Source organism: Carettochelys insculpta, chromosome 18 (assembly GCF_033958435.1).
Source record: "Carettochelys insculpta isolate YL-2023 chromosome 18, ASM3395843v1, whole genome shotgun sequence".
Classification (NCBI taxonomy): domain Eukaryota; kingdom Metazoa; phylum Chordata; order Testudines; family Carettochelyidae; genus Carettochelys; species Carettochelys insculpta.
In genome coordinates, this window is record NC_134154.1 from 8899219 (window position 1) to 9021114 (window position 121896).

At 46.5% G+C, this 121896-nt stretch overlaps 3 protein-coding genes and 1 long non-coding RNA gene across 4 annotated transcripts; 3 read left to right on the plus strand and 1 right to left on the minus strand.

Moving 5' to 3' along the window:
- The first annotated feature begins 21842 nt into the window (after positions 1-21842).
- AIFM3 (AIF family member 3) lies at positions 21843-68202 on the plus strand. Its single transcript, XM_075013038.1, has 21 exons — positions 21843-21866; positions 23028-23151; positions 25816-26029; positions 32573-32682; positions 35766-35875; positions 36866-36910; positions 37531-37627; positions 40210-40322; positions 40803-40889; positions 43183-43274; positions 45087-45217; positions 48064-48179; positions 48657-48728; positions 49271-49334; positions 51832-51908; positions 53654-53771; positions 56853-56951; positions 63283-63358; positions 65982-66086; positions 67284-67304; positions 68163-68202. Exons 1-21 carry the CDS (start codon positions 21843-21845, stop codon positions 68200-68202), a joined length of 1935 nt encoding a protein of 644 aa, XP_074869139.1.
- A 10774-nt stretch (positions 68203-78976) lies between these two features.
- On the minus strand, positions 78977-86565 carry LOC142022716 (uncharacterized). Its single transcript, XR_012648025.1, has 3 exons — positions 86423-86565; positions 86246-86343; positions 78977-79005 (listed from the first exon to the last, which is right to left on the minus strand). It is a non-coding gene; the product is annotated as an uncharacterized LOC142022716 (long non-coding RNA).
- On the plus strand, positions 85248-89161 carry LOC142022715 (transmembrane protein 17B-like). Its single transcript, XM_075012845.1, has 4 exons — positions 85248-85353; positions 86270-86373; positions 86746-86859; positions 88844-89161. The coding sequence occupies exons 1-4, from the start codon at positions 85248-85250 to the stop codon at positions 89159-89161; spliced, it is 642 nt and encodes a 213-aa protein (XP_074868946.1).
- A 4330-nt stretch (positions 89162-93491) lies between these two features.
- On the plus strand, positions 93492-117803 carry LOC142022809 (uncharacterized). The gene is made up of 10 exons (XM_075013039.1): positions 93492-93517; positions 94914-95073; positions 96493-96635; positions 98204-98336; positions 100559-100765; positions 106165-106274; positions 108954-109069; positions 110931-111009; positions 112241-112336; positions 117645-117803. Exons 2-10 carry the CDS (start codon positions 94935-94937, stop codon positions 117801-117803), a joined length of 1182 nt encoding a protein of 393 aa, XP_074869140.1. The 5' UTR covers positions 93492-93517; positions 94914-94934.
- The last annotated feature ends 4093 nt before the right edge of the window (positions 117804-121896 follow it).

Genomic DNA, 121896 nt, shown 5'->3' on the forward strand with positions numbered 1-121896 from the left:
GGGGAATATAAAAACTCTACATAGTTGGGATTATCACTGTTTCTCACTCCTCAAAACAAGCCTTTGCATTCCTGACAGATTGTTTTTTCTTTTTTTGTAAATCTAACCCACCACAAACCCTTGAAAGGCCCCTTAAAGGACTGAACTCATAGCCCTGGTTTTACAAGGCCAATGGTCTAACCACTGAGCTCTCTCTTCCCCCATGAATATGATGTAAGATTAAAATAATCCCATATATTAAGTGCAACTGAGAAATGCACTCGAGGAGGACAAGCAACAAAATCCTGTATCCAGAATATCAGTTGGTGGGGGGGCAGCGGACACCACATCTGTGAGGCATAAAAAACAATCAATAGACCTGTGAGGAGGGATGAAGAATACAGTACCTGGAGGTAGCACTACAAATGAAAAACACGAGTGTGAAACCCTGTTTCTGGCAGAAAAGTGGTTGGGGTGCACATGCAGTACCCAGCAGTCCACCCTCATGTGTCACTGTCTAGTACTCCCTCTGTGCTCAAAACCCCTGTATGTAGCCCATATGAACAGAATCCCGCATCTACGACACCTCTGCTACCCATATGTCTGCTCCTAGCAGGAGCAGATACATTTATCCTACAGCAGGGAAGCGGTTAAGCAAGAGAAGTTCACTGGCCTTCTTCACTCTGACATCACAGCCAGAGGCCTCCTGTCAGTCCCCAGAGGATTTCTGCAGCTAAGCCCTTTGAAAGGTGCATGAAGTTCTTTAGCAATCCAGTGACTTTCAAGGTAGGGGCTGCGGTAGCAGCTGCCACATGAGAGGGGGTGGGATACAGGAGAATTCCTGCTGCCCTGGCATTCTGAGCTACTTTGTCGAGACTGCCTGCAGCTCAAGAGAACGGGCTATTCTCCCTGCTGCAAGCCTAGGACAAGCTGCATTACTACACACACTATAGCTTGCCTCCAGCCTCTTCTAAATTGGCATACAAAGCAAAGGATTTCCAGTGTAGCTTTTTTGCTGCCTGATGGGACTCTGAGCAGCTTTCTTGTACCCCTGTGATCTCATTTCATTGTGGCTTGAGGCTTCAGTCTGTGCTCAGGTAAGCCATTATTTTAGATTATGCATTATTTTGCTTTAGATTTCTATTTGGCTGAAGAGCAAAGTGCAAATAAACAGTTTCTCTCAAATGGTGATTGTGTTCCTGATCAACACAATTCTGTTGACATTGTTTCAATGGTAGGTCTGTGGCTTTCTGACTCGACTGTTATGTCATCCTATGCAGTATAGTGCTAACTAGAAATTAAAACCTAACAAAAGAATACAAGCTTCCTCTTTGTGTTACATCTAATTTAATAGTGACAGAATGTAGCTCCCTTATGATGCAATGTGTGTTATTACTGCCACCACAGAAATCAGTTAATCTGCTCTCCCAACATTATCAGCACAAAATGCAATATGGTTTGTAGATTCGGCTGTGTCAGATTGCTTTTTTATATTCAGTTTGGGCCAGTCCCAGTCTTCATTAATGATAAATGGTGAGTCAAGTCTTCCCATGGAAATAACATTCACATTCATTAACTATTTCTGATAGCCTTCAGTGTTAGTTTAAATAATTAAGCACAAGATAACACAGGCTCGTAGTTAAAGCACAAGATAGGAACAGCTAGGAATAGGAACAGCTAGATTAAGATTTTCAAACTTGGCTCCTTAAAATTAGGCTCCCAAATCCATATTTAGGCACTTATTTGGAATTTTTGGTACCTAACTCTTTTAGGTTCCATTTAAAATGTGCCTATTTATTTAAGGATGGTATTTTCAAAATGCTGAGCACTCTGCAGCACTGATTGAAACCAGAGGAAAATCAGATTAACCAGCTCATTAGAAAAGATTTTAGGCTGGGATTTTAAAAGGTGACCAGTAGAGTTGGGTGCCTGGTTCCTATTGCCTTTCTGTAAGATCTGGGCACCTTAATTCCAGCTGATCTTTTGAAAATCACAGCCTTGGGAGCTCCATGATAGGCAGCCGAGTGTGAAAATCTTGACTCGGACTTCTAGAAATGGGCCTAAAACTGAGTTGCAGATACAAACTCTTCCCTGCAACTCTAAAGGACTTAGATTGAGCTGTAAATCTAGGTCTGAAATGGCCTCCCTGTGTGATCCTAAGGAAATCCTTTAATTCTGTTCCCATTTCTCCAACTGAAAAATGAAGGGATGACATGTAACAGCCTGCTAAGGAGTAGAGGCTAAATTCATTGCAGTAGTTTGCAAAGTACTTGGGGCCAGAGTCTGACAGGCTAGCTCATAGCAATGATGATAGAGCCTAGGAGACCTACTCATGTTCCAGACGCTGTTCAAACAAGAACAAAAAGAGAGCCCCGAAGACAAGAGATACCAGACAGATGGATGGGGGGGGAGTACAAGGAAACAATGAAACATTATTGGTCAGCGTGCCAGGCAGTGGTCTCAGCACATCTGTGACCCTGTTGTTGACATGGTTTTTATGGGCTAGGCACAGGAACAGAAGGAAGATTTGAAGGGATGTAATGAGGCGGCCTTGGGGATATTTAAGGGGAATGCCTCACCATCGTAAGGAGCAGCATGGGGGAAAGCAGGAGGGTGCTTGGAAATTTAGCAAGTAAGTGAGGGAAGCTGACATCATGGGCTAATGGGTGGCAGAAGTCAATGTCTTCACGGTGAAGGAGAAATGAGAGCTGAAAAAAGACAGGTAGCTTACTTTTGTTGTGATAGAAAAGGGCAGGGCCTGCTGATGGGGGTGGAGGGCACAGGGGGCAGTTGCCAAGGAGCCCAATGATTCAAAGCCTGATGCCCGTTGCTGCTACCAACAGAGTGGTGGTGGCCAGATCCCTGGGCCCTTTCAATGATTGCTGGAGCACCACTCTGCGTGGCTCTGACACTGGGGGCGGGATCAGCGCCGTGGTCCAGGTGGTGCTAAGGACTGGCTGCTCCTAGCTCCATCCCTTGCATCTGAGGCCCCACATCTTCTGGGGGCCTGGGGTTGTGTCCCCCCGCACCTTGCCTGGGAGCCTTCTGAACCTGTTGGCCGTCCCGGAAAGGGGAAAGCCAATGATACAAGAGAGGGATGAGATGTTCACAATGATGGCCTCGGAAGCTGATCTTTCCAACTGCCTTCAGAAGGGAAATGAGCAAGGCAAGGGTGCGTTTATCAAGGCCTGAGAGAAAGATGTTGTGGTAATCAAGACATGAGAGCTCCGTCTCCCCTAGCATTCCTCTCTCGAAAGCGTCATGCAAACGAAGGAAATCGCAACTGCAAATGACGCACAGATTTACATAACTGGCACCTCATTTGCAAATTCTTTCGAAAGAAGAAAAGCAGCGTAGGCGTGGTTCTTTTGGAAGTAATCCCCGTCTTCGAAAGAGCCCTTCTTCCTATTTTTTTTTTTTTTTAGGATGCATCTGATGAAGTGGGTCTTTGCCAACGAAAGCTTATGCTCAAAAAAATCTGCTAGGCTGCAGCCACGCTTGCCCCTCCTTTTGGAGGGGCTATGGTAATGTGGCCCTTTGGGATATGCTAATGAGACACTACCATGAATATGCAGCACCTCATTAGCATAATGACGGCCGTGCATGCTGCAAAACTGCCACTTTCTAAACACATGCCACCCATGTAGCCGGGGGCCTTTCTAAACGGACCCGTGATTTCAAAAGCCCCTTATTCCCATTTGGTTTTGGGGGGACTTTCGAAATCAGGTGGTCATTTCAAAAGGCCCCCCCTGCCCCCCGGCTACAAGGGCAGTGTGCATTCCAAAACCAAGTTTGGAAGTTGCATGCAGCTGCCATTATGCTAATGAGGTGCTGCATATTCATGAAAGCACCTCATTAGCCTATCTCAAAGGGCCACATTACCATAGCCCCTGTGAAAGAGGGGGGGCTAGCTACAGCCCTAGTCTATAAGGTGCTACAGGATTTCTGATTGTTTTTGCATATACAGACTACAATGGCTACCCCTCTGATACTTGACAAAATGGGAATGACTGTCTGGCAAGGAGTTCTGCAGAAAGGGATTTGGGGGTCACAGTGGACCACAAGCTAAATAAGAATCAATAATGTGGTGCATCATTTCTGGGATCTGTAATCCTTTTGAAGCACACAGGGAACATTTTCACTGTTCCACCACCCTAATGCCGAGAACCACTGACCAAACTATAACCTGTATATGATGGAAACTTCTCCAAACCAGGCAGTGCCACAGCACCCCCAGCACACCTAGTTTCAGCATCTATGTTGTACCTGCAAAGGACACACTGTTAAACCCTGGACTTGCATGAAAAAATGTGCAGTTGCTCAAATGACTGAGCAGTTACACATGCAATTTCCTGTTTCTATGGGTAAATGTGAGACTTCTGGGTGTAATGGATTTACACATAAATGTGGTGGATCTGGATCTTTGATGTCCTAGAGTAAACTGTCCTTATTTGTTTTGCACACTCTCTCAGAATTATCCTTTTATTGCACCAAAGCAAAAGTTTAAATTAAGAAGCATGAAAAGATCTTAAAATAATTCACAATTTCCAAATATAAAGTTCATTCTTACCATTTTGTGCATTGTGAAATCCTTCAGTTTCGCACAGTGCAATCTGACACCTGTGAAACTTTTCAATATCTGTGTTTATTGATGCACCTTTGAGATCTTAATTGCATATATTGTTTAATTATTAATTCTGAAGATTTCCTGTCTATCTTGGAAAGAACATACTAAAGCTGTGGCATTGAGAGCCTGGTTAATGACCCTTTAATCCCGAGAACATAAACTGCTGAAGAAGCAGCCAGTAAAACAATATTTATTGTTGCTTTCAACAACGTTCATCAGATACATCTCAGTAAAACATCAAACACATTCAATGTCAGCATGATTGTATCAAGACACAATCCACTGAAACCTTCACAGGGCAAGTTAAGGTAGAAATCTCTTGGATTTCACACCACAGCTCATCATCTACAAGACAGCAATGTGGAAAACACACTAATCCGCTGCAAGGCTTCCAGTTCCATCTCCAATGAACACCAAAAGTAATCTTGCTTGCGAACAAAAACCCAGTGACTACCACTATGCAGTTAATTTCTGCATATACCCTCTATATGGTGGACCTGTCTCTTTGCCAACTCTGTAGTACCTTTAAAGACTAACACAATTATTTATTAGGCAAGGAGCTCTTGTGGGTAAGACCCACTTCTTCAGATTTTCAGAAATCTGAAGAAATGGGACTTGCCTACAAAAGCTAATAAATAAATGTGCTCATCTTTAAGGTGCTACAGGACTTCTAGTTTTTTGGGAAGTTACAGAGTAGCACAGCCGCCGCTCTGAGACTCACTGCCAACTAACATCTTGTCCTGACTCTCTGACATCTCCTTAAGGATATTCCAGTTTCAACTTAAGCTCAACATGGCCAAAACAAAGCTCTTGAAGTTCCCTTCAATGCCCTCCTCTCTCCCTCAATCACAACGTACACTACCCTCATCTCTGTCTATCAGGCCTCTATCAAGACCTAGCCTAAGTTTCCTTTGTGACTCAGGCCTCTCTAACTCCTTGCATGCAGGCTATGGCTAGATCTTGCTGGTGATCCGTGCACAATATCTTTAAGATTCAGCCTTTCTTCTACATTTGCATTGCTTGATAAACTAGGTGCAAGCAACCAATGGGTATTTTACTACGGCTACATGTAAATATACAGAGCTAGGAGCAAAGATATTCATACAGTCATACAGGCTGCGGACTCATATCCTAAGAAGCATGATTTGGCATTCATGGGGGTTAATCAGTTGCGCTTAAATTCCCAAAGTGAAGTGGTGGGCAAACCAACTAATACGATCCTGGGATGTATGAACAAGGGAATCTCCAGTAGGGGCAGAGAGGTTATTTTTTTCCTCATATTTGGCATTGGCGTGACCGCTGCTGGACTCTGTTCAGTGCTGGTGCAATTCAAAAGGATGTTAATAAATTGGAGGTAGTTCAGAAAAGAGCCATGAGAATGAGTAGAAGGTTAGAAAGCTTGCCTTTAGTGAGAGGCTTAAAGAGCTCAGGCTGTTTAGCCTGCTGAAAAGGAAGAGGTTAAAGCTGGACAAATGTAGACGGGAAATTTGGTGAGAAGGCTGAACCATTGGAATGATTTACTGAGGTTCCTGGTGAATTCTCCATCAAAATTGTTTAACTCAAGATCGGAGGGTTTTCTAAAAGCCCTGCTCTAGGAATTGTTTTGGGGCCTCTCTCTGGCCTGTGTTATGCAGAAGGCCAGGCAAACTATTCACTGTGGTCCCAAACAAGGCCAGAGGCTGCTTGCTCTGTGACAACGGAGACTCTGGCTCTGTTCTGTCCCTTATTGAACCTGATGGCACAGCACTACCTTATAGTATGCCTTGCTTTGGTCCCCAGAATAACCCCATTACTTTGCATATGTCCTTTGCTTTCTGACTGGCTTGGAGTAGCATCTGAGAGAACATCCTGACTTTATAAGTAACCCAAGTTAGCTGAAGTGCATGACAGTGCAACTCCTGACTTGACAGACTAGATAACTTTCTTTAATCACCTCACCCATCTTGTAAAGATAACAATTCACTGAGCACTTTGCCTGGCGATAGCAAAGGGCATTTGTGTCCAAACAACATGCTTCACTATTTCACGGCTTAACCACACATGAAGAGCATCTATGTTTTCCTCATATAGTAGGCAGCACGGATAATGACACCTGCACTGAAGGATGCTTAACTCTTTTTCTGTTCTAATTCTGGGGTGACAGGGCAGCTGGGATGTCTCCTGCAGGGGGTCATTGTTTACCCATTTTGGTTTCCTGCTTTAAAGACCCAGGAAATCCCCAAGCCCTTTTGCTTAAATAGCATGCCAGATTGAAATGCATTTTGTAAGGAACTACCCTCAAACCAAAAGTCCCCAAGCCCCCACGACACACCGTATTTAAATACCACACCCCAGCACCAGCCTTACAATTAATGGAGCCTACATGTCTGAGGGATGGGGATGGGCCCTGCTGTGAGCTGGATTCAAGGTCCCTTCTAGTTCTATGATAGGAAACAGAAGGATGTCTTATTTCAAATGTGAATTTATTTGATTTCAGTTTCCAGCCATGAGGCTCGTTCTGCCTGTCTCTAGATTAAAGAGCCACTTAGTACCTCATATTACCTCTCCGGGAAAATGTTTATACACTATAATTAACCACCTCTCCCTCTTCCCTTTTGATAAGCTAAACAGACTGAGCTCTATCAGTCTCACTTTGAGGATCATTGAATCATAGAATCCTAGAGCTGGAAGGGATATCAAGAGGTCATCTGGTCCAGCCCCCTGGCCCAGCGCAGGATCAACACCAGCTAAACCATCGCGGCCAGGACTTTGTCAAGCCAGGACTTCTGTGGGCTGTGACCCAAGCTCGGTGCCTTTGCTGGGGGCAGACCAGAGCTGTTAGCTCACAGGGACAGGGTGGTGGGACACCTCAGATATCAGGTAGATGGGCTCAGAGGTACAATCAGCCCACCAGGTGACAGTCTTGGGGATCTCTGAGACCCAACATGTCACGGTTGGTTTCCAGCACTCCACAGGGCTCTGCTCCCAGGTGCTGCTTCTGTGGCCAAAGGAGGAGAGAAAGGTGCCAGCTCTCCCAGAAGGCAGTACATCCCACTGGCAGTTCCTCCCAGCTGTGCAGCTGTGCGCCTTCAGCCTCACTGCCAGTGGGACTGTAGGATGCTGGACAGGAGATGTGGCTGGCAGTGGAGCTGGGGGCGGTGCAGCGGCATGGCCACGAGGAGCTTCCAGCATAAGGTGCTGACTCCTGGGAGTGGCAGCACTTCTGTCCTCTCTTTTGACCACGGGATCTCTTGGGAGCAGAGCCTTATGGCCCTGCAGATACCAACATCTATACACAGGCAGACATCTCTCTCTGCAAAGGCTGTACATGCTGCTCCCACACGGGGCCAGCCCAGGGTGGGGGTACGTGGTTCTGCAGGTTGCCCCTGTCTGCCGAGACTGCCCCTCCGTCACCTTCCATTGACCACAGTTTCCCAACGGGGAACAGGTTGAATGCAATACTTTTCAAGTTAGGAAATTGCCATCTATCATATTGAAAAACATCAGGGACATCTCTTCCTGAAATGAAATAGGAAGATGGGATCTTTCGAAAAAGGGCTTTTTTTCTTTTTTTGAAGGAACCCCGTCTACACGGCTGGTTTATTTTCTGAAAACAGCACTTCCGGAACAGTGAGTGGCCACCGTTATGCGAATGAGATTGGTTAGGTGCAAATTAGTGCCTTATTTGCATATTTGATTGGCCACATTTGCATGCCCTGTCCAAAAGATACTGCCTGTGTCTACACTAGCCCCCCATGCTTTTGAAAGGGGGATGCTAATGAGACACTTCAGGATATGCTAATAAGGCACTGCAATGAATATGCAGCACCTCATTAGCTTTCGATCACACGCAGCTCGTCTACAGGGGGTCCTTTTTGAAAGGACCCCGCATAAGAATATAAGAACAGCCATACTGGGTCAGTCCCCTGGCCCACCAAGCCCAGTATCCTGTCTTCTGACAGTGGCCAATGCCAGCTACCCAAGAGGGGCCAAATAGGAATAAGGGGATTTTGAAGTGTGTGGGCTCCTTTCAAAAAGGTCCCCATGTAGATGAGCCGTGCGCGATAGAAAGCAGTACTTTCGAAGTTCTGCGGACGCCATTATTCTAATGTAGTGCTGCATATTCATTGCAGCGCCTCATTAGCATATCCCAAAGTGTCTCATTAGCATTCCCCTTTTGAAAGGGGGGGGGCTAGTATAGACATAGCCATTTCGAAATATCTTATTTTGAAATAACTCTGTAGTGTAGAACACAGCACTTTTGTCAACAGTTGGACCTCTCTTGCCAGGAGGAAGAATGCCTTTGTCAACAGAGATCTGTCCACAAAAAGCTGGTCTGACCATTCCAGGGGGCCTTCTGTCGACGGAAAAGGCTTCTGGGAGACTGGGCAACCCTGTTTGCTGTGCTTCTGGGGGTCCATTTTGCCAAATGGAGCAGCCAGGCAGTCTGGCTGCTCTCTGTCAAGAGAGGTTTTGTTGGACAATAGCTTCCAACAAATGCTTCTGATGACAGATGGCTCTAATCTAGACATTGCCTGAGAGACCTGGGGCTTAAGAAACACCCCTCTCCTTGGCACCTCCCAGGGCTAGGACAAGTAGTTCCCTGCCTGTCACACAGGCTTTTTGTGAATCCCATCCTTAGATGACTATAAGACTGACCACACTGGGCAGACCTAGCCTAATATTCTGACTACTGAGAATGGCCAATTCAATCTTCTTCCATTTATTGGTGACCACACCTGAGTGCCTAACTCTGCCTTTGTGGGTCCTAGGGATTCTCGAGGCAACTGGAATCCTCTTTGTAAATCTAGCCCTAGATAGCTGGAAATGAGTTTCTCTCTGATTTGGAGGCCCCGATCACCAATGTGTTAATCAGTTTAAAAGGAGTCTTGTGGTGTGTATTTGAACATGATGTGAGCCATTGTGGTCACGTAAGAGAAGTACCTTTGATTTGTGAATTTGTGTTGCCTAGCCCATGGGTGCATGGTTGTGTGCAGGAAACAACTTCTGGGGGAACTTAAAAACAAGAAATATGTATGTGACTGTATTCCCTCTATTAATTTTAATTGAGCTTTTCCATTTAACATAGGTTATGAAGGCAGCATAATACCCCGAGTGGCATGACCAGCCAGTTTTCCATGAAAGGAAGCACCAGTCATCCTGGTGAACCAATTGCTCAGTTTAAGCCATAATGGTCTGTCCCAGCTGAAGCATCTACTAGCTGGCTTCCCTCCTATTCCTGCTGCGATTCTCACCTTCTACTTGCTGCACCATGGGAGGATGCTTCTCCAAACCAAAGCCAGGTGATTGCTGTTCATTGTTCCTTCAGTCGTCACGTTTGCCTGAGTAGCTGCAGATGAAACTAGGTCAGGCATGCAGAGGTGCTCCACAGGAAGGCTGCTTCAGAAAATTTTAATTCTCGGCTCCTACACAGAGGATTACAGAGCAGTTAAGCCGCACAACATTCCATTTCATTTTCACTCACATGCAACAAATCGTGTAAAACCTTTCAAAGTGCAGAGGGGGAAGGGTTTGCAATGCAGTAAAAAACTTAGATCTCAGTAAATTAGAGAGAGAAAAGCTCACCAGGGTGTCAGTCACTGACAGGGCCGAAGATGAGAACTGCCCACTCACATTCTCCAGAGCCAATGTTCCATCACGTTATGGCCCACATCCACAAAATTACAGTGTGGTCTTCCCACCTGCAGACTCGACACCTTGAGGTTACTGCTGAATGCCTCATTCTCCCTGATCCTCTGCCTGATTCAGAAATCTGCTGTATCCTCCCTTTTCCCATGTTCAGAACTGCATTGTTCCCAGGCTCAACTCCAGGGGTGCTGTTGTACGCTTTCCATCTGCCCACTGGATCCTTGCTCTTCATGTTGAGTGAAAACTCATGGGGACATATCAGAGAGGTAGCCGAGTTAGTCTGTATCTTCAAAAACAAAAATAAGTCCCATGGCACCTTATAGAATAATAGATATTTTGGAGAGAAAGCTTTCGTGGGCAAAGAGCTGCTTTGTCAGATACATGAGTGGGGGAGGGGGGTTCCAGAGGAGGGTTTAAATATATGGGCTTATGAAAAGGAGGGAGTTCCAGTTGTGTCCTGGACACAAGTCAGACATCAGAAATAGAACACGTCAATCTCTCTGGATGCTCAGGAACAGATTTAAAAGTAGCCGTCCTCCAACAAAAAAACTTCAAAACCAGACTCCAAAGAGAAACTGCAGAGCTGCAATTCATTTGCAAATTTGACACCATCTACGAAGGATTGAACAGACTCTGGGAGTGGCCGGCCAATTACAAAAGCAGCTTCTCCTCTTTTGATGTTCACACCTCCACATTAGCTACTGATAATGGGCCACATCTTCCCCGACTGAATTGACCTGATTTCTGATCTCTTGATGTTCACAACTCCACATTAACTGCTGATAATAGGCCACATCCTCCATGACTGAACAGATCTTGTCAACTCAGCCCTCCCCTTGACTTAGACTCCCTCCTTTTCATAAGTCCATATATTTAAACCCTCCTCTGGAACCCCCCAGTCATGCATCTGATGAAGTGGGCCTTTGCCCACGAAAGCTCATGCTCCAAAATATCTGTTAGTCTACAAGGTGCCACAGGACTTCTTGTTGTTCATGGGGATGTCATAGTCCTATTATTGACAAGGACTGTAAATTGCTTCAAAGGAGCAGGCTGACAACCACCCTTACAACAGGCAATACTGTGCCCTTCTTCAGGAAACCATAGGGACCAACCTCAAATCTTCACTTTTCAGAAGGCAAGCTCTAGTTGTAGTAGTGGTGGTGTAGCCGTGTGGGTCCCAGGACCTTACAGACACAAGCTAGGTGAGGGGAGATCATTTATTGGACCAACATCTCTCTTGGTGAGAGAGACAAGCTTTCAAACTACGCAGAGCTCTTGCTCAGGCTGTGGAATGAAATTTAGAGTGTCACAGCTAATTACAAGATCAGATGGCTAGTTTAACATATGGAGTTAGCACATATTCTTTATTTTTTCAGTCACCTCATTTTTAAAGTTACTTTAATCTGACCTCATCATTTTGGGGGCCTGACTCATGATTTTTGAACACTTGAAGAGGGCAAGCCTGACCTTCTTTTGCACAAGATTGGCATCACAAATAATGTGAAGAAACTGCTTGAGCTACTGTTTTGGGGTATCTTTAAAAACTTCTCCAAGATCAGGTTAGTTCAGGTGTCCTTCCATGATATATATCTGCTGGATAGCAATTGTTTGCCCTGAGAAAGAACTGATTTCTCATTCCCAACTATATCATAACAAAAAAGCAGTCATGTAGCACTTTAAAGACTAACAAAATAATTTAATAGGTGATGAGCTTTTGTGGGACAGACCCACTTCTTCAGAAAGTGAACGAAAGCTCATCACCTAATAAATTATTTTGTAAGTCTTTAAAGTGCTACATGACTGCTTTTTTCTTTTGATAGAATACAGACTAACACGGCTATCTCTCTGTTACTATCCAACTATATCAGGTTTTAGACGGCAAACGTCCCGATCTTCAGCACAAAAGTTCCCCCTATTGTAGGCCCAACAGAATTCAGACCTCGTTGCTATGGGATAAACAGAAGTGCAGTCATATGTGACTGCTTAAAAATCGCAAAACATTAGATCGCATTCACGTTAGGCTTAAGAACCTATTTTGGTCATTTTAAGGAGAGCTTAAAATATGCTGGAATGCCGTCCAAGTACAATTACATCCAGCCGAATGGATTTAAAAAGTTAAGAAATTTGATGTTTATAAATCTCTTCTTGCTTAGAAATTTAATTTTCTTCATCAGAACACAGCTGTTTCCATTCCAGATGAATACAATTATCATGGACCCCCAGACTCCAGAAGGGCTCAGCAAAAGGGAGCACAGTTTCTTACCTAGAGCTAAGTGGCTGTCCCAGAAGCCAAGGTCCACTTTATCGGACCACCATAGGGTGGGACAGGATGGAACGAAGCAGTGAGTTGCCAGGATGGGGAAGGGGTGTCGCAAGAGGGAGGGTGAAGCAGGAAGCTTTGTGGGAGTTGAGGGAAGTGAAATGGAGCTACACTATAAGGGAGTGAGGTGAGTTAGAGCCCTAAGAGGGACCCATGGGGCATAGGTCAGGAGAGAGCAGCTGAGTGGTACAGTGGCAAGGGGAAGAGCTGGGCTATGTCCTGAGGGAGCTGAGATGTGCAATGCAGTGGAGGGGACAGACGAAGCATCCCTAGTACTTTTTTGTAGGGATGCTCGTTTTCAAAATTTCTTTGGTGATACTGGTGACCAGGGGAGTTACCAGATCATTGTGAAGTGCTGCACTAGTTAGTGCCTCAAGGAGTTGTCTAGTGCCATGGAGGGCCCTATGGTGTTGTGTAGCCGTGGTTCTCAGTCTGTGATCCACAGACCTCTGACTATGGGTAAGGGTCTAGAAAGCTGAAGGAACAGAATTTTACTGTAGAGACAGCCAATAGAGTTCCAAAAGGGGCTCACACCTCCATTTGAAATGTTTTGAGGGCCACCATTGTTGCGTAGTACTGAATAATGGCATGGATTTGATGATGTGAGTATAAATTCAGCTGATAGGAAATACATATTCCTACACGTTTGCTCACTAGGCTCCTCCTTTGCCCACAGCAACGCATGTTTGCATGAGTTACATCATGTCTGTACTACAAATTTAAGCCAACCTAACTTCCATTGGCATGCAACTGCCACAGTAACTATATCCCTTGCAAATATCTACACTCGGTTCCTTGTGGTGGTGGTACCTGTCCTTATCAGGATCGTTCGTGTCAGTTGTACTGTCAGAGTGGGGCATTGTGGGATGGGTCCTGAAAGCCAGTAGCAATTAATGTAAGCAGTGCACTGTTGCTTTAGTTTAACAACTAGATTTAACGGGACACCGCTAATGGGTACAGAATTATGAAGCTGGTGTTGTGAGGCTGTTATGTCAGTGAAAGCAATATTTGGGTGTTGACACGTCCAAATGACCAGCAGAGTCCACAAGAGTGCATGAGCAAAATTTCGCACTGTATTTTTACCACGACTGTGCTGTATATTGTGCGCTACGCTCACTGTGGAGAGCAGCTGAGCTTTGCTCCGCCAGATCCCTAGGTGGTCTCCTAGGCCACGTTTTACATTTCGTCAAAAAAATTGCCAGGTCTGTGGAGTTCCTGAGCAGGCGTTAGAATTTCAAGGTGGCTGCCTGTGTTCCCTGTCAGATGAGTGCTTGGCTGGCCATCCAGGAGAGATTCAGGCGTGCGCCAGCTGGTTAGCAGAGCACCCGCATCCACCTACATTAGGCACCATGTGTTTATACTGGTGGTGCACATCCCCACATGCCTTGGTGCACGTAACAAAATGTATTCCACCCAGTGATGGGAAAAATAGAGGGACTTATTAGAGTTCCTGGCAGGCTACCCCCAGATGTTGAGGCTGGAAGGGTTGTGAATCAGGTGGAGATGAGTTTTCCAATGTTCTGCGTTAGCCACCAGACTTCACAGAACAAACATTCCTCAAGGGCTCAGGGAAAGTGGGGGGAGGGGGGTGGGGGGAGGGGGGAAATGAAACTGGGCAGGAAGAGAAGAACTCTGTGGAAGTGTTTGTGGGAATGAAACCTTATCTGCGTTGGTGCTGTAGAAATGTTCTTACAGGAAAACTCTATGTAAATATGTAAATAGTTGGATGGGTCATATAGGGCATCACTGGAACTTTATGGAGATAGTGGACAGAGCTGAGACAGGGAGTGTAGTTGAGTACTGGGCAATTACACGTCTCCGTGGAAGCTGTCATGCTGGTAAACTGGCTCCAAGTGACGGAACACTGATCTGCCCCTTTGGTTGGTGATAGCTGAAATAGGAACTAGGTAACGTGCAAGTCTGCGCAGTGCTTGTGGGCCAATGGGTTTTGTGGGGATCTAAGAACAAATGCTGGGGCAAGAGTTTGACTGGTTTGCAGTGACATATCTCTGTGTGAGAGAGAAGGGGCAGAAACCCTACTGAAGCACACGAAGAAGGCAGCAAGGAAGTCCTAGCCTCAGCCAGAAAAGGACTTTTAGCATGACCCTCAGAAAAGATGAAAGAGAACTTATGGATAAATGGCTGGCTGGAAAAAAGCTTGGCACTGAAAGCAAAGAACTGGCTCCATCTGTTTGATTCCTACTGTGTTCTGGGAAACAGGACTGTGTGCAATCTTTGTAAGTAAACAGGACTGCATCCAAGAAATACCTGACTGCATCAATTTCTTATGCTCAGGAAAATAACCCGGTAACCCCTAATTATTGGCTAACCACTCGGGTCAAAAGCAGTAACAACACTGTATCTGGATCCAATACTTGCATACCATAGTTGGGAAGGATATTTTCCTCAAGGGGCTAGTTGGGTAGCAGAGCCTACACATCTAGGCAAGGTCTTCATTACAAAAACTGCACTTTTACATCAAAATAGCTAGCTCAAGATGTTCATCTTGCTGTGAAATCAGTGTGGAGACAAAGCACAGTAGTTCTTAACTCCAGGTAGCTGGCCAAGGGCTGTATCTACACTCCAAAAGTAACTTTGAAGTTACTTTGAAATTGAGCATCTACACCCACCCTACTTGGAAGTTAAACTTCAAGGTAGGGCATTACTTGACTCCTGGGAATGGAGTCAGGACTTCAAAGTTGGGCTCCCTACTTCAAAGTTAACTTCAAAGTAAGGGAAAATGTGTGCAGACTCTCTGCTGGCTCCTTTGACGTAGTGTTTACTTTCAGAGTTAGTTCCTAGTGTGGATGCACCCAAGGTGTATTCCAGGTGGTCCCATAGGGTGGACCTTGACTAACTATATCAAGATAAAAAACAGCTGCATCTCATCTTCCCTGGGATTTTCTGTCAAGATAGTCATCTGGAGTTCTCTCTACCAATGGCAGACACCACCTTTGTATGCAGTTAAGGCTGGGGCGAGATCTGGCCTGCCAAGCCACCAGATCTACTGGGCCACAGGATGGTGGCAAGCCATAGGCTTACGGCAGGCTCCCTGCCTTCTGCACCTGTACATGCCACTCAAAACGGTTGGCTATAGGGGCCAGGTGCTTGCAGCATGCCTCTGCCCTCTGCACAATCTTGCAGCTTCCTGAGTCATTTTGGAAACATCAGCCCGAGAGAGAGCAAGTGTAAAACTGATGCTATAAACCAGTGGTTTGTTCGCTCACCAAAGATGTGGGGAATCCAGGACCCACACCCCTGCTCCAAACACTCTTTTACATTATTTCTCCATAGTGGCATAGCTTCGAGAGGAGAGGCTGAGGGATTCCCCATCTCAGAGCATCCCATATTCCAGTGGTTGGGGCATTTACCTTTTCTGTTCCTTTTTCCCCCTCAGGCAGAGAAGTGACTTTAACCTGTTGGAGTTGAAAGCTGAGTGCTGTGACCACTGGGCTAAAAGTCTTCCTCCTCTACCATTTTGTGTGAAGTCACCTTAGAGGCCTGACACCACAGGAAGCCTCTAAAGATGCCTACCAAATGAGTGCCCAGATCTGGCTGCCTGAGCCCCCGTTCACCTTGTTTTTTTGAATCACCCTAGAGCTTAATTTGGAGACAGGTGCCTGGATACACACAGGAATGCAGTAGGGTACATGCAAACAGTTGTCTAGGGAACTCTATTGGTAAAATTATAGACTTTGGCAGCTGAGGTGATGTGGGTTGTTCATTGAAGTTGTGCCAGGCCAGGCACCTCATTCTTATTGTAAGACTGACAGACCTGGGTTGGCGACCCCAGGGATAGAACCTGCAAGCATAGGATCTAACCCCCTGCACGCTACCACATGAGCCAAAGGCCAACTGGCTCTCAGCTGAGGCTGTAGAGCAGAGACTTCACTCACCCCAGATGAGGTCTCAGTGCCTCCAGGTACTACATGCTTCCCTGGGCTGAGAAAACACATCCCAAGCTTTTGAGACCATCCAGCAGTTCTTCCTGGCTAATGCACCCGTTGTAACACCAACAGACCTGGGTTGCTGGCCCCAGGAATAGAACCTACAACTGGAGGGTCTAAAGCCCTGTACTTTACCACATGAGCTAAAGGCTGTAGAGCAGTGACTTCACTCACCCAAGATGAGGTCTCAGTGCCTCTGGGTATTACACTATTATGCATTCAGGGCATGGAAACTGCTATACCGGGTCACACCATTAAGTCTGATATTGGTGTCTTTCCTCTGCTGAATGTGAGTACCTCATAGTTCAGCTGAAGATGAACCCCTCTTTCCTGCATCTGCCGTGTTGGAGATGGAGGGAAGTTCCCTTTCTGGACTCTGCGTGATCCGTTCCATGTTCTGAAGCATGTGGTTGGATCAACTCTGCCTAATCATATACAACTACGAACCTGATTGGTCAGAATTACACAGTCCTGTTTTTAAATCAAGCAGCAGTGTTGGCCTCTCTGCCGCCATGAATTCCACAGCTGGACTGCATACTGTGTAATGAAGTATGTCCTTTATTTCATGCTGTTTTGTTGACTGTTGCTAAGTCATTGAGTGACCCTTTGTTCCGGGTATGGAAAAAAAACACAAGAGATAGAAACTCACAGCATGATCAAGACAAGTAGCTGCCCTCAGTTTCATGTGGGGCTGGGGGGTGATGGGATGGAAAATTTCCTTACAGAGGAAACCTGCCTTGTAGCTTCAAAAATTCTGAAGTGCGTAGACTTTAATTGTCTTGCTCTGATCACCTTGTCTGCTCTAGGAGAAATGCCAGTTCTACACAGGGGCCTCAAACCCCCACCCCTTCATACACCGCAGGTGTAGCCCCAAAATGCCCAGATAAACTGCAGATAGTGAAGGCACTTCAAAAAGCTTGGGATAGTTCGGGGCTTTGATTGTTGGCCTGCTAAACACAGGGGTGTGAGCTCAATCCTTGAGGGGGCCATTTAGGAATCTGGGGCAAGTAGGTTAAAAAAATAAGTCTGCCAGGGATGGGGATAGGTCTTGTGAGGGAAGGGAGCAGACTTGATGACCTCTCTAAGTCTTTTCCTGCTCTGTGAGACGGCTGTATCTCCCTCTATAAAGGGGAAGTGTCACTGATTGCCACAGAGCTGTTTGACAGCCCTTGCCTAGCACGCACCCAGCAAAGGCAGTGAGCTCTCTCTCTCTCTGTTCTCAGGGACTCTGGGCCCCAGCAGGACAGAGCAATGAGTTCTTTGGGCAGGTATTAACCTGCTTTCCTCCTGAACAGTGACATGCTTCCTTCTAACCATTGGGTGAATAAATGGTCAGGTAACTCCTAAGACATGAATAATAACTGGATTCTAAAGCCATCGAGGACCAACAGTGGTGAGAAGAAACAGAATTTGCACAGGGGAGAGAACAAAGCGGCGGCCATCCACCTGCACCAATAGCACTCATCACCTCAACACTAGCTCGGCAGCAGTGCTCTCTGATCAGACAAACCTGATGGAGAACCATGGTGGACATGTCTGACTCCTCCCTCTCCCTTCCCCTCCTGGCATTTCTCCTCCTTTCCTACATGCCCCTCCTACTGTTGAGTTGCATTCCATCAGGCCACACTCTCCCCTTCTTCTCCTTCTTATGGTTTTCTTCTTCCCTCCCTCTGCTCCCCCTCCTCCACAAATGCCTTCCCCTGGGGTGCCACTGCTTGGCTTACCCCTTTCCTTCCTTATCGCTCCTACCCACCCACCCGCCGCCCTTATAGAACTCACTTTCCACATCAGTGCCCCACCCAGACCATTAGCAGCTCTCTGCGGACCCTAATTTCCTCCTCTGAACTTCAGCCCTGGATCCACTGTCCTAAATGACTGCTTGACCTTCTCACCAAAAACTCTTCAAACCCACATGACACATTCCTCTTCTAGAGCAGGCTGGGCTTACTGTCTGTTGGGAAAAAATCTTTCACTTAGGAAGACAAGAGAAACCAGCAACTTGTGCTTCTGTGGGAGGTTATGACTAAGAGAAAATCAGCAATGACTGGAAGGAAAAAGATTGGCAAGAAATCTACCTTCTGCTAAGTCCGTAGCTTGCTGAATTAAGTCTTAGGCATTAGAAAGTGCATCTTTACTTGTGTGTGCTAGACAAGATAACTTTGTTTATTCTGCTGGGTATCACTTATCTATGTCCTTTGTTTAATATGTTGTATTATTTTTACAATAAGCCCACTCAGTACTTGGCTCGATGGGAAGGATATATTAACAGCTTGTTAACTTAATTGGGGTAAAGTGATTTTGCCTCTTTAAATGAGCCAACAAGCCTTATTATTATTCCTGAGTGGTCTAGGCCAGGCTTGGACACTTATGCATAGACAGTTTTGGGGTAATCCAGGACTGTTGAGGTCATGTGACTGGTAGCAACCCCAGCGTGGCTGTGATGTAGCAAAGAGGCTGCTGGAATCAGAGTTGTTGAAGCAGGGCAGCTTCCCTCACAGATATTCTGTGTATGGTTGTGTGCTGGCTGGGCGCATCCCAAGAGGCACTCAGGCTACAGGACTGGTGGTAACACAACTCTCACTTGTCTGGGTTGATATCCTACCTCCACTTGGGCCTTCTGCTGATGTTCTTGACTTCCCAGCCGCCTTAAGCTCGGAGTGCAGGCAGCAAAGAACTGTACTTACATGTAGCCGTAGCTTCCATGCCTCATAAACCCACTTCCCTGACTCACTTCCTGTGCTCCTGTTGTGGAATGCCATCGGTAGGAGTCCCCTGCAATCCTCTTTGTGACTTCAGGAGGACCTGCCTACTCTGAAGCCCTATCTCTTCTATGCTCTCACTACTGTGAATAGAGGTGTTTCATATGCACCCGGTCCTAACATTCTTCCCTTAACCACTGCCTACTAGGCCATGCGCCTGTATATTGCATGCTTCTCAGACTGCATTGCCTGAGTGTTTGGAAAGTGGCCATCATGCACTGGTCACTAATATTAATGATAAAGGGAGGAGGAACAAGAGATATAAAGGAAAGCTGGGGATTTGAGGGCACCAGAGGTATAAACTAAATTACAACAACAGTTAGAATCACCTACCTCCAAACAGGGAGACCCTACAAACAGTATGTGGCTGAATTCTATCAGATCAGGCCAGGCACCTGAGCATCACTGAGCACGCTCAATGGATACCTTGGCTCAGAGGGTAGCTTGCTGGACCCAAAGAGGCCCGTCTGATTGTGAGACACTGCAGGAGATGTTGAAATGTAGAATGCATATGGTAGGTGTTGGGATACATGGAAAAATGCCTGCTTCTCTGGCAGGGTTGGGGGCAGGGAGGCAGAGGACAGCCAGGTGAAAAGCTGAGCCAGCAACCTGACCAGGTGAACTCTTGGGTCAGCCATTCAATCAGGTAAACAACTGAGTTAGCAAATGGATCTTAGTGTTAGGCTGAAAAGTGTGTATACAATATATAATGAATAACTTTGTCAGAATATGTTTAAGGCAAGCACCTGAATGAGGCTGTGCGTTTGTGTTTAGCCCTCCGCTGTACCCTGTTTTGGTGGGCTGACTGCTCATTGAAGCAGCAGATGAATGACAGACTTCTTCTGTTTGTAAACCTGTGCGTGCATGGCAGAGAACAGAAGTGGCTGGCAGATGCATAAGGAATAGGTTGGTGAATAAATACTGATAATAGTCTGTGCCTTTTATATGAATCAATGGAGCAACCTTACCAGGATGCTAATGGTAGAACTGGTCATCCTGTCTCATGCTGGATATTGTAGGGGTAGAGGGGTCTGACAGAAGACCAATGAAAATGATTGGTGGCCTGGAAAACCATCTTACGAAGTTCCCTTAGAGAGAAGGCAAATAAGAGTTTATGTGATAATAGTATGTCTGATATGGGCTATAAAATAATACTCATTGACTTTAAGGACAGAAGGAACCATCAGGATAATCTAATCTGACTCCTGCACATTGCAGGCCACAGAACCTCACCCACCCACTCCTGTAATAAATCCCTTGCCTCCGGCTGAGTTACTGAAGTTCTCCGGTCACAGGCTGAAGACTTTGGGTTCCAGAGAAACCACCATTTATTCTAGTTCAAACTAGCAAGTGACCTATGCCCCAAGCTGCAGAGGAAGGCTACCCCTCCCGCCCCTGCATCTCTGCCAGCCTGAGCTGCGGTGAGGTGGGGAATTCCTCCTAGACCACAGCATGGCAGTGTCAGACCCTGAGCATGTTGAGGAGACCCACCACCCAGACACCAGGGAAAGAATTCTCTTCAGTAACTCTCCATCGATTGACCCGTCCCTGCGGTTGGAGTTAATCGCTGTTAGCCTTTGCAGATTGGCTGTATGTCAGTGTCGGCAGTTTCCTTCATACCGTCCCCTCTGTACATGTACAACCACAGGATCGAAGCCAGCTGGGTGCTTGGCGTGTACTGCTCTTCCCGGAAGGCGATTCCAGAATTTCACTCCACTGATGCTTCTGATTTCACTCCATCAAATTCAAGCCGGAAAGGATGGCTAATTTATATCCATTAGTTCTTGTGTCCACAGTTGCACTTAGCTTAAATACCAGGAAGGGCTCTGGGCCCCTGGAAGGGGCAGGGACTCAACCAGAAGGGGTACAGCTGGGAACTAGCTTCCCCCAGCCACCCAGTCTGTCAGTGTCTTGGCCCCATCCAATGCATGTTTCCTGGGGCTCCAGCTGCTGAGCCAGATGCTGAAGCTGGAAGCTCCAGAGCCTTGTAAATTGCTCAGCACCAGGGCAGCTACCCACCTTGTCCCCTACCCCCAGCCCCAGTCAGTGCCCCTGCCTGAGCTTACAGATTCATTAAAAAGCCTTACTCTTGGGCAGACAAAATCATGTAGCAACTCCTTTATTCCTGGAGATCAGCCGTGGCTGTTCTCAAGACCGTACATTGCAGTGGGAGTGTCTGGTACCCAGGTGTCATAACAAAAGACCAAAGGGACACAGAAAGAAAGGAAGAAATAGCAAATTCTAAACTGATCACAAGGTTTTTTTCCACGTGGCACAGCTTCCAGAATTCATTGCCTTTGGCTGGCCTTGGGGCCAAGAAATCAAAGGAGGATTGGACATATAAGAGTAACAAGACTTCCGGATTTATGTTAGCTAATACTATAAAAAAAGCACTAAAATCGATGGGAATTTGGGTGCTTCTGAAAAATCTCACTCCATCAGTGTTCCACAAACTGTGGGGTGTGCCCTCTAGCATAGGGGCCCCCAGCCATAGCTGCAATCTGCCCCCTGCTCAGCTCTATCCTCATTCCCTTGCTGCCCCCAGGCCAGTTCTGCTTCTGGCTCCAGCTCTCTGCCCCAGAATGTGTGGACAGATTCCACTGCAGGTAAAGGGGCCTTGGCAGGAAAAATTTGGGCACCACTTTCAATATCTGGCCATTTCCTTGTTTTACTGCCTTATTGTACTATAAACTACTACAGGTTGAACCTCTCTAATCAGGAACGCCCTCATCCAGCAACATCCATAAGCTGGCATGATTTTATTTAGCTGGATGACCACTTATAGGTGTGGCCAAGTTTCCCGTAGTTCCATTAAGTTTGTTTACAATCACCAGCCCTGGCTCTCCATGTTCTGTGCTGTGATTTAGCTGTAATTTACCCCTAAGTGACTTCTAAAAGCCCGGTAAGCAGTGGAAGTGTTGGTGATGCTGCTAGATAATACTGACCTCCCGTGGTCCAGCAAATTCTCTCATCTGGCACTGGTCGGGTCCCAAGGGTGCCAGATTAGAGAGGTTCAACCTGTAGAACCTAATTGACCGTGTAGTCTCACTTAACTCTTTCCACTGCTTCCCAGGAGGCTGCCTACCCTGAAGTACCCTGGCAGGTTTAATGAACTTAATGTTCACTCCTTGTTTCGAGATCGCGAGTAAAGATGTTAAATTAAGCTGGTACCAACAGTGATCTCTGAAACACCTCCACAGAGACCTGACATGTACCCATGCACCAGGTGGTATCTAACCAACCCACTTACATAAAGGAGGCTTGTGTGATATACCTAGTGAATACCTAGTGAAGCAAACTCCTTTCCCGCTACTACTTTCCAGCCACAATCTCTCCAGTTTCACTTGCACCTGTCAGTTCTGTGCCCCAAGGAGAGTCATTTTCATGTACCTTTTTATTAACTTGCCCAGCTTTCGAGTGACCCTAATGCGGGGAAGGAGGAGGTGTGAGGCTGCCCTGCACTGCTTAGCACCTGGCCAGATTGCAGGGACAGCCTTAGGGTGGTGAGCAGGCTTGGTGCTGCAGTGGGAATGGAGAGCCCAGCCCACACAAGGAAAGGAACAAACTGCGCCTTGCTGTAAAAGCAGACCTCCTCTCCCCTCCGCTCCCCACTGCCGCTGCAGGGGTGTCGCTAGCGGGGGTGTTGACTATGCCCCCGTTTCTGGGGCTGTGCACTGCCTGCCTGGCAATGAAGGCCATTGGTACACAGAGAGCTGAGCTTCCCTAGCCTCCTGCAGCACCTCCCTCTCCCACCTCTTTGCCTGCAGCTCTCTCCTTCCTCTACCTCATCCCTGAGGGCTGCCATTCCTCCTGGCCTGGTGAAGCTGGTTCCTCTGTGCTGCGGGGTCCTGGCTGAGGGCCTCGTCCTCCACAGCAGAGCCACTGACCCGGGTCAGTTCCAGTTACATCGAGAGGTGCTAAGGCTGGGATCCATAAAAGGACTTATGAACCTAACTTCCACTTTAGATGCCGAAATCCTAGCATCAGGCCCACTGGGATTCATACAGACTTTGCTCAGCTGCCTCCAAACCCTGTAGGGTACATAAACTCACACGGTGCCTACAGGTCTGCGGTAAAACTTTGCTTAGTGAGTATTTTTCTGTCCAGAACACGTGCAGCAAAGCAACTCTCCACGCGTCTGGATGCCTAAGCTCCAGAGCGTAACACAAACTGGGAGAAAGAGGTGCTCCTCCATCCAGCTCGCCAACCAGACCACACCCCCATGGGCAAACACACACAAAAGGCTGGGAAGAAGGACGACCCTTGTAGCTTTTAGCTCAGTGGCAAGGCTACTTCCTTGGGACGGGGGAGAACTCTGGTTCCCTCCACCACAGGCACCTAAAGCTGAGTACTGCAAAGCTTTTGCAGATGAGAATTCCAAGCAGAGGGAGGTGCCCAGCTCCTGCAGATGATGCATGCCTCACCTTGGCACCGCCTATTGACTAGCTGAGGCAGGGAGCCACCACCCATGGACCCCATTCTGAGGGGCCTAGCTCCATATTTCCAGTATACCGGGAGCCGAGACACCAAACTCAGGTATTGTGAATCCCACTGATTTTCCAGGTCCTGACGCATCACCACACCTGTGTTCCTCTGTGACTCTAGCCATAAGCTCCTGCTGTGGGGAGGGGAGAGCAGCTTTGTGGGGAAGGTGAGTTTGTGCAGCTACATGTGACATTCTTAGCTAGTCAGGAAAGGCCATGCTCGTCCCCACATGCATCTCACTGGAGAGGAACCTCACACAAAACCTGGAACTATAGGAATTCCTCTGCGAGTGACAGGAATTTCAGTCACCCCATTTCCCAGCTGCTAATGCAGAGAAAGAACATTTCCTTATGTTATAAGACATAAAATAGTAGCGTTTGCTGTCAGAGTGAAGGTAACTGTCCCTGTATTCCCTCTTCATGGCCCCATCCAGTAGTGCTCGGTTAGGTCCAAGGGGTCAACAGACCCTGGGCAGGAAGTGTTGTGCCACTCCCTTCTGACTGCAGGTTTTAAGGCACAGTTCCCTGCCTTACGCAAGGCTACCCCCCCAGTCTGCCTACGGGCCAGTGCCGCCACCTAGCTGTCTCACTGAGTGCTATGCATGGCGTATCATGAGTAGCTACAAGTTACTGCACAGTGCTTTTGAAGCAAGCACCTTTATTCTTAATGTAAAAGCATAAAAGCAATACAAATTGATATACATCTGTTAAAAGCTTAGTCCAAGTCATCCTCATAGGTCTTCTGCAGCCCTAATAAGCCAAAGATCTTAATGCTTCTGCAAGGCTTGAGGGAAACCCTTTGGAGAGCAGGTCCTGGACGGCTGGATCAGAAAAAAGGCCTTTATGCAAAAGTCCTTTTTTCATCTACTGGTCTCTGAAAATCTCTGTTTGCATCAGTATATGTATACCTCCACAGCAGGCAGCACCTCTGGACACGTTCTCTCTCTCTCTCTCTCTCTCTCTCTCTCTCTCTCTCTCACACACACACACACACCTTTCCATTGCTCTTAGTTAATGTACTAAGCTTCCCCTTTGGAGTTGCAACCATCCCTAGCCCAGAATAAGAAAGGAGCCATTCATATTCTTCATACAATATGGTTTCCAGAGATATTTAATGCAGATCAGTATCATTTACACTCACAAGTATTAAGCATTAAGACCAGCTATCAGTACAGCTGAGACTAGAACTCTGAAGCTACCAATGCACAGCATTTTAGGTGCCAATCTAAAGCTACATGGCTTCAAGGAAGGCTTTTTCTCCTCCATCAGCTTTATCAAAACTGAGAACTGGAAAGCAGCCAACATTGCTGGAAAACATTTCCTAGGAGCATGTCACCCAGTTCTAAATCTGCTCTTGAGCCCCAGGAAGTTTTTCATCTTCTCTTTCCAAATCTGTGCACTTTTCCTGTTTAGAGCTCATGATTCATAAACGCTGGAACTCCATAGTTGAAATGCATAATATCAGTTTCTTATTAATTGCAATCTAAAGGGCAGCAAAGGCCTGCTTGGCTATGTACAGGTTTAATATGCCAAACTGTATGTTTCAGCTTCACCTCTCATTTAATATTGGTTATTAGTGATGGAATTTTTTTCCTTCTGCTTTCCAATGAAGAGAGGTCTTGCCTACCAATAGAAACAGAAGCCTCCAAACCTAAGCATAAATTACACTCCATTGCTAGCATTTGTATTTCATTAATAGGCAACAAGACTAACATGGATTGAATGGAGTTTCACTAACTAGCTAGACAGACAGACAGATATTTGCAAGAATCCTTCATTGAAAAGGAAAGCCAGTGGGAGGTGGTTAAGGAGGAATAATGGGGTAATGAGTATTAAAACTGAGTCAAGACTAGGTTAAACCGAAATTAACTTTGCTATCTTCCCAGCCAAGGTAGCAAAGATGATAATTTGGATGGTGTCAGGTCCCTTAGAATTTCCCGAAAGCCAGTGTTCTTATGGGGTAACGTCTCAAGGCCATAACAGCATTCTCTGCAGATGTCTGAGGAAATTATAGAGTTGGGCTTAAAAGATGCTGCTGATTTCGAATGAAGATTCCTGTTTGTGCCTACAGTTGAAGTGAAAATTGAAGTTGTGCTACCCGAGAAAGAGAGGGCCAAGGAAGAGATGCCCCCCAATGGGAAAGCCAGTCCACTTGTTTACAAAGTCAATGGGACTGCTCGGCACTACCACCTCGATGAACATCCCATCACCCTCAACCCTTACCAGAACCTGAAGGATGTAGTAGAAGCCTCCGTGTGCCACGTGAAAGACCTTGAGAATGGACAGTAAGTTTGTAATGTGTTTACAGTTAGCCTGAAGGATCCCAGAGGGCCTTCTACATGCTGCCATGTATTGTACCATAACTGAAAGGCTGCCAGAGCTAAACAGCCAGGCTGCACGAGTCTGTGAAAAGTGGTGTGTAATGAGCCCATTCCACATGTGCTTGACTGTAACCCTGTGCTTAAATTTACCTCCCATCAGCATGGCCTTTAAGCATATGCTCACAGCAATGTGTGCATTTAACTGTGTTGATGATCAGGGCCCCTGTCCTTATCTGTTTCTGATAGAAATTGTTCCTTTTTATTCACTAGCTCTTCAGATTTGACTAATCCAAGATTATCTGACCCCCTATCGACAGAGGAATTTTTCTTTGTATATAGGCATTTTTACAAGTGACGACTCCTCTTTAATGGTTTTGGATATTTGAAATTCTTTAATGTTCTGTGTAATCTGCTGTAGAGCTCCTGTTGTGGAGACAGGATGCTAGTTTCCAACAGGCATTTTCTAGTCTCCTTTAGCATTGGATGAAGCGGGTCTTTACCCACAGAAGCTTATGCTCCAAAATATCTGTTCGTCTATAAGGGGCCATGGGACTTCCTGTTGTTTTTGGGTTTGTTTTTTTTTGTAATTTTATTTCTTTGCAAAGTTTGGAAAACTAGTTTAAGTAAAACAAGTACGTATGGAGTTCATGGAGTAGGCCCTTGTACAAGAAGGAGTGAGATGGAAAGGAGACAGATGGCCTGATTCTCTAAGGTGAGGAAGAATTTTAAAGAACATATATGTGCTTGGAAACTGTTGTGCAGTCAGGGACACAAAATATACAGGGTACAGCCATATGGAGGTCTTTTTCAGGGCAGAGATGCATTTTAACTGCGACATTTCCTGGCTTGGGAGCGCAAGCTGGGGCAGACATGACCTTAACAAGCTACCTCCCCACCTTTTTCTTTTGGATATGGAGTAAAATCTTAATAGCAATGACCCTAAATGCAAAGCTTGCTTCATTCTCATATTAGGAATGGCCATCTTGCTCATTTACAAAATGAGTGTGTCACTTTTGCACCAGATTTCTGTATTTGCTTCAAGGCACCAGGTGCTGATGATTATCTCTCTCAGGTCAAGTGGTTCCTTAGGGTAGCTGTAAATCATTTCTCTTATCTTTTCATCACTTTGAAGTTAGCGGTTAACAAGGACTGCAAGTTTGCTCTGAAATAAAATCCCGCTGAAGAATGCAGCAAGACTTCGTTCCTTTTGCATGTGGTGAAGCATGAGAATGCAGCGATATCTTTATTGCATTTGGAGTGTGGTTGCTGTGAGGAGCAAACGTGGAATGGAGAGGCAGTAAGCCTTTGAAGCATTCTTCTCAGATATAAGTGCAGAATGGCCTTAGCCGTAGCCCATACCGCTGCTTACGGTCCTATCAGCAAGATAGCTAAGCCTGTGTCAACAGGACTATTCCAGTGGGACAAGTCTTGTGTAAAGGTAGAGGCAGGTGCAGAGAGAAGGTGCTCCAACAATTGCTCCTTTTTGTTGCACATTGAGAGCAACTGCATTCTAGCTAGAAGCCCAGGAGCTACTTCTACAGAGCACAGGAGAGGTTGGATTCATGAAGGTATTCAGGTGGCTAACTTCCCAAAGTAGGTCAGGTAGGTTAATTTGTACTTGCAGCAAAAGAAGAGGACACCATGGGGGGATTCTATCACTCCCCATTTGGGAGGGAGGATGGCAATCAAGGGGAGTTGATCCCCAGAGAGCTGCCCGGTTGACACTAGACTGAGAGAAAGTACAGACTCACCTATCCCAGGGCTGTTGTCAGGAGCAGATGCAAATTTAGCACCAATTGCTGAAGTATTTACCTAATTAAAGTCTTCAGTTAGGGGTCTTACAGGGACAGGGGGTCATGCTGGGCCCTTTATGGATTGGAGAGCCTCAAGGTATTGAATATTTCCAAGTGAAACTTTGTCATCTGTCATTGTGGCTGTCTGTGGCATGGGCAGAGGAAAGACAATCCAGAGCAAGGGAAGGTTTCGTCACAGAGAGGGGGACATCTGGTTCATTTGTATGCTGTGTTATGGGATGTTATTGTCATTCTAGCTTTATTGGCAGCAGCAGTAGTGGTTTCATAGAATTAAAGAACACTAGAAGTGGAAGGGACATTCAGAGGTCATCGAGTCCAATCCCCTGCCCTCACAGCAGGGCCAAGCACCATCTAGACCATCCCTGATAGATGTCCATCTAAGCTCCTCTTAAATATCTCCAGGGATGGAGATTCCACAACCTCCGTAGGCAATTTATTTCAGTGTTTAACCACTGTGACTGCTAGGAAGTTTTTCCTAATGTCCAACCTAAACCTCCCTTGCTGCAATTTAAACCCATTCCTTCTTGTCCTATCCTCAGAGGCCAAGGAGAACAATTTTTCTCCCTCTTCCTTGTAACACTCTTTTAGGTACTTATAAACTGCTACCATGTCCCCTCTAAGTCTTTTCTTTTGTAAACTAAACAAGCCCAATTCTTTTAGTCTTCCCTCATAGCTCATGTTCTCTAGACATTTCATCATTCTTGTTGCTCTTCAGTGGACTTCTGCATCTTTCTTGAAATGTGGTGCCCAGAGCTGGACATAATACTTCAATCGAGGCCTAACCAGCGCAGAGTAGAGCGGAAGAATGACTTCTCGTGTCTTGCTCACAGCATTCTTGTTAATGCCTCCCAGAATCATGTTTGCTTTTTTTGCAACAATGTCACACTGTTGACTCATATTTTGCTTGTGATCCACTATGACCCCTTGGTCCTTTTCTGCTGTACTCCTGCCTAGACAGTTGCTTCCCATTCTGTATATGTGAAACTGATTATTCCTTCCTAAGTGGAGTACTTTGCATTTGTCCTTATTAAACGTCATCCTGTTTACCTCAGACCATTGTCCAGTTTGTCCAGATTGTTTTGAATTACAACTCTCTCCTCCAGAGCAGTTGCAACCCCTCCCAGCTTGGTAGCATCTGCACATTTAATAAGTGTATCGTCTACACCAATATCTAAATTGTTGATGAAGATATTGAATATAACCTGTCCCAAAACAGACCCCTGCCAAACCCCACTTGTTATGCCCTTCCAGTGTGATTGTGAACCGTTAATAACTATTCTCCAGTAATGGTTATCCAGCCAGTTATGCAGCCAGCTTGTAGTAGCCCCGTCTTAGTTATGTTTGCCTAGTTTATTGATAAGAATATCTTGCAAGACCATATCAAATACCTTACTAAAGTCTAGGTATACCACATCCACCGCTTCTCCCTTATCTACAAGGCTCGTTACCCTATCGAAGAAAGCTATCAGATTGGTCTGGCATGATTTGTTCTTTACAATCCATGCTGGCTGTTACCTAACTCTTTTTTTTTCTTTTTTTGCAGACTAAGTCCTTAATTACTTGCTCCATTATCTTTCCTGGCACAGAAGTTAAACTCACTGGTCTGTAATTTCCTGTAATTGTTCTTATTCCCCTTTTATAGATGGGCACTGTATGTGTTCATTTCCAGTGTTCTGGAATCTCCCCAGACTTCCATGACTTTTTAAAGATGATAGCTAAAGGCTCAGATACCTCCTCTATCAGCTCCTTGAGTATTTGATAATGCATTTCATCAGGCCCTGGTGACTTGCAGACATCTAAGTAATTTTTAATTTGTTCTTTTTCATTTTATCTTCTAAACCTACCCACTTCTAACTAGCATTCCATATATTAAGCATTCCTTCATTATCAGAATACTTGGTGAAGACTGAAACAAAGAAGTCATTAAGCACCTCTGCCATTTTCAAGTTTCCTGATACTGTTTCTCCCTCACCATTGAGCCTACCCTATACTTGGTCTTCCTCTTGTTCCTAATGTGTTTATAGAATGTCTTCTTGTTACTCTTTGAAGTTGAGGTCAAATGTAGACAAGCCCAAAGGGCTATGGGAGATTACTAAGGAAGTGCTGTGGTGAATACGCAGCACTTCATTAGGCTAATTCTCCCCCATGGCAACTTCAAAGCATCAAACTTCAAAGTACCGGCATGCGTGTAGCCGTGGGCACTTCGAAGTGTCTGTGTTACTTCAAAATGCCTTTACTCCTCAAAATTTGTAAAAGGCTTTCTCAAAATCTAAAGTACACTATATTCACTGGATACCCCCATTCACAGGCTTACTGGCCCCCTCAAAGAACTCTAGTGGATTAGTAAGGCACGATTTCACTTTACAGAAACCATGTTGACTTCTCCCAATCAAATTATGTCCTTCTGTGTGTCTGACAATTTCATCAGATGCATGACTGGGGGATTCCAGAGGAGAGTTTAAATATATAGGCTTACGAAAAGGAGGGAGTTCCAGTTAATGTCCTGGACACAAATCAGACATCAGAAACAGTAACATACAAAAACCTGTAGGAGAACACTTCAATCTCCCTGGACACTCAGTAACAGATTTAAAAGTAGCAATCCTACAACAAAAAAACTTCACAAACAGACTCTAAAGAGAAACTGCAGAGCTGCTATTCATTTGCAAATTAGACACCAAGGATAGAACAGAGACTGGGAGTGGCTGGCCAGTTACAAAAGCAGTTTCTCCTCTCTTGACTTTCACACCTCCACATTAGCCACTGATACTGGGCCGTATTCCCCCTGACTAAATTGACCTGATTTCTCCTCTCTTGATGTTTACAACTCCGTGTTAACTGCTGTTAATGGGCCACATCCTCCATGACTGAATAGAACCTGTCAACTCTGACCCTCTCTTTGTCTGAGATTCTCTCTTTAAATCCTTCTCTGAAACACTTCCCATCCACACACTCCCACATCTGATGAAGCAGGTCTTTGCCCACGAAAGCTTATGCTCCAAAATATCTGTTAGTCTATAAGGTGCCACAGGACTTCTTGTTGCTTAGCATCTTGATCATCCAGTGTCCCCATTTGTTGTTTAGCAGGCTTCCTGCTTTTGGTGTACTTAAAAACATTTTGCTATTGATTTTTGAGGTTTTGGTTATCTGTTCTTCAAACTCCTTTTTGGCTTTTCTTGTTATGTTTTTATTCTTAACTTGACCAAGTTTATGCTCCTTTCTGTTTTCCTCACTGGGATTTAACTTCCACTTTTTAAATGATCTCTCACTCACCCTCTCACTGCTTCTTTTATCTAGTTGTTAAGCCATGGTGGCACTTATGTACTCTTACTATGTTTTTTAATTTGGGGTATACATTTAAGCTGGGTCTTTATTATGGTATCTTTGAAAAGTTTCCATGCAGCTTGCAGGGATTTAGCTTTTGGCACCATACCTTTTAATTTCTGCTTAACTAACCTCCTCGTTTTTGTGTAATTCCTCTTTCTGAAATTAAATACCAAAGTGTTGTGTTGCAGAGGTGTTTTATCCACCACAGGGGATGTTAAATTTTATTGCATTGTGGTCACTATTTCCAAGCTTCCAGTTATATTTACCTCTTGAAGCAGATCCTGTGCTCCACTTAGGACTAAATCAAGAATTACGTCTCCCCTTGTGGGTTCCAGAACCAGCTGCTCCAAGAAGCAGGCATTTAAGGTATCAAGAAATGTTATCTCTGCATCCCGTCCTGAGGTGACGTGTACCCAGTCAATATGGGGATAGTTGAAATCCCCCGTTATTACTGAGTTTTTTATTTTGATAGCCTCTCTAATCTCCCTAAGCATTTCATATTCTCAAACCCTGCCCTGGTCAAGTGGTTGGTAATATATCACTACTGCTATAGTCTTATTATTAGAGCATGGAATTACTATTCATAGAGATTCTGTGGAACACTTTGGTTCATTTAAGATTTTTACTTCATTTGATTCTGTTTTCTTTCATGTATAGTGCCACTCCCCAACCAACAAGACCAGTTCTTTCTTCTGATATATTTTGTACCCGATATAACTGTGCCAATTGATTTTCTTCATTGCACTAAGTTTCTGTGATGCCTATTATACCAATATCCTCCTTTAATATGAGGCGAATTGGGAATAAGAGAATTTCAAAGTCTGGGGTTTATTTCAAAGCGCCCACATCTACAAGGCCAATTTGCATTTTGAAAGCAGCACTTTCAAAGTGTGACTGGCTGCCATTATGCTAATGAGGTGCTGAATATTCATATTGGTGCCTCATTAACCAGTTTTGAGCCATGTCAGTTAAATATCCCTCCCTTTCAGAAGGGGTAGCATAGATACCGCCTTACTGTTGCATCAATTCCCCATGGGCAGATCTACAATAAATAAGAAGGACTCCCCTTGATTTCAGTGGGCTTTGGGTTGTGACCACACTGAGAAAGCAGACCAGAGTGACTTCCCCTGGGGACGCAGGTGCTTAATAAGGAAGTCATAATGTCTAAATAAGTGGTGTGAGGAAAACACCAGTGAACTTTTCCAACAATTTCCCCTCCCCGTGTGCACTTGTGTAGCACCTCTTTTAAGCATCCATGATGTCTCTTAAAAGAAAATGAATTGGACAATCCAATAGCTAAGACCAGTAGTGATTATAAATAAGTACCTTTTATACGTACTATACTTCTCATGCTTTTTGCCTCCAGGATGCGAGAAGTGGACCTGGGCTGTGGGAAGGCTCTGCTGATTAAGGAAAATGGAGAGTTCTATGCAATGGGACACAAATGCCCTCACTATGGAGCCCCACTGGTGAAAGGTTAGTCTATATACTCTTGGCATAAGAGTATTAGTGCAAATCAGATATTTGTAACAGACAATGGACCTCCGTGAAGACACCTGATCAATTTGGTACCTTTCACTGCATTGCAGAATTTTTAGTTCTGGAGAGCGATCCCACCTTTGAGGTTAACATACGTGTATAATCAAGGAAATGATCAAAACCTTCAGCATTCTGTCCCAGTTGGCTCTGCTAAAAGATCTCATACTAGCCTGTGCTCTAGATCTCTGAATGGAGTCTCTTGACATAATGTTTGAAGAATGAAAATAAATTATGGCAGCTGAGACACTGTGACCTCCATGTTAAGACTGGGTTTTATTTTGTGTTTAGAGCAGGAGTGGCACCTCATTCTGTTTGTATGAAAAGTACCAGATCTCACACATGATGTGCTGTACGTCTTGGATTTTGTGAGGATTTTCATATATTTCTACTTCCAAGTCTCAATCTGTAAAGAATTGGCCCTAAAACAATTTTATCTTCTGAGTCTCCCAATTGTTATATAACCCTTATGTTATTATCACATGACCACCAGAAGGGCCAGGATCAATTGCTAGGGGATTCCACCAATAATGCAACGAAATCAGCTTGAGCCCCCACCCAGGAACCGAGGACAATCTTACTCTACCTGCTGGGTGCCCTAAAGACAGTTCTTTCCCTCTTGCAAGCACAAAGTCTAATTTAGAACAGCTTGTTTAACAGTAGCCTAACAAATTTACAGAGTGACACATGCAGTATTCTTAAACAAAGGAAAGGAAAACTCTATTAAGCACGGCATTGCCCCCAGAGTCTGCAGAGTCAGCTCCCTTGCTTAGAGCTCCTTATCTGCACACACACCCCTTATAGAGTGTACCTCCGCCTCAACTCTCCACTCACAGTGCAATCCCTACCAATCAAAGTTCGGAGGTGCATCAGCATGGTGACTCTTGCCACACTGAGGCAGGATCTGCCCCTTGCATTGGTGTTGTTCCACAATTCTTACACTGCGTGGTAAAATAAGTTGACTTTACAAAAACAAGTTGTTTACAATAGGCAAAACACCACTGCTACCCAGCAGGTCTTGCAAACAAAGCAACTATTTATTTACACAGATACACCCCAAAACTCTTCCCCTTCCCTGTAAGTGATCTGTAAAGAACACATTCCTCAAAGTCCTGTTTCCACATTCCTTACATTTAAAAACAACCCGTTGGCAGTCCAAAATCTGTATGAGCTGGGCTCTCTGGATGCATGCCATTGTTTTAATTAACAAAAAGCAAACGTTGGCAGCTTTGCAATAACTGAATTTTGGGGTGACTGTTGTTGGCCCATGAAGAGTTTTCCACATTGGCTATGTCTGTTCCACGGTACGCAACATATGTAAGCCTTTTAATGGTGAAAGAGAGGGCTAGAGTCCTGCTGTTTGATATAAGTGTCAAGTGCTGGTTGATTAGTCAATGGACAACTGAGCGGCACCAGATCATCAACAAAACAGCAGGTACTTTACTAAGTATCAGGATTTCTGTGAAGCTGGTGAGTCGATTCAGAAACTATTCAGTGGCTGAATAGCTGCAGACACCAGGCTGCTGTATTGAAGATCCTGTTCTTTGTAAAGCCATTCACCTGGCTCAGGAGTCCCTAATCTTTGTGACGCACCACCCACTAACGTTGACATCCTGTTCCTTGTGATGCTGTGTGGCTGGGTTCACACAGTGCTCTTGAGCCGGCAGAGTCCTATCCAAAGGCAGGACTCTGCAGCACAACCATGGCTGCTTTGACAAAGACTAGGGCCTTGAGGAAAGTGTCCAGCCAGATGACAAATGGACCCTGACCTTCATGAAAGGAGTCACAGCTCTATTAAAATTATCTGCTTAATCTTAAAACCCCAGGGAATTAACACAACTGACACACGCAGTGTGTTGTAAGATTGGCCAATAAGTAGCAAGTTGAGTTTTTAAAAGTCTCTTCTGAAAATTTTACTCAACAAAAATGATACAAAACCTTCAAAGCAATGAAAAGTTCATGTTTCTACCTGCACCCTCTACTCCCCATCCAGAGACAAACCTCACCTCTAGCCCAGCCACTGAACTTCAGAGTGCACCACAGGGAGAAGTACTCTCTATTAGGTTATTAGTTTCCTATACAAATGTGTCAGGGCTGGGGGTTCTCAATCAGAGAGTCATCGTCACTCAGGGAGTTGCAAAGGAGTTACACAGGGGTTGCAAGCTAACCCCTTAAATCTGGTACTGTCTGGCAACATCTGGGGGTCTGGCAGGACCAGAGAGCCCTGGGGCTGAGGCTGTATCCACATGTGCAGGGCAGAGGTTGGGGCCAGAGCAGTGGCCAGTTCTGGCCCAGGCCAGGGTGGTGGAGTCCCCAGCAGTTCTTCTGCAGCATGAGCGGTGGAGGGTCCCCGCACCCCAGAGCATAGGGTGGGGGCCAGAGCCTCTGCTGAAGCCCCTGGCACACCACAGGGCTGGGCTGGAGTCCCCACCTGCCAGAGCCCTCTGGCAGCCCTGGGAGCTTGGGGCCAGGGGCTGGAGACCCACAGCGGCCTGGGCAGCCTAGAGTCTGGGGGGATTGGGAGACTGGGGCCGCCTGGTTAAATTGCTGCAAAAAGTGGAGGTGGAGCCTCTGTTGTAGTTCTTGGAGCTCAAAACGTTTGTGCTGCATCTGGTTATGTGCAGAACCATCCTGCGAGCATGAGGTATGGAAAGAGCTCTGGATTCCAGGTCACAAGCAGGACCCGGCAGAGCCATGCACATAGAGGATGGAATTTCTGAATGCTCTGTCATAGAGACAAAACACTTCCCCTCCACTGCAGGAAGCATTGCTTGAGAGTCTCCAGCCCCTGTATGATGCAGAAGGTCAGAGTAGACAATAGTAGTGGTCACCTCTGGCCTCCAGGTCTATGGCTATATGTTGAAATGTTTTTGCCCTGCACTGTCGCTGAGCCAGCATGAAGGGGGCCCAACACCAGATCTTTGGCCATCAGTAATGTTGCTGCACTAAGGTCTCATCAGGCTGGCTAGGAGATGGTAGAAAGAAGTGTGAAGTGTGACTCGCTCCTGCCATGCCTTTTGCAGGGGTTTTATCCAAAGGAAGAGTACGCTGTCCCTGGCATGGTGCTTGTTTCAGCATTGGCACTGGTGATATAGAGGATTTTCCTGGCTTGGACAGCTTACCCAAATTCCAGGTGAGCTCTTCCCATCTACAGAGAAAGAAATGACCAGTGGGGACAGGGAAAGTGTTTTCCTTTCAGAGTGCAGACTGGGGCGCTCCCAAGGGATCCCACTCATTGCTCCTTCCTCCACTTGATCCCCGTGATTTCAGCTGTCTCCTCTGCTTGTACCTATTTGCAAGTACCTGCCAGCTCCTGTGAAACGGCGCCCCCAGGGCAAGGAAGAAGGCGAGAAAGAGGGAGGGGACTGGTTACGTAAAGGGTGCTGGTGAAGAGCAGTGGAGCGGAGAGAGAATGGGCATCCAGGTGCCCCCCCCAGGACACGGTGGTGCTGAGAAATACAGCAAGTGTGCAGTGTGGCTGAATGGACAGACCCTGTTTTGTACTGATCTGGGGAGGGTAGGGGTCAAAAAGGGCAGTTGCCCTGGGGCGCAGCCTTTCAAAGAGGCCAGAAGCAGCAGCAGAGGCTGGAGCTCTGGGTCCCTTAAAGTCTGTGGCAGCCCTGTACCACCGCTCCACACGCAGCTCTGAGGGAGTGGGGATGGGGCCCAAGCCTGACTGCCCTAAGCCAAGCCCCGCCCCTTCCACACTTGGCCCCACCCCTTCCAGGGCAGTGAACCAGGACCATCTCCCACCTTGTGGCCGTCAGTGCGGTGGCATTGACCCAGGTGTAATTCAGCAGTGGTTAGCACACAATAGATAGGTAAGCCCCTGGGCCCCATCCCCACTCCCTCAGAGCTGTGTGTGGAGCTGCGGCACAGGGCTGCCATTAACTTTCAAAGGGACCCAGAGCTCCAGCCTCTGCTGCTGCTTCGGGTCTCTTTGAAAGGCTGGACCCCAGGGCAACTGCCCCTTTTGTCGTCCATCCCGCCCAGGTCAGTGAGCCTGATCAGTACAAAACCAGCTCTGTCCGTTCAGCCACGCTGTACACGACAGACAATAGACTCACTTTAAACCCAGAAGACTTTAAATGTGCTACAAACTGCTGTTGCCTTTTCACCCCAGGTGAAAATCGAGAAGGAGAAGGTGTACATCCGAACGAGCAAACAGGTGAGGGCAAAAGACATCCAAACACAGGGGCTGGGGATGGCAACTTGCTAAGAGGCAAAGGAAATTCGATCCTTTGGCCCCTTGTTAGGTAAACACATGTCGAAACCGGAAATAAAAAGACCCACATTTCCAGGCCTCATCCTCACAGCTACAATGGGGATCAAGTTATGGAGGTGATCTCCTGTCCCCTAGTGGGTACCACAAGGAATGCCGTAGGGTTGCTTCTGGAGAGGGCTCAGCTATGAAACAAAAACGACTAAGGCTCTAGAAGATATAACCTATGAGGGGACATTTTTTTAAAAAATTGGTTTGTTTAGTCTGGGGAAGGAGAGGACTGAGGGGGGTGTAAGAGTTTTCAAGTACATAAAAGATTGTTACAAGGAAAAAGAAGAAAATAGTCTCTTTAACTTTGGCGGGTGGCATAGTGACTTGTAGAGTGGAGAGATTTTACAGTCCTGTACTGCTTTCGTTGGATGTGGTTCGGAATCCTCTTCCGGCAGTAAGAGTAAAGCTTTCACCCAAGCTGCTTTACAGAATAACTCACAGCTGTTCCCATTCGTACCAGGGGAAGTTAAAGCCTTGACCTGTTAATGACAGTCGTCTCATTAATTGTTACGCAGGCTCTTCTGACGCAAAGAAGGACAAAGGTTATGGCGAAATGCATCTCCCTCGGCAACTACAATATCAGCAGCACCAATGTGCTGATCATCGGCGCAGGTATGGAGACATGCCCCCTGCCAGCAGCAGATCTGTGATTGCAACGGAGGATATAATGAGAACAATAAATAGTATATGCTAGCTGAAGTACACTCTGCATCTTTCTGTTGAGGGTGTGATACATCCATCCCACTCTCAGCCTAGGTACATAACTGTCCATTCTTCTAACGTGTACAGACCCACACCAAGATCCACCAAGGCAGAACTCTTAGCTGAGAGCAAGACCTCTGCCTGCCACTATGCTAACCCTTGGCTTGGGCTATGCGAGATGGAAAATCTGACTCCACACAACATCCATATACTCCTAATTTATAGACATTTGCTTCTGAACTTTGTGGAAACCCTCTCTCGACCTCCTGTCCTGGGTAAATAGCTACCACTCCCAGAGCAAGTTTCTCAGAATATTTCTTCACAGCAGAGCTAGCCCAGTGAACCAGGTTCTTGGTCTGCATTTTGCTCCCATACACTGATGCTCCAGAGCAATGGTAGGACTTGGGCATGATCTGTTTTTAAATAACTCCTAATTCCTGCACCTGTCATGTTTAATTCTCCCGCTCTGTGAGAACCGTGAGTTCCTCCAAAAATGTCCTCGGACACCTTAGGCACTACTCCACCCACCAGTTCCTTAAACACTTCCCCTCACCTCCATGCACCTGAGCTTTTGCTAACTTCCACCTCCCCAGGCTAGTTAATGGCAGGTATATAATAGCAAAGCTTCTGGCACTTCTAGTCTGTACTCCCTTCTAGATACAGGGTGCTAAGTTTGGAACGAAAGCTTTGTCAACAGTGGGAGAATTTTGCAAAACTCCTCCACCATTGCTTTCAGCAGTTCAGCTGCACTGGTTTTCACAACCGAGTTTTCCCTGATTTCACTCATGTTTGAACTAGAGCCGGTCTTCTGGAAGATTTATGGCCTGTATTGCGCAGGAGGTGAGACAAGATGGTCATAGCGCTTCTTTGTGTCCTTGGACTGTATGGCTCTAGTGTAGGTGAGAAACTGGCTGCAGTAGTTACTCTAAGAACTGAGTCTTATACCCCACTCTGACTATGTTTAATCAACTCTGTGCTTTAACCAGCCCCTTGGCAGGAGTGCTCCTAGCGCTCCCAGGCTGAATGATGATAAACGACAGTGATATCATTTTACAGAATTTCCCTGGTATAGACAGGGCTTGAGTTCCAAACTTACTGGAGACACATTGGAGGAGGGATGTGGGTAGGAGGAGCCAGTGGTATTTGTATTTTTCTTAAAATATTTTAGGCTACGTCTAAACTGCAAGCCTTTTTCAGGAGACTGGAGGCCTCTCAGCAGAAGTCTGGCGCGTCAGGAGCATTTTGCCAACATCCCTGTCTTCCTTGTACCACGAGGAAGAAGGGATGTCTCAGCATGCAGGGTTCTCCTCAACATTTGGTCCAGTGTGGATGGGCCAAATGTCATGAAAGCCTTTCCTGACACTGCTGCTGGCAAGAGATATGCAAATTGCACACTGCATTTGCTTATCTTTTGCCAACAGTTTACATCAAATTAGACACAGCCTGAGTGTCTGGAACAAAACTTTAGGGTGTGGCTACACAGCAAAGTAGTTTTGAAATAACAGCCCTTATTCTGAAATAACTTTGCTACCACCTACACAATGTAACTGCTATTTTAAAATATTTCCACCAGAATCTGGCCCCCAATTATGCGTCAGCTCGTAATTTAATCATATTACCGGCTTTTGCAGGCTTCAGCCAGCTCATTCTACGGCCCTCCTAAGTTATGTCCCCACAGCAAAGTTATTCCAAAACAACAGCGGTTATTTCAAAATAAGTTTGCTGTCATCTATGCTATGCCTGCGCTATTTTGAAATAAATTCAAAATAGCGGATGCCTTATTTTGAATTCAGTAAACCTCACTGCAATGGGAATAGTGCCTCTTTTGAAATAGGTGCTGTTAAGATGTGGGGTAGCACTTATTGGCTGTGTCTACACACAAAAATAACTTTGAAGTTGCTTACTTTGAAGTGCAACTTCAAAGTTGAGCATCTACACATACCCTACTTCAAAGTTAAACTTTGAAGGAGGGCAGTACACCATTCCCGGGAGTGGAGTACGGACTTGGAAGTTGGGCTCTGAAGTAATGGAAAAATGCGTGTAGATTCTCTGCTGGCTACTTCAAAGTTAACTTTGCAGTTAGTTCCTAGTGTAGACGCACCCATTTCAAAATAGGTATTTCGGAACAGCTATTCTGGAACACCTTATTTCAAAATAGGACTGCTGTGTAGACATAACCTTAGTGCTCCACTTCCAACTCTGATGAACAGGAAGGGAAAGGGTTCAAACCCTTCCAAGTGAAACAGAAGCTCTGAGGACAGAGTAGACCTGCTCCCAATGGAGCAATTTGGAATCCACACCCTGTGCCAAGATATAAATTAATGGAATAGACTAGGCAACCTTCTTATTTGTTTGTTTATAAATGGAAAAGAAAGGCAGGCATAGAATCACAAAAAGGCATGAAAGGCTGTGAAGCCATTTACTGGATGGGTGCTAAATGCTTTACTTTAAAATAAAATATATATCTAACTATTATCAGACCTCTCTCCTAGGTGCGGCTGGATTAGTCTGTGCAGAGACATTAAGACAGGAAGGTTTCTCTGACAGGATCATAATGTGCACAATGAACAGACACTTGCCCTATGACCGACCCAAGCTAAGTAAGGTTTGTATCATCCAGAATGTTTCGTATTTGTACCCAAGAGCCGCTGGATTCCCCTCTCAGAGAGAGTTTCTCTCATTGGACGGGAGTTGCTCTTCCAGCCACTACCAACCTGGCTGGCTTGTCCTTTTATTGCATTGAGTCACTGTTGATAGTTCTGGGGTCTTCTGGAGCTTGTTACGCTTTTAGTGAGTGTTTCAGAAGCAAACCCATGAACCTTCCTCTTGCCTCATCCTACCATCATCTAAGACCAAATAATAGAAGGAAACTGATGAAAGGTGGGACCAAGATTTTCCGGTGTATGAACTTAATGTCATGTTCGTAAGTCTACAGTTGGGGAGTTCAATAATTGGCCTCCTTGTATAAGTTGTTACTGCGAAGGCAGATTTCAGACTAGCATGAAAAGCACTTTTACTCAGGTAAGAGGGATATAGCTAGGAACTCAAGTGTGTAATTGACAGCAAAAATGTTTCTTTGTTGCAGTCAATGGATTCCCATGCAGATCAGATCATCTTGCGCCCTAAGGAATTCTTTCGTACAAATGATATTGAGGTCTTGACTGAAATGCAGGTAAGAACAACATTTGCATGCTTCACTCAGACAAGATAGCCTACAGCATGTATCTCAGAAACTCTAAATAACACAGCAAATGTACATAGCAGAAGAAAAGAGAAGCTAGCTTTGCTAGCTAGCAACCTCAAATTGCCTATAGAGAAATTTTACCAATATTTGCATCAGAGCTCTTACTTCACAGCAAGATCCCATCTGCACGTTACTATTCGAAGTCTGGCTAGCAAATAGCTGCAAGGAAGACGCTCATTGTGTCTGTTCTCACACTGAGCACATTCTGTGGAACCCCAGTGTGTTCAACCTACACTTACACATCCAACACCTGTTGAGAAGAGGGGCAAGGGCCCCACCCCACCTCTTGGCATTTTCTACTGTCTGGCTTCTGTGGTTGCCTGCATGGTGTGCTGGCTTTTGTAAATCCCATTCTTAGCAACAAACTCTCCCTGTGCACTGAGTAGTGAGCCAGAGTATCTCGCTGTGGGTTCCACAATGGGGCAAACTGTATGTTGACATAAACCTGATCCAAAATATCTTTATTCTACTTATGCCTATGGTGGCAGCACTCCGAGGCCCCAACCCAGGATTAGCGTTGTGTTGTGCAAGGTGCTGCATAAATATATAACGCACCGACAGTCCCCATCCCAGCCAATTCGCCTCTAATTTCAGACCCACTGCTTTTGCCTTGTATTTCTTCTCAACATGTTTGGATCTGGTTCCTCACTTTATACTGTTTAATGGGAGGTCAGTGAATTATAAAGTTACCCCCATCCTTGCTGTAATTAAGGATGGGGCTCTGACTCTGCATTTGTCACGCAGCCTGGCTGCATCACCCTGAAAAACCAGTGTTTGGTCCACTGTGATCAGGTGGATTCTCCATCACTGACCATTTTAAATTCAGGACTGGCTGGTTTGCTAAAAGATCTGTCCTGAGAGCTCTTTGGGGACAGTTCTCTGGCCTCTCTTCAGCAGCAGTCAGACTAATGACCATCATGGTCCTTTCTGGCTCTGGCCTCTATGAATCAAGAAGGGGAGTTGAAGTAGGTGGTGCTGCTGTGCCATTTCCATCTGCTTTCTCAAATGAGGACTTCCTGCTGTGTGGGCGGGGGGCACGTCCTGGTGGGGCAAAAGTGAGGCCAGATAAGTGCTCCAGCGGAGGTTGCCCTGCTCAGCCAACCTCAGCTGGCTGGGATCCTGCCTGTGGACACAGTGGAATTTTCAAGCTCCTTTGCTCTTGGCATCTGTCTCATGCACACACGATTGTTCCAGGACAGTTCAGGATTTGATGGCTCCCTTTGGGGGAGACTAGCTCCAAGCTCTGCGAATTTCATCCACTTCCCCCACCCCTGGGCCAGAGCCCCAAGACACCCTCCTCCAAGGCTGAAGTAAAAAGCCCTCCCCCACCCCTCTCACCCAGAAGAGCCCTGGGCTGGGCACAGCCTCTCACCCCATATCTGCCCCGAAGAGCCCCAGATCACCAGCAGCTGCACTTTCCCTTCCCAGACACAAGTTGCTCCAGAGAAAAGAATCTCTTCAGATTTCCTTTGGATATGCCCCATGCAGGTTCTGCAACAGCAGAGGGGGCAGTATGTGCTATTCAGCTTTCTGGGCTTCTTAGTAAACTCAGTGGAGTCCAGGCAGATTACTGAGGAACACAAAGCTGAAGAGCACATTACCTCTACAGCCACCCCACATGGGGCATATAATAGACATGACTCACCACTGCGGTGCCTACTGTTGGTCTCATGGGAATTAGCGTTTTCAGCCTCTGGAGCACCCTCTTCTGGCCGGTCTCACCTGCTGTTGCCTGTCCGTTTGTTCTCCATCTCATATTCAGACCCACATCCTTCCCCAGCTCCAGAGCCCTTCCCTCAGTGCCCCACACTTTGGGGTCCTCCCCTCACAGGGAACCCAAGCCCCCTACAGCCACCTTGCTTCAGTGACCCACTGCCAGTCTTCATCTAGCCCCTTATCTCAGGGGCAAAATGCAGTCTGAAATGGCCACTCATCGTTGGCCAGCAGCCACAGCTGAGTCAGTGACAAGGTGGGTGGCAGTGTCTTGTCGGGGCTGGGAAGAGCAGCCCATAGCAGGGCCAAGGAGCTGCAGCTGAGGCTGGGAGCAGGGCCTGGGAAATGGCTGGTATTGGCAGCCAGGAAGTGGGCACCAGAGGAGGGCCTGGGAGTGGGCACAGAGGCCAGTAGGGGATCACTGACCTCCTGAGTCCAGCTACACCCTCTGATATTTCAACAAACACCTCTGGTTTTACCCCTTAACATTACTTAGAAATGATTGCAGGTTGTGGCTGTGGACGTCAAGAACAAGATAGCTGTGTTCAAGGATGGATTTAAGATGGAGTATAACAAACTGCTGATAGCAACTGGAAACACGTAAGCTATAAACATCCATAACCCCCCAAGACATCTTCTACTCTTAGGAGATCATAAAGGAGCGTGTGGCTAAGTATAAAGGCCTAAACTCAAAAGGCACTTGGGTATCTGAACTTCCAGGTTTAGGGCCTAAATCCCACTGTAGCCTCCGCTGGGATTCACATGACTCCCACCGCATCCTGCATGTGCCTTAACTCACCTGGCTCTGGGGAAGTGGGAGGGCATTCAGTTAGAGTGGGGGCAGGGGCTGGGTCTGTCTCTGGAGAGGGGAGGGAATTCAATCAGAGTGGAGGGCTGGGGGTGCCTGGTTCTGGGGAGGGCATTTATTTTGAGAGAGGAGGGCTGTCTCCACTGTGTCTCACGTCTTGGACACTTCTCTTGGTGCTAGGTACCTGAGCAAGAATAGCCCTGTCTCTTGAAAAAACCAGAGTTGGAGAGCTTCACCTATAAAGCCAATACCCAAGGGCTGGGCATTCACATGAGGGGTGAGGGAAGATCTGTTCTCAAACACTTGACAATAACAGAGACTTGAACAGAGCATCTTACTTCCCAGGTGAATGCCCAAACCACCATTCGGGGGGTGGTCTGGGATGTCTCTCTCAGTCTCTGTTCTGCTGCAGCATCAGGCCCCAGAATCTCACACTTCGCTACTTGTTGATTATGATTCCAGCCCTTTTGCTACTGGAGATAATCCTGTCGCTGAGGCGGCGTCCCTTGCTTAAGTCTGCTGAGAACCTAAAACAAGGGTTCTAAAAGATTGAAGCTCATCTCAGTCAGGATCCCTGCAGCAGAGCAGTATTTTCCTTCCCCCCGCCCACCCCTATCCAAGATTCCTGCAAAGTCAGCCGTTCTGCTGTCCAAGGTGTTGTTTTGCTGACGATGTGTTTTGCTCTTCCTAGGCAGCTGGGACCTGCCTACAGCTGCTGCTGCACTGTTCCCAAAAAGCAGGGGACTCCTTGTATGCCATAGCATGCTTCATGGATCCTGCCTACATAGGCTCAGAGAATCGGAGCCATAGGCCGGAGAATCGGGTTCCAGCTTGCAGCTAAGGAGCAGGGAAAGCCACAAGGGTGGGCTGGGGAGCTGGGCTCCATAACTAACCGTGTAACCAAGCCCCTGAGAGCCAAGGAGATGACCCAATGTGAACAACTGCAGTTTCCCTCCCGCCTCATGCCCCTGTTGCTGGCACAGACGGAAGGAACTGGGTTGGGCCTCAATTACTGAGCACCAGAAGTCCGGAGAGCATAATGAACTCACCCATCCTCAGAAATAACCTGCTGCTACCTCAGTGTGATAGCAAGAGCAGGTCAAACTCAATCATGAATAAGGATATCCACAGTTACATTAAATGGGGCAAACACTTGTGAGAGAAAGAACCCTTCCTGCTTGAGATATCCAGCCTGTCAGTAACTGCTGGGGATCAGAAATCTTCCCCGGCGGCCTCCTCAGTTATGGAGGTTTTACACCTACTTCTGCAAGAGTTAGTGGTGGCAGGCTGAACTAGCAATTGAAAAATTAGAGGGAACATTGGTATGGAGGTTTTATTACCTCTGTACGTAGCACTAGCAAGACCACTGCTGAATTCTGTATTAGTATCCATACTTAAACAAAGATGTTGAAAAATTGGAGAGTGTCAGAAGAGATCTGGAAAAATCTGCCTTATATCAAAAAAGATGTTAAAAATATTGGACAGTGTGATGGCTCTTTGAATCACTCAGCGCTTGCAGAGACATGTTCAGTAACGAAAAGGATGCAGACAACAAAACCCACAATTGAAGTCTAACATTCTTTTCCTAAATATGTGCTTTTCAGGCCCAAAGCCCTTAGCTGTAAAGGCAAAGAAGTTGAGAATGTTTTCAACATCCGAAACCCTGAAGATGCCAACCGGGTAGTGAAACTGGCCACCAGCAAGAATGCAGTTATAGTGGGAGCCTCTTTCCTTGGTGAGTTTTGGTATTGGGCAGATCATCTCAAGCATCTCATTCTGGGGCCCGTAGGCAGAATTTTCCCGTGGAGGTTTATATTATTAAAGTTTTCTTTATAATCCCCCATCTTCCATGGGGATACACGTTATTGTTCTTGTGAAAACAAGGCAAAGGAAGTCATTCTTCTGCTCAGCTCAGAACTGATTAGGTCTCAGCTGGAGTATTGTGACAAGTTCTGGGCACCACATTTCAAGAAAGATGTGGAAAAATTGGAGAAGGTCCAGAGACGAGCAACAAGAATGATTAAATATATAGAGAACATGAGCTATGAGAGAAGACTGAAAGAACTGGGCTTGTTTAGTTTAAAAAAGAAGACTTAGGGGGGGACATGATATCAGTTTTCAAGTACCTCAAAGAGGGTTACAAGAAGAAAGGAGAAAAATTGTTCTCCGTCTCTGACTACAGGATCAGGTTCAATGGGCTTAAACTGCATCAAAGGGGGCTTAGGCTGGACATTAGGAAAAACTTCCCAACTGTCAGGATGGTTAAACACTGGAATAAATTGCCTCGGGAGGTTGTCAAATCTCCATCATTGGAGATATTTAAGAGCAGGTTAGACAGACCTCAATGGGGGATGGTCCTGACAGTGCTTGGTCCTGCTGTGAGGGCAGGGGACTGAATTCAATGTCCTACTGAGGTGCCTTCCAGTTCTAGTGTTCTGTGGTTCTATGTTTATTAGAACAATTTATCTAGGGAAGCAGTGGAGTCTACGTCCCTTGAAATGTTTACATCAAACTATCTCTAACAGAGCTGCTCTACCTCAATCAAGTGACTAGCCTGGATGCAGGAATTTCTGGATGATATTTGATTCCTCTTGTTATTCACAAGGCCAAACCTTAATGTCTGTTAATCATATTTTGACCTATGCCCAACCCTTTAATTTTTTGTGGTCTTTTTATCCAGATTATTCTATTGTAGATCCTTAAAAGATAAGCAGTAAAAGCTTTGTTGTCCGGCACTCGTGGGACTTGTCCAATCCCAGTTATTTGAACGTGCTGGATACTCACGCAAAGGGGTAGGCAGATTGCGGCAGGCTGAGGGGCAGGAGGTGTCTGCTGATGATATCCCACAGCAGCCATCTCCATCTCAACTTGTAAATTATTTTAAGTAATCATCAAGAAGACTGAACAATTAGGCTGACTTGTCTGTGAACTGCATGTACACATTGGATACTTATTGCCTGGGTCAGTCTCTTGGTTTCAATGTATAATTCATCCAGCAAGGAAGCAGAAGCTATAACACGTGACCTTGGTGAGCTATGACAAAACTACAAATAGGTGAAGTGAACAATTCACAGACAAACGATCGCCTAAACAAGAGATTTTCAACCTATTTGAACAATGCTTCCTAATGACAAACACATTGCAAGACATCAAGATTGGTCTTTGATGAGAAAAAGAGTTAAATTCACATTGAATCTCATCTGCAAAGTTAGCTTGACTATGATCTCAGCCACCAAATAGCCATCCTCCTAGTTCTATTCGTAATGCTAAATGAGAAAGACAAGGTGTGTTTGGTAATATTTGAAGTTAACCAACTTCTGCAGATGAGAGGGATAAACTTTTGAGTTCTGCAGAGCTTTTCAGGTTTATGGCACTCAAAAATTTGTGTATGTCAGCTGCACAAATTGATCCAATAAAAGATGTTACCTCATGTCCCAGGACCAACGCAAACAGAACCCAATACAAATAACAATGGTTTCATATTACCATTTTCTAAGTGTATTAGAGTGCATCACTTACATCAGTCTTCAAAGAATTTCACAAATAAATAACTGGGGGAATGATGGTTTTGCCGGAAAGCACTGGGGGGCTTTGTTTTTCTAATCACTATGAGGCCTTTGGAGAGCAGAAGAAGATTTTGTTTCTGACCACCCTGTGAATACTCTTAATATTCAGAAGTTGCAGTATCAGTTTATATTTCAGGGAATTAAGCTGCTGGAATCATAGAATCACAAAATCCTAGGACTGGAAGGGACCTCAGGAAGTCATCAGGTCCAGCCCCCTGCTCAGAGTAGGATCAGCCCTAACAAAGTCATCCCATCCTGGACTTTGTCAAGCTGGAACTTAAACCTCTAAAGAAGGCGATTCTACCACCTCTCTTGGTAACACATTCCAATGCTTCACCATTCTCCTGCTGAAATAGTTTTCCTAATATCCAACCAACACCCCCTCCTCTGTAACTTGAGACCATTGCTCCAGCTTCTCTTCATCCTTTAGAGCCCCCCCCTTTAGGAAGTTGAAGGTTGCTATCAAATTGCCCCTCACTCTTCTCTTCTGCAAACTAAATAAGCCTAAATCCCTCAGCCACTCTTCACAGGTCAGGTGCGCCAGCCCCCTAACCATTTTCATTGCTCTCCACTAGTCCCTTGCCAATGCCACCAAATCCTTTCTATATGGAGGGCCTCAGAACTGGATGCAATACTCCAAATAAGGTGAATACCAGCAGTTGTCCTTATATAGCAGTCATACCAGAGACCCCAGTAAGGATCAGACTCTGACAGAGTAAGAAGGAATAATTATTATACACTCGTATAATAATAAAGATGGTCCCTATCTCCTAGTACTTACAATAGACAGAGAGTGACTTTCTAGGCAAATATTCTTCATATTATCTGCAGTGCATCCTTCGCCTGAATCCAACCACAGCTGTTCATGTTATGACAGCAGTTTCCAGCCCTAAAAGGGCAAATTGAAAGTTGTTACCTCTCTAGCCACCACCTGACAGCTCTTGAATTCAGCTCCAGAGAGCTCACTGAAATGCAGGGTGGTGCACAGAGTTTCTGACATGCTTCTGTTCCCCAGGGATGGAGGTGGCAGCCTACCTGACAGAAAAGGCACATTCTGTGTCTGTGGTTGAGCTGGAAGAAGTGCCTTTCAAGAAGTTCTTTGGGGAGAAGGTTGGCCGAGCTCTCATGAAGGTGATTATGGCCTACCAATCTTTCAGAGGATTGTTTTGGATCAAACAAGAGGGTTAGTGACCCTGATTCCTGCTGCGTGGAGGACAGTTGTGTATACTTTACCTCCCCGCTGCCACTACCAGTTAATGGTATCGTTGGTTTACTTGATGTGTTAAAGGTGTGCTGTTCAAACACCACGTACATTATAGCTTCAAGTGGTTGACGCCTTAAAAAACTGGGCCATGTTCCACCTCTGCCCCCTGCCCCATCAGCCTAATTGCAGTGAGCTCAAGTATTTTGTGTTTCTACACTGCAAAATTGTGACACGCCACTGAGCAGTCGAGATGTAGAGAAGCTCAGAGCCCATGTCTAGTGCACACAAACTAAGCTGAGAGCTGTAGCTCAAGCAGGAGGGAATGGGACTATGGAGGAAAAGTCAAGAAGCTAGAAACCGGTGGCAATCTCAGAACTTAAGGACTTATCTCATTTGTTGCACAGATGTTTGAGAACAACAGGGTGAAGTTCTACATGCAGACAGAAGTGTCTGAGCTGCGGGAGCAGGAGGGCAAGGTACTTCACTGGAGTCAAGCACTGTGGGGCTAAGGGAAGAGGACTACGGACCAGACTACACCTGAGCCATGCCCATGTTATCTGGAAGGGCAGGGGGAGTGCAAAGAGCAAGAAGGGGTGCAGGAATGGTTCCCAACCTGCACCCCTAGGGGAACCTATCACTGCTGAGGAAGGAACTGGGGAGGAGGCCAGGCCATGACTTTACCCCCACTCTCATCTCCCCACGGCACAGTCAATGGAGTGAGCTGGATTCAAAACAAAATAGTGACCAATACCAGATTCCAGTCATTATGGGCCAAGACGTCCCCCCGCCCCGTTTTGGTGATTCTACACTGTACACTTCTGGTACAAGGCTTATCCTGTGACATCACCAGAAGGGCCCAAATGCTCTTGGGCATTCATGTGCCTAGGCCAGTCACTAATGAAATGCTGCATGAGAAAAGCCAAGCCTAGAGAAGCTAGCAATGCCAAGTCCTCTGGGTACTGCTAATTCTTTCTTTTTTCCCTAAAGTAACCAAGGTTTTCATCTTTATCTCCTGAAGCTTAAGGAAGTAGTCCTGAAAAGTGGGAAGGTCCTCCGTGCAGATGTCTGTGTCATTGGCATAGGTAAGTGAACCAAGACATTTGGAGTTTCTCATCGTTGCCAGTCACTGGAGGCTTCTGCTTCCCCAGGTCAAGGAGAGATCTGTGCAAAGTCAGGGCTGGGAATGCTGATAATTATAGTGTAACAGAGTACCACATTCTAGCTATTAATCATAGGAACATCAGACTGGTGAAGAGACCTCCTGGGTAATGGACTCCAGCACTTTGCAACCCATCAAATCCACCCCCAACTGTACAAGGGGGACCTTTACAGCTGTTGGTTAACTGATCCTTGCCAAAGAGATGTAAAGCTAACCGTGAGATATAGTAACTCTGTCAAAAGTCCGTTGTCATAATTGTGCTTAGGTAATAGCCAGGATCACAAAACTTGATGTTTCCCCTCAACATTTTCTTCCCCCTGTACAGCCGGATGTGGTAGAATGGATGTCATGTAGGGTGTCTTTGCCTTTTTCTTTATAACTTTCCAAAACATCTTCAGCTTTGGCAGTCCCCAAGTGACAGAATTCTATTGTCCTTTTAGCTGCCTGATGACTTTTGTGAAGTTGGTGAAGTTCTGAAAAAGTGAGAGTAAAGAAAGGAAAATAGAATAGGAAGTGGGGAAACTATTTGTAATGCAGAAAAACAGAGGAGAGAGAGCCCTCTTTCAACACCGCTGTGTTCATTTTAATGACTGGTGCTTGGATACCATCACTTTTTAAATATTTCTGATAGATAAATAGATTAAAACTATCTCAAGCAGTGATAAGACTCAGCTAATTCAGTGCCCATTAATCACGTGCTTGTGAATTTTAAGCTTGAAGCACATTAAAGCATGATTATATTCACTGTGTAATATGTGGAAATCCAACACTTACTTTTCCATAACAGGATCCCCTGACTACTGTTTTAGGACTCCACAAAACTTCTCTCATTTAACTAGGCAGTAACTATTGACATAATATAGTTGTAAATTAAATCCTTGAAATATGCAGCTTCAAGTTGCGCATAACTCACTTTAATGGGCGTTCATAGCTATGGGCAGCTAGGCAGACTAAGAGCCCCTTCTCCCTGCTGTTAATGATCAGTACCCCCTTCTCCCTGCTCATGCAGCTGGGGGAAGGCAGGCAGAAGCACCCAGGAAACTGGCCAGCCCTGATGGGCGGTTCAGTTTCCTGGTTCCCACAAGAGGCAGGGAGCTGGTCAGTTTCCTGGCTCCAAGGAGCAGAGGGGAGCAGGGCGCCAGGCTGCCCCTGCTTCCAGGCTCTCCTGGAGCCAGGAAATTGATCAAAGCTGCAGCCTGGGTCAGTTTTCCAGTTCTTCCTAGTTTCCCACTACTTGTGGGACCCAGGAAACTGACTAGCTCATGGCTGGTCAGTTTCCCAGGTCCCCCAAGTGGTGGAGAGCTGAGAACTAAGCAGCAGCCTGGTTCCCAGTTGTCCTACACTGACAGGGACCGGAAAGCAGCAGGGAGATGGGAACCAGGCTGCCTCCTGGTTCTTGGCCACCCGCCACTCTGGGAGCCAGGAAACTGACCAGCCCTAGTTTCCTGGATCCTGCAAACCCAGGGCAGCTGGGAACCAGGCTTCTCCCCCTGCCAACTTGCTTGAAAATTTGAGTTATATGGGGGGGTTGCAGGAATGCAACCCCTCTGTAACTCCAGGGTTGACTGTATGCCATTTTGTATAAGTTAGGAAATAAAAACTGCAACATCTAGGCTACCTTTTATATTTTACAGACTACAAAAAAAATTCAAAGGTTAAAAACCATAGTCCTCACTTTGGGCACTCTGTGGCCACCCTGCAGGTTCAGGGAGCTCGCCAGACTCCTTATGCACTTCTCTTGGACAAAGCCCGAGTCCTGCAGTGTGCTCTGGACAGGAGACCTCGTGCCCATATGGCACTCACTGCAGAATGGTGGCTTGAACATGAGCCAGGCAAAGGTTAGAGGAGCAGAGATACAATCGACAAGGGTTAGTAGTAATGAGTATTACCTCCACTTTTCAAGAAGATTGGTCTGCTGTTTTTTTAAGATGTATCTAGAGAGTAGGAGTGTGGGGACTGAATTGGAGCATAGGAGTTGGGCAAAGAAGGGCAGTACTGTCAGAGAAGGCAAACAGGGAGAGAAGCGGGGCTGTCTGCATGGCTCTGATAAGAACAATTACCTAATTTCCAAATGCACCTGAACACCTTGTCCATATTCTGATGAGTTTATCCCTGGGTCTGAATTTCCACTGTTACTTTAGCCTCTGCCAAATCCTCCTGATCCACTGAATTCCACTAACAATGCTCTCAAGCCCCTGCCAGGCATTCATTTGCTGCTCATCTCAGGCTCCCAGCATAGCTGAATTCTTGAGACCCAATAGAAGCTGCTAATGAGCAGTACCTGGTATCATGGAAGTGAACTGACTTTGGAAAGAGAGGGATCGCTGGAGATGGAGGTCCTTTCTGACCTCTGGTTTTATGAGCGAGATGGTGTTTGGGATGCAGACTCACTTGCACAATGTACTTTGCCTTTCTGGCAGGTGCAAGTCCAGCAACAGGATTCCTGAAGCAAAGCGGCATTAATATCGATTCCAAAGGCTTCATCGCTGTCAACAAGGTAAACGCTGTCAAAACACTGCGAGGTGCAAGGCCCTGCACAGGCGCTGACAGTAGGTGTGGAGATGGACATATAGCAGAGGAGTGGGAGCAAATCCAGAGTTAAGTGCGTAGTGCATTTGCTGTTTAGAACCCAAATTTCTAAGTGTTCTAAAATAGACACACTTAGGCAGATTATCTTGAACATTTCTGTGGCTAACCAAGGGGCAGGTTCAACTCCAGGGGGAGGGATAGCTCAGTGGTTTGAGCCTTGGCCTGGTAAACCCAGGCTTGTGAGCTCAATCCTTAATGAGGCCATTTAAGGGCCTGGAACAGATAGATTTGAGAAAAAGGGGTGGTGCTTGTTCCTGCCAAGAGGAGAGGAGTCTGGACTTGAAGACCTCCTAAGTTCCCTTCCATCTCCATGAGAGCTGTATCTTCATATGTTCTGTTTAAACTCAGTGGGGAAAAGACAGAGCCTTTTGAGTAAAGGGATGATGGATACAGAGGTAGCCCTAAAGTGAGTGGTTTTAGATTAGCAGATTCTTATGGTGCTTGACAGTCATAATAAAAATCACGAGAGAGAGAGAGTGGGATTTGGGCTCCTGCTGTAGACAGTCCCATGAGGATGTGAAAAGCTTCAGACATCAGATGAGTCCATGGAATCAAAATTGAGAGAAACAAGATAACACTCCCAGCCTTCTGCACAAATTCCTGTATTGTAGTGGCTTGCTCTAAACTACACATTTGTGAAGCTACAGACTAACATGGTTACCCCTCTGAGACCCTCGGTAAGCAAGAAGTCTACTCACAGAACATACTGTTCCTGCACAGTCCTCAAGGCATTGTTTAATTTAATGCACCCATTTCACATAGCCAAGATAGAACCCAGGAACCAGATCCTCATAGGTCTTGGACTTTAACGCCGATCAAGTTGATGGGGAAAAAACTTTCAGGACTTGGATCTATGCCTCACATAGACCCTACCCAATTCTCATCCACTTCACCACACAGTCCTCAAGAAGCAGCTTGCAAAATTTGATGTTTGCGTAACCTACGCTAGCAGTACGATTCTGTAGTGGTCACCCTCTAGAAGCTATACCATGTACCAAGGTTTATGGCTACTAGTCATTGGCTGTGTGTACACTACCAAAATGATTTTGAAGTTGCTTACTTCAAAGTAACACACTTCAAAGTTGAGCATCTACACACACCCTGCTTCAAAGTTAAACTTTGAAGCAGGGCACTACGCCATTCCCGGGAATGGAGTAAGGACTTCAAAGTTGTGCTCCCTTAACTTCGAAGTAAGGGAAGATGTGTGTAGACTCTGCAGACTCTTCTAAACTAGTGCCTAACTTCAAAGTTCATTCCTAATGTAAACGCACCCATTGTGTATTACACAATCATAGAATCTGGACTGGAAAGACCTCGAGAGTTCATCTAGTCGAGTCCCCTACAATCATGGCAAGGCCGAGCACGACCTAGAGACCTTCCTTGACAGGTGTTTGTCTAACTTGCTCGTAAATCTCCAAAGATGGAGATTCCACAGCTCCCAATGCAATTTATTCCAGTGGCTAGCCACCTGGTGCTAGCTGATGTGTACAGATCTGCACATTTAATCGGGGGTAGAGTGCTGGGGAGGTGACACCTTGGTTGTTGCTAAGTCTAAGCCAGCAGCATGAAGCAGTGATGCTACTGCCCTTGCAATTTTAACACCTGTTGTGGCATAATCCCCAGCAGTACTAACATCCCCTTGCTTCCTTTCAGATGATGCAAACCAACATCCCAGGTGTTTTTGCAGCTGGCGATGCTGTCATATTCCCGCTGGCCTTGCGTAACAACAAGAAGGTGAACATCCCTCACTGGCAGATGGCACATATGCATGGTGGGTGTATGTCAGTCCTTTCACATTAGGGTTCCAGGACTATGCAGCGCATCTTCAGACTAGGCTTGTCGCAGGAGGTTAGCCAGTTCTGGCTAGATAGAGAAGCGGTTGGGACGAGGCAGCGGGGGAATGGTGATTTATTATTAACAGTGTTATCCCACATTATTCCTCCTTCGATTGTTGGTCAGAGGGTATATCTACACTAATGGGAGGATTGAGCTGCTAGCTGTTGATCTTCCCAGGTTCAATTTATTGCACATAGTGGAGACAAGCTAAATAGAATTGTCATGGCACCACCATCCACCCCAGCAGTCCTGGCAGTCACCAAGAGAGTTTCCTCCCATCAACCTCCCATTGTGTGGATGGTGGCAAAAATCAATTTGAGACAGGCAAATCCAGCTGTGAGAATTGCATAGCTGGAGTCAGCTTAAAGTCAAATTTTCCTCCTAGTGTAGACCAGGCCTTAGACTGGCCACTAGTCATGACGCAATGTTTCTTCAGGTGTAAAGATATTTCAGCCCTTAGTGATGCTCATATGTGCCCAGTGAGATTTAATAAAAGACACCCAACCTCACTTAGCCCCTAACTCCCATTGCAGCACTTGTAAATCCAATTAGGTGGACAGCTTTGTCTTTAGGCACCTAAACACCTTTGTAACTCTGGCCCTGGGCCTTTATGTGTATTTACAGACAGGGCCTAATGCACTGTGGTGACCACTGGGCTACGAATAATAATGCAGAAACACAAGTCTGTCCACTGAAGAAGTGGTAAAATCCCAGGAACGAGGCCATACTGGTACCTAACTGGGATGCATTGATAGTAGATTTGCATATAAAACCACCAGTGGTTTCCAGTTTACCAAAAAGTTTTTAATTTTGCAGTCAACCAGTAACAATTTATATCATTATTTTAGGTTCACCCAGGCTGTGTCTACACTTGGCCAAAACTTAAAGGGCCGTGCTAATGGCCAAATCGGGGAATACTAACGAGGCACTGAAATGAATATTCAGCCCCTCATTAGCATGCTGCTGGCCACAGTACTTCAAACATGCCGCATTCTGGTTGCACATGGCTGCTCTACACGGGGCCCTTTCTGAAAGGACCCCGCAAACGTCAAAAATCCCCTTATTCCTATCGGCTGTGGTCTCTTGGCTATGGCAGCTCTCACCTGCCTTCTTCCAGCATGAGTCTGGCAATGCCAGCTCATCAGGTCTATCTTCGCCTTAGGGCACTGCTGCCCTGCTTCTTTATAGCCCCAGCCACTGCCTCACCCTCTTAAATGGCCAAGCTGGCACAGGGGCATGGGCCCTGCTTCGTTTAAAGGGGTCAGGAATCCCGTGATCTCTTTCCAGTTGTCTATGCTTTGTAACCTCTAACTGACAGAGCTCCCTGTAGACCCAGCCTACGTCTTTGGTTCTCCAGGCCCCACAGCGGTATTGAACGTAATCAAATGTGGCCACTGCCACTGTTAGAATTCTTTTCCTTCACGATATATTTAAAAATTCCTTCATTGTCCTTAACCAGTTGGCTTTGGACATTAGGAGAAGCAAAAGTCTAAGAGTTTATCCAGAAAACAGGGAAAATCCCCCAGGCAAATGGAAGAACTCATTATCTTCCCCACTTGCATACGAGCCCCTCTCCATGTTGGTCTTCTTTTCTGACCCTCCATTTTCATACTTCCCACCTAGGCTTCTCCAGGCAGGCTGCCCAAGTGGCCAGATTTTGGAGTCTTACTACCCAGGTTGCCTTTCCTTTTGAGCAGAACACCCAGTTTAGTATTGTTCTCAATAAAACCCTGGAGTTTTGACTATCAATGCACTACATAAATAAGCACCAGCACGAAAACATGCTGCCCTTTACCCACAGCAAAGCCCTTCTCAGTCGGTGAAGCCCTGAATCAGTGTGGCACCTGCACAGATTTTGGAGGTAGTGGTGCTTCACGTCTCTGCTCCTGAGATGTGTTTTCGCCCTAGTCCCTCCTCCGCCCCCCTCTCTCCTTGATCATTTTTTGGGTATCTGTGAAGGGGCAAGTCATCCGTCAGTCCTGCCATTGTGGGAGGGCACTGAAAGGGGTGGGTAAGACAGAGTTAAGGTTAAGATTTTGCCATGGTTATTTTTAGTAAAAGTCATGGGTAGGCCTCAGGCAATACACAGAAATTCACAGAAGCTGATGACCTGTCTGTGACCATTACTAAAATATGGGGGAGGATGCAGAAGTGTTGACACATGCCCAAGGAGCAACCAGAGCCCAAGGCCGGTTGCAGGAAGGAGGGAGAAATCCAGCACCAACCACAGCTGACAGCTCCGGCGTCTCAGAGCTCTGGGGTCTCTAGCATCCATGGTGGCTCAGAGCTCTATGCCCCCCTGAAGCAGCTGAGAACTGTGGCCCCACCATCCTGGGCCTGCAGAAGATGACATCAGGGCAGTCTCTGAAGGCCTCTGTGGCATCTTGCCCTTACTGATAGGGAGTTGGCTTGAGGGCAGGAGGGCCCCATCTAAATGGGGAGGTTAAGGGTATGTAGATGCACAAGACCCATACAACTTTATTTGAGAGACAGATAACTGAGGGCCTTCACCACCAACTTGTCTGCACTGTGTGTCCTGAAATGTGCCCTTGTGGTTGTCTGGTGGGGGGGATTAGTCCAAGGGAAGGTCTTGGGCTCCACTTAAACAGCAATTAAAGGAATCAGTAGCAAAAGGCTCTAACTCATCCTAAAGGGCTGGACACAATCCAGGACGGCCAACAGACTTGCCAGGCCCCTGGGCGGGGCTCTGTGGGGCCAGAAGAGGCAAGGCTGGGGTTAGTCTCCCCCACCAGCCCTTCAGTGCTGTGTGGGGCTCTAGCAGTGATCCCAAGAGGCTGGAGTTTGGCCACCAGCACTGCCACAGTAGTTGTGGTGGTGGCTGGGAGCCCTGGGACCTTTTGAATCGCAGGGCCCCAGGACAGTTGCCCTTTTTCCCCCTGCCCCTTGTCAGCAGGCCTGGCACAGGCCAAGTTCCCTGGGCCTGCCCAGGCACCTTGCATGTGACCGGACTCCCACGCTAGTTCCTCCCTTACCCTCTGTATCTTTGGTTTTCCAGGCCGCATAGCAGCTCTGAACATGCTGGCCCATGGCATGGAGATCAATACAGTCCCCTATCTGTGGACAGCTGTGTTTGGGAGGAGCATACGATACGCAGGTGAGAAATACTAATGTAAGTCTGAGGAGCAAGGCAGCCTCTTGAATTGCATGGGAGCCTTACAGAAGCCTGGAGGGGGAAAAAACCCACCTAGCTCCCATGCTCAACCTGGGAGAGGTCCCACTAGTGACCGACATTTGCAGTTTCAGAACAAATGCCACAGAGGTACGAACAGGGGGAGCCTCCAGAGACCAAAGGTTTACACATAGGGGATGGCTTTGAGGGTGTAGTGCTGAACCTGTCTGGTGTGGGGCAGGACCTGACCTTCAGTGGGGAGAAGATGTCTGATCCTGGCTGAGGCATAGGGACAATACCAGATGCGATTGGGTTGATGGGCAACAGCTCAATCTGACTGGGGGAAGAGTACACTCTTTGGGGGTGGTAGGAAGACAGTACCCAAACTGAACACGGCACCCAGACCCACTGAGGCAACTCTACTAATGATTGATGTAAGGGCAACCAAGATGAGGTAGCAGGACTCTGGTGGCTGGTATCGTCGGCCCTGACTTGTGTTTTCCCTAGTGAGTGCTCTGTTCTAAGGCCCACCCTCGCTTCACCCCATCCCCTGAAGCATCCTGCTGAAAGCTGATCGGTGGCCACAGGACAGCTGTGGCTGATACATGCTGATTAGCACCCACTATTCTTTCCTATGGGTGCTCTGGAGTGAGCCCAGAGTTGGTGCCTATAACTGGTATTGCTGATGTGTGAAGATGTTTAGTTTTGAGAGAATTCCCAGATAAGAACTAGGCTAACAAGGGAGTTAAAGCTAAGAATGCCTGTTTAGAGTGAAACAGGTGAGGATGTTGTTGTCAAAAAGAAACATCATAAAGCCATGGGTGTCAAAGGTAAGGCTTAATTTAAAGCAATGCCAACGAAGTTAAAATAATCATACAATCGTGACAGAGGCTTTTCAGTTTCTGTGGTCCCAGGTTACATACTCCAGTAGGTTTTTCTCATGCAAAGTTTAGTTATCATTTGATGTTTATGTGACCCAAATTGTGCATGAATTCAAAACACCAGCCTGGGTTACCACATCATTTGTATATTTAATACCTGTGTGCATTGTACTGCCTGAACCAATGCTAAAAACATCTGAACAAACACAAGAAGGTAAATTTGCCCATTCAATGGCATGGCAGTAGATTCTACTGATGAGGGATCTGAATATGGCCATCTAGCTACCGTGATAATCAGGACCTCCTAGTCTCTTCTGCATCCCATCCCACAATAGTCCATACTGGGACCAATTCTGTTCAACATCCTCATAAATGATCTGGAGAAAGGGGTGAACAGCAAGATGGCAACCTTGGCAGATGATACTAAACTGCTCATGATAGTAAAGTCCAAAGCAGACTGAAAAACTTCAAAAGGATCTCAAATATTAGGTGAATAGGCAACAAAATGGCAGATGAATTTTAGTGTTGATAAATGCAAAGTAACACATACTGGAAACCAGTCCCAAATGTATTGTGACAGACCCCTCAGCCATTCCTTAGGGCTCCTGTGCTTTCAGGCAGCTCCTTGTGTGCCTCAGAGAGTCCCCTTTGTTGCCCTAGGGCATCCCAAAGGCAAGTGTCTTCCTTTACCCTTACCATTTTCATCACAGGACAGTCTTGAGTGGAGGTGGAGTAGGATCCTGTCCACCAGTCTCAAGCTGCCCTGATTTGGGTACCCCTCCAGGGGAAGAGTAGGGGGAGTCCAGTCCCACCCACTCCCTGGACTCCAGCCCAGGGACCCTAGGAAGGGAGGGAGCTGCCGGGGCTTTTGGCCCCTGCCCCAGAGCAGCAACCTTTCCCTGGGCCTCTGCACCCACCACTTCCCTCTGGTACCTTGTGGCTGGTGTCACTGGGCTCTACTCTGTCCTGCTCTGATGTTCTCTCAACCCTGCAGCCTCCTTCTCTCTGTGCTGCACTCTCCCCTGCTTCTGCCTGGGGAAAACCTTTTGTAGGGAGCCTGGAGGCCTTAACTGGTCACAGGTGCTTGATTGCAGCCTGTTGCTGGCTGACTCCTAATGAGCCTCAGCTGCTTATCCAGCCTGCAGCTCTGCCCCCTCTGGGAACTTAGGAGGGGGACAAAAAGGAGTTCTTTCAGCACCCAGAATGTTCACCCTCCATCAGGCACTTGTCTGCTGCAGCTTCTGGCCCGCCACAATATGTATAAAATGATGAGGACTAAATGAGCTATTACCACACAAGAGGCATCTTGGAGTCATTGTGAATAGTTCTCTGAAAAGATCCATTCCGTGCGCAACAGCCAAGGTCATCCTGAGATGGGGATGGGGCCTGAGGCAACCTTCCCCCTATGCACAGCAGTCTGGGCTGCTCCTCTGTCCCTCACCCCCTCCCACCAGGCAGTGGGACTCAGGAGTTACCAGGGGCCCCGAGGGCCAGGTGTAAGAGAGGCAGCAGGGGTCACCTCGCGTCCTCTTCATACTCACCCCATGGGCAGAGGGATTGGCAGTCTGCTCTGTCCTGCTGTATCATGCTGTGATAAACCTCTCTCCCGTCCCGCTGCGCCTCACTTCTGCACAGGGGTGTGAACCTAACTGCGGATGTGGAGGAGCAAGATGGAGTGGGCCATGAGGGCGGCATGGCATGGTGCAGATGGGCGGAGCAGGTTGCTGCTCCTGCTGCCCACACGGTGAGTGGAGGAGGTTGGGGGACAACCCCTGTCAGCTTCACCTTGCCCAGCCTTCAACCCCAGGTAGCCCCTGTCCATAAGACAGCTAAGGGAGCTGCTGCAAGGCCCCCCAAAATGCAAGACCTACAGTCATCACCCCAGTTTACCCTATGGACAGGATAGCTGTGGCAGCAGCAGTCGAAAAGCAAACACAACGCTAATCGTTAAAAAAGGGATAGAGAATGCGACAGAGAATATCTTATTGCCTCTGTATAAATCCTTGGTATGCCCACATCTTGGATACAGAGTGCAGATGTGGTCGCCTCATCTCAAAAAGATGGCACTGGAAAACGTTCAGCAAAGGGCAACAAAAAATGAGGAGAGGTTTGGAATCGCTGCCACAGGAGGAGATTAAGACTGGTACTTTTCGGCTTAGAAAAGAGGAGACGAAGAGGGGACACGATAGAGGCCTATAAAGTCACGATGTGGAGAAAATGAATAAGGAAAATCATTTACTTGATCCCACAAACACAAGAAGTTGGAGTCACCAAATGAAATTAATAAGCTTCAGGTTTAAAACAAAAGGACGTATTTCTTCATGCAACCTGGGGAACTCCTTGCCAGAAGATATTGTGAAGACCATGACTTTAACAGGGTTCAAAAAAGAACTAGATAAATTCATGGAGTTTTGGTCCACCAGTGACTTTTAGCCGTGATGGGCAGGGATGGTGCCTAGCCTGTTTGTCAGAAGCTAGAAATGGATGACAGGGGAGGGATCACTTGATGATTACCTGTTCCGATCATTTCCTCTGGGACGCCTAGCTTTGGCCACTGTTGGAATACAGGATACTGGGCTAGACGGTCTGACCCAGGACGGCTGTTCTTATGTTTTTATTTAGCCAGAGCAAAGGGGCTAGGCGGCCACTGCCTTTTCCCCACTGTGAAACATCCGCAGCAGAGCCAGCTCTGGTATAGATGGGTTCTTCGCTATCTCCAGCAGCTTCTAGGATTGGTTGATGAGTGTGATACTTTGCTTTAACCATTCTCAGTTCAGGTACTGGCCAGCGGGAGTCAGTATAGATTAGAAGAGTCCCATGGCCTCCCTGAAGTACACGAAGGCTAGAAGCCCTCAGAAGAAGAAATCACAGTTCCGGTGACATGTCCTCTCAGCTGCTCCCTCTCTCTCTAGTCACCTGACGTTCTTGGCTGATCCCTTGGAAATCTTTGTGTTCACAACCTTATTCTGAACCTCCAGTACTGCCTACGTCAGAGTACATCTGTGCTGGAAGATGTCATGTCCAGCTAGACGTGCATTGACGAGCTTGACTAGCTTGATGAGGATTAACATCAACGGCACAAGTGGCAGGTGGGGCTGGATGCCTTTGTGAATAATTAAGGAAGGAATTGCTGGGCCAGGGAGAGAGAAAGGAATTGGAAACTCCTTTATTGGTACAAAATTCCATTACAAACGATTTTGAAGTGCTACGAAAATACGTGATATACCCCAAACGATGAATAAAATTAAGGAAAACGGGTCATAAGCAAACGTTACACAGGGATCATTAAAATGCCATCGTCGCCCCATTTACCTAAAATATTACAAGTCAACCAAAACGTCACTAACTTTGCCCTCCCCCAGCCCCATTTTGTTCTGGAGAGATTTCAAAATAGCCAGTTTTGCCTGAACCAGCAAAACATTAGCCAGCCAGGAAACGGGCCGAATCCAAGGCTTCGATCTCAGGGGCGAGCGAACTTTTTACGTTGGGCCCTGTGGTGGGGCCTCCAGCCCAGCACCTCTTCTGAGGATTTTGATGCTGTTCTCAGGCCCCAGTGGCTTAGTCCATATTTCCTCAGTCAGGCCTCAGCAGCCCAGTCCATATTGGCAAGTCAGTGATCCCCCTTCCTTGTGGTCACACGAGTGGGGGATCCCAGGCCCTCCCACTCCATCGGGTTGCAGCCCAGGGCCCTGTTGATGGAGGATGAGTCTCCCTGACCACCAGCTCAACGGGGACTCCCACCACAACACTGTGAGCTCACAGGACACCTCCCAGCTTCCTGCCCCGGGCTACTTCCTACCCCATTTCAAACGAGTTGTGCCATCCCAGCTCTGGCTGTTCCTCCTCAGGCTGCTGGTGCTGCCGCTGCTACTCCCTGGACGGCGGCAGCTGCTCCCAAGCTCTAGCAGAAGCTACTTCGCCCCGGTGACCAGCCACAACTGATTGGCTCCCCCAGCCTTTATACTTGGGCTTCAATAGGAGCACGCCCAGCAGGGCCGCAGGGAAGGGGCCTTTTCCACCCAGCAAGCCTGGACCCCACCTCCTTGGCTCATGCAGGGTTGGTACACCCCTTCACAGGCCCCATTTTTCATCCCTGCGACTAGCTGGGTCCCCCCAACCTGTCTGATGTCATCCAGGCCAACAGAAATTTCGGTTATGTTCCTATGAAGAAAAAAAACCCTTCTCGGCATGTACAATAAGATGAGTCTGTAGACTAAAGACTCTATGAATCGGTCTGTAAAGGCAAATCCACGCCCATAAAACCAGTGACAGATTTCAATGCTTTTAAAGAGATGGATGGACCTGACTCCCAGCAGCCAATCATGCTGCGCTTCCCTTATGAAATTTCACCCTCCCTGAGTGGCCTGCCCCCTCGCTTTGCACACCCGGGCGCTACCTCGCTCTGAGAGTGGATGGACTAGGCAGGGCGGTCTGGAATTTGTCAAGGACGTTATTCCAAAACCACACACACCCTCTGCTCCGGTGACTCTTTCTTGTTTGTCCTCAGTGGAACAGCTTCAATAGGAGAGCGGGAGGGAGTCTCCGTATCTGAATATTTCATATCGAAGAAGTAGGCAACTCACCTGAGTGGACAACTCCCTTGTTCAAATCCATCTTTCCACCCTGCCTCACTCCAGCAGAGGGGGGATTTAAAATGTATAATTAGAGATCCACACCCCCTAGAACTAGAGGGGACCTCCTCTAGTTCACTCCCCTTGGCAGGAACAAGCACCAGCCCCAGCTTGTATTTGCACCAACCCCTAAATGGCCTCCTTAAGGGTTGAGCTCACAACTCTGGGTTTAGCAAGTCAATGCTCAAACCACTGAGCTATCCCTGGGTATCACCTGTAGCTAAACTGACTACCCTCACCACTGGGCTAAACATGTGTGGGACCTTTCCCTCATCCCTAGAACCTGGTGTGGAGGTGTAGCGTGCATGTCCAGAAGCAAAAACATAGATACTGAGCAACTGTAGATGTCTACAGAGTTGGATGGCAGCTAAGCAGTGGTTTTAGGAATCCCAGTGGAGCTAAATCCTGGGATGTAGGTGCTTAAGTGGCACTTCTGCATTTTAAAGACTAGCCCATAGAGAGCAAACTAGGGCTTCCCAGAAGACTGAGTCTGTGACTGAAAGAGTTGGGAGATGGCTGGGCAAAGAATAATGGGCTTCAGCTACTGTCATGTCAACCCTAGCACATGGTGAGGGTATGTACGGTTTATAGAAAGTTGTTGTCCAAAAAGAGGTTGTGTCTGTAGGATGGAAAACCACCCTATGATGTGATGCAATCTAGAACAGCGCCACACAAAGGAGTGCATATGTGCTTTTGTGTGGATGTGTTTACCTATGTGTGTATGAGACTGTGTAATGTGGAACCCAGGTTGGTGGAGCAGAATCCTGCCTCCTGCATTGCTTTGACCTTTGCTCTGTTTTTCAGGCCATGGGGAAGGATTTGATGATGTCATCTTTCAAGGTGATTTAGATGAACTGAAGTTTGTGGCATTTTACACCAAGTAAGTGTTTCACTGCCCTTTGAGAGATCCCAACATGAACATGATCTGTCTGCTCCGAGTAGAAGGAAATATTTTGGTATTTCTACAATTGTCATTAGCCATCGGGGTTTTCTTGTCCTAGGATTCAGGTTGTTCTGCATTGAAATATATACATTTAAAATGCAAGCCCATATTGAATGGAACACAGGTCTCCCATATCTGAAATGAGTCCTCTTGCAAGTGAACTAAGGGAGTCACAGCCCTCTTCCAACCAGCCTGCAAATCTTTTCGAGCCATCTGCTCTCTAGGGCTATGTCTGCACTAGAAACATCTCTCTACAGAAGTTACTGTTGGAAGAGATGCTCCAAAAAACCTTCTGTTGACAGATCACGTCTACACATAAAAGCAGAGCAATCTTTTGACCCACTCTGTCTACAAAAGGGTCCTTCAGAGTGTCTACATAGCTTCCTTGTCAACAGTTTCTTTTGACAAAATGCATTTTGTATGTAGATTCTCCGTGAGTTTTGTTGACAAAACTCTCCAGTGTAGACATAGTCTAGGAGTTTCCTGCTCTTCATTGCAAACAAAGCATTTGGCTAAAATGTTATCAGTCATTCAAGGTGCTTATTTGATGCAATTTTTGTTGGGAGATTCAAATGCAGACTCTCAAATGGCATGACCCTTGAAAGTTGTCACTTGTGCTTAAAGACCCCAAATAACACAGCAGAAGAACTTTCGCTCTGCAGAAAAGTAATCATGGCCAACATATAGCAAATAACTCAGAAATCGTAACTTCTGCTGGTGCCTTGGAAAAGCTGGCTTTCAGTGTGAAGCAGAAAGAATGAAGTGTTGATAGCTAAAGAAAGAGACCAACCTGGAATGGACAAAGGCTGAGGACCTCCTGGTTAGCCAAGGCTTTTATCTGGTTTGAGTGAAGTAAACAAGTAGGCAAAAAGCTCAAACTGGATTTTATTAAAACAAGCTCTCACAGGCTCTCTATACAGAGTGGTGGTAGATAGTGCTGCATGAATAACTACTACATGAAACATAATGGAGAGAAAAGGAGCACAAGGCACAAGTAACCATCCAGCATTTATGGAATACCGCTACATGGCCATCAAAATGCTCCTTCTTAGTAGTAGAGGGAAACTCAAGGGTCTGTGCTGGACACCTCATTTGCATGCTGAGGCTCACTAGACCACCATGGCTCCTGAGATAGGATCATTCTTCTCACACCCCAGCCCATGTATCCTGCACCCCTGAGAATACAAGAGTGCACTCGGGAGGAGCTTAGACCTTACTTCCATCTGGTGCTGAAGCCGCAGCTTGACTAACTTCAGAGTCACAGGACTCACTCCCAGTTTGCCCTGGATGAGAGCAGAGCCAGGTCAGCAGAGCATTCCCATGCCTGGATCCAAGCATAGCCTTCCCTCAAAGGTGTGCTGAAATGAAGACACCTGGTGCTTTCTACTGCCAGCTTACAGAAATAAAATCAACATGTAGCTGCTCTCTCAGGCTTAATCTACATTATGGCGGAAGATTGATCCACTCAGGGACAATCTTCTAGGATTTGATTTTGTGCACATGTGAAATCAAGCTCTTGGGGTCAAAGTCAACCCCTGGGCATCTCACAAGAGACGAGGAATAAGGAAGGCTGAAGAGAGAAACACTCCCATTGACCTTCCCCGTATAGACAGACATGGAAATTGACCACAGATATGTTGATTTTAGCTACGCAATTGGCATAGATAAAATCGTGTATTTGTGGTCCACTTTCACATCTAGTACAGGCATCGTCTCAGTGTTTTCCTTCTCTTTCCTCAAGTTTCCTCTGGTATTACCTCATATTGGTCTCATTCATCCACTTCTGTTCTACCCATTTCCCTTTCAGACCTGAGGCTGCTATTTACTCCATTGGAAGGAGGGTCCTGAAAGGGAGTTAAGACCAATGACTGTCAACTGTGAGCACTTCCATATGTGTAGTTGTTATTGTTACCAACTGTAACACCAATTAGGGTTCAAAGATCTCCCTCTAGGGAGAGGTCTATAGTATAGTTGTAGGTCAGAAAAGGAAAATGCATAGGGGAGGATGTAGTTTACATGCTGAAATTATTAAAACTTTTCACAGCCACCTATGTTCCCCACCATCCATGGTACTGTTATTTCTACACACATTAGAAGGCATCCTGTTGCTAATACAACATCTATCATTTGTCTAGGTTCTGCCCTTCTCCTACAGAGCAGCGGGACATTATTTCCATCTCAGAAAAACATTTGGGATTTTTTTAGTACATATACACTCAGAGTGCCACAGAGTCAGACTGACCCATCCCGGCTAGGACCAGGACGTAGCTCTGTTGCCCCACCAGCAAAGGTGGGTCCAGGCATGGAGCCAAGGCTCCACCCACTCCCTAGCCACCTTCTGCCCACATGCTGTTCTCCAGCCACTCTCCCTTCCCAGATGCTGCTGCCTGAAGTAACAAGCACAGAGGTATTGGGGCTCCTTGAGCTGGGAAGTGATGATCGGTTCATAATTGCTGGTGGTTCCATGGAGGAGTTTAGGAGAAAAAAATGTCTGCCTAGAGTTATTCTCTTCATCACCCCACCCCCACTGTCTCCTTCCCACTTCTGATCTTTGTTGTAGGAATGAGGAGGTGATTGCTGTGGCTAGTATGAACTATGACCCAATTGTGTCCAAAGTCGCTGAGGTCATGGCCTCTGGGAGAGCGATCAGAAAGCGAGATGTGGAGTAAGTAGAAGCTGCTAAAGATGTCTGAACACACTAATATTGTGACATAAGTGGGGCCAAGTAGAATCAACTGGGCAAGTGTTCCACGAGCCAGCAGGTGCCAGAACAGAAACACTGCCTGGGCTAGAAGCAAGGGTTTATCCTACTTTAGGTCAGGTGAATGACAAAATGGCAACCGATACATAGCCGCCTGCTGGTTGCTACTGTAGATTATAATTACGAAACAGAGTCACTCCCCTCTAGACTCACTAAACTCATTAACCCTTCCCCATTCACTGTCCCCTACCCCTCCACACTAGCGCCTCATTCACTATTCATCATCCATTACATTTATCCATTGATAGCTTTAAGGCGGAACTAGCCGCACCAGCCAAAAACAACGCACAGCTTTGTACGATCCCTATCTGTGTATTAACCAAGCCACAGTGGGAAGAAAATCTGTATACAAAGGAACACGGCATAGTACATATCCACAGGGAAAGGGGCAGCATTCTGAAGGCAGACTTCAGTTCCACTCAGCTTATGTGGGTGATGCCAAGTAAATACATGGAGACTGACTTCTAATGAATGAAAATCCAACAGCATCTATGAATCCTTTATCTCAGAGGCAAGAAATAGAAATGGATGTGCACATTGCAGCTTCTGGCCCAACTCGTCAAGGAGTTAAGGCTTAAACCAAAAAAATGCATTTTATAATGGCCCAAATGTAACCTGTCCTCCTGTGTCTTCTAAATCACCCAACTCATTTCTGATTAAACTTTTTTTAAAGTTGTGAAAAATGTTATGTTGAAAGGTAAATGCTACCTGCAGGTTTCACCTACTGTAATTGGTGAATTCTCTGTAACCTGAAGCCTTTAAACCGTGATCTGAGGACATAATCTCTGGCTGAGTAACTGAATGGTGTGTTTCAGGAGTGGATGGGCGAAGTTCTGAGGTCCACAATGTGCTCTTTCCCACAGTGAGAAGTCTGACATTTCACCCTCATTGCCTGCAGACCATAGAGAGCAATCTGACTGCTCTGCCCATAGAGGGCAGAGGCTGTTTTTGGCTTGACCTGTCAAGACCCAGGCTGTTCTCTGCCTCTCCTGGGGGCCAGGATAGGGGAGGACTCTTGGCCCTGCCACGCATGGGGAGCAGGACACTGAATATTAACCAAACATTCTCTCCTTGTTTTCCTGCTGCATTGACGCATTTAAGGCTGTTCGTTCATCGTGGCAAGTATGTTTCCTTTTGCATCTTGAACTTACCTCATGTTATCAATGAAGGGTGAAAGTGACAGATTTTAAGTCAATGTCAACAACTGAAGCCCTGATTTGGGAAATGTCCCTAATTCCTGCTGAAATGTCATTGTCTCTGCTTGACTATTTGCTTAAATAGAATAGCCACTCCCATGGAAAAGACTCCCATGATTAGAACTAAGTGGTTTAACTGTGGTTGGTCTCCTGTGATAAATCTGTTGCATCTGTGGAAAGGGGGTTTGGACACCTGGGGCCAGAGGTGCTAAAGTATACTCACAATAGTGCTTATTCCTCAGCTTGTGCCTGTGCGTGCATCTCAGCCATTGTACTGCTAGTACTAAGGGCCTAGTCAACGTTGCGCTGATTCACCTCTAATTTGGTTCAAAAACTGATTCTATTAAACCCGTGAAAAAACCCTGTGTAAGCGCTTCTGAATTCCATTTTAAACAGTTTTTAATCGATTCAGTTTAACTGAAAAACAGTCAGTTTCTCCTAAAACAACATAAAGCAAATTTCAGTTGAACTGGGAGTGTCTACACAAGGTTAAACCACTTAACTGAATCATTTTTAAAAATCATGCCTTTAGTTAAACCAGTGCAAGTTGGGATACAGACCAAACTTTAATGACACAAAGCCCGGACATGCTTCCCTCTCTGCATTTGGCTGCATCAAGTCAGCAATCTGTCCCAGCTCCTCATATCAGGATAGCAGGCAACTCTGTAAAGGCACAGGGTGAAGAGAAGGTGCTCCAAGTACTTACCCATGCAGAAGACAAACTCAGAAAGACCAGGTGAGCAGATTCAGTTAATCCTCTCATATGCTTTTATCTTTGCTTTAGAACTGGAGACATGTCTTGGTTAACTGGAAAAGGCTCTTAACATGGGAAGGAACCGATTTCTGCTGAGGCTGCACTTGCCAGAAAGGAGATCTGGATGACCTAAATGCAAATCTAGTCAGCTGAGCCATTGCCTCCTTCTGACTTTGAAGAATCCGGCATCTCTCACTGAACAGCTATGTTCCCAACAATGCCTTCTGTTCACACAGCTGGTGGTTCTGAAGCCGCACTGGCAGCCTGCATGCTTGGGCTCTGCTGAGTTTAAAAATCCTATGGAAACACAAGAAGCATGCAGCGTCCCTGAGAACGTGCTGGCTTGCACTGGCCTTCAGAATCTGAAGCAACCGTATGCTCTAGCACTGACAGCTGCGTCTTTCTCTGGCTGCAGGGGCACGGGGAGAATTGACTGGAACTTACCTGCACTTTCTTTTGGTGGGGAAAGACTGCTTATAAAACCAAGGCAGACTAGTCATCCCAGTGAGCATCATGTTACAGCCACCCACACTGGGACCCATCGGTTCCTCCTACAAACGCCACAACCTTTCACTGCACCCTGTGATTTCACCCACAGTGTGACCCCAACTAGCCTACTCCTCACCCACTTTCCACATGCCCTCACCAGCACCCTGCATCACTCTCCTGGGCACCCTCCAGTCCTGATCTCACACAGCCGCTTGCCCACCTGCTCCACGCACCCCAACCAGGCTCCCTTTCCATCCAGAGAGTTGTCCTCACCCCGACAGCTTCAGCCACATCCAAGTGCTCCCATTCAGGTCCTGACCTGCTGTCCAAGCCACATCACTTCACTTGTATCCCCAACCTCTGAATAAATCCTGAGCCCTGGGGGCACATGGGAGTGAGAATCAGCACGACAGACTGTGGCTTGCAGGGCTACACAGCAACTTAGACTTAAATTGGTCTTAGAGAAGTAGCCCAGCAAGCCTGAATCTGTTGCCCTCAGCCGGGTATATCCTGGGACTGGATATGCTTATTTCTGCATTAGTGGCTTGCAGTTGCTGGGTATAGAAGTTGAAACTCCCTGTTCTGTAAACCCCGGGGTCTCTCTTGCTTTTTTTTTTCAGTTCTTAAACACATGGGCTGTGTTCCGTTCTTTCCCAACTCCCCAGAGGCCAGTTTTGAACTCACTGACAGTGGAATTATGCTGGTGCAAAAACCGTTTTTGCAGAGGAGTTACCCCTGATTTACATCGATGTAAGAGAGACCACAACAGCCCTGTGAAGCTCCATAAGATCTCCAATAGAACTGCCAATGGTTCTGATTCCATTTCAGCTAATTCTGTTAGCATCGCGGGGTGAATGTTATCAGATCATTCTGTTTAAATGCGATCTGGTCATCTGAGTCTCTAATTTGCTTCTGCCGGATCAAACCTCACAGTCCGCCCCCGCACACTTTTATTTTGCATAAACCATCCTGCTGCTTCGATCCTGCCCCTCAGTGGAAAGAGGTGCAAAACGCTATTGAGTGAGATTTCTGACTGTGCCTTGTCATCTATTATTTATCTTGCTTCTTATTCAGTGACAGCCCGAAACCTACCTTCTCAGCTTCTTGCTGCCTGCGTGCTCTACCATTTCCCTGTTCTGTTGGGTTTTAGGAACAAAGACCTGGGGCCCATGTCGTTGGGCATTCTGTTTCAGACAGTACCCATTGTCCAGGGGCTTGAGAGACAGTTGATGGAACCAGAGCCGGAGCTGCTGGCTTCCAGTCCCAGGGCTGCCAGCGTTCCCCTGGCCCCAGCCGGCTCTCTGGAACTGTAGTTGCCAGTGAGGCTCCACACCCCAGCTGGCTCCCAGCTGCGGGACTGGAGGGTCCCCCACCATCCAGCTGGACTGGGGCTTCCAAGGTGCCAGTATGGCATACCGGCATGTACCGACACAAAAAAAGCCCTGCTACTAGTGGCACATCTTCCTCACTCTCCTAGGGATTAGCTCTGGCCAGGCACAGTACCCACCTCTGGCAGTATCCCTCCTGTCATCCTCTCACCCAGAAGACCCCTTGTGCTTCAGGGCCCACAGTGTCCTCCTCAGGACTTGTCCCTCCAGTCAAGGCACTCCAGAGCCTCCCCTGCCAGGAGGAGTAAATATTAAAGTTCCTCCATTCACTGTGAAATCTTCCCCTTACAGCTCTGACCATGCCACTCCTCCAGTGGCTGGTGGGCTAACTTAGGCCCATGAGCTACTCTAGGTCGCAGATCAGCAGCTCTCTGGCCAACAGCCCAGGCCTGTACTCTCCCACCTTGCTGCTTTCCTTGTGAGCTTTTCCCTACCTTTCCTTTCTCAGGTTTAGAGCTGTCCCAGTGAGGCATGCTGGCTGCTGGGCCTGGCCAGTGGGTGGTAGATGCTATTTTTAGTTGGAGCACAGGGCCCTGAAGGTACGAGGCCCAAGACAACCACCTTGCTCGCTTCACCCTAAGGGTAGACCTAAGCTTCCCCCTTTTCTCCAGGTTTGCCAGCCTTCTAACTCTCTTTTCCTTGGGACTAACTGTAGACTTCTTGCCTCCGGCTCCGGGTGCAACTCACTTCTCCTAAAGCGACTCCTTTCACACAGCCCAAGCCTCTGTTGCCAGCTTCCTGGTTTATCCAGACCCTCTCCTGTTCCTGCCCAGCTGGTCCCATCTTCTCATTTAAATCCCTGTTCCATGTCGCCTTCTGCACACGCTGTCTGAACAGTTAATCGGCCCCCTTATCCAGCTTCATCCCTCCAGACATTAGGTAAGGTGGATGCTCCATCCCCATCATGACTGTATAAAAATATTCCCTGAGCTTATGTGTCCTTTGTTGTCCTTTGCTATTTTATTCGCTCTGCTGTAAACTTTGCAGTCTTTGCCTCGACAGCAGGGCCAATATCAGTCATTGCTAGTCCCTGCTATTTCTGTTGCACCTATTTTCAGAGGGAGTAACCAGAACCAGTAAGGCCAACAACCACTGTGAACCCTGGGGCAAAGTGGGGGGGGGGCCTGACTGCACCCCTGGAAGGGCTAGGGCCAGGGGTGGAAATGGACAGGGCCACAGGCAGTCGTCCTTACTGCTGCTGGGACCCCCACAGCTGTGCAGAACAGCAGAGCTGCCCTAACAGCATGTCAAAGAGGCCCAGATCCCCAGACCAGACCCCTTTGAAAGGCCGGGCCCCATGGCAACTGCCCCTTTGCCCCCTCTGTCAGCAGCCCTGACCAGAACAGAGCACAGTGTGTGAGTCAGGAATGGGTCAATGACTTACAACGTGGCATTATTGTCTTTTCAGTGTGATTGTCCAGTGCTCGTCACAGCGATGCCCAGGTCTTTTTCGTGAGCTGTGACAGATCATTTCGATCCCAGCAATATGTGACTTGCAGTTAGGAAAGCCGTTCTATTCAGGTAGGGCACGTAAGCACACCCTGAACTGTAGGTACAAGTTAAGGCCCATGAAAGCCAGTGGGATTTACACAGGTGCTTGGTTATGTGTGTAAGTGTTTGAACTGAGGACTGTGTGAAGTGCTGAAGAGTCCCTCCAGTGTGCATTGTCTTGCATGTGTCAGTACTGCCAACCAGCTTGGTTAGAGCCCTCTGAAATTTCTCTGTTTTGTCCTTCTTGACTAATTTGAATAATTGTGTCTGGCAAAATTTCTACCTCTGCTCTTCCAGACCATTAATACCTCTATTACACTCTGGTTCCAGTACCGAACCTCATGACAGCCTACAGTTCACCGTCATGTGGGTGAAAATGGCTCATTCCTTCACCACCCTTTATTTTCTCTCAGCCGGCCTCTGATCACGCTCCTGTCAGCATTTTGCCTCACTCCATGACGATTCAGTTTCTTTAATGGGCCGTTGTTGAGGTTTTGTCAACAGCTTTTAGAAATGCCACTTAAATTACATGTACACAATTTTTTTACCCCACACCTTGTGTTAGTCCTTCAGAGAGTCAAACTAGATGGCAGAAGCCACGACGTAAATGTTCTTTCTGGGATTTGTAATTCTCCTTTTAATTGTTGCTTCAACCTATTTTCCTGATACAGAAGTGACACTGACTGGTTTGTAACTCTCAGGTTGCTTTTACGGGTGTGTACAACTTCGGTTTCCCTCCAGTCTGGTGGCTATCTTAATGAGCGATTACCTAGGGTGGGCCCAGATCCACAAAGGAACTTCAGTGTTATAATCCCGGGTATTGCAGCACCTAACCTGAGGCACCCAGCTGAACCCACAAACTTTGGGTTAGCTGCCCAGGCTCCCTATGTGGTGCATGGCACCAAAGAATGGGATCCACAAAAGACCTTAAGAGGGGAGCTGCCTAAAGCAGCCAATAGTCAATTCTTAGACGAGGGTTGTAAATTAAGCCCTCCTTCTGCCAGGGAGCAGGTGTCTAAATCACAGCTGTAAATCCCTTGTTGGAGCTGGGTGCCTATTCCTTCCCTTGACAGACAACGACTGCGAAGTCCTTCTCACGCTCTCTCTGACCCAATGCATATCTCATTATTTGTACACAGTGGAATAGCATCCACAGGACAGACTGAAGGAGCTGGATCACAATGGCCTATTGCCCACTGGTTAGAGCACGCTCCTGAAAGGGGCTGTTAGGCTCCTAAATCGTTTGGTGGAGGTGTTTGTCTCAGCCACTTGTTTCATGGGCCAGATGAGCCAGTGCCTTGGTACCTCTGAAGGTTCCTTTTGTGAACACTTACCAATGTGCAGTGTCAGAGCCTTCCTAACCATTTTGTTTCAGTAGCTTCTATTGTGACTCTGCCACCTTCTCGTCTCCATGTCCTGAGAAGACCAGGTACATCCTCAACCTCCTCTATGGTGTACACTGGTGCTAAGAAATTATTTAACTTCTCTGCCATGACCTTATTCCTCTTAATTGCTTCCTTTCTCTGCTGGTGCCCAGCAGACTGGTGAGCCCCCTCAAAAGCATTTACTGAGAATTCGTCTGGCTTGTTTTTAAAGCTTATTTGCTCTTCATATTCCCCCTTTGGCCTATTTTCCGGTTTTACCTGTTACTTGCCATAGTGGTTGCTCCATAGCCTCCTGAACCTTGGCTTTTAACCAGCCTCATCCTGCTCCGTTTCTGGCTAGGAGAATGTGTGCCCTTTGCTGCTGCATTGACATGCACTGGTAATACTCTCTCTCTCTGTTGAGCTTACACATCATCCTTTCTCTCCCTCTCTTTACTTACCCCCTGGAGCAGATCCTTTTCCTTAGTTATTCAATTTCCTTTTAAAATCTTTAGAAACACCCGCAGAGCAGCTGTCCTGTATGTTCACATCCTTCCCCATTGAGGCCTTATCCTGCCTAGGTGAAAAGTTTGTTTAAATGTTGCTGAATACACAAGGGCTGTGTTAAGATTCATCAGTCTCTAATGTAGATAAGTTCAACCCCTTTAAGCGAGTGAGCTGGTTGTGGCCAAGCCCAGCCTGCTACAGGAGAACACTTCAGCCAGCATGTGCAGTAAAATACTGCTTTGCTTGCCCTGTTAGTGAACCCCATTTTAAAAGCACCTCTTTCTCCATTCAGCAAAGGCCTGGGATGGGGAAAATCCCTAATATTAGTTAAGCGGGGTAGCAGTGAATGTAGGGAGGAAGGTATGAGCTTAGCGGCAGCTGGAAACTGAGCAGCTAAGCCCCTGCTGCCTCTTTGAAAGAGCCCAGGAGCCAGAGGGTTTTTTCATGAGGGAGGAGGGAAGGAGCAGAGAGACTGTGCTTTCAGAGATGGGGACAAGGGAGGGAAGGGTGAACCCCAGGCAGAGAGGAGCAGCTGGAGCCAGTGCTCTCTTAGCAGGTGGGAAGTGAGGGGGGAAGAGGAGAGGGACTTGGCCATCTGCAGGAGGCCCAGGAAGGCTTCCTGCTCCTAAGAGAGGCAGTAGCCGCGGGAGCAACAATGGCTGCTCCCTGCCTGCAGGCTGGAGAGCAGCAAGAGCTGGCTTGGTTGGAGGAGTGGGGTCTGCAGAAACCTGCAGGGAACCTGATTTCTACTTCCCAGCTACGTGTTACGCTGTGTTCCCCAACAAATGACCCAGCTCGGCTTGTCAAGAGCTGGTTATGCTTTATCCCACTCCAGTTCTTTGGCGTCCCACCACACTTCCAGCTCTGTCTGCCTCTTTCATGTGTTTTCTAGTCTCTTCAGCTCACTGACTCAGCCTTATTCAAACGGGCTTTTGGTTTAACAACAAAGGAGCAAAACAGCCCTCACCCTGCTTCCATGAGCTGTGCTTGCCAGGCCCATGTCCTATGTGCCCCATGCACACAGAGGCTCTTCTCGCCCAAGCTACGTGCCAAGCCACAAGAAGTGTGAATGGAGGATGAAATTTGGGCAGGAGCTGGTGCCAGCATTAGGCCTCTGAAGGGAGCAACTTCCAGCAAAAAAGCAGTGACCTCTCTAGCCATTTCCATGAGCAATCTCATCTGTGCCTTTGAAAAAAATCTCGCCTAGGTGCCATACATTGGGTATCCACACTAGAAAACATCATTTGTTGTTACTTTGCTATTAAAGCTTGTCAACATCTTTCAAATGTAAGATTTTTTTCCCTTGAAAAAGTGAGATTTATTTGTCCAATGTGAAATGATATAAAAATTGATCTTATGGAAACTGACCATTTTCTCTGGAATTTTGGGAGGAATTTTAAAACTGACATTTTTAACCAAAATTTTCATTTATCAAAAAGTCAGGTTTCGGTAAAAACAGTGGTTTTGATAAAAATTTAGCTAAAACTTTGATCTGAAATGGGGGGATTCCTGAAGACCAGAAAAGGATTAATTTCAAGCCCAACCTATAGTAGTGTGAAATTGAATTTCCATTTTTTGGCCAGATCCATTTGCTGCCTTAAAGCACTGTGTTGTGCTTGTGTGTTATATATACCAGGGGACAGCAAACTTTTCACATTGGGACCCACTTTTCATCCCTGCAATTAACAGGCCCCTCTTACCCCCCCACCCCTCAACCAGTGTAATGTAATCCAAACTAACAGAAATTTGGGTTATGTTCATGTTTAAAAAAAAGGCCCTTTCAGCATGAGTAAGAAAATAAGTCTGTAGAATGTAAAATCTTTATGAATCGGTAACAGAGAGTAAGCCGTGCTAGTCTATACACTATCAAAACAAAAAGCAGTCAAGTAGCACTTTAAAGACTAGCAATTAACCCTAATAAACTATTTTGCTAGTCTTTAAAGTGCTACTTGACTGCTTTTTGTTTTTATGAATCGGTATGTAAGTAGTACACAGACATGAAAGCAGTAAGGTATTTCAACATTTTTAATGAGACAGAGGAGCCTGACACCCAGCAGCCGATTGTACCACACCCCCCTTATGAAATTTCACACCCTCCTGAGGGGGCCTGTCCCCCCCCCAACTTTGCACACCCCTGGTATATATGCCACCATCACCATGCAGAATAGAGCCACCACAGGCTACCATGAGGAAGAAGCAATCATATTTGGCCTGCAGGGAGAGGCTAACCCAAACACACAGTAATATGCATCAGCAATCTTATTTAATGTGAAAGCCACCAGCACTTTGCAATGCATAAGAAATCCGAGCTGGTTCTCCTGTCGTTTCATATGCACAGCAGCCACTGACTTTAACAGGAGCTAGATGCAAACCAATGTGAGAAACATCACACCCAGAGCTATGTTATGTCCCTGCTAACTGTAATCAGCTCGAGGGCACACTCTAATGGGGCACTCGGTCTTTTTATTGCATTCAAAATTTTAAAAGCTACAATGAACATGATTAGAACGAAGCCCCTCATGGTAGGATAATAAGTGTGTGTCAGAGGAGGGTGAAGGGAGGAGTGGGCAGTGCAGAGAATTTGTGAGAGAGTGGAGCTAAGGAGACATCTTATCTACTGTTGTCATCCTCTTTACTGATGAATAGTCTGATTACAGTTGGCTAATCCTCTCCTTGCTGTGGACACTCATAGGAAGAATCTGCATATTTATCTATCCCTCTGCATGGATGAATGTAATATATAACCTGCATAATAAAGTCCAAACTTCCAACTGATTATTGTTGTAATTTATTTGTGCTAAGCTGCCTCCAGATCTTCCACCCTTCCATTTTCGTGCTGAGGAGCTTTTCTCACAAATGGGGAGTCATCAAAGAATAGGGTCTCATACTGGTCAGTTTTCAGCCCAGTGCTAGTTACTGTCTTTCTCGATGACCTGGGAGAAAACACACAATCACTGCAGACAAAGTTTGCAGGTGGCACAAAGAGTGGGTGTGTTCAACAAGTCACTGACCCAGGGCAATTTGGATTGTTTGCTAATGCCACCAAATACAAGGTCATGCATCTAGGAACACTGGCAGGCAAGGCCGGGAGAGCAGGGTCTGAAAAGGACTTGGGCATTATGTACCCAGTTGAACACGTTCCCTTCCAGTATGATCTTGTGGCTAAAGGGGCTAATGCAAGTCTCAGACGTATGACTAAGGGAACACCAATGAGAGGTAAGAAAGTTATGTTACCTTTGTGTCAGGCACTGCTGGGACAACTAACTGCACATATACAATGCCCAGTTACAGAAGGTTGCTGGAAAGTCAGGCTGGGTTCAGAACTGCAACAATGACTGAGAGTCTGGAAAACAGATTACAAGAGTCCCGCCAGTTGGTCCAGCCATGCCGCCAGAAGGACCTTGTGTCTGCTTTCTGCATCATGCCTGTTCCCGATTTCTGCTCTGCTCCTGGATTCTGCCTTCACTACCAGGTCCCAACATGCTTCTGCTCCTTGCTCCACTTCCAGTTCCTGGCCTTATGGCTCACTGCTGAGCATCAGTTACCAGTCCTGGCACTGATATGTAACTCCAGCTCTGGTATGGCCCTTAGCTTTGGCATTTGGAATCTGACCCCAGCTCCAGTTCCCAGCTCTAGTTTTGTTTCAACCCCTGGCTCTAGTAACAGAAAAATGATTCTGCCCCTGCTGACTCATAACTCTGGTCCCTGATCACTAGGCAATACTGCCTACCCTGGTAATGCATTCCAGTGCTTCACCAGTCTCCTGGTGGAATAGTTTTTTCCTAATATCCAACCTAGCCGCTCTCCCTGTAACTAGTTCTTTGTTCTGCCATTTGTCGCTACTATGAACAGCCCCTCTCCATCCCCTTTAGAACTTCCCTTCAGGAAGTTGAAGGCTCCTATCAAATCGCCCCTCACTCTTTTGTAAACTAAATAAGCCCAAATCCCACAGTCTCTCCTCATAGGTCATGTGCTCCAGTCCCCCAATCATTTCATTGTCCTCTGCTGGACCCGCTCCAGTGCATCCACATTGTTTCTATACTGGGGGACAGGGCCCAGAACTGGATGCAATACTCCAGAGGTGGCCTCACCAGCGCCTAATAGAAGGTAATAGTAACTTCTCTAGATCTGCTGGAAATGCTCCACATAATGCACACCAACATGCCATTAGCTTTCTTGTCTACAAGGCCACACTGTTGACTCACTGCTTCACCTGTTACCCAGCAGGTTTTGCAAACAAAGCAACTATTTATTTACACAGACACACCCTGAAACTCTTCCTCCCCCACGTAAGTAATCAGTAAAGAACACATTCCTCAAGTGCCTGCTTCCACATTCCTTGCACCAGCATCGCTCAGGTCTTTAACTGAAGTAATGTTTTGAAAATAAATGAAAAAAAAATGTACCTACTTTTTTCAATTATAGCATTGTTCAAAAATGAAGAAAAACTATGGTTGGCATGAGGTTTTAGGGAGTAAGGTGGGGCAGGTGGTGGGCAGCATAAGCCAAGAGGTTGGAAGGTGTGTGTGGTGTCGCAAGACAGGGATGAGGGTGCAGAAGGCATGGCAGTTGCAGAAGTGAGGGCAGGGGACTCAGGGCAGGGGGCTGGGAGGTGGTAGGAGTTATCAAGGTTGCCCATAGCTGTGAGACTGGTGCTGCTCCAGTGGTGGCTCATCCCAGGGAGACAGGACAGTGCTCCCTGGCCAGTGACTCCTCCCGAGACAGGGGTATGTGGAGCTGCACACTTCTTGGGTGGTGGCTGGGGTGGTGCCAGCTGGCCCCAGCCTCCAGCTGTCTCTGCCCCCAAATCCTGCATCTGCTCTGGGGGTGGTGCTTTGGGGCAGCCCCTGCAGCCTGTTTGGAGGGGCACTCCGGGGACTGGCCAGGTTCTGGGAGCTGCCCTCTTTCAAAGGCTCCCTGTACTCTGCAGGCTGTCTTAGAGGAAAGCCAGGTTCAGGGGAACTGCCCCCCTCCAGCAGCCCCCTCACAGTCTTCAGGCTGTCTGGGAGCCAGGCTCTGGGGCGGGGGCTAACCCCCTCCAGCTTCCCCACCCTGCCACCTGCAGGCTGTCCAGGCAGGGACAGGATCTGGGGGCTGTCTCCCTGTCCAGCTGCCCCCCATGGTCTGCAGGCTGTCTAGAGGGACCAGGCTCCAGGAGCAAGGGGCCTGCCACCTTCCAGCAGTCCTCCATGGCTGTCTGGGTGGTGTGAGGTTCTGGGGCTACCTCGGGCATCCAGCACTCCCTCCCCTGGCCTGCAAGCTGTCTCATAGGAGCAGGCTTCAGGGGAATGCCCCCTCCAGCAGTGCCCCATGGCCTATAGGCTGTATGGGTGGGGTGAGGTTCTGGGGGCTGCACCTGGCCTCCAGCTTCCCTGGCCCACAAGCTGTCTGGGGCTCCCCCATTCAGAAGCCCCTGTGCAGCCAGCAGGCTTTCTATAGCAGGGGCAGGGTCTGGGCTTGTAGCAGGGGAACTACTTACCCAGTCTTTGGGGCAGGTAAGATGGTGGAGCCTCAGCCCTGCTGGCCTCTCTCTTGGTCCTGCAGCTTCCCCTCAGTGGGCACTCTGAATGTCTCCTCTCTGTGCCCCTCCCTTTTGCATCCCTCTTCTTTCTCTGCCCTCTCACTTTCCAAGTTCTGGAAAACAGCCCCATTCCCAGCACGTCACATTTTCCAGACACGACCAACCCCTGACCTTGTTTTAAGTTACGGTAACAGAAAGCTGCGTACCAAATGTGGTGGTCCGAGCTCTTACGGCTTAGAAAGAGTTCTTGAACAGACTCACAGAAGCACAGACAAAAACACACACACTCTAATATACATATATATAGTGGCAGACCCAAGGCAGTGGGATGTAGGACCATAATTTTTCCCCCAAAAATAATTACAGGGGACATCTAAAAAGAAAAACAAGGACAGTTGTGGAGGTCACAAGGCCAAAATGAGGGAGCCAGAAAGGGACACCGAGCAGGGAGACCTGGACAGCACCCACTGGCCCCGAAGACACTGAAGGAGCTGGTGGATGCTGCCCAGAGGAACTCTGCCCACATGCATGAGACAAGGGAGGAGCAGGAATAGGCCCCACAGTCACAGAGCACCCATACATCCAGCATCCTCCTCCTGGGCCGTGTCTACACTAGCCAAAAACTTCGAAATGGCCATTCAAATGGCCATTTCGAAGTTTACTAATGAAGTGCTGAAATACATATTCAGCCCCTCATTAGCATGCGGGCGGCCGTGGCACTTTGAAATTGACGCGCCTCGCCGCCGCGCATCTCGTCCCGACGGGGCTCCTTTTCGAAAGGACCCTGCCTACTTCGAAGTCCCCTTATTCCCATCAGCTCATGGGAATAAGGGGACTTCGAAGTAGGCGGGGTCTTTTCGAAAAGGAGCCGCGTCAGGATGAGCCACGCAGCGGCGAGGCACATCAATTTCGAAGTGCTGCGGCCGCCCGCATGCTAATGAGGTGCTGAATATGCATTTCAGCACTTCATTAGTAAACTTCGAAATGGCCATTTGTGTGGCCATTTCGAAGTTTGGGGCTAGTGTAGACGTAGCCCTGGTGTTACAGATGGCTACTTTAGCAAGGGCCAGGAGAAGGCTGATGAGGAGTTCCTGCAACTTTGTGGGGCCATGGACAGGGTGTGCAACGATCAGAGGTGTAGGGAGAAGTGCAGCCAGAATCTCAAAAATAGATCCTGGAGGAACCTAGAGAGGGTCTGTATCCTGGTGCACTCAAGATACACGTGTATAGGAGCCTGCTGGAGGGCTGATACAGAGCAGGTGAGTGGGTTTCTGTTTCCTGCATAGATGGCATCTGAGACTCACTAAGAGCTAGCTTGTAACAACTGGCTAATTAGACAACTGTGGCTAGTTAAGGCCAGGAGGCTCATCTTACAAGGGTGTGTCTACACTTGCATTCCACTTTCGAAAGAGGTATGCAAATTGAATTTGCATATTCTAATTTCAATAGAGCTTTTTTTCGAAAGAAGAAAGCCAGCGTAGACGCTGCTCTTTCGAAAGTAAGCCCCATCTTTGAAAGAATCCTTCTTCCCATTAAATAAAGGGAAGAAGGATTCTTTCGAAGATGGATTTACCTTTGAAAGAGCAGTGTCTACACTGGCTTTCTTCTCTCAAAAGAAGCTCTTTTGAAATTAGAATATGCAAATGTGTGTCACATATGCAAATTTATACCTCATTTACATTGTTGCTTTACCTCATTTGCATACCTCTTTCAAAAGAGGAATGCAAGTGTAGACACACCCACAAGTGTGGCCACCCCATCTAATGGAAGTGGGGAAGGAGAAGAAGGGGTGGATCAGGCTCTGAGTAGAGGTAGTGCTGAGAGAGCGGAGGTTTGGTGAAAGCCCAACCAGATACTTGAGTGAAGGTGAAAGGGGAGGGGTGGAACAGTCATACAGGGAAAAGGCTGCTGAAGCCATGGCAAAGGAGAATCCTCGTCAGCTGCCTCTTTTCAGAGTCCCTGGGCTGGAGCCCAGAGTAGTGCATGGGCCTGGGCTTTCACCACCCCGCCCCATGCCCTAAGGGGGAGCAACAACTGCTGGAGGGGTTTTGCCTGAGGCTAAAGACTTGCCTGTGATGAGTCTGGCTCAGAAGTGGGGTTCTTCACCTCTGGAAAGACAAGAGGCAGTGAAAGGGTCACTGTGAGCCTCTAAGGTGCTGAAGGGCCACCAGGAAGTGTGGGACCAAAGTGGGCGAGTGGGGCTCCACCACAATAGACAATTGACCCCAATTCAGTAATTCTTAAAGGATTTTGCAGCAAATGTACATTTCTGTGCAGAGTGTAATTAACTGCTGGGACAGATTACCAGGAAGCCTGGGGGATTCTTTTTCACCCAGATCTTCAAATGAAAACTGACTTTTTTTTCCCCAAAAAGATTTGCTTTAGCTCCATAACAAACTCTGGGAAGAGAGGCAGGAATCAAGGAATGAAATTCTGTGGCTTATGTTGCACAAGAGATTAGACTGTGTGATCCTTAGTCATCTAAAAATGACAAGAACAATTTAATAAAATCTTGGGTAGAGAAAGTGTTTGGGAATCCTGGTTTGGTAAGAATGAGCTGCTTTAAATGAGCAGCGATTTTTTGTTTGTTCGTTTTTTTTCCCACTCCAGCTTCTTCTCATGACTGTACTCAGCCAGAGGGCTTAGCTGGATTTTAACTGAGCTAATATACATTCCCCAAATACCCCTCCTGCAGCTAAATTCCCTCTGTGAAGCCAAGCCCAAATCAAGTTACAGTGGGGATAAGGCAACCTACCATACCTCTACTTCCCTTCCACATAGTCCAGCTATTATCCCATCTGATCTTTGTTCTTTCACTGTCCATGTAACTGGCGGTTCTTCAAGGTTGACTCCTCATCCATATGAGGGAGGTAAAGATCCTTGTTTTCCAGAAGGTAAACTGAGGCACGTAATATTTATCATATCTGTGAGATGTCTGGGCAGCTCTAAACATTGGTACCCGGTGGAAGTTTAAAAAAAATCTATTTTTCCGGTGCTAGGACCTTTACAAATCTGGTCCTAAATGACATGACCAAGGCCACATGAGGTATCTATGGTAGAACTAAGAACTAATCCTACATCTCCCTGGTGATCTCCCAAACTACTACACTTTGTACCCTCTAGTAAGATTTACAGCTGGCTCATGGGAATAGTCCACTTTACAAACCTTATTACTGAGCAAGTTCTCATGCATATATCCTAGATGGGAAACAATGAAGAACAGGGCCCCATTGCACTAGACCCTGTACAGACACACCGTAATAGACAGTCCCTTCATTGCACAGCTTACAAGCTATTGGCTACATGCCCAAAGGTGCACACAGTGGCTACGTCTACACGTGCACGCTACATCGAAGTAGCTTATTTTGATGTAGCAACATCGAAATAAGCTATTTCGATGAATAACGTCTGCACGTCCTCCAGGGCTGGCAACGTCGACGTTCAACTTCGACTTTGGGCACCACCACATTGAAATAGGTGCTGCGAGGGAACGTCTACACGCCAAAGTAGCACACATCAAAATAAGGGTGCCAGGCACAGCTGCAGACAGGGTCACAGGGTGGACTCAACAGCAAGCCGCTCCCTTAACGGGCCCCTCCCAGACACAGTTGCACTAAACACCACAAGATCCACAGAGCCGACAACTCGTTGCAGACCCTGTGCATGCAGCATGGATCCCCAGCTGCCGCAGCAGCAGCCAGAAGCCCTGGGCTAAGGGCTGCTGCACACGGTGACCATACAGCCCCGCAGGGGCTGGAGAGAGAGCGTCTCTCAACCCCTCAGCTGATGGCCGCCATGGCGGACCCCGCTATTTCGATGTTGCGGGATGCCGATTGGCTACACATGGCCTACTTCGACGTTCAACTTCGAAGTAGGGTGCTATTCCCATCCCCTCATGGGGTTAGCGACTTTGACGTCTCGCCGCCTAATGTCGATTTCAACTTCGAAATAGCGCCCAACACGTGTAGCCGTGATGGACGCTATTTCGAAGTTGGCGCTGCTACTTCGAAGTAGCGTGCAAGTGTAGACGCGGCCAGTGGGAGCAGGGAGAGAAGGAAGCAGTCAGAAGCTGGTCACAAGGAGCTCTGAACTATGTTTGTATCTGTTTGCATCCCTTCAGGCTGACTCAGAGGCGTTCTAGACTGCAGAGTGACGTTTGGAGTTATTGTGTGTGTGGCTGAGAGCTCTCGTTTTTACTGTGGGCTGTTGTGTTGTATGTGGATTGTGTTCTGCTGGGAGAACTGTGTGACTGGGTAAAAGCTAGAGAGAGCATTTTGTTTTCTTGGCTAAAGATGCTTGGGGATGAAAAGAACCGATCCGTTTGTCCTGTGCTCAGAGAAGGACTTTGTACATTCCCTGTAAGTAAAACAAGACTGCATGGACAAGCCTGCCAGATGCCAGCAATTTCTGCTTCTAGATGAAATATCCCTGAGGCCCCAGAATTTGACTGGCCACTCAACTCAGAAAGAAGCAACAGTGTTTTGAACAGGAAGTGCTCACAAATGTGCTTGTAGCTGTTTCCATCAATTCAACTGACTCTACAGAAATTTTAGTCTCCAGAGCGACCATCCTAGAATCTCATTATGTAGATGCTACAGACCCCCTCTTTGCGCCAGCAGATAGCACTCCACACAGTACTAACTACAGGAACATACAGGGATGCATAAAATGTTTTTTATTTACAACTATTCTATCACCTTGCTCCATATTAGGCAGCTAAATTCAAGGGGCAATAGAATCTTTGAGGTGACCAGACAACCTCACAACTCTTCAGCCGGCTGTGGCTTATTTTGCTCCCATTCGTGCTATTGGTCTCAGCCATCTGGTAGCAGGTCTCCTGTATTTGCCTCTGTCAACTTCAGATGGTCATTGTTGGTTTGAGCTGCATAGCTTGTATCTGCCGCTGAACGGCTGGGCCTCAGCCCTTGAGGCCTGTCGTTCACTGGTTATGCTGAGGTCACAATGGTCATAGTAATAGAATAGTAATTCTTCCATGCATGACCATAGTGCTGTTCCCTGAGTCCTACTGCCTCCACCATTGGGCTTGGTTCTATCCTGATGCTGTCTTAGATGGAGTTCAAGGTCCATCTTGGTGTTTCTCCCTCAATAATATTTGACTGGCCATCACTATAATTTAATTTGTTCTTTAACAGTTTCCATTACTGTTGGCTCCTGTGACCTAGCAGGAGAGGGATTCACTGCCCACAGGAGTCAATGCATTACCACTGGAACAAGCTGGGAATTGGCTGCTGAGCCAGGGCTGGTCAACTCAGCAGGCTGCTGAGCCATTCTAAAGGCCAAGTCTCTCCAACAAATCTCTCTCCCATTAGGGCTACAGAGTCCCACCATTGGTGGCCACAGCACTAGCCGGGGAGCTCACCTGTGTAGCTATGGTATCTGAAGGCAGTTGCTAGGTGAAGCATAGGTGCAAGTTAAGGCAGTAGTGCAAGGTGCCTCATGGCCTTTAAAGCAACAACAAAGCTAAATTAATCAAAGCAAAAGGCCCCAAAGGCCCAAGCATAAATAACTAACCAGGAATAATCCCTGATCACAAGACAGCACAGGGTGGAAAGCCACAGGGACTACAGGGCTGACAGGTAACCGCAAGACCCTACTTGATCCCAGCTTGGGACATTTCAAAGGTAGGAACACCAGTAGATGTCTGACCACAAGAATCTCCTAGTAAGTGATTGGCACACGTCAATAAGATTGACATAAAAGAATTAATAACCTAAGGGAGAAGGGCACTCCAACACTAGTAGGGCGAGGAATGAAAAGGTTCAGAACCCCTCCTGAATATGGGTTAGGCATAGTGGTGTCAGGGTAACACATCATGGTCTACATGTTTGGTGAGATGCATTGGAGGTAACTTCCCCTTCATCATCAACATCGGCTAATACATCAGGTTGTTTTGTAAGGTACTGGTGTAGGTCTGTGGATGTTTAGCTTATTCTGTATTATCTCTGACTACCTTGCTGGGTTCGAGTGTTCATAACTTGTTGACCTGTACTAATACATTTTTAAATATAGTACGATTTCCAAAGTGTGCACACCAGGTTCCCACTGAACAGGAATTCAGATAATATGGAGTCTGAGCTCCCAGAACCTAACAAATCCAGGTGCTTACTGGGAATATTTAATCAGCAATATAATCTTTATGCAATCGATAAATCAGGCAACACCTGCCCAGAACTCTTTTGCTTTCTGTGCTATATTCCCTCACAGCACATAGATTTATCCCCAAGCAGTGGACAGCTGGCAGCTTCGAAGGCCAGCCCTATAATTAAAGATAAAGACCTTCTCTTTAATACTGTCGTATCCAGGTCAAGAAGAAGAGCAGGCTCAGCTGTTGCTGATGGCTTTGCCACACAATATGCGAAGGGGCTTGACAACTTTCAGTGGATCTCTGTTCATCAACAATAAAACCAGGGACTGTGGAGCTGCCCAGATCTACCATCCAGGTATTTGGTAGCACAATAATCCTGGGGCCCAGGCCTGGAGCTGCCTGATCTCTGCTCTGCCTGCTCCAGATCTAGTGTGGCTTAGAGCATAGATTACAGAGGCTCTGCTTCAGGAGTGTGTTTGGGAGTTTGCTTTTGCTTTTACTGCTGCAAAGTGAAAATGTGCCCTGCTTTATTCTGTGCACAGAGGCTTTTGTCTCCTATAATGTGTTTGGAGAGAGGCAGAGTTCTGAGTAGCATCAGCTCCAGCCTTCCTGGCCTGCCCCACATGAGTGCTCATTGTGAGGGGCCTCACATAGTAAGGTACACCCTCCAGGAGATGGACTCCAAGGTGTGGTGCCAGCAGGTATGTGACAGAGCGATTGCAAGGGCTGAGATTGTAGAGGATGAATAAGGAGAGAGGTGGACTGGCTGATCAGGAACTTCTTGTGGGGGAGGGGGAGGAGGGGCTCTCTGGCTTGTCGTACAAGTCAGATCACAATGGTCCTCTCTTAACTCTATTGACCTTAACTCTAATACAAGAACGAGGGGCATTCAATGAAATGGAGGCAACAAGCATAAAGCTGATTAAAAAGGGAATTGTTTTTACAGCTTTGTGTGACAAACCTGCAGAACTCCTGCCGACAGATATTGCCGATGCCAAGATTTAGATGGGAATCACAAAAGCACCAGCCACAAATGTGGCACAGCTGGTGCTACTGACCGCCAGCAACAAAAACAGAGCTTCATGGCCCTGGCCCAGCTTGATCCCTTAGAGGGCCACGTTCCTATGTTCATAGACAGTATCTGTGTGCTGTGCAGGGCAGGCTGCAGTCACAGAAAACTGTTTAAATGTGGGGTAGGTGTCCTGCGAGACAGGGATTTGCAGTGTGGTAATGGGAGACCTGCTTACCTTCTGCCTTTCATTCTGGCTTAGGGCATGAGGTACTGTCCAGCCTGCCTCTTCAGATGATGCTGTGCTTCAATGTCTTCTACTTCCCATTCTGGTGCCTGTCAGAGGGGATAATGCTGGCATTAAAGGTACCATATAACTAGGGGGTTAGAGCCAGGAAGCTGGTTGAAGTCTCACCTCATGCATTCCTTCAGTGCCCTAGCCCTTTTCTTGCAGTCTGCCAGGCAAGCCTACATCCAGGGACAGCTGGCCAGTGTCTCATGGAGCCATGAATCCCCAGCAGAGGGACTGGGGGACTCCAGGGAGATGGTGAAGCTAGGGAAAGGGCCAGCACAGGAACCCCTCACCTAGAGCTTAAACCGGGAACATGATTTCATCTGTACCACAGGAATCATGGTCCTAGCAACTTGGTCACCCTGCTGCTGCCAGGGACAGGCCAACAGCCTGGATATGGTGTGATGAAATAGGGATGGTCTGTCAGTAATGCTTTCCTGTTACAGTATGGCCTGCTGCCTTGTTACTATCAGTTCCTTCTTGCTGCTGCCTTCTTGATTCTCATTTTAGCCGAAGGGTTTCGCTTGTATCTTGGATACACTGGAAATCTGCAAGAGACGGTAAGAACTGGGGTCGCTGTTTGTTCATGCATTCTTCTGCAGCCCCTGCTCCCAGGGCTGGGAGCAAACCTCACAATCCAGGGAGGGAAAGAGCTCCACCAAGCACAAAAGGGCCAGGATGCTCTGGGGCTTTACTGGCCCAGATGCCAGGCAGGGATAGTAGACTAGCGAATAGGAGCATCTGGCCATTTGAATGCAATACAAATAACACAACACTCTGATACCTGCCAGGAGCCTTCCCCCAGCCACCCTCCACAATCATAGACCTATGAGCCCAGGGTGCTCTTGATCCCCCAGTAGCGAGGAACGTAGGTCTGTCTCCGCCAAAGTTTGGGCTGATATTTCCAGAACCCTCCCATCCCTAGAACAGGTCAGGGCAACTCTGGAAGGCCCAATGCTTCAGGAGGTGCAGGGTGGGGAAAGGGTATAGATGGTGCAGGAAGAGTTGGGGGTAAGTTGTGGTGTGTGCTGTGGGGGCAAGGCAGTCTGGGTCCCTCTCTACTGCTGGCACCACATCTCCAGCTAACCTCCCAGATGGTCCTGGACGATTCACCCCCTGAAGCACGGGCCTGGGGTGGTTGTGTGGACAGCATGGGCTCTGCTTGAACTCCTTTTCGGCACCACCAAAAATTATAGCAACCTGGCACCCATGCTCACAGCCCCTCCCTGCTTCCCAACACACCAAATGGGGATGTGGACTTGTAGTTGCAACTGGAGGCTGCCTGACAGCCCAAGCTAGAGGCAATTCCAGCTCTCATGCCCTGGCTGGTGCTAGTTAGAATGGAAAGATGCAGCTGTGCCTTGAATTCACATAGGCTCTGCTTCAAATCTGTGTGCGCAAGAGGCCAGTTTCTTACACTCACCAGACAATGGCTGAGATCTGGAGGCCTGGCTGGGGATGGTTGGGATTCTCCCTGAGATGGAGCTGGGATTAGGAGAATGTAACTGAGTGATCAGAGGTAAATGAACCCAATGGCTCCAGATTTAATAACCTACAAATTCTACTGATAACAATGCTTGGTGGCTTGCCCAGAATAGTCCCCTCTTGACAATTCATGGAAATAGGGTAAGAACTGAATCTCTGAGTTGGACTTACTGTGGTGTGGTTTATAGATGCTGATGAGAATTTGCTTCAGGTTGGCAGGCTCTCTGTAGCCGAGAACTGGCCTACCTCCAAAGGTTTGTGAGAATGAGGGCTCATTGTCCAGCATGGGTTGTAGATCATTTATGATGCACTGGAGGGGTTTTAGTTAGTGGCTGTAGGTGATGGCCAGTGCAACAGAACAGAATTCTGTTTCCTTCATTAATGTCCTGTTGGAATGTATGTGGCAAGATTATCTGTGAAATTTAGAAGATTTCACCATTTAGTGTTAACACAGATTCCAAATGGAGGTTGACAGAGAAGCCTGTATCAAACAAACAAACATGGGCTCTACTTAATTTACATGTAAGCAGTAAACAGAATTGTCAAGCAGGGCAGACAAAGTGGGGGAGACAAAGTAGAGCAGAGTCCTCGTGGATACTTAATGCAAGATAAATTTACACTTTGGTTTACTGAGCACTATTTGTCCAAACAAAGTCTAAGTGACTTGCCCCAGTCACACAGGATGTCTGTGGCAAAGCAGAGAATTAAACCTTGGTATTCTAAGTGCTACAATAATGTCCTGCCCACTGAGCTACACTTCCTTAGCTCAGCAAGATCTGTTAGTGGACAACTTAAGTCAATTGACTCTCCTTTGGGACAAAAGTCCTAGAAGACTTTAGCTGGGCCCCATTGGAGGGTTAAGCAGACAACCAAAGAGAGAAATGGAGAGGCCCTTATAGTAATACTCAGGGGTTATGACTGTTCTAGAGCACAGAACTCCTAGTCCTAGGCTCCAAGTCACACCACATATACCCTTGATAGCACAGTCCCAAAGCTTCCCTTTTTAATGCTTGCTGAGGCATTTTCAAACTCTTCTCTCATCTTCCTGTGCCTCTGCAGGTACCTGAACTTGCTGGATTCCTGCTTCTGTCCTTCCTCATACAGCTGCCCCTCCTGCTTTTTCTCCTCACGGACGAGCACATCATTCGGCTGCCTCTGGAAACTGCTGTGCATTTAATTTACCTAGTGTTTCTTGCTTCTGAAATCACAGCTGCCTTCTTTGCACTTAAAGTAATGACAAAGCATCTTGCTGCACAGTTCTACCTGAAACAGTTTGAGGACACAGGCAGACAGTGGCAATCAGGACAGAACGAAAGCAGGATCAGCCCATCCAAGCGGAGAAGACTAGCTGGCCAGCAGGAGAGGGAAAGGAGTTGATGATATTACGTGAATGTGGTCCTCTTGCAGGAAGTCACAGTGCCAGAACTGGGCCAAACAGTAAACCACAAGGGTTATTTCTCCATGGAGTTGCAGGCACTGGTGGATCACAAAGGTCGTTTCACTGACATCAGCATGGGTGATCTTTAGGAATTCTGGTCTATTTAGAAAGCTCCAGAATGAACTTTCTCCCCAGACCAGAGAATTACCACTGGGGACATGGAGATGCCCATAGTGATTCTTGGTGACCCTGCTTACCCCTTGCTCCCTTGGCTCATGAAGATGTACACAGGCACCCTGGACCACAGTAACGAGCTCTTCAGTTACAGGCTGAACAAGTGCAGAAGGGTGGTAGAATGTGTCTTTGACCATTTAAAAGCCAAGTTCAGGTGCCTGCTGACCTATTTAAGCCGCAGTGAAGCCAACATTCTCTTTGTTGTGGGGGCTTGTTATGTGCTTCGCAATGTGTGTGAGGTATGGGGGGAAGGGGCGCAATAACTCAGTGATTTGAGCCCTGACCTGCTAAATGCAGGGTTGTGAGTTTGATCCTTGAGGGGGCCACTTAAGGAACTGGGACAAATAGACTTTTTTTTAAATTAAAAAAAAGGGAGGGTGCTTGATCCTGCCAAGAGGACTCAATGACCTCCCAAGGTTTCTTCCAGCTCTATGAGATGTAGATATCAGGAATAGTAGGGCGGTAGCCCCCAAAGTGTTGCTAGGGTCAGAGGAACCTGCATACCAAATGGCATGGTCTAACACTCCAATTAAGAGGGGCTCTTGAGCCAGCACAGATAGATGCACTCTAAAATATATATCACAGACCAGCAGCTTTACTTGGCTTTGCTCAGCTCTTTAACTGAGGTAATTTTTTGAAAATAAATGAAAAATTAACACTGTTTTCAATTATAGAATATTTCTAAAATGAAGAAAAATGAAGGCTGGAGTGAGCATTTGGGGTGAGGAGGGGCAGGTGGTGGGTGGCTTGGGACAGAGTTGGCAGGGGCTCAAAGGGGCAAAGCTCAAGGTAGAGGGGTGGGGTACATAAATCAGGGCAGGGGTCTCAGGACAGGCGTGTTGAAGTGGGGTGACACTGCACCCCACTGTGGCAGTGAGGGTGACACTGCAAAGGCAGCAGCTCCTCCCAGGGGTCCAGGCCTGTGCACCCCATCCAGTGACTCCTCCTGGGAGGAAGCAAGCTGGGGTTGCACACTTGTCAGGTGGGGTATGGGGTGCTGCAGGCTGGCCCTGGCCTCCAGCTGCCCCCCTTGGCCTGCAGCCTCTGGGGACAGTCCCTATCCTGCTGACGCCCACAGGACTTCAGCTTCTCCAAGGGGTCTTTGCTTGGGGTAGTGGCCACTCCATCCTGCAACCTGTTTCAAGCAGGGCAGCGCTAACTCTGGCCTCCAGCTGCCCTCACCCTGGCCCTGCAGCGGTCTGGGGCGCAACACTTTGGGGGCTACCCACAGCAGCCTGTGTGGTAAGGCACTCCAAGGGCTGGGCAGGCTCTGGGGGCTGCTCTTCCCTCCTGCAGGCCCCACTGCCATGACCTGTAGGCTGTTGAAGTGAGGTCAAGGCTATAGGCTGCTCCCAGCCTCCAGTGACCCCCATTCAGTCTGCTGGCTGTGGGGGAGCGAAGGCTCTTGGAGATGCTCACATCCTCCAGCAGGCACCCCCCTCCTGTGCAACCTGCAGGATGTCTGAAGTGGGCAAGCTCCAGGGTCATCCTGCCCTCTCTAAGACCCTCTAGCTTCCAGGGTTCTGGGGAAGGGCCAGGCTCCAAGCTTTGTCCCCCTCCAGCTGCCACTACGGCCTGCAGGCTGTCTGGGTGGGTAAGGCCCCTCTCCAACTGTCCCTTCTCTCTAGCAGCCTCCCTGCAGCTTGCAGGCTGTCTGGGTAGGGCCACATTCAAGAGGCTGCCCTCGGCTTCCAGCACCTGCTCTTGTAGTCTGCAGGCTGTCTGGGGGCTGCCCCTTCTCCTGCTGCACTCCCCCCTCCACAGTCTGCAGGCTCTCTGGTTGGGGAAGGGGGAGCCAAGCTCTGGAAAGCCACTCTCTCACCAGCTGCTCTCCATCCCCCGGCTATCTGCAGACCATCTGGAGGGGGGCCTGCCTGGAGGGGGTTGCTCCTCCTTCAACTGCCCCCCTCCAGCTACTCCCTCATGGCCTGCAGGCTGTCTTGGAAAGGCCAGGCTCCAGGAGCTGCCCCCAGCACCTCTGTCATCTACAGGCTGCTGGGTGGGGGGAGCAGACTCCAGGGGCTAACCTCTTACAGCCTGCAGGGCCAGACTCCAGGGCCTATACCCCCTCTAGCTGTCCTTCCCTCCAGCACCCCTGAATTGCCTGCAAGCTGTCTGGGTGGGCCAAGAGAACCTTGCTGGCTGCTCCCTGGATCCAGCACCTCCTGGATTCCCATGGCCCACAAGCCATCGGGGGACTGCCCCCTCTACAGAAGTCCACCTGTGCCCTATAGGCTCTACAGCGGGCAGGGGGAGGGGAAGGCTCTGGGTTTGTAGCAGGGGAGGTACTTACCCTGTCTTTGAGGCAGGTGAGATGCTGGAGCTACAGCCCTGCTGGCCTCTCTCTTGGTGCTGCAGCTGCCCCCAGCGGGCACTTTCAGTATCGCATCCCTCCTATCTGCCGCTCCCTTTCCACGTTCTGAGAAACCCTGGGTTTTCAGGCATTTCCCACTTTCCAGATACAACCAAACACTGACCTTGGTTTAAGTTAGGGTAAGAGGAACCTGCATACCAAATTTTGTGGTCATAGCTCTTACGGTTTAAGAGAGTTCTTGGCACAAACATAGCACAGAGTGACTCTAATATATACAGAGAAAGAGAGATTTCACTAATTAAAAAGTAGTTTTATTTAGTTCCTTTTGGGACTTGAATTTGGGAAGGTTGACCCTGAGCAATGGTTGCTGAAAATCCTTAGGGGCTGAACTCTGGGTCTCCACCTACTTTCCTGTGGGAGCTGCGGTCTGTTTCAGGGCCCAAGAGAAAGACAATGAAGTGTAGCCCACCCAAGCTTACAACTACACAGGGGCTCAGGGCTTCAGTGGACCTGAAGCCTCCAGAGAGCCCAAAAAGGAACCTCTCCTCACTTCACCCCAGCATAGAGCAGCAAGAGACAGCAGAAAGGGACCCTTCCTTGCCAACTCCAGCAGGAAGTCACCCAGGTAAGCTTGACCCCCAACCATCTGCCCCACCTTGAGCACCCTCCTGCATTCCAAATCCCTCATCCCCACCCATGCCTTGAGCCTTCATCCCCCAGCCAGAATCTTTTCACCCCAACCCTCTGATCCAGCCCTCAGCCCCTCAACTCCAGTGACACCCTAGAGCCCACACCCCAAGCTGGAATTTTCACGCTTTTCCACCCTAACCCTCTGCCCCAGCCCATAGCCCATCCCACACTCTCATCCCTGTGGCGCCCCAACTGCCACATTAATTTTATGTGCACCCCTATGACAGTGACATCTTGCACATGACATCGCTGCAGTATTGGCGCCCCTATTACCATTCTTTCTGCTCAGGGGTGGGAAAACTTAGGGGGAAGGCGAGGAGGAGGCCCCGCCGTGACACTGCTGGGGGCTGGGTTAGGAGGGGATAACCCCCTCGCTGAGGGTGGGCATGTGGTAGCCCTCACTGCCATAGACTATAGCCCAAGTAAGAGACCCCAGCCAGGCCCCACCAGGTGTGCGGCCGTGGGAGGGGCAGGGGCCAGGACCCTGGGGTCACAGCGGGGAGGGGAGAGGCACGGGGGCCACAACCAACTCCCCTGCCCCGGAAGGAGGGCCCGGGGCAACTCCCGCCTGCAGTCACTGCCCCCCGCGCTACACCGCTTGGAGGCTCCAGGGGCCTGGCCCGGGGCGGCGGCAACGGTCCCGTCCCGTCCCGTCCCTGCGGCGCGGGGAACCGGCAGCCTGCCCCGCCCCGCCCCGGGCTTCCCCGCGGAGGCGGGCGGGGAGCGTGGGGGCGCAGCGCCCTGGGCTCCGCTGCAGAGCAGGCTGGGAGCGCAGTGAGCTGCTCCTGCGAGTGTTTGAAGCACGTGAGCGCGGCCGCCCCAGGACCGTTCCCCCCCATCATCCCCGCGCGCCACTTGTGGCTCCCGCGACTCTGGAGGGGCGGGGCGCTCCCCCTATTGCCATGGCAGCAGCGCACCAAGCCGGAAGCGGCCGCCCTGCCCCCGATCGCTGATTGGTTCCGTGCGAGCGCGCGAGCAGCCTCTGCCCTTCTGATTGGGCGGCGCGGGCCGGTTCGAGCCCCTCGGGCGCGTGCCGTGCTGCGGACCGAGCCGAGCCCGGGGCGCGCAGGGGCTGTGGGTGTGCGGCCGCGGGCGCTACGCCGCCTCATGCGGCGCGGTGAGTCGAGGGCCGGGCCGGGCCGGGCCGGGCCGGGCCTGGCAAGTCCGTCTCCCTGTACCGCGTTTTGTCCCGCCCTCGCGCAGGAGCAAGGGGTGCGGGGGAGGGGTCTCTGCGGACGTTGCAGAGGGGAGGCAGATCAGAAGGGTAGAGGGGAGAGACGGCTGGGCCTTCCCTTGCCCCTGTCCTGCTGTGAATCCTGAAGGTGTTTTCAGCAGAGCATGTACCTCGGGCTATGTTCCTGCCCCTAGGACGAAGTCCCTGGTGTGGGGGGAATGAGAGACTAGCTGGTGGGGAGTAAACACCATAGGGGTGGGTAGGACTCAGCTGTTTTCCAAAATAGGAGCTGTGTCTTTTGAGGAGTAGCTGTTGTGAACAAAGCTTTGCATTGTGTTGTGTATACGCTGCAAGTGGCACAGCAACAGGGCTGTGGTATTTCACTAGAGCACTGAGGCATCCTATCTTGTTAGAAAGGATTTTGCTATGGGGTAGGTAATCTGATTTTTTTTTTTTTTTTGGAGCGGTGGTAGCCAAAAGGGTGGTGACTAGGATTTAATCTCCCAGGAGAGTGAGATTAGCCAAGCTTGTGTTTCTGAAGTGTTTAGAGATCATTGGATGAAAGAGTCCCCAACTGCAATGGATTTATGCCCAAATGTTGTTCTAATTATGTTTCTCATCTAACTAATCAGTTCAAATGTAGTACTGGATGAGAGGTCCAAAAGTCACTGGAGATGTCTGAATTGCATTGTGTGGTAGAGATGGTCAGTCCAGGTCTACAGAACAGGTGTGGTTACTGTCATAGTCTTTGGCAATTTTACCTAAAAGCAACGAGAAGAAGTCCTATGGCACCTTATAGACTAACAGATGCATATGACGAAGTGGGTCTTTGCCCATGAAAGCTTATGCTCCAAAAATCTGTTAGTCTATAAGGTGCCATGGGATGACTTCTTGTTGTTTCTGCGGGTGCAGACCAGCACAGCTACCCCTCTAATACTTACCTAAAAGCATAAGCACTGAATGATCCTGCTACCTCTTACCATTATAAGTGGTCCCTGCAGGTCAGGGCTGTTGCTTAAGTACCTTCAGTTTTAGATTATTCGTCCAATTCTTTCCACTAGTACAGAACCAGGTTATGGGATTGGTGCCTGTAAAGCACTCATTTGCTCTTTTTTTACTGTAATATTAGTAAGTGTTGGTTCAATGATAACATAAGTTACAAAGTAGCTCTTTTTCTCTCCCTTTCACACTATTGAACAGTTACTTGCCAAGGCTGTGTCTATACTTGCATCCTCCTTTTGAAAGGGGTGTGCTAGTGTAGGCATAGCCCAAGAGTCAGATTTTTATGTTCACCGAAGAATTTCTATGTAATTTTATGTGATTTCTTATGTATTTTAAGGCTGTCCCCAGATCTGCATGTATGTCCTCTGTGCACCAAGAAAATGATGCAGATAACAGAACATATAACTGGGATGATTCAGAGGGGAGTGAGAGTGAGAAGAAGGCTGATGAAGGTAGCGAGAGGGAGGAAGAGTGGGATACTGACCTTGAAATAGAAGGTATGAAATATCCCAATTGACCTAATTTGTACAGTGGTAGGAATCTCTCCCGGCACCACACAGGTTGGATCTGGTACAATGCATCCTGTAGCTGTACTGGACTATGGCCGCATCTACACTACAGCAATCCTTTGAAAGAACTCCTTCTGTAAGATCTCTTCCAAAAAAAGGTTCTTTAGAAAGATCACATCCATGCACAAGAAAGCAGATCAAAAGAGTGGTCTGCTGTCTCAAAGGAGAGCATCTACACAGCCCCTGCTCTTTTGAAAGAACAGGCCAGGGATCAAAAAATCTGGCACTATGAGGACTGCCCCTTCAAGAGAAGGGCCCCTGGAGCATCTACACATGCTTTTTTCCAATAGAAACTTTTGGAAAAAGAAGCTCTTCCTCATCTGGGAGAGGAAGGGGGCCTCCAAAAGACAGGCTGCATTATTTCAAATTCCTTTCAAAAGAACGCATTTTGCGTGTATACAGTCTGTGGGATCTTTCAGAAGAGCCCCGGCTAGTCCGAAAGATCTCCCTAGTGTAGACGCGGCCTGTGAAAACTGGAAGTGAATAAGCAGTTTCCCCTGACCTTGAGTGAATGTGCTCTTAATGTGTCTTTTTTTTTTCTCTCTTTATGAGAAAAGCAAAACAAAACCCGTGCCTAGGAAACACTGTGCAGACAGCATAGCTAAGAAAAAGTTAATTTGTGATCTCATCCCCTGACTGGAAAAGTTTAGGGATGCAAAAGTTAAGGTGGAGTACATATGCTCCCTTGCTTATTATCTTAATGATTTTAATGGCACAAGATCACTATTTTTGCAGCTCTAAGTACACCTCATTCATTTTGTTAAGACTGGGATGAGAAAGTGCTTCAGTCTTTATTTTGTATAAATTACTAAAATATAAGTGAGAGCAGGTCTGCAGAAAAAACATTTGCTTTTAATCAAATTTTAAAATAAATTTTAAATAAGCATTTACCTTAAATACTCCTTCAACATTTACAATTTATTTTATATAATTTTAATACTTTTTTATTCTCATCACTCAGAATTTGCTGAGCAGAATGCAACTTGTGGAGTGAGGGATTGGGCCAAAACTGATTTGAAATCAATCTATGACAAGACTCCCACTGGCTTCAGTCAGCTTTGGATCAAGCCTCTACTGAGGCAGTGGTCTTGTATGTGATTATGTAATTAAAAATTGTAGTAGGATAACCTTTATTTTTCTGAGACTTACCTCACTCTGCTCTGTAAACATTTGAGTGTGTGGAGGCCCTTGGAAGAAGCTTCAAAAAGTGTAAGTAGTTCTAAAGTTTCACTTTTTTTTTTTTTTTGTGGGAGTTTATTTAGTAAAATAGTTAATTTTGGAAGTGCTGTCATTTGTTTGCACAGTCTCCTTTCTAATAAAAGTCTCTTTGTCTCCTTTCTAATAAAGAAACCAAGGAACCTTTTGACCCAACAGGAAAGACCAGATACATAGCAGCCTGCCAACTACATGGTGTGGTACCGATATCGTATTTCGTGCGTCACATGAATGACTCTGAAATGATTTTGAAGCACCATGGACTTGGCCCACAGGTAAGTTATAGAATAAATCACTTTTCTCTTTGGCGCAGTTAAGGCTGCTGTTTATGCTCTGCAATATGTGGTGGTTGTGCCAGTGGCTACAGTGTGGATCTGGGTTGAGGAATAAAGAATATGTACGAATGAAACTAATGATGATAGTTTCTCACTTTCTTGGTTTTGTGGCATGTATTGTGTGTAGGCTAGCTTTAAATGTAACACATTTGGTCATGAACAAAATAAAACTTGATGGTATATTGGAATTTGTTGTACAAGCTAGAACAAGGAGGCTTAATTTAAACCTAAGAAGGACTAATACATTTAAGAATTTCAGCAATTGTTGTTTTATAAAGAATTGTGAGTTGGGAAAGTGGGCTTTCAGCTAAGGAGGAGAAGAGTGTGCAAACAATATAAATATTGTGAAGCAAAATGAGATGCCACATGAAATTTAGCTCATTTTAGGGGAATTTTGACAGCATCTAGCCATCCTTTCTGAGGAACGGTGAATTAGATTTCTCCCCACCTCACTGACAATCCTGGGCATTTCTGCATGATAAGATTTTTTGGTCCTCCTTTTCATGTAATATGTTCATGTGTATGTTATAGTGTTAAAATTCATAAGTTCAAACAAGATTCTAAAACTTTTAAAGAAGATCTAGATGGAAGGTAGTGTCAGTTAGTCTGATCCACAATGGACTCAGAGTTGCTGCTTGTTTTACTCATTCCTTTTCAGAAACACTGAACTCTCAAGCATGAATCATGTGATAAAATGCTGCAGACTTTAATGCTCACCTGTGATTAGGAAAATTAGAACTGAAGTAGACCTGTTGGATCTCTTCATCATCTTGTTCTTTACATTATATTTAGGGTTGGAGGGTATAAAAATGTAATTTTTTATGGATGTCTGTGTCCATTTACTTCCAAATTTTAAATTTTTTATTAAGTCATTAATTCCAAATTTAGAGCCTCTAGCTCCTAGAATTAATAACAAATCATAGGTGGTACTTATTCTTGTTACTGATCATTTGATAGTTCTGAAGAGTGCAAGCACCATGTATCCATGAGTTCAACAAATCTGACACTTGGTAATTTTCCTTCTCTCTTCATTTATAAATGTTAGTGATAGATACTTTGTCATTATTAGATAGATGGAGAAATAATTAATGACCTATATCAACTCAGTTTGGGTTCAAAGCACTCCATATATGTTCTGCATTTCTTTTTCCAGGGTGGCTTTAAATTACTCACACAAGGGGGCTTTCGCTAGTTTCCTTACGTTAAATTGTGCATCTATTCAAGTTACTGAAAATTTTGTGATTGACTTTCCTGGCAGCAGGTCGTGACTTATTGCTGGGTGCTTTATTGAAAGCAGCTTGAAGCCCTTTACTGCATGTAGAGGTTCTTTTCTTTCAGCTGGATTCTTCAGAAACACAGCCAAGGTGCTGGAAGCTTTTGTCGACCCATATACTCTGCTAGATTAAGGAAAACTAAAAAAAGCAAACAACTTTCTTGTAAGGAATTAACCAGTGTACACTGTAAGGAGTTAACCAGTGAGTGACCCATTATGCTGTCATAAATTCCAGGGTGCCCGAGCTTTAGCTCTTTCCTTGATGACCAACACCTCCATTGTAAAGCTAAACTTGAGTGATAATTGGCTGAATGGAGAAGGAGCAGCTGCCGTTGCAGAGATGTTGAAAGAAAATTGCTACATTTCAGGTTGGTGCCTTAAAAAGTAATTCTGTTGTAAGGCATGTGTGGCAATGAGGTTTTACAAGAGAGGAAGAAGTTCTCTTTTGCATATTTGACTGATCGCATTGACTTAATTGGCAATACTCACGTGAAAGAGAGCTACAGAATAGTGACTTTTTATTCAGCTCTCTTGGTGTGTATTCATGGATGTTTATGTTCATGAAATCATGTCTTTATTGACTAAAATATGTTTTTACTTCTGTTATCGCTGGAAAGCCAAGAACATCCGGGGAGAGAGCCAATTTCTGATTCATGAGCCAGAATAGTAACAGAACTGGAATTTAGGAGAACAGTTTCAGGGTATTCTTGAAGATGTATAAGGCAGAAAAAACCCTCAGCTTTCAGAATCCACATTGAATTTGCAGGACTGGCAGTTAGGAAAACTATCTTCTAATTAGGGACAAGTGGATCTGAGCCCCATCCAGGGGGTTCCATCTGTACTATTTGGACTGGGCAAGAGAGACAAAGCAGACTAATTTCAGGTGCTCTACAACCCATTGGAATTCACATACCTGAGTGAGGTGCCCAGTCTGTCCCGACAATGCATGGGGAGAGTTAGGTGCTTAAAAAAAGGATCCACAGAAGCTAGCAAACTGAGTGGGCGGCTGCCTAAACTGGCCAGTAGCAAGAGGCTTGAGCCCCATCCCCGTGCCTAATTCCAGTCCACAGGGAGGAGCCTGTTTCTGCTTGGGAGTTTCAGCTGTGATTCCACTCCTGCAGCCAGGTGTTGAAGTCATGTCAAGGCCTTCATTGTGAAAAGGAACAAAGAGCTGAGAGAGGTGGTGAGGGTGGTCGAGTTCCCTATACACCCGGCAGCCCAGTGATTTAAATGTTCACCTGGGATGTGAAAGAATTAGCTGGTGCTGATCGCCTGCTGGCAGCCAAGCTCATGCCTCTGACTCCCTCCTCCATCACCTGTCTCCTGATGGCCCCACCGACCAACTCCTCCCCCTCCCTCCAAAAGCCTCTGACTTGCTGCGAAACAGTTTGGAAGGAAGGGGAAGAGGCAAGGGAGCGGTTTGGGGGAAGGGATGGGACAGGACAGGGTGAGGATGGAGCAGGGGCAGAGGACTGGGGAAAGGCGGTGTGAGATGTGGGGAGAGTTGAGTACCTCGTTGGCTAGCGAGGAAGTCACTGCCTGCAATCTCAGGCTTTTCCAGTGTTACTCGTTTCCAAGCTACCCCATTTTGTATGCGTAACCTCTGCTCTTTGTTCTTAAATGTGTGGCTTTGCATTTGGTTATCTTCATGGATACCACTGTGGACACCTGACTTATATGTAGGTTGCATTTCTGGGAGTATTAAGCCCTGATACCCATGTTTGTTAATAATTTTTATTTATGATTCAGACAGCTCCTTGGACAATTTTTTTTGTGTTCTTGGAAGGAAATTATCTAGTGAAGTGAATGCAGATGTAGTAGTAATATTAATTTTAATGTTGCCTCTTTAGTGTTTGCTTTTAGTTAATGAGAGCTGTCTCTTTTAGGGCAGGCTGCGGCATGCTGGTAACAGGGCCTATGCAGAAGATTTTGCATGTGTGCGCGGGGAGGGGGTGAGCTGAAGAATGGTCAGAACTTGGTTTATTAAACTTTTCTTTCCAGAAGGAGCCTCATTCTCCCACATGTTCCAGTAGTGCAAATAGGGTCAGGGTGCTAATGATCACACAGTCTTTCCTCTGTGGGTCAGCAGAATCAATCATTCCCCGCTCCTCAGCAGTTAGAAGGGTCTTCCCATCTAATGGCTGGTTCGAGGCCCCTAGAGAAGATAAATGTGATGGGTCCTGACTTTACTACAAAGCTTGCTGGTGAATTTGTGCTATGGCAGCTAAAGTACTTTGGGGCAGGGACTGCCTTCCCCTAAGTGTTTGTGGAGCAACAGACACAATGAGGCTCTGATCTCCATGGGGTATAGCCAGAGTCCCAGCAGCTGGGGCAAAATCGCCTTATTCACTATGCATTTGGGAGAGAGTTGGCAGCAGGGTAATTCTCACATGCTGTGGGGTGGGCAGGAGGAGCTGCAAAAGCTACCATTTCAGCTGTTCTTAAAAATGTATGGTTTTGGGGCAGTAGTCTCTCAATTTTTGAACTCTGGCCATTGGCAACACCACTGTTGCAAAGGAGAGTTGGAAGTGTTTCTGACATCTCTTCTTTATCCAAATGATGATTTTTTTGTTCGTTTTTTTTTCTCCAGATGTTGATTTATCTGACAATAGACTTGGAGTTAAAGGAGCTGAGGCCCTTTCTGCTATGCTTCTGGAGAATACTACAGTTGTTAACCTTAAACTTTCAGGAAATGAGTTTAATGACCATGCTGCTAAGCACCTTGCAGATGCCATCTTGGCTAACACTAAAATGGAATCTCTGGATTTGAGTCATAACATGCTTGGTGACGCATCAGGTAAAGAAATGTCTTTGTAGATCCATTCATTGTCTAGCTATATCTTGCTGCAAATTCACACTCAAGCTGGTGAAAACTGCACTTCTCTTTTCTCCCAAACCTCATTGTGTGATTGGTCAAATCACAGAAGGCCCCTTGGGGTTGTCCTCTTGTGTGCTGATCATACCACAGATACTCAGCTTCTTTCTGGGGCTCCCCACCACCCTATCCTGGTGGGACAGTTCCTCAGCTCTGCCCCACCACATCAGAGTTGGAGTTCCTGCCCTTCCGCAGAGCAACAGAGACACTGAACCATCTCAACTCTTGGAGGACTCAGGTTTAAAGGCTCAGCACCCAGAAAACCAATGCCCAGATGGGACCAAAACCCCAAATAAATCTGTCTTTCTCTGTGTGAAAGTTTTACACCATGAATTGTTATATGGATGTCTGTCCCCTTTATTGATGAAAGAGAGAGATGCAAAGTGGTTGCTACCCCTCCTAGTAACAGTTGTTTAGATTGAGCTTCGTAATAATCAAAAGTGTTTTTATCAAGTACAGAAAGTAGGATTTAAGTGGTTGAAAGTGAAAACAGTCAGATCAAAGTAAGTTATTAAATTTAAAATACATGAAAAATGCTTAGCTAGTTTTAATCCACTAAAAAACTTGTTACATGCAAATTCTTACCCTAAATAGTTGCTCTCACCTCAGATAAAGTGCTTCAAGTCAGAGCTGGTATTTATTCTAGCCTGGGTCTACAGCTTCTTCAAAGTTCTTTGTCTCTCCTCAGGCAGTTTCAAAGTCTAGAAGAAGAGAAGAGACCGATTGCTTCCTGTCCCTTAAATAGACTTTTCCCCAGGACAGGACCCCTCTATTCAGCAGCTTCTGCCTCACCCCCTTGGAAAAATATCAGTTTCAAGATGTACTTCAGTATCAGGTGGCATGTTTTTCTAGAATCAACCAGGGTTTGGGCTAACAGAACAAACAAGAACAACAAGAAGTTCTATGGCACCTTATAGACTAACAGATATTTTGGAGCATAAGCTTTCATGGGCAAAGACCCACTTCGCCAGAGGCATGAGTGGGGGGCGGTTTCCAGAGGGATATTTAAAGAGGGGAGTCCCAGTAAAAGGGAGAGCCAGAGCGCACAAGGTCTATTCAAAACAAAAAAGCAGTCCAGTAGCACTTTAAAGACTAACAAAATAATTTATTAGGTGGTGAGCTTTCGTGGGATAGACCCACTTTGTTACTATTCAGCATGCAAGGTCTATTCAGTCAGGATGGAAATGGCCCATTATCAAGGCTATTCAAAGCTTTTTAACTTGATCACTGAGTCATTTAGGTTCTGGGGTATCAGTAATGGCTCTCATTAGCACATACAGAATTAAAACTAAATTCACACTTTGTATTTCTGACTTCACATATGAGAATGATAAGGGAGAAAATAGGATATACACATTCATCATATTGTAACATTAAAATTGATTTTATTACATGAGGTATTTTGTCTAAAGCATCTTCGAGTCATGCATATTCATATTTATAAGCCACTTTCATAAGACGGGGAGAGGTGTGATACAGTTTCCTCCCATTTCTGTAACCAGTGAACAGCTCCAGCATGTTGCTCATCACCTAATCTCATAACTTTTATCTTTGTTCATGAAACGTTATCACATCTTCCTCTGAAAAATCTATCCTTTTATCTTTCTCCATTATTAATCTTGTCTTTCTACACTCTGATCATCTCTTGTCTGCCAGCTTTGGAGGTCTCCTATGTTTCAGTATGTCCTCTTCTAGCCAACAGAGAATGGATCAGTCAAAAAATCATCTCCTCCTGTCAGTCAGATCATGTCACTGCCTGTTTTGAATTCCTTCAGTTGGCATCATCTCAGTTTCTGTATTAAATTCATTTCTCATTATTCACTTTCAAAGGCTCCACCTGCCTCCCTCTCTGCTGTCATTGTGTACTGCTCCGTTCAGACCTCCTGCTCTTTACAGACCTAACCATCTTTTCTTTGTCCATCTCTAAGTTTTCCCTCCATGTTGTTATTCACTGCCTCTCCTCATGTGCCAAATGGCCTTCCTCACATCATTTAAGTCTTCCTTATAAATAACTTCTCCCAGGAGGTCTTTTGCTAAGAAGAGAGTGAAGAACTGGGAAGAGAGAAGAGCAGAAATGAGCATGGAAAATTGGGAAGCCCAGAAAGCCCAGAAGGAGGTGAACAGAATGTATTTCGAGATGGAAGGAATCAGGAAGCTGGGGAGGAGCAAATGGAGAAAAAAGGCTGCTGCTTCTGATGAAAGGGGGAATGACATGAAGTGATACATGTGAGGTGTCAGGGCCTATTTGGAACTGTTACTTGATGTATAGTGCTCCCTGTAAGCTGAACACTTGGGCGGCTGTGCAGAAGAGATTCAAATGCATCCACTCCTTCCTTCCACCCCTGCTTCTGGCAGGACCAGGACCCCAGGAAAGCCCAAGACCTTCTGTCCTGGAGCATGGGCCATCATGTGCTAAAGCCCCGCACACTACTGGCCCTGGGGCTCTGGAGTGACGGTGGGAGTGATTTCCAATATTTTCACACCCCAAACCTGTAGAGTCCACAGCAGTCCCTGTAGAGTCCACAGCAATCCCTCCCAAGCAAGTGCTTAAGTATCCTCTTCATGCACTCCAACCCCCGGCCTTGGATTCTGCCCTAGGGAGTGTGGGTCTGCTCTGTCCCTGGGTACCTTCCCCACTTGAGCCACCTCTGGCTAAATTGGTTGAAGCCCCTGCAGTCAGGTCCACTGGCCCTTGTGCACAATGCCGCCTTACAATTTATCTCCTTCCTACCTGTGCTGGAGCAAGAGGACAGGAGGCATTTAGGTTATGCCAATGGCCAACAGCAGCCTGGAGGTGTTAACTACCTTCCAACTCTGTGTGGGCAGGAAAGGACAAGCTCCTTCTAGCTGGGGGAAGAGGAGGACAGAAGAAATGACCCTGGCCAGCTCATTCTTCCCTCCCCTCCGTACACTGCATCCCTTGTGGCTAGAAGCAGCTCCTGTCCCTTCTATCCTGCACAGTGTAGAAAGCTGCTTCTGGCCTCACTCTGGCATGAACCTGACAAATTGGAGGGTGATGGGGGGGAGGAATGTGACTATGTGCCCCCCCCCGCAGTATTGCCTGAGGAAGACACAGCACTGGGAACCTCAAGAGGTGGATCTGTCCCAGGGGCCAACCCAGGCATGAAAGGCTGTGTCATGGGGCTGTCAGTCAGTCATCCCCTCCCATGTGAGAAGTGTATGGAAGAGTGTGTGTGTTTCACTCTCCCTATATGAACCTTAAAGTCTGAAACATAAGAAGGTAAATAAAAAGAATCCAACTACACAGTATTTATTTTTTAACAGAGAGTCGGTCAACTTGATGTTAATTTGAATGTTTGTACTGCATGGTTCTGATTGCCATTGAGCTTGCTTGGAACCAAGTAGTTTTACCAGATTTCCCTATGCTGAATACGGGACACATACTCACCCTATCCCTGCACACTAAAGGGATAATCATATTCAGTAGACTACTTCATCTGAGATATCACTGGAAAGGTTGTACCACCATGAAGCATATTCCAGTTAGGTCGTATTCAAAAACATACCCCCATAAAGAATATGGAATGCTCTGTCACAATAAATCTGAGACTGGAGGTATTGGGCAAATACTGGCTGATCTCTCTTGCCCTTTAAGGTGTTTTCATTTTTAGTTTTGGAAAGGGGATGGGAGGGGATATCCTTGGTGCTCCATAGCAGTCAGATCTGCCTAGCTTGAAACTTCATTACCTCTTACCAAAGCCCTCCCCCAGGATTGTGGGTGGCAAGAGGAGGGCTACAAAAAGATGAGCTGGAGAAAGAAGCAGAATGAAAGGAGTGTGAGATCAACACAGGCAGAACCACAGAGAGTTTGTTTCTGGAGAGAAAAGTGTTGGCAGAGCAGGGAAAAGAGATGAACCATGATGCCATCTAAAGCATGACTATGTGGCTGCATTATCTACTGCTTTCAATCTTGTGATCTTCAACGCCCTCTAGAGTATTAACTCGCTCACGGGATCCCTCTTTATCTCAATAGCCTTTCTTAAGAACATTAGCATGGCAGAAATACGTAGAGTCAGGACTTGGATGTCCATTTGTACATTTGCTGAGCATGAAGCAGTCACTTGTGCCTCAGCTTCTGAAGGCATAGACAGATATGTTCTATATTTAATCTTAGGCTTGTCTCTGACCTCCTCCTCCTTCCATAGAGCATACTGGTCAATAATCAGCTAGAGTTGAGCACCTATGGGGATGCTATTTGAAGAAGAGAATGTTACTCACCCTGCACAGTAATTCTGTTTTTATCATGTTTTTTTTTCTTTGGGGGATGGTTCAGAATTGGGAATTAAATGGGATTTGACCACAGGGCTGGGAGGGCTTGGACACTCGGTTTTGGAAGGATATTCAGGCATAAGGGGTACCCTGGCAGAAAGCAAAGAGAAATCGGGGAGGGAAAGTGAAGGGTATTAAAGCTGATGGCACTGGTGCATAGGCTATAGAAAGAATATGAAAGGAAACCAGGACTGGATGTAGACTGAGTAAGAAGATGTAGGTCTTGAGATTTAACATAAGTTTGAATAGAATCCAATGGGCAAGGGAAGAATGTCCATTGACTTTCAAATCCTTTGCCACTTACCATCACCGCTGAAATCCTGTGAGAATCTTCTCCCTTCTCTTAGAGCCCTGTGGGCCAGAGAGAGTCTTTTTGGCACTGAGGAAGGTTTGGGATTTTTTCCCTTCTTTATTTGGATTATTTCCTTCTGACTTTACTCCTTCTTTCAAGGTCAACCATTTGTTACTGTATCTGTCTGTACTGCTGTCTCAGTGATTTCTCTGGTTCTTCTTTGGTTTTCCTGCAGGCTGATGGTATGTCCCTTTCCTATCTTCTCTGCCTGCCATTCTGTACTCTCTTTTCTTCCCTCCTGGTTGGGGGTCCTGTTGCTTTGTCCCCCCAGTTATCCACTCCTTGTCTGCTTCAAACCCCATTTGCCTTCTACACAGAAAAGACTTCCCAAGGATTGTGATCTCACTTGGGGTAGCACCAGGGTGCACAAGTTTGAGGAGCAGAGCAGAATTCTGTTGTGTGGTATACTCCCTGCTTGGTTCTGTTTTGCCATATGGGGACTTGTCCTTGTACCACATTGAATGTGCTCTCAGTGGCCTCTAACAATGTGGATCTTGTTTTCTGGCTCTTCCTGTAGCTCCTGCTCTGCGTGAGCCAGAAACTGCATCGAAGAGAAAAATCCTGTGTTTTAATTTCTCACCCAAAGAGTTGCCTACTCTAACCAGAGCTTCCTGCCCTGCTGAACCATTCGACCCTTTCTTGGGCCTTTGAAAACATTTTTCTTAATTTGTTTTGTAAGGTGAGGTTCTTGGTATGGCAGTAGCAGAAAACACTGGACTAAAGGAGCTTAATATCAGCTGGAACTACTTCCGTAATCAAGGAGCAGCTGCCTTAGCCAGAGGCCTCCGGGTAGGAAGTCTTTGTTATCTCCTGTGTTTGCATCCTATAATACTCATGTTAAGCTTTATCTGTTTGGATGGATGCTGCCATCATGACTTACTCTCTGTACCGTATGCAATTGCCTGAGCGTAAACCACTGGGAAATCTGGAAGTGTCTAGGCCTTGAAATTGGGAAGATAAAAATAATAATTTTTAAAAATAAGTCTTGATTTTTTTTTTTAATTTCTATTTGCAGCTTCAGGTTCACTATTTTTATCCCATATTATAGTCTTAAATTTGTGAAGTTAATGTTTTATATATTTTCTAACTGGTATGTTCTTTCCCTGCTACCACTACGAAGTTTCACACGCAAAGGCTATGTCTACACTAGCCCCAAATTTCGAAATGGCCATGAAAATGGCCATTTCAAAGTTTACTAATGAAGCACTGAAATATATATTCAGCGCCTCATTAGCATGCGGGTGGCTGTGGCACTTCGAAATTGATGCGGCTCGCCGCCGCACGGCTCATTCAGACAGGGCTGCTTTTCGAAAGGACCCCGCCTACTTCGATGTCCCCTTATTCCCATCTGCTCACAGGAATAAGGGGACTTCGAAGTAGGTGGGGGCCTTTTGAAAAGGAGCCCTGTCTGAACGAGCCGAGCGGCAGCGAGCTGCATCAATTTTGAAGTGCCATGGCCGCCCGCATGCTAATGAGGCACTGAATATGTATTTCAGCGCTTCATTAGTAAACTTCGAAATGGCCATTTGCATGGCCATTTCGAAGTTTGGGGCTAATGTAGACACGGCCAAAACGTTTATTGATGCTGAAAAGTACCAGTCCCGGGCCTTGCTCGCATCTTTACTGTGAGACCAGCACAAATTCTCTCACAGACTGATAAGCAAATAGCCTGGACCAGGGGTCTGCAACCAAAATAGTGAGAAGAGCCATTTTTTCAAATTCAGTTACAAAATCAATACTTCAGGAGCCTCAATGCATGTGACTATGAGCTGATCCTTAATAAATAACGTCAAACCATATTTTTTGTAATCCCTATTTTAAGACCAGCACATGCACGCAATGATTTGTACCTGTAGTTACATTTTTAAATTAACAATTTTAATTTAATTCATATAAATTTATAAAAAGCATAAATTTTCAAGCTAATTTCACAAAGCCGCAACCGATCTTAATGATTTTTTTGAAATCAGGTGATTGAAATCAGTTACAGATTAATTTAATCATTCAAGATTAAATTCCAGATTAAAAGCCATTTTAGAAAATTCCATTCATAAAACTGGTGAGTACCGGATGGCATGAATAATCTCTGTGCCAGGAAATGCCTCGGTTGAGGCAGTGTATTCAACTTTACTTCTATCCGATCAGTTGTCTGTGAAATGTACCGTGCTGTTTTTAATTATCAGGTTATTTTCTCAGTATGGTACATTGCACTTAATTTTTTTCTAAAATTTTATGTGATGCATCCTACAAGATTCCTGAGGAAGGGAGTCCAAAAAGAAAAAAAAGTAGCTGTGGAGGAGATACAATTGTTCACTTCTTTTTTTAGTTTTGTTTTTTGGTGCATTCTGATAAAAAATACTCTGCCTGGCTTTTGTACGTGTGTGTTGTTAATATAGGTAGATATTTATGTTAGAAACTTCCATTTTTTGCTTTCTTGTTCTGCTGAAAGAATGAGAGGTGGAGTGAAATAGTGACATTACAAGAGACTGAAACTTAAATATGTGAAAGAGAGAGAGATTTCTAATCAGATTGTTTAAAATGTGGGATTTCCTGTTTTAACTTTAATACATACTTAACTCAAGCTGCTAAATCACCCTCAAAACCCTTTTCCTTTCAAATGAGGGCAGAGATAGCTCGCTACTGCCATTATCTTGTTCTCTGCACAACAGAGAACAGGCTTGATACTCGCAAAGAAACTCCCCCACACCACCAGAAAATCACTTTACAGATCTTTCGTGACTTGGTAATTTGAGAGACTGATTGCATGAAATGTTAGTGTCTTCCTCGTGACTTGAACTGTTAGATTTAGCAGTTCTGAAGGCCTACAGACAGCTCACTGAGGCTATCCCATCCCCAATTGTTCAGTCAGCACCCTCTTATGCTGTGCTACTCTTTCCCTAGCTGCCACTCTGTCCCTTTTAACAAGGGGTTTGAACAGGTGCTGGGTCCTGCATTGCGTATGGAGCCTACAGTGTGGATCCCATCATTCTGAAACCCTGCAGGAGCCATCTCAATTAAATGTGTTAATTAGCTAACCCTCAGCCAATAGATATCCCAGCTGCACATCTCCCCGACTTTGGGATTCTTTTGTGAAAGCCAACGATTGGACTCCAAGATCCGTGTGTTTGCAATGTACTTGCATGTGATATTCAGATCAGTGGCATCTGGGGCCAAGTTAAGAAGCTGTCAGACCTGTGAGCTACAGGTAGGATCTTGCAAGGGAGACAAGGGCTCAAAGAAGCCTGGCATTTTTAGGAGAGTCATATAGGGGGAAGAAATTTTTCTGAGGTTCACACACCACTAATTATGGTTGTTGGTATGAAATGTCCTTTTTCGCTCATTTCCCCTCTGCATTTATGTTTAAGTGACTTTTGAAAGCATTATTAATGTAAGGTCATTCTGCAAGGAAGATGTAGATTCCAAGCTGCAGTGAGATTTCTTCTACAGTAATTTTGTCTTGTTCCATAGGCAAACATATTCCTCAGAGTTCTGGATGTTTCGTACAATGGCTTTGGCAACAACGGAGCAGCTGCCCTAGGGGAGGCCCTTAAAGTCAACAATGTGCTAGAAGAGCTCAACATTAGGTGAGTCTGGGTCAGGTCATAATACAATGAGTCCTGCACTTCAAAGTGAGAGTGGTGGCTGAAATCTTAAGCAGCTATTGGTCTCTAGTTTATGTATTAAGAGTGACATATTTGCTGACATTTAGGTGATAAAGTAACTGCCATTTAATGTGAGTTTGTCTGTAAAAACTTGGGAATCCCTTATTCCTTTTATTAAATGTCTAGCTGCATAAGATTGTTTGGCACCTGTTATTTACTGCTCTGTACTCAGTCAGGGCTGCCATGGCCCCCACTCTCTAGTAATCCCGGTAGCCCCAGAGAAGGAGAGAGTGTGAAGGAGTGGGGAGAATTACTGAGGTTGAGGTGATACCATTACAATTGTAAATCTGGGAGGACATAGATAGATTCCTTCTGGCTGGGGAGTAAGAATGGAAAGAGATTTAGTGATATGTTTCTAGGGTTACTAGCTCCTCTGGAAATGAGAAGAAAGGAGAAATAGGACTTGGGAACTTAGAGAGCATCTTTTGAAGCATGAGAGAGAAATCTCATTTGTGCTCACAACAAGAGCTGGACAAGTTCTTTTCACAGCTGGGGCCTGGGACTGAGCTATAGACGTACAATAGTTAGGTGTGATGAGTACTGTTGATTTGATAGGGCTTACAGTGGACATGATGTTATGGTAGCAGTTGATTCAAAGGGAAGGCTGATTAGTTCAGCACAGGGTGTTACAAGAAAACAACAGAGCTTGGAGAAATTAATGGGAAGGCCACAGGGCTGAGTAATTCTCAGAGAGATGCAGTTATGGAGACCACAAATATTACCAGAAGTGGTCACGAGAGAAGCCATGAAAAAGGTGGCCATGGCCAAGTGTAAAATCCCAAAGACAAGCTGGCAATGAACCTCCCTCCCAGTGCATGAGGTTCCAGTGGGGCCTAAGCTCTCAAACAGCTGCTGTGATGCTGGGAGCTAGCTGGAGATACTTACAATACTACAGTTTCACAGAACACACCCTGAGGTTTTACTTTTTTTAAGTCACGGAAGTGGGTTTTGCCCACAAAAACTCATGACCTAATAAATTTGTTAGCCTCTAAGGCTGTGTCTACACAGCGAAGTCATTTCAAAATAACAGCAGTTATTTCAAAATAACTTTGGCAGCATCCAAATGATGCACAGGCTATTTCAAAATAAAATCGAAATAGCAGGTGCATTATTTCAATTCCGGTAAACCTCATTCCATGAGGAATAATGCCTACGTTGAAATCGCTATTTGGATAATAGGTGCTATTAAGACATGGAATAGCAGTATTTCAAAATATCTTATCTTGGAGTACCGCTGCCCTGTAGACATAGCCTAAAGTGCCACAGGACTGCTTGTTGTTTGTGATGTTTTAATAGTTAAACAATAAAAGCAAATGCTCCAAAATAGACATGAGCTAAGCAGGGCCACTCAGAGTCAGTATTTAGACTGGAGTCCTTCAAAGAAGACTTGTGTACTTCAGGAAGGGGAGCTTGATGAGACTGAAAACCAAGGCCATGATAATTCAGGGTCACTAAAGATCTCAGTGCTTTCCATAAGAGAAGGAACATTGAACAAAGGTGCCCCACGTAGGTATGTATACGTCCTGCAACTTCAGTTGGAGATTCAATTGTTTCCCGTAACTCCCTCTCTTTTTAATTGCTCTGAGTGAAGAGCAGCTAACCTGCTGCTTTTAATGCTCCTCAGGCATGTCTGCATGTTAGTGGCGGATGAAATGGTTCCTGTGCCTTTGCATGAGTTTGTAAAGCATGTTGTCCTCCTGAAACATGGATTATAGAGAACGTTTCCATTAGTGGGGGGAAGGGAGCAAGCAATGTAAGAGATCTGCTTTTTCTCTGTTATAAGCAATAACCGCATTTCACTGGAAGGAGCTCTGCACTTTGCAGTAGGCCTGAAAGAAAACAAGACGCTGAAGAGCCTTAATGTGAGTAGCTTTTCTAAGCAGGTATTGGAACACACAATGAAGTATATATTGAAAATATCACTGGCACAAGTGTTCATGGAATCAGATCTTGCATGAGCCATGCTGCAGCAACAGTAGGAGAGACGTTAGCATCACTCTCTGGCTGCTTCTGAGACATGTGGCATGCAGATGGTCTCATGTAGACAAGGAGTGTGGGTGTTTGATTATTAATCTTGTGAATTGAAACACTTTGTACTTCTCCCCTGACGTGACCCAGAGCCTGGAACAGGCTGCTCCCTGTTCTGGCACTTGCCTTCCAATATGGAAGATGGTCCTCCTGACCTCTGCTATAATGGCTTTACATGACAGCCTCATTTGCTGCACATATCTGGCAGCTGGAGGGAGACATGGGTATGGCCATTGCATGGCCCTGATCTGTCCCTCCGCTCAGCTAGAGTGGCAGATAGTCTGCTCTGTTCCTCTGCCTTTCCATTGCTCAGACAGTCAAAGGTAGCTCCAGACACTCGCGTGCAGAAGGTCATGGAGTGGGTGTAACCAAAGTATAATGCATTTTAGATATTCCCACCTGTCATGTTGTCTATTGGGGACCGCTGTCAGCTAGCATATGATAGAGTGGCCTCCAGAGGAAAAAAGAGAATTATGGAGCCATAATCAGCTTACCCCTTTTCTGCATTGCCCAGCAGAAGCTGGATGCAGCAAAGAAGTTTGTGCTTATATAAAATGTGCAGCTGAAGTCGGGATCAAGGATGTTTAAGATACACATAGGTAAAGTCAGACAGTGATGGTGCGTAAAAGGAGAAAAGGAAGAAAAGCAAGGATGGAGCCTTGTGGGAACCCCTGTTGAAAGATGGGATAGGGAGGTTAGAAAACCAGAAGAGAATGGAGTTGTAGATGTTGGAGGAAGACAAGATGACCATAATTAGGTTATACGGTTGATTTAGTGAGGCCTGGGCACACTCCAGTGATCCCCAAAATGGATTTTTTTTAAAATTGTTTTATTCTTGTAGATGTGAGATTTTTCAAACAGTCATCAGCATCATTCTTATTAGTGTGAGTTCTTGCTTTTGTCCCATGCCTGTGGCATGTTCCTGAAGACATGAGGTGGATAACTTTCCTCTAAGACAGGGGTGTAGTTTGAGATGGAAGTTCCAGATAGCAAAGAAAGGCATGATAATGAAAAGAACATGCAATCTGTATTGTACATGTCATTGTTTCCTGTGTCTGCCTTTAGATGGCCAGGAATCCCATGCAGAGTGAAGGCTGCTTTGGGGTTCTCAAATCTATACAAGCAAATTCTGGTGCTGTGGTAGAAATCCTGGACTTTTCAGTAAGTGCTAAACAGTGGGGGGAAGTAACAAATTTGATTTTTTCGAAAGAAAAGGGGTATGAATTGTCAATAATATAGTGCTATTAATGTGAATGATAGCAACAGCATCCTTGCAGGTCACTGTTAGCTGGACCTCCCCCTTGAAACCATGGGCACCTACAAACAAGTCCAAATGTTGTTCTTGGATGTTCATGTGGCATATAGGTACATAAATGCCTGTTCATGTGTCAATGTGCCAATTTTCAATGTTCTGTTCTAGGATATGAATGTCCGGTTAAGGTTCATCGCTATTGCCCTTCTCATATTCTACCTCACCTTCCTAGTAAAACAGCGGAACCTGGAAGGAATTTGAGCTATTGCGCATCCTGAAACTTCTGACAAAATCTGTCCCATTTGGGCTGTGAAGAACCAAATAGTTTTATGAAGATTTTTGTCCTATTTCCATTAAAACAAAGTGACCCTCAATGCATAAACCTAGAGGTCAGTGAGGCTCAAATAATTTGTATAGACTCCTAGAAGATTAGGGTTGGAAGAGAGCTCAGGAGGTCATCTATTCCAACCCTCTCCTCAAAGCAGGACAAGGACCAACCCCAACTAAATCATTTCATCTGAGGCTTTTTCAAGCCTGGCCTTAGAAACCTCTAAAGATGGAGAGTCCACCTCCTCCATAGGCAACCCATTACAATGCTTCACCACAGTCCTAGTGAAGAAGTTTTTCCTAATATCCCACCTAGACCTCCTCCATTGCAACTTGAGACCATTGCTCCTTATTCTGTCATCTGCCATCACTGAGAATAGTCTAGTTCCACCCTTTTTGGAACCACCCTTCAGATAGCGGAAGGCTGCTGTCACATCTCCTGTTATTCTTCTCTTTGGCAGACTAAATAAACCCAGTTCCCCCAACCTCTCCTAAGAAGTCATGTGCCCCAGAATCCTAAATGTGTCATCACCAGTGCCAAATGGAGGAGAATAATCACTTCCCTTGATCTGCTGGCATTGCTCCTACTAATGCAGCCCAAATATGCTGTTAGCCTTCTTAGCAACAAGGGCACACTGTTGACTCATATCCACCTTCTTGTCTATTGTAATCACTAGGTCCACTTCCTGCAGAATTGGCACTTAGCCAGTTGGTCCCCAGTGTGTACAGTGCTTGGGATTCTTTTGTCGTAAGTGCAGAGTCCTGCACTTGTCTTTGTTGAATGTCATCGGGGTTTTTTGGCCCAATCCTCCAATTTTGTCTAGGTCACTCTGGAGCCTATCCCTACCCTCAAGCATATTTACTTCTCCCCTCAGTTTAGTGTCATCCACAAACTTGCTGAGGGTGCAATCCTGAGATCATTATCCAGGTCATTAATGAAGATGTTGAACAAAACTGGCCCCAAGACTGACCCCTGGGGCACTATATTTGACACCATCTGCCAACTAGAGACTACCCACTGAGCCTGATGATCTAGCCAGCTGTCTACACCTTATAGTCCATTCATCCAAGCTGCACTTTTTAAATTTGCTGTCAAGAATGCTGTGGAAGATTGTATCAAGAGCTTTGCTAAAGTCAAGGTATATCATATCCACTGCTTTCCCCATGTCCACAGGGCCAGTTATCTTATTGTAGAAGCCAATTAGGTTGGTTGGGCATGACTTGCCCTTGGTGAATCCATGTTAACTGATCCTGATTAGTTTCCCCTCTTCTGCGTATTTCAAAATGGATTCCTTGAGGCCTTGCTGTATGATATTTCCAGGACTGAGGTGAGGCCGACCAGTCTGTAGTTCCCCAGATCCTCCTCCTTCCACTTTTAAATGGTGGGAACTATATTAGCCTTTTCCCAATCATCCAGAACTTCCCCCAGTCACCACAAGATAATGGCTAGGGGCTCTGGAATTCCATCTGCCAACTCTCTCTGCACCCTTGGATGCATTAGATCTGGCCTCCTAGACTTGTGCATGTCCAACTTTTCTAAATAGTCCTTATCCTATTCTTTCGCTGCCAGGGGCTGCTCACCTCCTTCCTATACTGTGCTGCTCAGTGCAGCAGTTTGAGAACTGATCTTGTCTGTGAAGACCGAGGCAAAAAAAAGGCATTGAATACTTTAGCTTTTTCCACATAACCTATGGCTAGGTGTCCTTCCCCATTCTGTAATGGTCCCACACTTTTCCTGACCTTCTTTCTAACGTATCTATTACATAGGTACATATTCTTGTTATCTTTCATGTCCCTTGATAACTGTAACTCCATTCGCACTTTGGCCTTCTAGATCATATCCCTGCTTATGTTTCTCCCTTGTCATCTGTCCAGGTTTCTACTTCTGTAAGTTTTCTTTTTGTGTTTAAGCTCGCCTAAGCTTTCTCTGTTTAGCTAAGCTGGCTGTCTGCCTTATTTGCTATTCCTTATGCACTTTGGGTTGGTTTGTTCTTGTTCCCCCAATATGGCTTCTTTAAAATACATCCAGCTGTCCTGGACTGCTTTCCCCCTCATATTAGCATCCCAGGGAATACTGCCCATCAGTGTCCTGAGGGAGTCCAACTCTCCTTTTCTGAAATCAAGGGTCTGTATTCTATTGTTCTCCTTTCTTCCTTTTGTCAGGATCCTGAACTCTACCCTCTCATGGTCACTGCTGCCCAGATTGCCACCTACTTTTACTTCCTCTGCCATTTCTACCTTGTTTTTGAGCAGCAGGTCAAGAGGAGCATGGCCCCTTATTGGTTCCTCGAGCACTTGCATCAGGAAGTTGTCCCTCAGCACTCAACAAAGACTTCCTGGATTTTCTGTGCACTGCTGTATTGCTCTCCCACCACATGTCAAGGTGATTGAAGTCCTTCCCATGAGAAGCAGGGCCTGTAATTTGGAAACTTCTGTTAGTTGTCGAAAGGAAGCCTCATCTGCCTCATCTTCACGGTCTGTTGGTCTACAGCAGATGCCCACTACATCATCACTCTTGTTGCTTTGGGCTCTAATTTCAACCCAAAAACTCTTAGCAGGCTTTTCACTGGTTTCATACTGGAGCTCTCAGCAATAATACTGGTATCAGAGAGGTAGCCGTGTTAGTCTGTATCTTCAAGAACAACAAGAAGTCCTGCGGCACCTTATAGACTAATAGGTATTTTGGGGCATAAGCTTTTGTGGGTGAAGACCCGCTTTGTCAGATGCAATCTGTTAGTCTATAAGGTGCCACAGAACTTCTAGCAATGATACTGTTCTTTTACATACAGTACAAACTCTATCTGTTCTCCCTGGGCTGTCCTCCCTGAACAACTTATACTCACTCATGACAGTGCTCCAGTGGTGTAAGTCCCCTCCTTTCCCCACTACCCCCAATCTCTGGTATTCCACTCACATAAAAATTGCTTGACTTTACTTCCTGTTTGTTTCCCAGACTTCTTAAGTTCACATACAGGCACCTGAGATAACTAACCAATTGTGCTACTTTCTCAGAATGAATCAGAAGGCATCTCCAGTTGCACCCTTTTCCTTGTGTTTTCTCCTAGTATTCCAGTTCCCCACTTACCATAGGTCTTAGGTCACCATCCCCTGGAGAACCTAATTTAAAGTCCTCCTCACTAGATTAGCAGGCACACCTGCAAAGATGCTCTTTCCTCTCTTCATTAGATGGATTCTATCTCTTCCTGCAAATACTTTCTCCCACTGGTGAAAGCTGCCAGGCTGGCGGCTCTGAGGAAGGTAGGCCTTTCCGCACAGGTGTGGCACGGTCATTAGGTTCAACTGAAAGACAAAGAACTCTTTATTTTATGTACACAAAGGCCATGTCTACACTAGCCCCAAACTTCAAAATGGCCACGCAAATGGCCATTTCGAAGTTTACTAATGAAGCGCTGAAATGCATATTCAGCGCTTCATTAGCATGTGGGTGGCCGCAGCACTTCGAAGTAGGCGGGGTCCTTTCGAAAAGGAGCCCTGTCGGGACGAGCCGTGCGGCGGCGAGGCGCGTCAACTTCGAAGTGCCACGGCTGCCCGCATGTTAATGAAGCACTGAATATGCATTTCAGCGCTTCATTAGTAAACTTCGAAATGGCCGTTTGCATGGCCATTTTGAAGTTTGGGGCTAGTGTAGATGTAGCCATAGAGACTTTTAGTTAGCAGATAAAAGAATTACAATAATTTAACATACAAAAACCATAGGTTATAATTATTAACAAGTCAAACAAACATAGATTTGAAACCATCATTTTTTTTTCTATTTTGCCTGTAAAAAGTATAGGTAAATGAAATCTCAAAGGTACGTGTTAGTGAAAAAGGAGGGTGGTTTTATACATCCCTAAAATCAGAATATTCAGAATGACTGTGTCAATAAAAACCATGGTTCCACTACATTGTATCTTAGCAACATGGCATAATAGTGTGTCCAACAAAGACCAAATATTTGTAGCCAGATCTACTGTGACTGAGTTGCAAACACTGTGGCAGCCATAACTGAGGTGTCTGACTTGCTTAGTTACATCATGAATCACCACCTGGTTTTAGCAGAAACTCTCCTTCTGTTTAATATGTGTATGCCAGAAGCTGATAGTCTCCTGCACCTGATGAATGCTGTTCCAGTTATTATCCAACTGCTTTTTTTCAAGTGTCAATGACTTAATTTATAATTTATAAAATACTGGTTATACTGCTCTCTTAATTACGAATAAGAGAACAGTTGTTCACTGTTTTTAATGATCTGTTGCATTCTGACAAGCGGAGACAAGACCAAATGTGTTCTTCAGCCGGAGAGGAAGATGACTGTCCATGAAATATCTGCCTGCTCTTACAAACCCATGTCTTTCTGCCTCTCCCAGTACTCCCTTTTTAAGTGCTAGTCCTTGTATTCTTACAAACCCTTCTCTTGAGCCTGCTCTCTGTCACAGCACTTTTCTGACCCCCTCTTCGGACTTTTTATAAACTCTGGGGAGTTAACCGAACTCAGGCTGCTTATTGTATTTTCTACCTCATCCTTTTGCCATGCTTTGTCCATTCCAGCCATTCCATGGCTTTGATCATTCTAGCGAGACAGACTTCAACAGAGTTGTCATTTGCTTGCTTGGAATCTCTTGTCCTCTTTTCCTGTCAGCTGTTGTGATATCTTTTCTTCTTGGGTTTTTCCAGTTCTTCGCCTGACAGTTGGAGCTAGTTCGTTTTCATCTCCACCAGTGCTGTGGTATTGCTGCTTGCTAGTGAACTTGGTTGATGGTTCAGGAGCTTTGCAAGAGTTTGCAATAGTTGCATGGATGCCTGAGAGCAAGAATGTGTTGTGATGCTTACCTTAAGAGATAAGGTATATCCTACTGTACACTGATTTGTGATAATTTCCCCCTCTAGGAGATCCCTGTGAACAAAGACTTTGCAGACCTGTATGATGCTGTGAAAATGCTCTTCCCATATCTTCAGATCAGACATGGTGGAAATGCGACATTGCACAAAAAGGACCAATCAAAGGCTGAGATCCAATCTTGGTTCTGTGTGAAGGGTGATGCATAGAATCCCTTGGTCTAAAAGGAACCTCCTCAAGGTCACTTTGGATATGCTTATCCAGACTGCAGAAGACACTCGCTGCATGGGTAGACAGATTTGAATTTGTGGGCCTCACATTAGTGCTCTAAAAATAGCTATGCAGATAGCACGTTGAGGTTGCGGATTGGATGGGAGCTGAGTTTCTGAAGCCCACCTGCCGCGCAGTGCTTCAGAGTCCAAGCTCCTGCCTGGGCCACAATATAAAAATGTTGTTTATGCGTTATTTCTAGTACACTAGCCTGAGCCTCACAAACCCAAATTTGTCTACCCAGGTTGATAGTCTCTCTTCTACAGGCAGTGTAGATATATTCTTAGTGTCTTGGACTCAGCAATGTGGCAAAATCTTTTTATCAGTTACCTATCTACAAACTGTGAGGATTTTCAGCAGCTGTGGTATAGACATCTCCCATGGAAACATTTTCCATTCACTCATTGATGGAATTGTTAAAAGCATCTCCTTGCTGTATCTTCAAATTAGTTGCACTAGATCTGCTGTTTTGCCTGGTACTGAATCTCCCAGCAGTGTTCTGCTGATGCAGGACAGTGTCCAGTGGTTGCAGAGCCAGCATAACCAACTCCTTACACTGTCTTTCTCCTTCAGCTGTTGGTACAGAGCATTTGTCAGGGCAGGCAGGGGCCTGACTGGAATACCCTGCCCAGCTCCACCTTCTGGCAGATGACTGCTTAGAGCCATAGACTAGGACAACCTGAAGATTCCATCACTCTGTGCTGAGGCCACAGCTAAGAGAAATACACTTTCATGGATTGTAAAGCCGTTAGCACCACTGCAATAATCTCTTCTGACCACCTGCATAGCACAGGCCATAGTATTTCATTCCAAGATTCTTGCATTGAGCCTGTATCTTCTGCTTGAACTAGAAAGATCTTCCATTTTAAGGTTTTGAGTGAGAGGGTATCCTCCATAATCTAGATTATTGTTCCAGTTGCCAATAACTCTTTTTTTTGGTTTGTTTTTAAATATACCTTATTTGGAGAAAAAGAATGATGTACTGTATGGAATAGGACGTTATCCATTTAAATAGTTTGCGGGCCCACTAATGTATTCACTGCATTCTGTGTTTTAGAAGCTGCTAGAAACCAATCAGAGAAACAGAATTAAGTGGCTAAACCTGGAATGTTTGTATATATTCAATAAACATGGTTCTTCTTCTATCACTTGATCATATCTATTTGAGTGAGTTATGTGCACACATGTGCATGCACAGCGGTTAGAAAGTTTTTTCGCTAGAAACTAGCCAGCTGGGTTGGCTGGAGAACCCCCTGGAGTGGCACCTATGCAAAGCCTATATATAAACCAGCCCACGTGGCACCCCATCCAGTTCCTTTCTTACTGCCCATAGTGGCTGTTTAATTGTTCCAGCCAAGGGCCTGTTGCTACGTCACAGATCTCTAGCCTTTTCTGGCAAATAGTTGTTTAACTGAACCAAAAGTAATGGTTACGCTAATCTTTGCTGTTCATCTGGTAGGTTCCCCTTCCAGGGCTTAGGGATGAAAAGATCCTAGGGCTTTCAGCAGTGGTTTGACTGCTTAAAGTCTATGCCAGTGAACAACCTCACAACTCCTGCCTTAATTGTTTGGATGAAGCTCATCAGGCAGATAAGGGCTGTATCTGTCGGAGTGTCAAGTCCAGACTCGGAAGGATCACAGCTTTGGGCTCCAGCAACTCCTCATGGAGTCGTCACTTCATCCTCCATGGCAAGACTCCCCACCTCTGTCCTCAGTGTCCAGCATGCCATCCTTGGCTCTAGGCTTGGCACCCAGGAAGGACTCCACTCACCTGAAGCTGCTGGTGCAGCACTACTCCCACTCTTTGATGTGCACCTCCAAGACGCTCATGTCATCAGCACCAACTCCTTCTCACAGATGTTAGACTACCTTGTGTCACTGAAGCAGCAAGGCCTTGCTTCTTCATCCGTCAGGGTGCACCTGGCAGACATATCAGCCTTCCACCCTGGGGAAAGGCAGGTGTTTTGTGGTTGTGCATCCCATTGTGATATGGACCGACTCCCACCAGTTCGCTGGCTGGTCCCAGCCTGGGACCTTAACCTGGTCCTCTGGGTGCTTATGGGCCTTCCCTCCAAAGCACTGGCACTTGGTCTCTCCTCTACCTCTCCTGGAAAGTGGACTTCCTGGTGGCTGTCACCTCTGCCAGAAGGGTATCTGAACTCTGGCCCCTCATTTCTGAGCCAGCTGGGTCAGATATAAGCTTTGCACAGGCACCACTCCAGGGGCCTCCTCAGCAGATCCAGCTGGCTAGCTGCTAGGGAAGTCTTCCTGACAGCCATGTGTGCACACCTAACTCAAATAGATATGAGCAACACGTCTCAAAGAACAACAGTTACAATGGTGAGTAAATGTTTGTGTAAATTCTTCCAATTCTATTTATTATGCCAAACACAACAGACCCAAAAGATCAATGTAGTGAGCAAGGCACCAAACTGGGATTCAGGAGACCTGGCTTCAGTTTCCAGCTGAGGAAGAAATTTCTTGTGTGTTCTTGAGGAAGTCACTTATCCCTTTTCTACAGGAGAAGGTTCCTCCAATGCAATGTAAAATGTTTTAAAATTAAGCTGATTAAATTGCTGTGCTGCTGGATGGACAGACCTGTTTTGGCTTAGGTTGAACCTGTCCCTAACTGACTTCAGATCAACCAAAAGAAATCTGATTTGATACGAGAAGTGTCCACAAAATCTTTTGCACTAGCTTAACCAAACTGGTTAAAACTCCCATTACAAGGAAGTATAACTTTCCCATGTAAATTACTCCTTACTCTATGCTGTGCCTCAGTTCCCCATCTGTCAAAAAGGGAAAACACCCTCCTTGGAGGACAGAGTCTTGTGAAGATTAACTGTGAGATACTAAAACACTGTCACAGAGGGACATATAAATCCCTAGGTAAGTATATTATTCCCAGCCTTTGGATTTCATTCTTCCTTTTTCTCAAACATTAAAGATCTCTATCAGCAATCTTCTCCCTCTGTAGGGACTTGTAGGCTGAGTTCATCACCTCTCAGCATCTTCTTGAATAGGCTAAGTAGATTGAGCTTCTTTAGTCCCTCTCACTAAAGTAGGTTTTGCAGATCTCAGAATTGTTCTTGCAGCTCTTTTCTGAAGCCTCCCAAATGTATCATCATCCTTTGTAAAGCCTGGGAACCACATCTGGATACAGTAGCCAGTAATAGACTCACCATGAACAAGCCATCTCCTTTCTCCTATTTGGTATTTCCCTGCTTATACGTCCAAGGTGTGCCTACATGCTCTGAGCTCTCACGTTATATAGGGAGCTCACTTTCAGTTGGTTTTTGCCTTTATTTTCTAGGAAGTCCTTTTCTGAGTCACCGCTTTTCAAGACACAGTCCTCATTCTGTAACTGTGAGCTATGTTTTTGGTTCCTAGATTCATTGCCACTTGCATTTGGCTGCATTAAAATTGCAGCCCCACAATGTATCGAAATGCCTGGAAACCATAAAACAGTACAAGCACACCACCTTAATTTTGCCCTCCAGGAAGATACAAATAGCAACTGGGAATGTAAGAGTACCTTACCCCTCTGTGACTATGCCTCTGTGCCCACCACAGTTACAATTCAGCATAGAATTGCCTTCATCATTGCTTTTGTGCAGCACCAGTGAGTCAATGTCCAATGCCGACATTTGAAAGGTTGGAATTCCCAAGCCTATAAAAATAAGGATCATGGCAAGCCCACCTGTACTGAGAGCAGACTTAACTTCACCTTAACAAATTTGGTCTGGGAGTGCATAAATGGTCTCTTTACATTCTGTAGGGTTCCCATGGATGTTCCTAACATCGCAGGTGCACAGCGGAATCAAAGGTCTCCCTCTTATTTGTGACTGGAACTGGATGAACCTTTTGCACCCCTAAAATATGTGACCCCTTTGATTATTCCTTTTCATCTATTTTACTTTGAATGTCAGGGGCACTTGCCATCTGTAAATTGCCCGTCTCCAGGTCCCAAACAATGAAATTTGCTCTAAGAGGGCACTTTGCTGAATGTGCCAAAGTATGAGACAGACTTTTC

What these genes read in the sequence shown, in the direction of transcription:
- AIFM3 (XM_075013038.1), top strand. Translation starts at nt 21,843, where the DNA reads ATGTGTGGACAGATTCCACTGCAG. An exon ending in GTGGACAGATTCCACTGCAG is followed by an intron (nt 21,867 to 23,027) that starts GTAAAGGGGCCT and finishes CTTTGCCTGCAG; the next exon opens with CTCTCTCCTTCCTCTACCTC. An exon ending in TGTCTGTGTCATTGGCATAG is followed by an intron (nt 49,335 to 51,831) that starts GTAAGTGAACCA and finishes CCTTTCTGGCAG; the next exon opens with GTGCAAGTCCAGCAACAGGA.
- LOC142022715 (XM_075012845.1), top strand. Translation starts at nt 85,248, where the DNA reads ATGGCTTTGCCACACAATATGCGAAGGGGCTTGACAACTTTCAGTGGA. An exon ending in GGATAATGCTGGCATTAAAG is followed by an intron (nt 86,374 to 86,745) that starts GTACCATATAAC and finishes TTCCTGTTACAG; the next exon opens with TATGGCCTGCTGCCTTGTTA. An exon ending in CTGGAAATCTGCAAGAGACG is followed by an intron (nt 86,860 to 88,843) that starts GTAAGAACTGGG and finishes GTGCCTCTGCAG; the next exon opens with GTACCTGAACTTGCTGGATT.
- LOC142022809 (XM_075013039.1), top strand. Translation starts at nt 94,935, where the DNA reads ATGTCCTCTGTGCACCAAGAAAATGATGCAGATAACAGAACATATAAC. An exon ending in CATGCTTGGTGACGCATCAG is followed by an intron (nt 100,766 to 106,164) that starts GTAAAGAAATGT and finishes TTGTTTTGTAAG; the next exon opens with GTGAGGTTCTTGGTATGGCA. An exon ending in TAGAAATCCTGGACTTTTCA is followed by an intron (nt 112,337 to 117,644) that starts GTAAGTGCTAAA and finishes TTCCCCCTCTAG; the next exon opens with GAGATCCCTGTGAACAAAGA.